Source organism: Rhopalosiphum maidis, chromosome 1 (genome assembly GCF_003676215.2).
Source record: "Rhopalosiphum maidis isolate BTI-1 chromosome 1, ASM367621v3, whole genome shotgun sequence".
NCBI lineage: Eukaryota > Metazoa > Arthropoda > Insecta > Hemiptera > Aphididae > Rhopalosiphum > Rhopalosiphum maidis.
This window is the reverse complement of record NC_040877.1, coordinates 24,823,289-24,946,447: the sequence shown is the minus strand read 5'-3', so window position 1 is coordinate 24,946,447 and position 123,159 is coordinate 24,823,289. Positions and strand designations below refer to the sequence as shown.

At 27.0% G+C, this 123,159-nt stretch overlaps 1 protein-coding gene across 1 annotated transcript; it reads left to right on the top strand.

Moving 5' to 3' along the window:
* The first annotated feature begins 2,694 nt into the window (after positions 1-2,694).
* Positions 2,695-94,731, top strand: LOC113548427 (Ig-like and fibronectin type-III domain-containing protein 1). The gene is made up of 24 exons (XM_026949300.1): positions 2,695-2,892; positions 41,426-41,473; positions 53,194-53,299; positions 62,885-63,112; positions 67,154-67,264; positions 67,346-67,588; positions 67,728-67,889; positions 68,108-68,322; positions 69,956-70,191; positions 70,457-70,663; positions 70,725-71,058; positions 73,124-73,451; positions 76,467-76,642; positions 76,897-77,035; positions 77,103-77,238; positions 78,192-78,384; positions 79,265-79,511; positions 84,201-84,511; positions 87,563-87,716; positions 88,264-88,407; positions 88,875-88,986; positions 90,680-90,882; positions 92,607-92,788; positions 93,663-94,731. The coding sequence occupies exons 3-24, from the start codon at positions 53,239-53,241 to the stop codon at positions 93,819-93,821; spliced, it is 4,281 nt and encodes a 1,426-aa protein (XP_026805101.1). The 5' UTR covers positions 2,695-2,892; positions 41,426-41,473; positions 53,194-53,238; the 3' UTR covers positions 93,822-94,731.
* The last annotated feature ends 28,428 nt before the right edge of the window (positions 94,732-123,159 follow it).

Genomic DNA, 123,159 nt, shown 5'->3' with positions numbered 1-123,159 from the left:
TTTAACTTTGAAAATTAATGAATAGATAGATACCTCTTAAATGTTATATATACATTTTGCTTTTAATTCCAAGTTATAATTGTATTTCCGTTGTTTTTTTATTAAATAAATTACACGAACTATTATTAAATTTTAATAATTCTTAATTATTTATAATTTATTATGGTATGTATAAATATTTGGTATCATAGTTTTATTTTATACTCAATTCTGTACGAAGTATCTATGTATTTTAATGTTGATACCAAAATATAAGCAGGACGTGTTATCAGACTGATGTTATCTATCAGCATTTTTTTTTCATAGTGGCGTTGCACTGTTTGCTAGATATCAATGATTAGGTATTTAGGTACCTACATGCTCACTATCCAGTATACTGGCAGCACTAATATAGGTTATTTTTAATGATTGACAACTTTCGTTATCAAATATTAAATTACTTTAATGACTGTTTTAATGATTGTTCAAAAATAAAAATAAAAAATTGTGCACCAATATTGTCCAATAATATTCTCAAATCCTCAGTTGAATTCAAACGAATGACATAAATAAATTATAAAATTCCGTACTTTTGTAGTGACATTATTATTATAATTAATAATACGTTATCGGCTTTTATTCGTGATGCTATTGTGTGATCAATAAAATATTACATTTGTTCTATGATAAATTAATATAGATATTTCCAAAAAAAATTGCTAACTTTTGTTTATATTTACCTGTCTCTCTGTGAGATTATAAAAGTTGTATGCTTCTAAAAAACATTTGTAAACAATATTATATACACCTGTACCATTCATATAATATAATTATTTATAATTCATTTATTATTTTTTATAGGTTAGGTATATTATATTTAAATTGATACTAAAACCTACCTATAATATAATATAATAGTATATTATTATTATAAGTTTATTTATTATTATTTATATTTTACCAGATTTTTGATTGTGATTTTTATAATATTCTTTATCTACAAATGGTATTTTATTGTTTCATGAATGGTTTATTTATAAGATTTAAGTACTAGATAGATTAAAAAAATATGTATGCTGATAAAATGTTAGCACTTTATTACTATTTCAATACTATTGTCAACATTTTTTTTTTTTTTTTAATATAGTAATTTCTGTGTTTAAGTCGTGGGTTGTAAATGTGTCAGGGAGGGGGACCTAATTTAATCGTACCTAACCCTTTTGGTAAATTTGTATTACTTAATCAACAAGTCGATCGGATTGTTTTATTGGTGGGAGTGGGACGTATAAATAATGTTCGTTTTTACAATACCCAAGCGCGTGGTAGTAGTAGGTGTAAAATACGCAGGGACTAGTAAGTTACCTACTCAACTAGTTGTAACTGGTTATAAGTTACAAGTTACTTTAAAATTATGCATATAATTACAAGTACTTGGAATTTGTATCTGGTTAAAATTTAAAGTAACTTAGTAACAAATATGTAGGTACTTAATAATTATTTACGTATATTTCTTCAAAGAAATAATGCCACTGTTAAATATGTGTTTCTATAATAGGTTTACTAGAAAAAATATGTGTTATAATGATATACAATAATGTAAAACGTTAGATCATATTACAAAAATAAAATAAATAAACATCGAATGGCTAACTACAACATTATATAATGTTGACATAAAATATGAATAGTACACTTACACCGTGTCACATGGACAGATCACTTATATACCATTATCACAATTTCTTTATGTTATAAATTAATACATTTACAAATTAAAATAAAAAATACTAACTATATATTTTGTCAATTTGTGATAATATTACCACTAAAAGCGAAGACCGGATATTAAAAAAAAAAAAAAAAAAAAACAAGTACCTAGTTCAATGTATTTTGTATGACGTTTGATCAAATGGGATCAAACTTAAAACCAATTGACAATAATTATACCGTTATTAAAAAAAAAAAAACTTATTTTCATATTGATATACATTATACAAAAATGTGCATATATAAAAAAAATGACAATATAAACGATATTTATATTGTTCAATTATTATTTAAGCGTTAAATTTAGATATATTATGTATCTTTTATTGGTTTTTACAATACAAATTATGTAATTAATTACAAATTACAATTTACTAATATAATTGATTACCACCTAACAATGTTTATACGCAATTATATTGTACACGACTCATATTTTGAATCATAATAATTAATATTATATAGTTATATACCTAGGTATAGTGTATTATTGTCGTACTGTAAAAATATCTGAGAAAAACTAAGCTTTCAACCACATTGTCAGCGCTTACCCTTTCGAATTTATCCGTTTTGCCCTTATCATATTATTGCGGAAGACTTTGTGGAGCAATAGTCAATCTTCCTCTTTCGTTCTAATTGCGGTGAGTTCCCCCGGACTGTGCTTCTTATGCTGTGGTGTCGGCGGATACTAAGAAATACCGCTGGGATATTTTATTAAAACTTTTTTTTTCCGTCCACTGCATCGTCATCCTCCAACCCGCAGTTTTTAATTGCCCTTAAAATTAATTTCAAAACATTCCCCCGGTGTTTTTAAAACTATTTGTAATAATTCATGGTTGTTTGCAAAAAGGCGATCGCGGCGGCAGTTCGTGCCGGGAGGGTGTGCGCGTCACGGCGCAAGAAGGGGCTCCCCGAAGTATTAACTCCCGAGTCCGAACGGCTGTCAGTCGGACGCGCGTCTTGGTCCGTGTTTGGCGTTCCCTTTTCTCGTCCGCTTCGCGTGGTTCCGTACGATATACTTTTTTATTTTTACTATTACGGTCGTAACGAGGAAAATAACGTTTTATTTTTTTTTTTTTATTATTACTTTTGCAATCTTTTTTCGACTACTTGTTGCACAAAAGTACGAACAACTGAAACTAAATAGTAAGTAATTTATTTATGTATAATATTTTTATTTATTCACATTTAAATTAAACACACACCATATTATAATTTTATGTATACCTATGATGATGAATTAAATTGTTAACATAAAAAATTCGATGAAATATAAATTCAAACAATATAATATATCAATACACACTTTGATTAGTTTATGCAGTTTGTGTAACTATTATGTACTTAAGAAAGAACTATTATTTAATTTATATAAGAAATGTATACAATTTAACTACTTGATATTAATTGTAAAATAACTTTAAAAAAATATTTTTTCAGTTATTTTTATATGTTAAACATAATTCTGTAGAAATCGATGATATATTTTAATGTTTTATTACTGTTTAATTATTAAGAAATAATATAATAAAAACTCAGAACAATTTTAAAATTATTAATTGGGTTACATTTTTTTCTTTCAATTAAAAATAAGTTGTTTAATATGGAATAATATTAACTATAAATAAAAATAAAAATATAAATTAAAAATAAAATAGTTTAGTTAAATCTTCAAACTTATAAATTATAATAAATATAATAATACAATTTTTTATTTATAACTTTAAAGCTAATTTTGATATTTCGGTAAGAATAATAATCAAATTCAATTATGAATGGTTTGAGTTGTAACATTTGTTAATAAATACTTGATGCATTTAATATAAAAAAAATATTTATAATAATTAAAACATTTCAATTTATTATTTTTCTAAGCATGAATTTGAACCATAAACTTCACAATTTTGATTATTATTGAAATTGAGAAGTATTTTAAAGTTATTACATAGTTTATATTAAAGTTTTATTTTTGTTTTGTATTTATAACACAGTAATTATAAAGCCAAATTAAATGTCAAGAAAATAAAATATGATTAAAACTCTTATTAAAATATATCTAGTACACTCATCTACTTTGTAATTTAAAACATATTTTTTATTAACTTGATTTTAATTTGGTTTGAAAAATCAGATGTATAATATTCGTAGATATTATCGTGCATATAATTAACGGTTTATTAGCCAAGGTACCACATTTTTTTTATTGTTATAAAATTTTATTATTAGCTACTAGTGATTGGTACTACACTATTAACTTGATATGTTTACTATGTATAAAATATTGCAGGTTTTTTAGTATTCAATTTTATCAGTTACATAATATTTTCATCTTAATTACTAAACGATCTTTTTGATATCATACTGAACAATCAAGCATGCAGTTTTTATGTTACAGATGATTAGTCAAGTAAAATAGTACACATATTTTTACGAAATCTTAGACCTAGACCTAATGAAATTAAAATCCTTAGCTATTATTTTGATACGCTCCAAAAATTGTACATTTAAAAAAAAATGTGATAAGTTATATCACAACCGTGTTGTTCAAATCTGTATATTTTCCAATTATTATTGTTTGTCAATGGTTTTACTTTGAAAAAAATAATATGCGAAACGTTTGTAATCGCTCATTGATTGTGTTAGCTTCGAACAAATAATGTATGATATGGATTCGTTCTATTGAAAGTTACTTTATTTATGTCCCTTTCAAAAAGTTCTGACCTCGTAAATTGAATACTTACACGTCGTTTATTTGAAGAGAAATGAAATGAAACCGGATCTATTATCAACATCCAAGAACAACATAATGCTTTTGTTTTTGTAGGTAATCCTTTTTTGTTTAGTAGCAAACCGAACTGTCGCGAACTTAAATAGGCCGATAGCGGTATATTGGTAGGAGCGGCTCCCCAACATTCCGGCGTATGTTATACATAGAAGTGAAAAAAAAAACCTTAATACACAGGATGAATCCATTTAAAGTGTCACACAGTCGGTGGTGTTATCACGTTCTATTGCCGCTTCGTAGTAATATAGGTACCATAGACGCGGCCTCTTCAAGTCGAGGACAAGGCCTCAACCTTCAGCCCGAAAAACGTGACCAGAAGCTCCATGTTTTATACATAATAACAATAATAACGATTATTATAATACATTATCATTTATTATAAATAATGCAAACGTTACAAAATATTCGTTGTGATTTGTATGGTATGTATATGCAGACATAAAAAAAATATAAATAAAAATAAATAGCATGCATAAAAAAGTCTCGTAAAAATTGTACCTACTTGCGTCGTGGATTTTGGACAATAGTGCAATAATTAAGGTGGCTGCGGTACATTTGCATGAGAACGGAATACTGCCGAGGTCAATGTTTTGGATGGATTGCTGAACAACCGGAAAAAAAATGAAAAAGATTACGTAGAGTTATATACTGCATAGGTACATGTATGACGACCTACGGACACCTTGCGCATTCCGGTTTTTCGCGCTTCAGGTTATGCACGAATTAATCATAATACGGGACCATTAAAACGTTGGATCAATAGCCTTTTCTATGTGTTGGTTAAGATCATGATTTTTGTTGAGAATTGGCAGACCCAACTATTGGAGTATTTGACTGGTTGTGAATAGACAAAAAAACAGTTTATTTAAAACTTATCAAATATCATTGGAGTAAATAAAACATCATATTATCTATTCATCAATATTATTATATTTATATAGTAAAGTTAGTTGATAAACGATTTTTATTTCAATTATCAGTGTATTATAATAATTAAGTTACAAATACACTTTTTTTAAATTATGTTTCATAACACGTCATAATATGAATACAATATAAAAATTACAAATGAACCATTTTGTTTTGCATATAACTTGAAATTTGAATATCTATAATTGTTTAGAACTATAAATGAGTTTATCAAATTAATGATATATCTTTGAGTAGATAGTTACAAATTAAGAAAATTAAAATATTTATTTTTATAACAAAATATAAAATATTTAAATATTTAAATAATTATATATAATATTAAAATCATATTTTTCAAAAAATATCTCGGAAAAAATACGCAATCATTTTTTTTTTAATTTGTATTGTACAATGGTTTTTTTTTACATTTTTTCAATAGTATTGAATAATTTCTAAAATTTACAGTATATTTTATAGGGAGAAAACATACAGTTTCAACTCCAATTTTAATATTTTACAATCGCGTATATACTTATACCATTAGGTACCTATCTAGAATAAATTAAAATTAAAATTTACTTTAAATAACTAAGTTTACATTAAAAAATAACCAATAAATAACAATATAATTATAATTTTAAAAATTATTTGTAATTAATCCCTAATGTAATTATACGGATTTATTAATTTAATATGTTATTGATGTATGTGTAAAAGATTTTTTAAAATTATAACTATAACGAAATATTTTAAATTTTACCTAACATTTTTATTTTAATATCATAGAGTTAATAATTTTCAATATTAGTGAAGTAAAACGCATGACCAGTCGACCAAATGATTATACTTGTATTGATAATATTTTTATATGAAATATCTAAAATATTTATAATTTATTAATTCCTTTACTTATAATTATGAATATCATTTTTAATTATGATAGACTGCTAAAAGTGAATATAAGAAAAAGCAAGGTTTATAATTTATTTGATTATAAACTACAGTTAAACACTTGTAAAAGTTATACTTAATCTTTTAAATATGTAATATAAAATCATTATGAGTGCTCGTTATAAATGTAATAAATGTAAATTTAATCGTCATATTATAGTAAATATTATAAATAAAATAATTACAGAACATTTTATTGATAAAAGTAATGAATAATCTTTGAACTCTTTGCGATTAAAAAAAAAATATTAATTATTACTGAGGTTATTCAAAAGTACTTATTATTGATAAATTTATAGTATTAAAGGTTAATAAATATAAAATGTAGTTCAAATATTTTTTATAAGTATTTTTAATGTTTTTATATTATATTTGATTGTTTAGATAGAAACTTAAAAAATATACAAACAATTAACTTAATATACGAAAGGTTAAAGCAATTCGACGTTATTATAAATTGTAATGTTATATTTTTACAAAGATTATATGATAATACATAAATTATTTGAAAAAATATTTATTGAAATAATAAAAAAAATTGACTTTAGTACAATATAGGATGAAATATAATTCACATAAATAGTCAATAATAGAAAATGTATTTAAAGGTTGACCAATTTCTAATAATTAATTTTAAATTGAATTAAATTATGAAATCGTAGAATATTGAATAAGGAAAAACATTATTTGTATAACATAACATTATTGCTATTGCAGTTTCTTTACAACTTTCAAGTATTTGTCCTTTTATTCTTTATTACGTAGTATAGATATAATTTATTATTATCTATTTGTCTATCTTCTAATAATTAAGAAATAGGTGAACTTCATTCAAGGTTGACGATATAGTGTACCTAAGTTATTTTGCAATCCATATTTTGTGTAGGTGCCACGGAAATTTGAAAAGTGCATAAACATGATCGTAATTTATTGCCGGTTTATAGAACCAACGCCAATTATGCAAAACAATGTTTTGTGGTTATAAGGGTCATTACACGCTAAATTAACCCTTGGGAACCTTTTCGTGTAACTTTCAAAATGTATCTACAATATTTAGTTGGTGAGCTTCCGACAACACCCTAATGAGAAACGTTATTCGAGTATATGCTATTCATTAGACTAAAACTTTCGTTTTAATATTTTTATTATACACGTTACGCAGAGTTAAGAAGTAATATTGAGACATATTCATATTATAAACTCCATGTACCTACTTGCATTATTTATTGTTATCAAAGAAATGTATGCTAAGGTTTGTGTAATTCAATTGAAGAAATTTTGACAAAATAATATTTGCAAATAAATTTGAATTGTAGTTTTTAGTTCATAGAAATTTGTCTTGGTAGTTTTTTCAATTTAAAACAATCAAAAAATAAAATGTATACTAATTCAATTATTGTAAGCACTAACTGGAACTATTTAACGTTAGATATTTTATTGTGAGTTATAAAGTACCATAACAAAACGTATTAATAGGTGAATTGTATAATAATATAAATATTTTATTTAAACTATCCTTTATTTATAAGTTATAATAACCATTGACTTATGAATCAATAATATTAAAATATAATATTTACAATTTATAGATTTTAATTCTCTCTGAATGTAAATCAAATAAAAAGTTTTATAATATAATTAAATAATATGCTTAGGTATACACAATAATAAATGTAAATTGTGAGTGTTCGACATTGTCTATTAATATCTATTTTAACCCTTAAAACGTTTATAATTGTTCTCGTAGGATAAAGTATATATTATAAAATAAATTATTATATTTTTATAGCTATTTAAAGTTAAACATATTTACTAACGAGAAAAAAGAGTACATATACAATTTAAAAAACTGGACAAAACCAAATTTGTTCATTTGAAAATATAAACTAATGACATTTATTAAGAGGAAATTTAAATATTTAATTTTATTATCACCATAATCATATTATTTAAAATGGAAAAATATGGTAAAAAATAAATGTTTTCAACTTTACATTAAATTTGGTTGTTCATTATGATGTTTAATTTTGTTTCTTTGAAAATATCTATAACTGTTTATTAAAAAATAAAATAAAATATATGTTTAATATTTCTTAAAGTTATATTATTTGTTTTTACTTCTAAAATTCTATAATTTTATTGAAAATTTACAGAATTCTATTATTTTTATGTACTTGTACATTGTGAATCTATTATACTTACATTCAAATTTCACCAAAAATGTTGTGTCAAATTTCCAAACGATGGATATACGCTTATTGCTTATAAAATATGGCATGCAAATGTAATTATTTCATTTCCAAAAAAGTATTTTCTAAAAAAAATCATTAAATCATTAGATATTACATACTTACTCTTGCTCAGAGTTTAATAAATATTAATAAGTGATTGGATTAGGTAGGACAAATTATTGAACGTGTGTAGTTTTAATATTTGTTATTATTTAAATATTCTTAAAATGTGTATTTCAAATCACATCATCAATTATAAGTCAAACTAGAGTGATACATTTTTCGAAACATTTTGAACCCTTCATAATATTTATTTAAAATTAGTTCTTACTGGTGAATCTTAATTTAAATTTGTGTTATTCCTATGTTATCACGTTTGAAATCTTAAATTATGTTGTTCAAAATGTATTAAGTAATCAACTGAATCCAATTTATTTTTTAAGTCACCAACAAACATGATAATATAGTAAATTGAGTTTAAAATGAAAGTTATGTAATGTATATACATATTAACTTTGCATCCAAAATTGATCAACGCTCGGCTTTTAATAAAGATGTGCATTCAATAAAGTTGCAGGGCAGGTTTACTGGTATAATTGTTTTGTCAGAAACGTCTAAGTAAATATTGAACCTTATGCGTTTCCCATCTACTGGTTGTGGGATCTCACACTACGGTATCGAACTTTGCACAAAGTTCTTTTCAATCCGTAAAGTTATATAATTCACGCGTGGCAAACGTTAAAGCTTTTAGTATTTTAACCACATCCGAGTCGACGATAAAAAAATAAAACACAAAGTTTTTGAATTTAATTTTTTTTTTTTACTGCACTTTCCGGACGTATAAAATAACTTGGTCCGGTTTCTTATTTTTTCGTTGAAAACCACACAATTGAACTTTTATTTAAATGTATTGCTCCTCGTGGAGATGAAATAGTGAAAACAAACAAAAAAGTAGTATACTAAATTTATTTATTTAAAAACTTGGTAGAGACAACTTTTCAAAAAACAAAATATGCATTTAAAATATAACTACGTCCATGTAATTAATTTTTTCACTCTTCTTACAAGATGTGCCTATTTTAAATTATGCATGCAAAATTTAACAGTGATCTTATAATAATATGTAATAATAATAATCAACATAAAAATTATTCCATTCGAATATTATAAAATTAGATAGATTATTTCAATTCTGCAATTTACATGTAATATTATACACCTTTGAATTTGTATTTCAGTACATTATGATGTGTATTTTTGATTTGTTTTATGTAATCTTATAAACTGGTTACCTAATAATTATTTAGTTAACAAGTTCTTAGACCAAAGTACGGTATGAAATAAACTCTAAAACTTTTTTAGTAGGTAGTAGGTATATATAATTTATTCTTTACACAATTATACAATACAGAACATATAGTACGTAGATATTCTATCTGCTGTATACGACGAACTTTTATTATTTTTTTTTATATTAAAATATTAAAATGTATTTTATTATTTTGAAATGTTGTTTTGTTGTATAAATATGAAAATTTAAATCAAATAAGTGAAACTTCCAACCCTAACGCAGCTTGTTATAAAATTATTTCAAAAAATAAATAATGAGACCCGCCTTTAGTTGTACTCGCTAATGAATAACACGCTATTACTTGCATCTCTCGTGGTCCATTAAAACTCGATGGAAACACATTGTATTAAGAAGTAGGTGATATTTCGTAATTTACCCAAAGAAAATATTTTTTAAACAATTGTTGAAATACTTAGAGGATTTGTGGAGAGATTTTCTTAAATTATGAATAATGACTAAATATAAATGGACATAAATAATATAATTTATACGATTATTAATTACTATCTGTTGTATGATTTCTGTCTCTGCTATAAAATATGAAACACAAAATGTTTAAAAAGTTCTAATAATTTTGCTTAGCGAGGATTCAAACGATAATTTAATTAGACGACACTTGATACCTATATAATAATATAGTTATTAGGTTTACTGATATATAAACAATAAAATATGTGTTTTAAATTATTGGTTCTCATATTATACAGTATGATTTATAATAGCATAACATGTACAGGGATGAAACATTTCCCTTTGCATAATATCGTTCTTTCGACGTATGTTCGTGAAAGATAGGTATCACAAATCGCTATTACGCTGTATAAAAGAAAAACGCATTGAAACTCCCAACGGTGAACAAATACGGTTTGAAATAATTGACTACCAAGCCGAATGATGTTAAGATATTATATTCGCGTATAAATATATAATATATATGTATATGACTGTATGTGCGTGTGGTAGAGAAACGGAGAAGACTATAATACGTCATCGTAAATTCGTCATGTTACGAAAAATTATATTATAGTTGTTAGTTATATAATATAAATATTATTTATTGTCCTACAACAACACGAAAAAAAAAATGAAAACAATAAATGTATATTTATGGATACCTTACAAACCTATTATTGTAGTAAGTTGCATTATATTTCGAAGGAAGTCGTAATTAAAACTTGCATTGGCATTAGGCCATGTGGTTTTATTGATTTCTTCCATGTTTTCACGCATCACCGGTTTCCAGAGAAATAGAACAGTATTAAACCCGTTTTATTGCCAAAAAATAAAATACAAAAGCTCATGTTCGTGTGGTAGAACACGCGCCAATAAAAGAAATATAGAAGACATTTTTTTGATTGTTCAAGTATATATGTGTCCACAGACATAACAAAAACATAATAATGTGAGTAAATCGTATTTTTTTCCACGCAGTCACGGTACAACGAAATATTCGGCTATATGATACGAAACAAAAAAAAAAAACAACACCAAGGTTGAATAAAATAATATGCTATTTTTTCGCAATTAAAACATAATCATAATTGGTAATTAGAACCATAATTGGTTTTTTTTAAACATAATTATTTTTTATTATAACTATAACGCGCGTTGCAGTTTAAATACAATAACAAACTTAATGGACAGTTCTTCTGCTAGTGCTTAAGGTCAACACTGTGTATATCCATCATTAACATAATTTTATTAAGCTTCAAATTATAACACAATTATTTGACTTTTTTTTTTAAACGACAGACGACAGGTAAATTTAGTTTATAAAATTCAACAAAACAGTGTTTGACTATATAAAGTATGCTCTGGCTAGCTAAATATAGCTGAACTATGCCAATATTTATTTAGCTATTGTTCATTTTATTTATTTTTATGTAAATACTGTAGTTACTCTAGATACCTAATAATTTACATTAATTGTATAACTTATATGTTTATATATACTAATTTTAATTTTCATTTATTGACAAACCTATCATCATTATTTTTTTTATCGATCTTAGTCCGTGACTATTTTATAAAAATTAATATTAATCACTCATGTATCAAGCTATTTCAACGAGCACGCGCGTATAATTACACGTTACAAAAACGCGTCAGCGGTTTTGATAATATTGAATAAAAATATACCTACATATTATATCCAAGCATACAAAATAAAATTTGAAAAATAGCATGTTTTTAATATTATCTTACTTGGGACAAACAACCTTGAGATAATATCTCCGGGGTCTTGTGTATAACAACGCTCGTTATAAACCTGAAAAAGTCCATGCGTGTTCTACGTTTTTAAAAAAATAAATAATACAATACAAATATTCATGATACGTTTTTTTACACCCCTATTTATATGCCTATCTGACGCGAACAGTTTTCATAATAAGACACTACCTTAAGATTATTATGAAAATAATAAATATTTTTCTTCGTACATTTTTTAAAAATAGTTTGGACCAACGTTTAAGAATTTCATTTATACATAATAACATTTTCACATAATCATAATATTATATTTAAATAGGTACTGTAAATTGCTTGTAATATTTAAAATACTTTCAAAAGTAATATTTCCAAAAATACTACGTGGCACCCCCTTATGATCTTATAACATCTTTACTTTAAAGTTTGATGATACGTGAATTTACTGTGATGTTAAGTCAACAGAGTAAAACGGACAATTTTAAACGTAAAATGTGTCATGTTATGCGTTAGTAAAACGGAAACAACGGGTATAACTTTTTTCTAAGAAGCAGCCGATAATCAATAAAGTATCTACTAATGGTAATCTCGCTGACGCGGTGATCATTATCATTATGTTAAAACCATAAATAGAAATTAATAAAATGATTAGTAATATTATCATACATTTATGCAGTCAAGTTTGATTGTTTTTAATATAAAACAAAGAACGATAAATTAAAAAATTGTCTGTAAATTAATTTAATGATTTGTATAATATAATATAGTTTAACAACATTGTACAACTCATATTATAATGGTTGTATTATAAAATAATAAGATTTCTATGAACCTACTGAGTAGGAAAAGAAAATGAATGTCACTAAATTGCAATACAATCGGTAACATTATAAAATTTTAAAACAAAATAGAAATTCTCATCCGTCTGATAAAATTAGATGTAGGTAACCTGAATTGTTATAATAAAAATAAAATAATAAATAGTAAGATTTTGTATTATAATATTGATGATGCAGTGAATAATACTAAAAATGCGAAACATCCGTTTTTTACGCTTTCATTTGATTCTTTAAAAAACAATAATTATACTTGGAGATTATCAACTATACTATAAGAGGATTTCCAAAGTCTAAATAAAGTCTAAACATTACTCTATAATCAATATTATAGCGTGTCCTCCGGATATCCATATAGTCACGGTGTCCTTGAATGAATAATTTGTGGGTCAATGGTTGAACTTTTGTTCTTATGATCGTTAGAATGGCCTTTTGAATATTTCAAGGTGGGCATAATGTAATACGATCGAAAATATCGAGTAATATACAATAACACGTAGTACGCGTTTGGGTTTCAACGAACGAAATTTGTTTAGCTAAATGGACCTATTTTTAATTTAGTTTGTAACTATTATTGAACATTGGCTATTATACTCGCGTACACGTAAATATTCGGTTTTAAAAACATTTGCAATTGCAAAGAAGAATCAGCGTAATGAAAAATAATGGCGTATAAATCAAATGACGTTGTAATGTTCACTACTATGGCTACTAGTTAAGATCTCGACGAAAATTCATGTCACGTTTGTTACAGCTTCGGTAAAACACGCATTGCCGATAAAAAGCTTTCACTGTTATTTCCTTTGCTTCAACTTAAGTCAACGTACGATATATATTTATGGACGGTTTTACATCTCAATTGTTAATGTGATAATATTACCCTTATTGTGTACTATATATTTATTTTTATTCTCCTCAACTCATCGCAAAATTCGTTTCGCGTCATACCCACCGATGTAATTCATGTAGGTATATAGTACTTAGTAAATAGTATATACATATTAAACATATTAAAAATTCAAGTTTTTTGAATGGAGCACCAAACCTTGTATATTATAACGATGATTAAACGAGTAGGTATCGATTTTCTTGTGTAAACACTGCTAATTTGACTTTAAGTACTATTAAACCAGATTGTTATCGTTAAAAATTAAGACTATGGATATTTAACGTTACCATTCAACATCACATTACTATAATATTATGTACTTAGTGCGCATACATAGTACGCTATACATGTTTTATAATGAACTAATTAAAATGGTGATGTATATAATATCATAATAGTAGGATTTTACTAAAATCTGAAACGGTGAAGTGCGCCGCATTGATAAGTATATTGTATATATTGCTATAACGCTGTATTTTAATAAAAAAAAAACAACGATTAGTTATAAAAAAAAAAATTGTACTCTCTAATAAACGCAAAAATTCAAAAATTCTTTTGTTTTTCATTATATGGTAAACCTAACACATTTCATATTTATATACGTACTATATAAAGTATAAACCTTGGATTTGAATTAATGCGTGTTTCTCATGTCTATACCATTTGTACAATGACGTTTTATTGCGCATCTTGTTAAAGATATTATGTACCTACAATACTACTATAGTGGTTTCAGTTGTTTTTCACTTATTTTATTGCACAGTATAAGGTGAATATTTTCTTTATTAATCAATTTAACTTAAATAATAAATTATTCACTGTACATTGATTACCAAACGATTTTTATCTACTGAAAATTTAAATACGAATTTACTAATCGATTTTTGTAACTTTAAAAATATTATCACTTTAATTTGCGCGTTTAAAACATATTTTATAATCATGTCTTATTTTTTTTGTTATCGTATTCATTGTTGTTAGAAAAGGAACTAATTTATTTATTTAAAATATGTTTTAAAGGTTTGAGCTATTTATTATGATGATTGTAGGGTCTTAAATGCTTAAAAAAATGGAAAATGGTTGATACTCATATTATATTTTTTAGTACATTTTTCAAAAGAAATGAAAATGAAATAAATAAAAATATTTTGAACGTCAACATCGGTAGGTATTTAAAATCAACTGTTTATTGTATCCTTATGCTATTGTAAAGCAAGTGTTTTTTTTTTAATTATCGCCATTAAACAAATGAGATGAGTTTTTTTATACATATATAATTCGTCATGTAGGTATTGTAACTACGTTATTTAAAAACAAAGAAAAATTATAGTACAACCCATTTCGTTTTTTACAATAATATTTGTTGAATCACGACAATCATAAAGTCTTTAGGAGGAACTAAGTACATTATGATAAAATTATAACCTATTAATTGTGATACTGCTATTGGAACGTTTAATTATTATTATTGAAACATCACTGTAGAAAATAAAACGAAACACGAATCCTCATTAGGTCTTCTAGCTAGACCTAGAGTTGTCGTCACCTGTTTATGTTTATGACAAGTAGTGTTGTACACTAGTACGTGTCGGTGTAACAACATTACGACACTTCAATATAATCTACGCAGATGAACCGTTACGAACCGGTTATTAAATGGTGGACAAGGCCACAATTATACAACACTGCATCTATACGACTAGGGTCATCATAACATACCGCTAAACCGGTTCGGATTAACTTCCTGTGCCAATGAAGCTCTGTTCCAATGGAGTGCTGTCAACATCGTTTGCGAAGAACATTTGCAAAAAAAAACTCAACTTTGGACTTTTTAATTTAAGGATTTACCCTTGCGCAGTAATTGAGTTAATAAATGTGTAATAGGTATAATATTATAATGTATTAGTATTGTATTTTATAGCATTACAATTAGATTTATATTATGATATGCGTTTATCATATATTCATATATAAATGCGTACTTTTATTTTAACGAATATTATTCATTTGCTTGACTTTCTTATAAGATTTTGTGTCGTGTTTATTTTTTCAAATAATTTTCAAAAAAAAAAAAAATGTACTAAAAGTATTTTTTTTTTTTTTATTAACGATTTCAGAAATTGTAATATGATACTATAAATATAATTTTTCTTTGAATTTATTATCGGCTAAGGGCCCAAGGCCATTTTTACCATTGTACCATGTACCATTGTTTAATTTAATGTAATTTATACATACTTATAAAGTTGGGTGTTTATGAAATCATAATTTAATGATGACAAGTAGATACGCGTTTTTTTATTCTGAGAACTTTTTAATGAAATTGAAATGTATGTTTGATGGAAATCAAGCATACTTTGTACCTTCTAAGTTTGAAAAAATAATTTTCATTTTCATTAAAAACATATTATTGTTTTTAGAATACAAAATAAATATTTAAATTTTATTATTTTCAATTGCATTGTAAAAATAATACCTATAATTAGTTATTAACGGTAAATCTAAAATTAGCAAAAAACTGGTTATTTAGGATACTATTTATGGCAACTAGTTATGCAACTAACGAGTCCAAAATAATATTTGGAAGTCGTCATACGGTTTGTACGGATACGGATACGTTAATACCATTCGGGTCAAGGTTAATTAATTGTTTGTACTCTTTTGAGTGACGATCGCCTACAACACTAGTTTATAACAGGTATAATAGATTATTAAAATGTTCAAACATTGTTGTATTTACTTTGAATAATGACATAGGCGTTTGAAAACGTATTTAAGTCGTCGAGGTCTTTCTATTAAATGGAAAAAAAATAAATAATTTTGATTATTTCAAAATTAAAATAATAATAATAATATTATCAAACGTGTGACCTCAGAGGAAGATCGAATTGTTTAGGTTTTGGTTTTGGTTTGTAGACCCGTTTACGGTATCTCAGTAATATATTAATATTCATGGCTGAAATGCACAGAAATGACCAGAAGGTTGGATTGTATCCAGAACTGTTGTCATCATAAACATATAACCATAGATAGAAGAAAAGGTTGTCTGTACTGGCTTTGTAATCGCTTAAGCTCGTTTACTTTATTGTATAAATATTTTATGTTTAATACGTTTTGATTACACTCAAATGCGCATTTTATAAAACATTCAATTCATCATCGTCCATATTTATGAATAGGTAATCCGTGTGTATAAATAATTGTTTTTGTGCTATGAAAAAAAAAAATATCGTATACCTGCAAACTATTTTATTTTATCGTTTTCTTTGTTGAGATAATATTTATTAATCTTAGTTTTAGATTTAATTTGATTATTTTAAGGATGTGGATACTACTATACAATAGATACACTTGGGATGTCTGACAATTTTAAAACATTACCAAACAAATTTTAGATTATCATTTTTTTGTATGGTATATCTACCAATAAAAAACGAAGTGTAGTGTACCGTGTTTTAGTGTTTATGAGCTCTGAAACATATTATGTTTTACATTATATTTAGTATTTACTAATAGCTTTAATTTGTTGTATAAATTGAGGTATATTATTAAGTACCTTTAGTATAGGTACTTACATCACCAATAAATTAAAATACTATATGTTACAGTTAGCTTATTAATTAATTTGTATATTTGACAAATACAGTACACAACCTACTGATAAGTAATAATTGTATTTGTACCTATAGATTTTTATAAATAATTTACAGTAATAATTCATTTAAAAGATTATCACTGTCGTATAACTCGCTAAACATCAAAAAATCTTACCGACATAAATAATTAAACTAGTTAAAGTTACAATTGATTTTTTTTCTTAAAAAATAAATTGTTTTTTTAAATAAGACTTTAATACAAATTAAAAATACATTTTAATTTTTAAATTATACATACATATATTAAACAAGACGAAACGATCTAAACAGAAATGTTGTTGACATAAGAAATTAGAAAAAAAAAGTTTGAGCACATATACAATTTTAAAGAAATGTTGTATTTGTTCAAAGATAAAATAGATGTACAATTTTCGTGTGTGGTTGAATCTAATTATAATTTGATTTCCTGTTAAATGTTTTACTTTGTTCATACATGAACTTTTAAAATCGAGCACCGAAGGGAAAGATATGATAATAAAACGTAAAAAGCACAAATTGCTCATGGGTAATTTTGGGTATGTTTGTAGTGAAACGAGAGCTACACAAAACTATCATGAATTTTGCTTGCGGAATACGTATATATATATATATATATATATACATTGTAAACCCTCGTTTTGATTAATCGGTTGAAAACGATAACGTCAGCACGAAGTTTAAACCACTCAAACCGTGTAATGATAAAGAGGGATGGTTGGATAAAGAGTATTGGACTGGGTAGACAATGTCGGTGGGAGGAGGGTCGCTATGTAGGTAGGTATAGGCTTTTACTCCTTTCTCCCTTTATTCATCTTTTAGTATAAATGCCATTTAAGAAATATTCGCCCACCCCGCAAATTATACGTAGATGTTGACCATTAATTATGGTCGCGTATTAATTAATAATAACGCTTTCTGTAATAAATCTGACACTGTCAGTGTCTAGCTGTTTCCTTCCGTCAACAGAGAATATATAATATTATTCTCTGCTCTATATCTAATTGTTACTATATTACAATGCTGACGTTCGGTAAATAGCTATAATATTATAACAGCTCTTCATTTCGATATATAATTATTAATTACGTCTGATTGTATGCAATATCCATCACCGGTTTCTTTGTTAGCATTTGATTCCGTAGGATATCAGTTGATACAATTAAGAAAATAGTATGCCATGAATTATACAGAATATAAAACAATAGATCATAATGTATTAATATGTACTTGTATAATAGTAGTAATAAAAAAATTATGTATTAACAAAATAAATTGAAAAAATGAGTATTATATCCAATAAATTAGTAGCTGTAGTACCTATAGTATTTCAATAATTCAAAATTATTTCAATTTATTAAATATTTAAAACAAAATTTTATGATGATTTGAGTGGTAATTCATGTAAAAGGTTCAAATTTTAATACCCGGATTGGGGAGACAATTCGAGTGAGTTTATTGTGAAATGATAATCAATCAATTTTACTAAATTACGATTATGTGATTATTCTAACAGCGAACAGTCATTATGATATTCAATCATTCATTGTTCGTGTATTAAAAAAAAAAATGTCCAATATATTTAGTACTTACTTAAACCACTAAATCTTTGGGAAAATATAATTTTGTACTACATTTTATGATGGTGTTTTTTCAAGGTTTTTTTACTGTTTTAGATGATAATCTATAATTTTTATTTCAAATATCTTTAATTGGAAAACATGTTTTTACAGTCATACAGTGAGTACTTTGGTTTGGATAAAATGATTAAATAAATGTTGATAATAAACTTATTTTTAAAATGTTACATGTATATCAGTGTTTCCCAACCTTTTTTTACTCAATGCCTCTTTTATATTTTAAAAATCTCACACCCCCCTCCATCAATTTTTAAACTGATAAACGTTTTATTTTTTTAATAAGCTATTTAATTTAAGACAAAATATTATTCAACACTTTAACGCTACAATTTAGTTAATTTTAAATTTAAATACCTACTAATAATATGTATTATATAATTTGATAAATACTTATGTGACCAATGGCTGCCCTGAGGTTTCAGGTTTCCTGCTAACGAAATGATATCTGGCTATTGATTAGCCGCTAATCGGAATCTATACGATAACTCCAATAAGACAATAATAACGTCAAGTACCTGCCTAGTATCTAGAATCTATAGTCCGATAAGATAATTATTTTGATGTTATTTAAGGGTCTATACTCTATACATATTATACCTATATAATTCTGTGGATTGCATTTGGTATTTTAAATTAGTTTTTATTCTGCACTGATACATTTCATTACAATCAGTTAAAAAAAAAAAAAAAATTAAATGATAGATGAGCGCCCCCTTTAGCACTCCCCTCATAAAAACGCCCCCTTCAAAATAAAAATGCCCACAAGGAGGCGATAGCACCTACGTTGGGAATCACTGATGTAGATCATAGGTAGTACAGGGACATGCGAGTCACCGATTGAATACGTTTTAGACTTTATTGCAAACTGATGTTGACCATATGACGCGACGCATAATGCATATTTTATAATATAATATATTGTGCAATATTATGTATTGGTATACTCACGTTCCCTCATAGTGTATACAAACTTTTTCCTATCAATTTTGTTTTCCCTCGTTGGATTAGCGATAAAGAAAATTTATCTCCTACGGATAATTTTATTAAGTACTTATTCACAACTTCTCACAGCTTCAGAATATTGTGGAAAGAAAGTGAGTGTAAACGGTAATGCACAGAGATTTTGTCAACGTATCTATTAGTTGGTAATCTAAACAGCTTTTTATAGTTAGTTCATCGGTGTGCTACATTATTCTGAGAAAATTTTAAAATGTTTTTTAAAAAAAGTTTGACTACTGTAGATAATTTATGAACCTTAAAGTTTGCTTACCAATAATATTTGTAACATTTGCTTAAACAGTTTTATTTGCACAACATATTGTGTACCGTCTATATATTTAAAGAGTAAAATAAAATAAAGGGCAGTATAACTAACCTGCGGTGCTACTGCCGCTATAGATTTCATGGGTTTCGTCCTGGTTATTGCTATTTGATATTCAGATTTTACAACCAAAAGTTACAATATTTTATACTTGGGTTTTTACACTAAATACACTACATTTATAATATATTACGGAATACAACCTTATGGCTTATATAGCTATTGTATCTATCTGTGCGTAGCGATTTCCGTAACCATGGTTTCCAATATCACTGTTGATTTTATGAAAGTATTATTCAACAATAGTTTTTGGCCCACAAGCATAATTATTATCATTCATTTTATTTTTTTGTACTGCAGAATGGTATTAAACTAAATAATAAATACTTTACTATGTCTATACGAAAATTAATATTAATTTTAGTCAAGTTGTATTCATTAATTGTTATTTACGAGTATATATTGTTATTTGATTAGTCATATTTAAATTTTGACAATTAATAACATACATAGTTACATTTACATAATATTATGGAATTTTTATTAACTGAAAAAGAAAACAAAATAATTAAGTAGATTATTTTCATATGGTTGTATAGTTGTATTGTAAGTTTCTAAATTTCTTAATCTTAATTTTTCGGTAGTATTTTACTTAATAATCAAGGAAAATCGAAAAATATGGTTTTTGAAAGATGAAACTTTTTCCTCCTAGTTTCTACTTTATAAATTACAACAATTTATGACCCTTGCATTTGATTGCAAATCGCGTATGGTTCAGAATGTAAAGCGAGACAGGTCATATATTATAAGAAAAACATATTGTTGAGAAAACCTTTATAATATCTAATTGTTATTAAAATATTCTTCAAAATGATGAAAAGCTTACAGAAAGTAAATAATATAAGGTTTTGTAGACTTTTCATTCTATTCGATTAATTTACTATACCATATAGATTCTATCTATCACCAAATTGACTTGAAAATAAATTATTGCTACGGTAGTATTCATACGCTGAAATATTTGAAAGGTTTAACCAACCTTTAACCTATAATGCAAGGAATGTAATATGATGAGTAGTTTTGTTATTCATTTATTTTCTAGATCGTTGGGTATTCAATTCGTTTTTTGCGTTGGGAATGAATTGAAAATAAATGACGAAAAATATATTTATGTTATTACTACTAGAAACGACCGGGGTTTCGTCAGTGCGTTTGTTTGATATTGAATAGAGGCGGTGCAAAGCTTCCGTCTTTTATGAGCATTTATCAAAATGGAGAATTAAATTTTATATTATGTGTGTGGATTTTTGATTTTAATGTAGTTCTGCAAGCATTTAATATCACATTTGAAAATGTTCAGAAATACAAAAAAAAAAAAAAATCTAAAAAGAATATAAATGTTTACATAACGTCTGTTGTAGGTAACTAATTTAATTGAATAAAAAATAATAAAATATAAATATAATATTCGAATGAATATTATAATCAGCTGCATATTTCTTCCGAGGCCTCGTTTTTTTGTCTTCATATTTGAATTCTACTTCGTATAGGTATTACATCAAGATACTCTAGAACGAGTAGTCTATTCTAGTCTTTTTTCTTGGGTCAATAATAATAATAATAAATAAATAGAAAATATTTTTATTTTCGTGGTAAAAGCAATAATTCTACCTCGAGCACAGTGGTGGGTTTAAGAGGGTGGTTAAGTGAGCAGTATCCCTCCCCTAGGGGCTAAGCTAGCTATTTTTCTGAGGCAAGTATTAAGATATATCAATAATTATTATAAAATATCGTCATTGAAGAATATGGTTATTTATGGATACATGAATACATAGGCTTCAAGCTATTTTTAGATTGTTTTTTCGTTCGACGGCTGACGAGCGTCAACGTCGCAGTTGATAGTAATATTATGTTTAAAATTACAACATTATAATTTATAATACGTTTCGACATCGTCTATTATTGATGCTGTGAACGCTGATTTCTAAAGTATTATAATTATACTGAATTGCACACAATAATATAATATATTTTATTTTTATGTACCATGTACGAGTGGTCAATTAAATCGTTTATTCGTTTAGTGTTTTACCGATTTTCGATTGTTAACGACACGCGCTCTAACAATCATTATAATGAGCAATGAAAAAGTGAAGAACACGAAAAACAAGTTAAAATTACAGCTAGCTAATTTGTTAATCCTCAATTAGTTCCCCCGCTCTTGGTGAGTGATAAAATCCATATCTGTCTAAGCGTATTAAAATTCAAAAAACAATTATACAAATATTTGAATTTTTTTTTTGAAAAATTGTTATATAATTTATTATTTCACATGCCACTATTTCAAATTTCTCTTTTATAACCCACTTTCAAATTTTCGTTCAAATAATCAAAATATAATTATTTATGAAAAAACTTAATTTAATATTTTATACAAAAAAAAAAAAAACGACAGTTATTATTTTTTTCGGACGTTTAACAAGACGACCATTTACCGTATAGGCGTGTAACTAATATCTACTGTTTATTAATGTTCACATCACAAACTCATAATATAATAAAAATATTTCGACGAATGAAGTAAAAATGGCATTAAATTACCAAATTCATTGATCTTAGTTGTTACGCAAGTTGTGCTCAGTTGAAATTATTTTATTCAGATTATGATAATATATAATTTTTGTATTAGATAATGAAAACTGTGATTAGAAAATTATCAATTTTATTCGAAAAACTTTTTTAAATTTCAAACAAAATAGCAAAAAGGCATAATATTTATTATTTAGTATGGATTTTATAATTTTTAGAAAATTCTATACGAAATAATTTAAAACTCGATCAATACAAAATTGGTAATTCTATAGTAACAACAGCAATAAATAATAATTGAAACTTGTAAAAATTAAACATTTTTAGTTTCTACATTAAATTCAACGAGAAAACATGTTTACGAAAAATCACGCTAACGAACGTATTTATGTAATACATAATATTTTTACGAATTGGAGAAATAAAAACAATACTAGAAAATATGGGAGTCATTATAGTATATTATTATAGTACTACTACAGTGGAGTATACATATATCGTTTCGGTTTCTATTCGAACGACGTTTTTCCAACTCGACGAACACGACAACATATTATATAATGCAACGAACGAGTATACAGCGAATAAGTATAATATACTGTATAGCAGAATAATATACTATGCCAATACACGGGGGACGTGTTCGATTAGCTTTCATACAACGATTTTAGTACCTATTTTACCGCAAAACACCCTCTTTCCGACGTTCCGCGCATCTGGATTTATAGTTGCCGTATACGTGTACATAATAATATAGTGGTGCGGAAACCTCAGACCACCGCTCATACAGGGTGATGACTGGTATTCGTCACCGTTTGATTGATAATCACTGTGATTGAAAACCAAGTGTTCGTCGTCAGTACAATATCGCCGCGTGTGCCGTTTACATAGCGTATTTATATGTAAAACACGAGGAAATACAATATTCATTTTGTTCGTTTAAATCCAAATGGAAACATTACGCATATCCAATACGGGATTGCATTTATAGTTACCATCGGAACTATATATCGATGATTTTTGCGAAAACGTGGACACGGGTATGCGACAAGCCTTGCGCTATTCATTGAAAACAGTTAGAAATTTGTTTCGCTGCTCGTCGTCGCCAATATATACGGCACCTATTTCCCGGCGACGTGAATAATAATCAACAAGTATATTGTATAATATTGTACAATCGCCGATATCTCGGATTTATGAGTTCAAAGTAATTCACGATGGATTAAATCAATAGTAATATGAATATAACGAGCCTACACACACACACACACACACACACACTATACATACAATTATATACTTGTATTCGATTCATCGAACGAGGTTTTGTGGTGCTCATAAGATTCGACAGGTTCGATATTTATCGATTTCAACAATATTATACGAATTACCATGAATCTCGATTCGTACGATTTCTCATCTTACAATAATTGTTTAATAATAAATCAATTGCACATGGGTATTATTGTGATCTTACGTTTGTCCGTAATAGTATGGTACAATAACATATCATAAAATATTAATTAGTTATTAGATATTGATGAGTATATGCCTAACAAAATCGAAATTGTTGGCATTTTCCGAGTCTAGTAATCAGCTTATATATATATATATATATATATATTACTGCAGATGGTATTAAAACGGAGTATCGTGTAGTGTTGTTTTCATCTCGATTTTTATTTTTTTGGTTCAACACGTTAGAGGACTGGTGATAATAAAACGACCCTGTAATACCCTCCGAGCCCTGTACGTTGGCGGGATTATCAACATCGGCCGGGCGTATGGAATACCTATAGGCGTATTAAAACGCGTATTATATTATAATATATATTATATATATGTTACATGTAGGGTCGTCTGACGAGCGAATTCCGACCGTCCTTCTTGGTGGGGTTGAGCTTTATATAAATACATGTGTATGTATATACGTATAATATAATAACGAGTCCAAACAACGAAATGCGCTAAATTATTCAAATGGCACGTGCAATTACCGGGGTCACGGGCCTCAGACTGCCGGTGATATATAATATATATCTGTATAATAATAATAATATAAATGCAGGTGCGGCTGGAATAGTATAGGTACTAGCTGTATACATAGTATATCATTGTGGATCACGGATCCCGTTCGGACAGAATTCAATATATATTTTTATTTTTTTATTTTGACAAGATCGAACCCGCGCGGGCGAGAGACGCCTATAAAATAATAAATAATAATATTATATTATATATACGTGTGCCGTACGGGCTGCCGCACCACTGCTGTTTGAACATATTTCCTTTTGATGCGATAGCGTTATTCTCTCCGCGGTCTCTTCTTCACAACAACTCTGCGGTCTTCTATACCCACCCGTTCAAATGTCTTCTGATTGCGGTGAGCTTCCAAAACCTTTTGCTTTGTGATGCACCTAAATACTTTTATTTTTCCTTCATATATTTTCCACCTTTCCGCTTTTCTTTACTCGTATAATATATCTATTTGTGTGTGTATACATACATATATATATATATATCGATTATCACGATAGACCAGTCATACCGGTCCTTTTGTGTTTGTGCACGATGCACAAACAGTCGTTTTACAAAAGCTTCACGACGAGAACCTTCTATTTATTTATTTTTTTAAAATTTTTTAATTTTTGTCTACATAATAAATATTTTACTTACATGATTTTTAATCAAGTAATTAAGTATGGTAATCAAAACGAAAAAAGTCTGAATTTTTAAAACTTCAAGAAATTGTGTTAAATAGGAAAATGATAAAAATTTAACTCAGTTGTAATGAGTAGGTAAATAATTAAGCTAGCTTTGATATAAAATATTAATGAGAGAGATCCGATATCACACCCAAGCGATATAACGATTTGAATCCACAAAAACGTCGGCGTGAACAGTTCCAAAAGTGCTATTTTTTTAACTTTTCTCCAAAAATATTATAGCTAAAAAGTTGGTTGATAGCTCATTAAAAAGGGATTATCATGTAGATACAAAATGCGAGATTAAAAATTTTCAAAAAAAATTATTTAATTTTCCAAAGTTAAAAAAAAATAGTTATTTTTTGCTATACTTTTATTTAGCGTGGTAGATTGCCGAAACTGGAGAACGGATTTTGTTAGATTCACATTGGCTAAGAGAAGCGCAGTGAAGATTTTCAGAACTTTATCTTCAATCGTTAACTCATTACAAAGCTACAAAGCTGAAAAACATAAAAAACGCCCAATAAAATGTGTTATAATTTTTTTTGAAGCTTTGTAGTGAATTAACTATAAAAGATAAAGTTTTGAAAATCTTCACTACACTTCTCCTAGCCAATATGAATTTAACAAGATCCCAAACAACAAAATCTGCTCTCTGCAGGTCTCGGATATCTATCTCACTAAATCAAAATGAAAATAAAATCTATTATTATACATACATATTGCATACAATTAATAAATTTCTAAAAATTGAAAATCAAGAAAGTTTACATGCCGATCTCTGACTTGGCAAGCGTTTTTAATTCAATATTTTGTAATTTTGTATTCTGTTTTTGGAATACTTTTTTATTTACTCGAGTGTACGTGTTAGGTATTTTTTTAGGTGGTTATATTATTTTATCAGGTACACAGTACACACGGTGGTGCGTTCATGACAACCCGTGGTTCTCTATGTCACGACTCTTTTTGCACGTACCTTTCAACCTATTATCTAAATCATATTTTTACTATCAAGTACCAGCTGCAGATTCTTGCCATTTATCAAATGTAATATACACTCAAATAAAACAATCGCATTATTTAAAAATAATATATTTTGTCGTGCTCTAAAAATATGAAGGATCTGTATTCTCTGCGGTAAAAAATGTGAAAACTGCAACCGTGGGAGTGCGTGAAATAGTTCCTGGTGCTCGTCATAAGTACATTTTTATCCATTTGGGTTATGCTAGGCCCTAAAGTTGGCACTTCATTTCTCCGTTGACGTAGCGAATTATTTTCACTATTACGTTTAGTTACTCATCTCTGTATGAGACATTGTTTTATTCTGACTTTACCAGAGGTAATATATTAAACAATAAAATGCTAATTTTTTTTTGTAAATAGTTTATATTCACCTTTAAGATGAAAATTATAATTTTAATATAAATTAATAACTTAAAATGTTAATGGTTTAGTGATGCATTTATTAATTGAAATAATAGTTATAAATTCAAAAAATATGAATTTGACAGTATTTTTAACTATATTATTATGTATATGCAATATGCCTATATGAAATGTTTTGTATATTCAATTATCATTAAGTATGTTATCAGTCTAGGATTCGAGAATTAAAGCATTTACCTTTTTTTAACTTCACATATTAAGGAATGTATTACTACAATACCACGATTTCAATTATAAAATTTTAAAGTGCTAATTTTAGCTTATACTATTAGGTTTATTTTTTATAATTCTTACCAATTCTTCTACTTTGAGATGACGAGATGAGGTACATACTAAAAAAAAAACTTATTGGTTTTTGTAGTTATAGCAATATATGCTCAGTATAAGCACAAATACTTAGTATTTTATAACAGAAGAAAGAAAAAAACAATATGGATACTTTTTAGGAAAAACACAATTTTGTTGTTGTTTTTTAATTTGATGCTAAAGGATTACTTACAATTTTTGGTTTATTTTAACGTTTTCTATACAAGTATATATAAGTACATATTTTGATAATTATTAAGGTATAAGTTCCGAACACTGGACTTATCATAATATTATATTAACTTATAGTGAATATGCATCGCATGTTTTTATACTCGTTTATATTTTACTTTATTTTCATAACACTTGATAAAAATTATATTATTAAAATGTATGTTTATTTATATTAGTTATATTTATATATAACTATACAGTATACAAGTATAACATTTTATTTCCTTATTAAAAATAAATATTGTGTTAGTATAACACACATCAATATGTATGTGCTAATACAATATTAGCTCGTTAAAACGAACAGTAAAGATTATAATAAATTTGGTTTTGGGTGTATTTGTGTAACTTATGTACTTGGCAACAGCTTTTTTTAAACACCCAAGGGGTTAGTTCGTATAGGATTGGATTATTTTCTTGCGACCATGTTTATAAAACTTGAAATCCGATCTACATTTCGCTTTATTTATTCAAATTTGTTACGATTTATATAAACTATTTCATTTGTTTTTCAATTCCATTTGCAATATAAATAAAATCTCCATTGTGTTTATAGCCCGAATAAAAATTAAGGTATGGTAGACAAATTTAAAAATAATTGGTTTTGAATCTTAAGGAAGCTTGATTAAAAACAAAAATACTATTTCTTTAAAGTTAAAAATAATATAATTTTAAATATATTTGTCAGGTAAAATTGTTAAAATTAATTTAACTGATGTGACTATTAAATGTTTTAATATCAGTACTTAGCATATTTTATTAATAATAATATTATATAATTAAACAATTGAGCTATGCATACAATATGTATTATATATTCTATAAATTGATTAATCTTACAATAATTTAAACTCCTGAACATTCAATAATAATAATTAAATCCTTAAATAATATCTTCTATAGTCTATAATATGCTATTTATGATGTATTTATGTAATTGTAATTTGTAATAATACATTTGCAGTTGGCACTGTATGTCAATTGTTTATCAATACTAGGATTTATTTTTTTATAGAAAATACATTTCTCATAAAATGATGTAGTCAAAATGAAATAATGTGGATACAATAAATGGAAAACGTTGAAATTTATTTGATTTATTTCTATGCTATTTTCACTACACTATATTATTATCATTAATTCATTGATCCGATATAACGAATAATGAATATTACATATTTTTAATTAGATTTAAAACTGGAGATTATTAATTTATCATTTTTGGTTTAAATTGTATACATTTTAATATTTAAAGTAGGGATAGTAAGTAGGTATTTTTAAAATTATTATTTATTAATTTAAACTTTATTACTAAAATGTTAAAAATAAACTGGATGAACCCAAACACTTCATATTTTCAAGCTCACTAAGTTTTAGTGAGTGAAATATTTTGAACAATTCTGTACCGAATAGAAAATATCTGAAAAATATAATACAAGAAGTAGAGTACTGAGATAAAACTTTGTACTGGATATTTTCTTCGCGTACTACTTTTCACAGCCCTAGGGACTGAGAATGTTCGCTTACTTACTTACTTACTATGAAATATCGAAAATATCTGTCGTCGATTTTTTTATAAAATCTTATGTCGGCTTATCGGTATTTGATTCTTATAAATACAAGCTTTCAACATTTCAACCGTTTCTACTAATAGTGTAAATAAGTTATAACTTATTAAGTAAGAATGTTTATTCAAAAATTATTTGACTTCTCTATAACTTTTTATTTCATAAAATGTTCATTATGCAACAAATATGAATCAGCTCACAAAGCAAAATTATGTTTGCCATCATTACTGTAAAAATTATTGTACGATGCCGTTTCAATCATATTTCTAATATTATTTTTTCCCAAGTAAACTTTCAAGAAATAAAATTCAATGTCAACTACAATATTGTTTGTAAAAAAAAATAAAATTTAATGTTGCTTATAATAGTTTTATTCTCGTATTTATTATTTATGACGTCTTTATATATTACACTGCGTCAGACGTGCAAAACTGCATCTTCCTGCACTTGTCGTTGTACGCGCTCTGTTCCTGTCGTCTGATGACGTTTTTGACGTTTTTGAGTTTGACGTAAAAACAAGATACTGTCACGTGCAAGGTGGTTATTTATTATTGACATAGTCACACAGATCTTGACCACGGTACTATTGATACATCGTCAGAATACACCGTGCAATAACTACATAATATTCCTATAATATACCTGTATGGCTATATACATATTAATGCAATTATTCAAATGGTCTGAGGGAAAATCCGATCATTCGTTTTTAAGAAATAAGTGTTATAATTTTAACATTTCAAGTGATTATCTTATGAGGGACGTCAGTTTGTTTTTAGATTTTGAACGCAGTTTTTTTTTAATTTTTATTAAAAAAAAAATGCTTCAATATTCAACTTTGAGGCTGGTTTTTGGTAGAAAATTGGTTCTATCTTAGGTGGGGGGGGGGGCGAAAGGTTAAAAGTGAAAAATTCCTAGCATTTTTTAAAATAATTGGGAATAACAAAAAAAAATGTACGAACATTTGTTTGAATTTGAATATTATTACTAATGAGGTACACTCGAAGTCGACATTTACTGTACAGCAAAATTTTATTTTATTTTATTAAAAATAACACATAAAAAATGTAATTAGCAATTTTGATTTCAACTGATCGGGATAACTGATATGGGAAGTTACTTTGTAGTAACTACTAACCAACAAGAAAATGGTAAAATGTATTAACATATTTTGAACAGATTTTAATTTTCACTGATTATTATACTGGTAATTTTTGTAGTTGAAATCTGACTGTTAATTTTCAGTTACAATGTGTATAAATTAATGTTAAGTACGTATTTATAATCATTGTAGTTCAAATCGCTAGTATTTTTTTTCTTAACAATTGTAAGTTTATTGTTTTGTACAAAATGATTATTATACACCATCGTATGAATTATAAAACTTAAAGTTTATTTTTAAATTTTATGCGCAGAACGATATTTATGCGACTCGTTCATATAGTTAATGTTATTTCAAAATTACTCCGAACGATGTATTTTTTAATACTTACACGAACTCTATTAATTTTTTGTTTTTGTCATGATCAAATTAAACTGTTGTTTCGTCTTGCTAAAATCCTCTGTACAGGAAAATGTGGTATTTTAGAATTTTGATATTAAAGATTTGAAAACGTTACAGTGTGTTTAACGAATAATAGGTAAATATTAGACACCAAATTGATTATTTTTTTTAATTGATCATTATGGTAATTCTAGATTCTAGAGACTAGAATCTAGATACACTGCTTATTATTATTAAGTTATTAGCTATTAGGTATTACGAAATGCATAACATCTTGTATAAACTTTTGTGTTAAAAATTATAATTTATATAAAAATTTGTTTTCCCATTTTAAAGTTTTATTTTTTACTTTTTTTTTATGCAATCTGTATACTATATACAATATAAATTTGTAGCACATTTTTTTTACACATTGATTTGTTTCACATGAGAAGAAGTCCCCCATTGGAGGAACTCCTATTGAAGTTTAATAATTCAAAAATACAACTAGTATTTAATACTGTAGTATTAAATATTTAAATAATTAAAAATATCAATTATGCTCTTAAAGTTCTAACTTATATCAGCTTTAAAAATGTATTCGATATATTACTGAATAATGTGATTTTAATGTGAGATATTGTGAGGTTTAAAATATAATTGAAATGTCGTGGATAATACATTTAAATATTATATGCATAAGTAAAAAGAGATAATTTTTTTAAAAAGTCAAACTTCGCTGTTTATTTTTAATGATATTTATATACTATGAGTTTATACTGATAATTAAGTTTACAGAAGTATTATAAAATAAAAATAAAAGGTCAGCAAAATAATTTTTAGTTTAAGCCAAGGGTAGGTAGTTTACAAAAAAAAAATATAAAATGTATAGTATGTGTTATATTATGACATATAAATATCCAAAATTCAACTCACGTAACATATTTAAATTTGCTGTCATTATCGACCAAAATGTAAAAATATGATGATTTATTTAATCTTTTAGTTTAGGTAAAGACATTTTTTAAAAAAAAACTTTTATTATAATAGTATGTTTTTTATGACATTGTAAAATGAGAACATTAAGTAGATATTATATATCGTTGGAAATTATTATTTAAAGTATTCTTAATTTTTAGATTCATACTATGAATTGTTTAATATAATATTGTTATGTTAGGTATATTTTATTATCTTACATTGAATAATGTAATAGGTGATATTAAAAAGTACCAGTGATATATTTAACTTTACTGATTTAGCCACAATTTGTATAAACATGCCAATTCATTATTTGTGTATCTCATACTACACAGTACACAATTATATGAATATTATAGTTATCCAATTATTTTAACAAAACTTTTACTTAGACATTAAAATACAAGTATACTGATAATAGTTTACGAGTTTTTTTATTTTGAATGTTTAATAAAGAATCCAAATAAATTTGATACAATATTTGATTTTATAAATTTAGCCTTTTAGATTTCTATATTATCAGAGTTTAGTAGTGTTGTAGATACTATTATTGATTATAAATAATATTAAATATTAAATAATTATGGTGTTATAACGAAATAACGAATATTTATATTGTAATAGAATAACAAATATTTCTATTGCGTCCGTTCAGCTGTTATTATCTTCGTTACCGTGGTTACTAAAACCATTATTTATTTAAAAAAAAAAAATTTAGATGATAATATTGGATTTAACCCTCTTGGAAACTAGACTTTACAATTTAGCAGTATCAGTGTGTCTTATATTTTTATCGACTTTAAATAATTAGTTTATCTAAAATATTATTTTTTCATAGATTTATCATATGTTTTTTGATATGGAAACATGTTCTAAAACATTTCAATAATTGAAAGTATGAATTAATCTTGTCAATTTGACCATACAATTAGTTAATATGTTATTGTTATTATTTTATAATTTATTTTACTTACGTGACCTACTTCTTTCAATTGTAAAATAAAAAATACTCCACATTTTGTTAACCTATTTTTCAATAATATTTATTTTGAATTTTAATGTTGTATTGTATATTTGTATGTTCATAATATTGTTTCGTTCTACTCTGTATGTTTATTCTTATACGTCTTTTATTAGCTTTCACATACGGCATATAATATATACAATGTTTAATGCCTTATAAATACAACATTTAAGTTTTTAGATTTTAACTTTTAGTCGTGTAACTTTACTATTATATTCATCTTTTTATATACGTATATAATATATTATTATAATATTCAGATATTCTACAGCACTGTGTGCGTGACGCGTGTAGGAGTAATAAGTCGTCCAGCAGTTTCATTTCGATTTTTTGAAATTTCGCTAACATTTGTCGTTTATACGACATACGTACTTTACGTATTTATATATTATTATTTATTATTATTATTACATATATATATATAGGTGTAATAAGTACTCTCATAACGTGAAATATTGTGAAATGGAACTAAATATACAATTCGATAATAATAATAATATAAATTTGGTTATAGTTAGGTATAATATATAATAATATCATTATAGCGGAAGGTGCGGTGCATATAAAAATGCCAATAAAATAAAATATACTCATCACACAATAATACAATATATATATATATATATTATATTAGATTAAAGCTTACGACAGTTTTACACAGTCGACACGCGTGTAAAAATATTAAAATCTAGTACTATGATTTCGAATGTGTAATAAAACATGATATTATATATAACAATACACTACCAGCTCCATTCACACATAATAACAACAATAATATTATACTATATATTAATAATAGTGCCACTACTATATGTTTGGGGGATTGTGTGCAAGAGTATAAAAGGAGGTTTTTAACCGACTACCAACAAGTTATTGTAATTTATAAATTAACTTCTTAGCTCTACATACATCATGCACAGTACTGTTGCTGATTTCTTTTTTTATTAAAAAGTGAAAAGCTACTTTTTTTTTATTTAGGAATAAAATAATCACATATTTTTTAAAGTCATCTTAAACTCTAAATATCTTAAATTCACTAAGTGGAAGAGTGGAATTATTGATTATATACTCAATGGCGGAACCCATTAAGTCAATTCATAAAAAACTATGGAAATAGATATTTTTTCTCATTTATATTTAAATTTTAATAATATTATATATTTATGTAGATCATATTATGATAATAATTAAATAATATTCAATTTGATAATAATAACAAGGAGTTTACATTTAATAGATCAATGGTTATTAGTACTAAGTAGTAATAGTAACCATGATATTGAAAATAATCAAGATTTGTGGTTAAAAATGTATAATCGTGATAATACAATTTTTTATCATTAATAAAACACTAATTTTTTTGCCAATTACTATATTATCTGTAATAACTATTATAACAGATAATAATATTCCTTTCTCCGATTCATAAAAACGTAGTAAATTGACAATAGCTATCTTAAAGTGAGCTATAAAAGTATAACATTTAACACTTTAAAAGACATTGGGCCCCTTTAAAACTCGGGGGCCCGCGTGTGGTGCACATCATCTTGCCCACTCAGTAGTCGCGGCACCGAATTTATTATTATTATATATACGCGCAGTCCGCAGAGGTATGTATAGTATAATAACTATAATAATATAGAATAGTATATCAGTATATGGTTTTAACCACAGCATCAGATGGCAACTGCGAGCTCTGTGACTTTTATTTCCGATTTCAAGTACACGGCGGCAAGTAGGTTCCTCCGCCGTGAAAGACAAAAGCGCACAAATTAAACATAATAATATTCTATTAGTTATTATATTATTTAAAAAAAAAAATAGAGGCACGACCGTCGTTGTGTATTTTTATTTCAATAACGGTGGGCGCGTGCGCCCGCACCACTCACCGCCGACGCGGTAGCTGTCGGTCTGTCGTTGCCGCCACCGCCAGTACCCGACGTTCTCGCGGTTTACCTTTCAAAAACTCGTCCAAGGTCAATATCGGAGTAGTCGTAGTCGTACTCGTATAGTCGTAGTCGCGGTCGTCGCAGTCGTACTCGCAGTCGTCGCCGTCGTCGTCCGGCGTGACCGCGCCTATAGCGCCCGCACAGGTTGCGACACGCGAAACCGGCGGCAGCGACTGCAGTCAGCTGTGCGTTAAATTAGCATAAACGCGCCGTGACGGTTAACCGCATTGTGTTAGCAGCCGCCGTTATTATAGGATTGACCCAAAGACAATATTACGCCGTTTATAATAATAATAATAATAATAATAATAATAACAATAATAATAACATATTCTTTGTGCGTGTGTCGACGCGCAAATGCACATTTTTCCTGCTCGTGATAATATTTCCCTCGTCACCTCACTGCGTCGCGGTCGTCTCGCTTCCACGACGACGCACTAATATTTACACGTTTATGCGCGCGACGTCACCGGCAACCATAATAATATAATACTACATAATAAACCCATTACCGCTATATTATTATATCTGTATACATACGCCATACACGTATTATATTATTATTATTATTATTATTATTATTATTATCATTATATTATTATTGTATAGGTATATAATATACCTATAACACCGCCGTTGTTCTACACGACGTTGTCGTCCTTATAAATCGTCCGTACCTCTATTATTATCGAGTAAAAACTATCAAGTACCAATACTATGCACAATACGCGGGACGTATAATATCGTGCTTATGGTTATGACTTTTTTAATTGGCGTTTTATTCATTATTTTTTCCTTTAGCGATTTTTTTGATTGTAAACCGTACAGTAATATTTTTGAGAAAAATATAACGGGGTTTGATTGCAAAACACACCACTACGCCAGTATAGAACTACAATTTAGGTTGAAAATAAAAACTTCTCAAAGTAAATAATATTATAGGTAACTACCAGCTGAAATTTCATAAAATATAGAAGAGGTACATAATATATATATATATTTAATATGTACATAGCTTAATTAACTTGGCGCGCAAAAAAGTTGTTTACAAACGAGATGGTATACTAAGAAAAAAAAGGACTGATAAAATAATCTTCCTATCCAATTTCTCCTGAATCTCAGTGAAATATTTTGCTCTTAAAATATTTCAAAAACACAGCGGATATTTTTAATCATCTTTAAATAAATTGAAATAAATTATTATATAATATAGGTTAAATAGATACCAGTATTATAATATAAAACTAAAATATTTTTAACTATGAATTCCAAATTACTTTAATTCGGACCTGAATATTAAATAGTAACGTAGTATAGTCGTACAGATATCATATTTTTAATACCTATTATCAATTGTTGTTCATAAATAAAACCGGCTAGGTTTATATTAGTATATATTATATTACCTACAGGCTATAACAAATATTCAAATACGATGTATTTATTATATTTCTATTATTATAAAATATTACATTAAATGAAGATTGTGATTTAATATTTTATTATTCTTAAAAAAAAAGCATGGTATTAAACATGTTACAATAGGTACATGTAAAATTATACAATGCCATTATTATACGAGTTATATTGGAATTCTGCGTTAAAGAGTTCTTTCAAGAAACCTTTAAAGAAGAGTGTAATGGAATTTTAGTGCTTTTATAAAAACGTCCCTTCAAAGTAATTTTTGATACAACTAAAACACTTATTAAAGAAATTATTAATTGCGTTACAAAGTTATATATTTTATTATTCAAGTGCTTGTTTTTGTTTCAGGTATAATATTATTGTGTCTGTAGTATTTATGAAAACATTTTTATTGCTTACTAACCTTTGAAAATAATATACATACTTGGAAATTAAACTTATTTAATTGTTATACTTAGGTCAAGACTTGTAACAAAAAAAGTCGAAACCATATTAGTCATTCAATTAGATTGTTTTGTAGTAAACAATACTTGAATTGGGGAGGTAAAGATACATAATTTGAGCCAAATTATTTAGCATTGTTGATCTTAACAATGATATAACAACGAGCATATACATAAAGCTTTTTTTTGTAACACTGTTAAGTTCATTAGTTATAAAATTTATAATTAATAAATTACATCATGTTTGTTTGGTAGCAGTTAAATCAATTTCAAAATAATCATTGAATTAGTATGATACACAAAACACATATATTATATATTATACATATTAATAAATATTAAAATATATATTTCATATAATTTTAGTTTAGACCTAATAAGTGTGTAATAATATAAATAAAGTGCCTACCTAATAAATTCAAATTATAAGTATTTTAGTATGATCTGAAAATGTATTAAATTCGACATTAAATTCTTATTGTGTTGTGTATAAAAGCGTTTTATAAGCCTTAATAATTTTGTAAAAGTAAAAATATTTTCATTTGAGTTAAAAAAAATAAAGACGATAATGTATTTCATTGTGATTCTATTTAAATACCTTTTAGGCATTTTTAAAGTATTATTTTATATATCAATCATTAAAAGAAATAAAATTATATTATATATTAATATAAATGAATTAAGTAATATTGAAAATTCAGGTTATCGTCTTGTTGTATCTATACCGATGAAAAATGCTAACTAAAATTTTGTACTTCATGTTATAATATAATATGCTACTTACCTATTAATTGTAAGGTAATTAAAATAAAATATAATTTTTTATTCTCGATAATATTATATTTATCATCGTCAAATTTTATTGTAACTTCCATTTTCTTAAGTATCTACATATTGATTTTAATTTCATACAGTTTCATATTTTCTTTTATATTAACAATTAATATTTAAATTAAAACACATTTTGTTGCGTTTCGTGTTTTTATTCAATAAATAATAAATATAAATACATATTATCTAGATCAGTGGTTCTCAATGTTTTTAGTATCGCAACCCAAATTTCCCACAAAAAATCTTTCGTGACCCACATGGTATCACTTTTCTAAAAGTAGTTATAAAAACAAAATTTATATTATATAAATATGTTATATGTATACATTTTTATTATGTATTTAGTATTTTATAAGTTTATAATCAATATATTTTTACAACAATAATAATAATCTTAATAATGAGGTGTATGCGAAATGTGTGCTTGTTTTCTGTTATGGTTAATAACAGCATTGACATTATAATTCAAAAAATTGTTCGCGACCCACCAAAAATTGACTGATCTACAAGACTATAAACATTCAATCGATTGATTGATAAAATATATCCGTAGATTTTATTCGGTTATCAGTCTTATATATATACAAGTATAATTTACTGTTCTAAAATATTGGTATAAATAGTTATACTTAGTGTCCTTGCATGTATAAATGGTCAAATTCTGAATTCTAATGATGTTTATGTTACTAGTTGATAAATGAATTATTGAAGTTGTGAAAACAAAAATAGATTTTTGCCTAGCTATAAATATAATTTACTGGCAGGTAGCATACAAGACGACTATCCAAGTTCCTAACAAGTAACAACTAATAAGTATAAAATAATATTAGCTATGATAAAACAAAGTAATTTTTTTTAAATAGCCAATTCATTGTCATGCAGAAAAAAAAATATTATAATATAACTAATATGAAACTGTGTAATATTTTAATATATTTTTTTCAAATATGAAGTGTTTAAGATCGTTATTTATCTATTTTTAATTATAATATTAATTTAATTAATTAAATACTATACTAAAGTTACAAAAATCATGAACCTTTATAAAAATGAATAATTTTTCTTATATTTACAGATTATATTGTGTTTAAAAATAGTGAATGTACTATCTATTATGTTTTTAATACAATTCATGTGCATTTATCCATGCATTATATTTGATCTAACAATTACACTAATGTGGGCAGTTCTTTGTCTTTAATATTATATACGAGTGTAGCGGGTATCTACAGTATATCATAGTATTATGTTCAATGTTAATGATCATATTAAATATTTATTATATAAAAATTCAAAACATGTAGGCCATGGATATTGTGTACATATGTATAAGTAATTATTATTATTATTATTATTATTTTTTAATTTAACTGTTATTTATTTTTAGAAATTATATAAGTTTATTAGAGTTCATAGGTATACTCCAACCTGTATCAATTTATTTTATAATTATTTTTGATGTTCCATTGTTGAATATCAACTTTAAATAAATAAAGCTAATGATGGTTTAGTTATATAATATAGCAAAATTCAAGTTTCAAACTCCTTCAACTCAAAGACGTGTTATTTATTTCCAAAATAATATTTAAATTTAATATAATACTTATTATTGTTTAAAATAAGTAAGAATAAATTTAGATTAAGAAATTAAAAAATGGAAGCTAAATATAAGGAAAAAATTATGTTCGCTTTGTGTTTTTTATAATGTGTATGCTATATTACTAAGATATAAAAATCAATTTTACATTTTTGGACTATGAAAAATATTATATTATAATTTTGAATTCTAATTTCCAATGTTATTATTTATTACTTACAAAAGTATAATAATTATACTTTTAGTTTAATATAGTAATCGCATATTTCTCCCCTTTGCTACGCTTCAATTAACAGCAACAAAGATTAAATTAAGATCCCCTGAGTGATTACTTTTATGCGATTTAGTTGTTGGTTATATGTCATATTCTCTGTTCCTTCTGATGGAATTTATTGGTTACATCCGCAGTTCTTGTACACAACAGTAGTATATTTACAATAACAAGAAACTAACATTATTTTTACTGACAATATAATATGAACATTATTCGAGTACGTTATGCAATGGGTTTACGTTTGCAAACACATTTAGTTGATCGTATTTTTCTAACATAACATTATTATGCTTTTACGTTAGACTATATTTTAAGTTATTCATGCATTTATTTTTACCTTTAAAAAAATTATCATATTTTTAATACTTGCTAATAATTTTTTATTATGATAATATATATTACACGGAACTGAACAAATTATTACCGTAAGCACATAAATTGATCATAAAATATAGCTTTATTTTACAATCAATTTTTAATTAGGTACGTCTTATAAATAATATACTTACGTAACAAATATATTATGTAATAGATTTTAACAGTATTTATATAACAACAAATTATTGGAAAATATTAAGTTTACAGATAAATTACATTATTCTATAATGGATTATGTTTTAAGTGAAAATATTATTTACATTTGCAAAATATGTTTTAAAATAGTCTTAAAGCTCTTTAAAATGTTGAACGTGACTGAAATAAAATACAATTGTAGTTATTTTGATACCATTATAATATTTAAAAAGTTAACTTTTTTTGCGTAGTTTGAATTTTAGAAACGTATAGTTTTGTGCTTAAGATATGCCGTATGCGAGTCGCAGTATTATTTGCAGCTTTGGATACACAAAACATTAGTAACCACTAGTATATTGTTCAATTGTATTCGCTATATCGACAATATAATATTGACCTCTCGTGGTAGTCATTTAGAATAATATATTTTCAATATTTCAAACAACAAGGATATAAGATATCCCCAAAAACATTAATTGACATGCGCGTTTCGTTGTTTCTACGGTAGAGGCATTAGTGAAAAATGATCGGTTGATAAATGACTTTGATTTTAACCGTCGTCATATCATTACCATTGGGTGTTGCTCTGGTGCCGAATACATTTTACTATTGTATTCAAGGTCGTATCCATATCAACTTGTCGGGACAACATATCATACCAGTTATATTATGCAGTTCGTTAACCCGAATGCGAAACTCTTCGAACCACCTCTTTGCTAATTGCATATTATAATATTTTTCCAGTCAAATTGGAATTATTATCGTCCTGTAACCCACCGCATGTACGTTATTCGTGTATCTGCATTACCGCTATAGTATAGTTATTCGCATTTGCATGCCCACTATCGCGTCATTCGTATTTGCATGGCCATTATTTTTTTCTATGGATACATTATTATAGGAATCGAGTTTCATCATAACCGAATCATGTACGCGCGATACCAATTATTGCCGTCTACGACTATAGTACAAACACGTGTAGAATTTACACAATAGTTGACATGAATACACGTAAAAATAATACATATAATATAATATGTAACATGCAGATTTGTATTGTTGTACAATGTCCCGGCAAATAGTCGTGTTTTTAATTTCCCCATCAAACTATATATACAACTGGAAAAGGTAAAATTATGTCAACGACAATTTCGTTGTGCACGTCTCGCATCACATCTTCGCAAAATTGTAACGAATTAAATAAATAATAGGTAATAGCAATACGATATCTTATTGAACGTACTTATGTTTTATAGTAAACAATTAAAGTGTTATATAATAGCCGTAAAACATAATAATATTCCGGTAGAAATATTATATAATTATAATATTCAGGAGCTTTTGATAGGTTGGTGTTTATACTTCCGTATTATATCTCATCTTTAAATTGTATAAGCCCTTTATAAGCCTAGTGATGAATAGTACGGAAGACAAATATCCTCGTATTATATATCCACGTATAGTGAATAATAAAAAGTTGTAAATAAAAGAACAGACTACACAATTCATGAAATTAAATGAAATATTTTATTTTATTATTGTATTTTTTCAGGAATTTCGTTGTAAGCTGCTGGACCAAGGATCTATGCCATAAATAAATGTAAGTTACGTATATTTTACAAATAATTTAAGATGATTATAAATCATAATCAAAAACGTATCGTAAGTGAGGTTAAAATATATTTCCACAGTTATGATAGAATAATTTAAATTGACTAATAGCAAGAATTTTGGGATTTTACAAAGAACTAAAAAAAGTAATCATTAAAACTTCTTTAGTGAAAAAAATCTCTAGATTCAAAAGTTTGGTCAATAAATCACAATTTTTTGTGAGGCGAAAATCCTAATAGTTTATTTGAACAGTTATAGTATAAACTGTAGAAAGGTTTTCTTATCTTCGGAAGTTAATTATGTCTGTATCGAGTTTGACTATTCGCAGCGTTTGGTTAATACAACTAATTTTACTATTTTTTTTTTAACGTATAGAAATAAATAACTTATAAGATCAATAAGTAACTATACAAAAGTATTAAAAGATTAACGTTCTTATTGACATAAAAATATCCGATAATTATTTTTATAGGAAAAATAATAAAAGATCCTTATTGAAACCATATTGATTTTCCAAGTTGTGAAGTGTATACGATGTCACAGAAATGGTTCATCGGATTCGCGTTGAATTGTATCATTTAAGCTTACGGTAACTTTTCGTAGAACATTACCGGTAATCATTCTTCGATCTGACCGTAAAACCCAGTAATAATTCTTAAAATGTTCAGTAATACTCCTTTCAATTTTAAAACTAACACCAGGTTAATGAATTATAAATCGGTTATAATTTTTATAGAAATATTGGTGTGTGAAAATAAAAATATAACGAGAAATCTTGTCTGTAGTTATCAGTTTATTAACAGCTTACTATGTTAATGTATGAGAAATAAACTTTTATATGGGTAAAAGTTTTTTAAAAAAAAATCAATCTGATTAAAAATTTACTGTAGTTTTGATTTGAAAAAAGAAAATTGTATCTTCACAGGTTACTCTTTAAAATGGAAAAAAATTCTAAGCATTTAAAAATATGGTCATAAAGTATACTAGAAAATAATATAGTGGTTAAGACTATTCTAAAGGATAAAAGTGGGGTGAGCACGCTTGGCGAATAACTCTGTATATATTACTTCATAATTTTATAATTTCTTCATTAATCCTATATTTAAAACTAAACAAATATAAACTAAATAAAAACATTCTATTTTAATTTAAAATTTTAATTAAATTTATTTTGGCATCAATCTGACTTATATTCAAGTGTTTTTTTTTTTTATGCGTTAGCTTAAATATTTCTAAAATGTATAATGCTTTTTTTAATTATATCATTAAAAATACAAAAAAACATAGATTGTATTTTGTATGGATAGAATTATTATGTTGCTAAAAATTATAATTTTTCTACAAACATTAAGTTATTAGTATTATTCACATACAAATAACTAAAGTAGTAGGTAAATTTATTAGTTTTTAAATTTTGCTTTTGTGAATGGTATAATCGATACTGGTTAACAACTATATAAATACATAGTTGTATCGTTGGATGTGAATATATGTAAAATGTATAAACAACATATACATTTTATTGAAAAGTATTATATTGATCATTTATTCATTTAATAAAAATACAATGATTGACAAAATAAAAAAATAGAATAATACTGTCCTTTATTCTTTTAATTTTTAGAATTTAAAAATTAGTATTGAAAAATTATCTTTACACAATGAGGACAATAAAAAAGTTCTTGTTTTTATAGATAAGTGGAATTTTATTTTTGTAGAAAGAGGTAACTTAATAATTAATGAAAAAAAAATCACCGAAAATTTTTAAAATATATTTATATGAAAATCGTTATTATCAAGTAATTTTTTTCAATGAAAAAATGTTATCATTTAAATTTTTAACATTAAGTAAAAATCGTTTTTTTTTTTTTTAATAATTAACAAAAACTAAGAATTTCAACAATAACTTTAAAACATATTTTTATTTAAAAACTAATAATTTAAATGATCAAACATTGTTTTAGAACAGTATCACATAATCATAATAAGAAAAGAGTAATATTCTTAGATTCTCAATAAAGCTATAAATGCATTGATTTTATAATTAAGATGAGTTTTTCGTAATTTATTATCATCTTTGTGCCAATAAATATCACCAATTATGTAAAAAATTGAATCTAGTCGGAACACAAAAAATTCAAAATTCAAATTAATCATTTGCAGATATTTGTAGTTTTGAAAATAGTTTAGTTGTTTTTGACCATTTTGAGTTGATTATCTATAGATAATATTGCTAATAGATTCTATATTTGCTCGAAAAGCTTGGTATTTAAATGCAAGGCTCCACATAAAATGTTCTTTCTGAAATTAAAAAAGTTGAGCATAAATCCATATTAATTTAGATTTTTGTAAAATTGTTTTTAGTTATTTTATTTTAACATTAGAGAAAATATTATTCATAGCTGCTTGAAAATTTTCACCATTATGTATATTATTATTATTGGTTATACATAATAATAATGGTATTTTAAAAATAATAGTGCAATTTTTATTGTATAACTAATTTAAATATATTAAAATAAAAAAAATTTTTAGAAATGTATACCGCCTTTGTTTTGATCGTATTTCGTGTATAATGATGTATAATCACTGAATTTATTTCCAACATATCTATTAAATTAATCTAATAAAAATCAAAGTACACTCAATACGTACTATACACCAGGATGATTTCCCTGGTTTGTTTATTGCTGAGATTATTAGAAATCTGAATGTTTGTATTAATTTTTGTGTTATTTATACGTATTTATATTTTTTGTACTATAGAGGTATGCTAATACATAATATTTAATAGTTTATTTTTTAAGGCATAAAATCATTGCCATATGATTTATTACTATTTTATCCCATTAAAAGTAATTAATGACAATTTTATAATTAATTATTTTTTTAATAAAGCGAAATTAAATGATTTAATTATGTAAAGTCGTAGACGTTATACTGTTATAGTTTAAATTCCAATTCAACAAATTAAAAATATATATATATATATACATATAATATAAGCAACTATGGGCAGAATAACAGAATACAGGGACTGAGTGTTGTGTACTTAACTCGCCTCGCTTAGTTCGGTGTTTTGCCATAACAATTATGCATTCAAAAAAATAATAAAATATGAAAGGGTTTATGCTATTTTTAAATTGAAATTGCTCATAAAATCATGTGATTTAAGATTTTTGAAATCAACAAGAAATTAGTTCGGTTTAATATATTAAAATGTCAAGTCTAATAACAAAACTTATTCATTTTACTAAATTAAATTTATAATAAATAAATAAAAAGTTATATATTATTATTATTTGTAAGATTAAAATTATCTTCCATTTTATTCAAATATTAAATAAATATTAAAGTCTTATTTTGTTTATATACTGATATTAATTGTATACTGGGGTTACTTGGCCCATAAACGGGTTACTTAACTCATAAAAATTTTGTTCAAATAGTTGTTTATTTATACACATTTTTCTATACATTAAAATCTATTCAAATATTCCGAAAAAAACGAATTATCTTTTTGACTTTTGGAGCGTTTTAAATTTAAAATGTATTCAGTATGTTCACGGATAAATATAAAAACAAAACACATATTTATGAAATAAGTAAATATTTCGTTTAGTCTTGACTTCAAAAAAATTCCAGTTAGGTTTAAAGGTTGTTTGATATTATTTTATGTTGTGTAACAAAATGTGTTAGGTAACTTTTTCATTATTGTTTTTATTTAAGAATTAAACTACGTTTTGTATTATCTGATAGTTAACTTAAATCTTAAATGATAAATAATATGTTCTTTAAGTAAGACAACTCTTAAATTTTTTTAACTCACGTATAGCAACTTAATATCATTAAAAATTACTTTTATAAATAACTTTTGGTTTCTATAGTTATATCACTGTTGTGTGTCTTGTTGGAATTCGCATGTTGTTTTGTGTGATTAACATTAAAAGTCACGCGTATTCGCTTTTATCCTTTAGTCGGAAGTTTAAAAGCAGAAATGCATCCGGTTAAAATACGTCATAGAGGCGTCTTTTGGTTCAACTTTAAATCGTAACACAAGATTCTTTGCCTTTGCTCATTATGCTCTAAAAAACTTTCTTGTTTGAGCAACTTTCCAATATTATAAATTTATCCGCGAATAGTTTTGGGTTTTTAAGGAATTATAGCGATTTCGTATTTATGTCAATTACAAATTTATTTATAACCATTAGCCAATCTACTTTTAAACAACAGGCAACTGCAGAATAGGTTTTTATCAAAACTTTATACTATTAGCTTATCTATTATTAGGGATGCACACTTTTTTTTCAAACAGATGGAGTTAAATTCACATAATTTCAGTTCCTATTTCGTGTAACTATTAATTTTATATATAGGTAGGTATTACTACAACAATATATTTTATTTTACGTGTCATAGTAGTATTTAAATGTATGAACGAAAAAAGTTTTAAATGAATCATGTTTTGTTTTCAAAAATTCAGAAATTTCATAAAATTGCACAAATATTAATACATTTGTACAATTGAACTACTTAAAATTTATTTATGACTATAGTTTGGTAATTTATTCTAAAGAATCTTTACCAAGTAATTTTTCCATATTAGATTTATACATACATACAATGTAATTTAAAGTTAAATAATTTTAAAGGAACTTAATAATAATAATATTAATACATTATATTAGATTATCAACAGTGTTGCTAGTTAAAAAAGATTTTTTAAGTTCAAAAAAATTAAAATTATCTTATTAATAATTTTTTAAATCATAGCAATAATTTCATTTGCAATTAGAACATATTTAAGATAGGGATATTTTGATGATAAATACGCTCTTTTTGCATAAAGACTCTTAATTGATGTTTGCTATGTATTTTTAATTTATACTTTTATATTTAGGCATTCGCGTATTATTAAATATACAACAAAGTAGTTAAATCAAAAGGGTGTTAATATATTATTATAATGAGATGCGTATTAATGTGATATAATATATATTATAATTTACAATGTATTTTTTCATTACATAACTTTAATATTCGGCCACGTAACACGACTTCTATAATACTCAGGTCTATTTGGTCTATTTTTTTTTTAATGATTTTTAAATGAAATAGATTAGCAAGAAAAACAAAATAGACAACTGAAAATAATACCTAAGTATTAATAACGAAAAAAATGTATCATTATACAAAATAACAATATAACTTGTGTCTAAATATCATAAACAGTTTATGCTAGTTTTAATAATGACATTTAATGATATTAGATACCTACATGATGGCTATTCATTATTTACATAAATATTTTAAAAGATAAAATTTTATTATTTAACATACCTATTATAATGGACTTAGCAATGAGTAATCGCATATAACATATAAAACTACTTTAAATGAAGAAAATACGTGCTAGTGTTAAATGTATAGTATACTTTTTTTTAATACATAGGCATAATGTCCCTATTTTACTATATTATGTAAAAGTAAGTAATTAATAATAATTATTGTATACATCTAATTTTTTTTTAAATACTACGATAATTAATTTAATTTTAAGTCTTTTATTTACTAAATTAGTTATTACATTCTTGAAAAATATGATAGTAAATATTTTAAACAATAATTGGAATTAAAATGTTAATACGTTTGTAATTTATTTGTAAAATTGAAGTTTTCTAGTATTTTAGTCCAAAAAACGAATAGAATATTAACAGTATAGTGTAGACAGTTCTTAATATATAAATATATATATAATATATATATAGGTCTTTGTATTACTTTTATTGGCTTAAATGAAAATGAGAATAATTCAAATAATATAAAATTTAACTTTTTATTTATATTATAGGGTTTGTTATTTTTAAATTTGTATTTTTTATTTTTGGAAATCTGTTTATAGTATTTCAATAAGATAATTTTCTGTGACCGGTTGCTTTGATATTTTTTAGTTTTATAGATATAAATACATTTATCTCATTTATCTATTTCACTAGTATAATTTAGGATACCTCAATTATGGAAATTGTATGAAAGTTTACATTAATGTTCAAAAATTAAACTATATTTCTATTTTTTAGTATAATATTATTATCAATTATATCTTAATTATATAGTGTACTATAGATACGTATTTTCTGTTTAAATTTTAAATTTAGTTTTATATTTTTTTTTAAAGGTTCATGTGACGTTTTGTAATTAAAGTTTATGCTGAGATTAAGATTACAAGAGTTGATATATAGCATGTTTATTGTGTTTATAACTCTCGGATGATGGTTCGTGTCATATCATATTATTTTTCAATTTAAACTTATTTTAAAAGTATTACAACTTTTATACGAAAATAGGTTTATATTTTTATATCCAAAGATATTTTGCTGCACGAGGAAATTATTAATTATAAGATTTAGAATACAATAGTATTGTGTCTCGAATATAACTTGAATGAATAAACTAATCGAGTTAACTTATTATTTGATTATTATTAGGTACTGAATTTGATTTTAATGTTTAGATTTGAACTCCCTTTATTTTAAGTTGTCCATTACGTATTTATTTAAGATTGAGTAGCGAAGTCAGCCAAACATATATTTATCTAAAACAATTGGAATTATCTTGATATTTAATACACAACTTGTATTGTTGATTTCTTCAAAAATAATCCTAAAGATTAAAGTATTATTTGTTCAAGAAATAAGCATACTATTAAAGTGTATAATTTGCAGGTTAAGATTTAATCAATAACAAACAATTACCTTAATACGATGTTATTTTTGAAATAATTTTTACTAATATTCCAAGTATAGCTTAAACAATGCCATTGATATAATTGTACAAATTCTTTTATTTATAATAATGAATTACGACGAACAGAGTTGGCGTTTATAAAATATAACATTTAAATGCACTTATAAAATGTTAAGTTGGTATTTCGATGCAATTTAGTTATTTGATTTATTTAATAAATTTATTTTTATAAAAAACTAGGATCTTTAAATTAATTAACTAACTCAATTTTTATGTCACACGCAGTAATATATTTCTATAATAATGAGAAAAATAGTTATCAGTGGAAAAAATATGGATAGGTATCTATACTAACCACGAGAAACATGAGAAATTCATATTTAGTTATTGTATATGTAGGATTTATTAAAACAAGAGATTTTATTTTTTTTAATTTTCAATAAAATTATAAAATATAAATATACACGTTATAAGTTTTTTTACGTTACCGGATGTGGGGGGATGGTAAGTGAGCTAAAGCTATCCATAAAATTACAAGGAAATTTAAAAATGCTTTAAGTGTTTTTTTGGGCGTATTACGTAAAATATATTTATGTAATAAAATTGTAATTTCTACGAAGGTTGCTGTAAAAGTCTAAAATGTTATACTATATTTACGTTCAGCATTCCCGGACCCTCCCACCAAAAGTAATATCTTGGCTATAAGCTATGCTACTGATTTGAAACAAATAATATACATATTATAGTTAATGGGTAACTAAGAATCTAAAGGTAAGCCGTTATCATGTTATATAGCATAGACCGAAATATATAAAATGTAAAAACTAAAATTAAACTTTAATTTTATACTCATTGAATCTTTACAAATATGTCAGTAATACGCTTTAATATTAGTCTGATCTCAAAATTTGTGAACTTGTGCTATATAAATACGTTTTCTGTTAAACATTTTTTTATACATACGATTTATTGTTGCTTAAAATATAATATCACAAGGGTGGCAAGTGTCAAACACTCAGTTTCATTATATTTTCTAGCTTATTTTATTTGTAAGTGACTAATAGTTTTTTAATAACGAAATAGTAAGAAAAATCACAACATAGAACACTACTAAATACAGATAACAAAACTATTAGTTATACGTATATAAATTATCATTTAAATTTAATACCAACCTGCTTAATAATAATTTTAAACATTTTTTTGTATCTTCGAGTAAAATATTATTGCATTTATTTTAATAAAAACTTTAGTTATACTCTACCTGATGAAGACATTAAGGTAGAATAATCTCCCATATCATACTACCCTCTTTGTATCTGCTGAATGATCTCAAATACATATAGAAAACATTTTTTAATGAAAATCCAAAAGTTTGTTTCAAGTATGACAACTGTATATTGAAGTAGTTTTAAACTTGTTTTATTTATATTTTTGATCATTATCTTTTACACCACTATATTATAGTATATAATATAAATCCACTTAAATGTTTGAGTATCAACTACCTACATTTAATTTTTGTCGAATTCTTCGTGATTATTTAGTTTTCACTCTACAGAGTTAGCTATTTTGTAAAATAATTTTATATTATTTTTTCACAAAAATAAAAAATTGTTAAAAATAGAAACTGAATTGATTAATAAAATTTGTATATGGTATACTATTTAAAGATGAAATGAGTTTTGCTATTTTATGGAATTAACTTAATCTAAAATGTCCATTGAAATATATGTTTAATAGTAATGAAACTTAGTTAAACAATATGTAAATGCGTACGTAAATTTATAAATGTTGCAAATATTTAAACTTAATTTATCTATATGTGCATATTGATATTTTACAATGTATTTAAAATTATACTATTATTAGGATTTAAAAGAAAAAAAGATTTATTTGTTTTTAAAGAATTTCGGATTAAAACAAACAAATAATTTAACAGAATCGTGAAAAATTGATGGTATAAAAAAAAACTATTTAAAACGAACTTTCTAATGTTATAGTTGTCGTGTTCTATATATTAAGAATAATAATATTCGTACCAATATATACTGTATTCATATAAAACAAAGCGAGTAAAGTATCTACTCTGCAATGTCTCAATATATGAAATGCTGACCATTTTAAAAAAAAAATGTTTTTCGTAAGAAAATTAAAGACAAACAAATAATCTTGACGTCTTAGGAAAACTTGATATATCTATCATAAACCATAATAATATATCATGTTTGGTTTAAGGTTCAAATAATATTGACAATTGTTGTTGTTATTTACCAATTTGTGTATATATTTTGTTAATAAACGTCTAAACGAATGTCGCAAAAATATTGTTCTGTGTAACTCACTCTGCAGTGGTCCTAGGTCATACTGTTTTTCACACTAAATTCCATTATAGTATTTGGTTCATTACACCTGGATGAAAAAAATATATTGACCAGTAAATATAACAGCTACTCGTGATTGATTAGCATAATTGTATTAAAACCCAAACGCGGCTGAATTGGCAAATTATGACGAATCGATTTGATCTAGCTAACTTAATATTACAATTTCGTAACACCGCTATAGCTAACAATTACGATATTTTTTCGTTTCTGAGTGCGCGTGTAACGACGAACTAAATATGTATACACATTGATTCTTTTTAATGTTTCTTAGATTATAACCCCAAGGACTTACTGCCTGTCGAATCGATTGCTCGGCTCATAAATAATTTACTGCACCCCTCAAAATAAACCACAAGGAATTATTTTATCAAGGATTTTTTTCCCCTATTTTTATTATTCGACATTTTTGCTTGGGCCGTTGGGTTAAAGGAATTTTACGAGCAATTTTATTTATAACACATCCCCTAATATTTGTTATTAGCTAGCCGTGCATGATCGGGGATGACGAAAACTAATTTTCCCATTAATTCAGTCTTCGGGAGCAGCATACTATTGGCTATAAATAAATATTTGCTTTCCATTTCTAGACACCTGTCAGCGGTGGTGGATAGTGATAATTTATAAATATTTGTGTACTTAATAAATTCATAGCTACTAGAATTATATACTATAGATCCGTCAATGTTTCACAGACTGTCATCGCTATTCATTTATGGCTATTAATTATAACGCGAGAAGAGTCAAGTATACGTACCTATTACACACAAATTATTGGCCATACACAACATTGCACGTTTCAATAATATTCATGAGATCTGCCAACGACCGTTATCACCACTGCGATAGGGTACTATAATAATAGTATAGGTACATGAACAGATTTGACCATAACTCAATCATTTTGGAAGGCAATACCAAAAACCCTTCAACGCTCGACCGCCACCCTGATTGTTCCATAAATGATTACGATTCGTTTAGCCCATTAAGGTTTTGCTCAAATAAATTATATCGCCGGTCATACTACCTATACCGGATACACACTATGCAGCTATAATATTGTTTAATTGTTTTCTCGTTTATTAGGTAAACAGGTAGGATACGTATTCGACCAACCCAAATTGGAACCATTTTCATGAGAACAACGCACTCTTATTAAATTACCCTTTAGTTTTGACTAATGTAATTTGTGTTTAGTTTGTGTTGCTATTGCTATTCATTGCATTCAATATTTGGTTTGATGTATAAAGATTTTATGGCTTGCCTATTCTCAAAATAGTGTTTTGTAAAAATATAAATAATTGTCAACTACCAATAATGTACAATATCTCATTTATTATTTTGTAGATAGTTAGTATTTTTATTCGACTATTTTTATTTTTTTTATCTAAAATATATATTTATTGTTTCTTGCATTTAATAGTTTTAATATCTAAATTTACCTTTATTAAATTAATCAAACGACTTTATTAGTTTTTTCGCTGAACATATATTATTCAATACATAGGTACATATAAATAATAAAATTAACGTATCGGTGGTATAAACGATTATTATATCTTATTATATTATATTATCTATGGCGTATTCCAATATATATATAATAATTATTCGGTACTTACTACCAAAATTTTAATTTATTTACTAGTCAACATTACAATTTGTATACTATTTTATTTTTACGAATGAAAAATTATTAATTAAAATTAACCTTTTAATAACGAATGTAAATATCGTAATATTCATTAGGTAAATTCACAATATTTTTTTAAAATTCATATGTTTAAGCAGTATCTAACTCAGGTCATATAATATGTATTGTATAATATTTTCTTATTTAAAACAAAGAATTGTCAGAATAGAGTTAAAAAGTTATGAATATTAAAAATATATAAAGTAGAAAGAAATTATTCTATTGCTACAGGCTAAAAAATAATAGAATATTATTGGGCAATTTTGTCGAAAATATGGAATATACTTTTTATTTATTTATATAAAAAAAGTAAAAATTAGTTATATCTTATATTTTGTTTACTCTAAAAATATAAAGCTAAAAAAGTTAATTTTTACTAAATCAAATTGATATGTAGAGATATATTTGTGGTGATGGAATTCATCATAGTAGGTACTTATCGTATTAGTCAAGTAATTATCCGACCTTCGAAAAACATCAATAAATCAGTATCTGTGTGAAATTTGGTTTTATTATCTTATTTTTTTTTTTATCTAATAGACCATTATTATAGTCTGATTTCTAAACGATTCTAACAAGATATCTATAAAAAAAATCTTAAAACCATACATCTTGTTAGTCGTCTCTTAGGTTCTGGTTTCGTCACGTCTCTCACTTGCCATTTCCCCACCATTAGTTCCAGTCCAAACTTCCAGTCACGTATCGAACATTAGGTGAGTATATCACAACAAAATCATAAACGCATTCATTGCGACCACTGTAGTAACACACTGATCCATAAACATACGTATACGCAAATATATAATCATGTTGTAGTATAGTAATATTCGTTGTTATTTGATGACATTGTATGTAATGTGTTGTTCTTTTGGTTTTTGTTTTTAGCGTTAAACCTTAGTACACAGTCCGGATCAGCTGATTGGGGCCATCATGATTGTCAACATTCACATTGGTCCGGTTGTACTTCTTTTAATTAACGTCATCCATAATGGTAAGTTTATTTATTGTTGTTATTTTTTGTGGAGTTGTTAAGTTTGGCAATTTTATTTTGACTTAATAGTCCACATAGTGTATTTTATAAGTTTAATTTAGTATTGTACTCAGGTATTTAAGGTATTTGCGAGACAGTTGAAGTTATTGGAATTAACTGGCTTATAACTTGAGAATGAAATATTATTTTTCCCTAATATACAAATCGTACAGTGTATGTCATTGTTAAAGACATGTTTTAATATTTATGGAATTTTTATAAGTTCTGTATAAAGAGTATTCATGTTTGTTTTTTAATTTTTAAATAATTAAATTGTTGACCTTTTTCTGAAATTTAACATCACTTAGCTATGGTGGAAATCAAATATCGAAGCCATATAAATTTAAATACTCGTAGTTAAGTATTAATTATTGTTTTTTAATTATAAATAATTCTTTGTATGTATAGAATATACCATAACATTATATACCGTGCACAATTATTAATCATTAAACGGATACGGTAGTATTAATAAGCTTGATTTGGTTGCAGTTTAGGTTTAATAAATAAACCGATATTCCAATTAAATATTTTGTAGAATATTTTTTCAAGTTATAATAATTATGTTATAGAAAATAATTTTTTATTAATATTTATTTTTAATATCACTATTTACTAAATATTATTTAAAGATTCATTGACGAATTATAAAAATTCAATTAATTACTGACACCATTTATAAAGGAGTAATGGTTCTATTTTTATTTTTTCCTGCGAATTTTTTTGTTAACTTTTACATATATAATACACTGTATATATAATATATTATATGAATATTATACATCAAATAATTAACTCAAATAATCATACATTGTTTTAACATATTAGTTATAAGTTATAAAATGCACTATAGAAATTCGTATGAATGTACAAGGTTTTCAATTGAAAAATAATTTGTACTTTATTAATATTATTAAAATAGTAGAAATTATTTAGTAATCCGAGTTTGTATAAAAATATTTGTATTTGTATTTGAATTTGATTCTATTGTTTAATTACAGCTTTCATATTTACGTGTAATTATCTGTCAATATATTAGTTTTTTGTGTGCTATTACATATTTAAATGTAAAATACTTTTAGCTTTTCAACTTAAAAAAATAACTAATTGTATTTTTCTTTATCAAAATTTTGGACACGGATCGAAATAATTAACTTGTTAATATTTTCTTCATTAAGATTGGATTTTGCTAGGGGTTTAAAATCTGTTCACAGCAAGCTAAAGTCATAATTCAATTTATTTGATTTATTACGGGATACGCAAAATATGTTAAGTAATTTTATGAATAATAAACTATATTATCGCTCAACTATTAAAGTATTAATTTATGTATTTATACTATTGTGAGTGTCAGTTGAAAATATTTCATTTTAAATGCACATACCAAATTCAAATTGAATTTCAATCGTTATTTGTTAGCCTTCAAACATTGTCGACTTGTGAGTGCTCTTGTTTATGTCATTATTTTTGTTTTTATGGTACCATTAAGGAATTTAATATTATGTTTTTCTATGAAATTGTTTTATCATAGTATTTTTATCTAAAAAAAAAAAAAAGTTTTGTTTTACTAATTATTATTATGTAGGTAATGTATAATAGCAATTATGTTAAATCATTGTTGATATACACTACACGCTTACTTAAAACTTTTTATTTAAAATTACTGTGACGACACGGGGCTTATAATATTTCACACTTGGGAAATATTACTGAATAATTGAAAACGTATAATAGTTCTTGAAACCAACGAAACTTCGATTGAAAACTATTTATGTTGGGTGTTGACGTACAATATTAATCTGACAAGTTGAACGATTAAAATATGTATATTAAGGGAATCAATATTTCTTACAGGGAGTCACGTAGTTTAATTAAGCGCCACTAGTTGAATTATTCGGAACGCATTAAAGACATTTATCGTATTTCATTATACAGACATACAATCAAAATCAATAATTAATGTATTTCAGTTATTTTACGTTTTCTATTATGTCAAAGATAAGACGTGCGACATTCTATCCGTTTAGTTCTCATTTGATATTTCGTATATTACCCCGTACTTGTCCAATCTGACATTTTGACCCGATCGTTGTCTGCATTTGTCGTCTTCGCATTTCAGATCTGAATCAATAACGAATAGGAAGTCCAAGTCCGGCGGAACAATAGTCGTCAAAACGGTGATCCGCTTAGTGCGCTGTGTCGCGCTTGTAGGTGGTAAAATGGTTTTTAATTTTAATGTTTAACGGCCGTTAAGGGAGATAGGGTTTAAATTTATGGAGTTTTAACGCGGTCAATGGTGCCTCTTTCGCGGGCTCTGGGAGTGGGTCCAAAAACGGTGAACAATTAATACTTGCCATTCCTTTTAAAAGGGCGGGCGCCGCCACTAGATTTTTGCTTTTTTCCTTTGAATTCGGCGTAAAATGTCTGTGCGGGATTCGGTGCGCCGCGCCACTGTCCCGCGGGGGTATAGCGCTGGAGCCAGATTAATGTGAACTTAATGTCTTGTATAGTAATTAGATGGGACGCACTAATGGCAAATCAAACGTCCACTGTATATATATATATATATATATTACACGTATAATTCACTGTCTGACGATAGTGGTCCGCACGTCACTATATAGCGTCTAGCATAATTTTTTTTCTTTCTAAACATACGTTTTTCAACTTTCCTTGTCATTCACTATACTTCGTTTTTAATGTGCAGCCTCAGCGATTGTTAATGTAGTCCACGATTATCGTTGCGATTTACATTTTTTTTTTTTGCTCCAAACGCCGTCTATAAACTGAAAATGAACTCTTAATGGGCACGTGTTTCTGTCACAAATTAGCGCAAACATTAATAACAACCTAAAATGTTAATTTTCATAAACCCGTTGCTTCATTTTATATTCTATAGGCAGATATACTTAACGAACATTGAATGTCATCGTTTTACCAACTATATGTGTGAATGTGATATCTGCACATTTTTCATAACTTTAATAATAATTACAAAAAGTAAAACAAAACATATTATGCTCGTATTGTTTAATTCAATATAAAGCCGTAATAATAATGAAAATAACTGTAATATTTTTTGTTTATCAGCAAATATTTACACTATACGAACATTTATGGTAGGTATTAGTGTATAACTGTAGAAGTATTGATTTCACGGGTACGGACTGTAATTAAAAAAGAAATATATATATATTTATGAAATTTAACTTTTAATGAAAAATGAGTTAACTAACACATTATGAAGACAATCTATGTTCTATCATAAAAATGTAAATATATTTTATTTTATGATTTTATATGGGCCGTCGATAATAATTATTAGGTATTTATATTGTATATTTTCTTTAAAAATACCAAGTTGTAACTAATGAACATTTAAGTTTGAACATATCTTGCGTTAAATGTGATGCACATTACATAATTTGTATACGATTTTCATGTAGCTTTGTCATATATTGAATTATAATGTTTGGCATTTGTGGAAATTCTATAATAATGTATCCAAGTAGAATTGAATTATGTATTCAATTTACCTATAATTTATAAACTTCCCTTTTTAGTTCATTTTTTATAAGACACATATAATATGTATATATTATTTTTAAATACAGATTATCCAACCCTTTAGTTGGCTTAGTTCAACTTTTAAAATAAATGAGCATTGTTCTTGGTTTCTTGTGCACTGCATATAATAACAGGAAGAGTACCTAGCTAAAGAACATCTATTGAGGATAACAACATTGTTACTTTGTTTTAATTGTTTGGTAAATGAAATGTATTGTAATAAAAAACACATTGAGTTTCTTCGTGTGGTATTTTTAAACACATTTTAGAGTAATTATATAGACAATTTTAAAATACTAGTTTATTGTTTATAATAACGAGTTGTCTAGCACAGTAAAATACTCGACAATTATACAAAAGTTATCCAAAAAAGCTTTAACTATATAACAAATTAAAATGGCTTTAATAAACAAAATATATATATATTTTTGAAAAAGTTATTATGTATTTATGCTTTAGTTGTTATTATTATTTTTATAATCCAATCTCCCAAGTGTATTAATTAATTATACTTGGAATAAAATATAACACAGTTAATTATAATAAAAACATATAATACTTAATAAGTTGTTTTTTTTATCCGGTTTAAATTCATTAATACTAAACCTTATGTGATTTATAATAATATAATACTATTTTCATATAAAACCATTATCGTGTATATTATTTTCAGTATTGATTGTTCCTTTGTTGTTTGATTTGGTATAAAATATTTTTTTTCTTATATTTAAATGTTATTATTATTTATTATTATAATACGAGAATATATTTGTACATAATATCATACATGGCAAAAAATATGAATAAGTGCACTACTTAGGTAAACAAGGCACACATCAAAAAATAATAGCTTGTTCACTTCACTCAGAATCTAAAATGTATGCATTTTACTATTTCAAAGTGTCTAGTAGCACGCGTGCCTCTTCATTCGGTCAATTTACGTCAAAGCGTGTTTCTCTTCAGAGCCACCGCTGTCTGGATTTTTATACGAATAGTTTTTTTCATTTTTTTTTTTCATGTTATTTTACTATTTTTCCAATGACACTAAAATATGTACTAGTCCGTTAACTGAAGGCCGTACGTTTTATTACTGTGCCACAGTGCCGTTCCGGCTGTTGAAGACCGTAGCCGCTAAATGGAACAACGTCCCATTGATTGTATAGTTGACACGGTTACGGGCAATGAGTTATGCTTATAGATATGTATACCTATATATTTACCATATTAGAGATAAGTGATAATCAAAGAACAAATCATTCTGATGGCCAACACTTGTGGTTGCACATTTTTATGCGCACCCGATACCTACTGAGATATAGCCGTAATAGGTACAGCGTAGGTGGACATTTTCACTATTACCACCAACAGTGGTTTTAATTTTCATTTTCGTTTTTTTTTTTTTTTTTTTTTTTATCGGTGAGGTCATAATATCATTATATTATATAAACACTGTACTGTGTACACCTTCTGACTATTACATATATGTGGCTGTATAATGACAACTGGCGATATTAGATAAACTTTATTTCAGATTTCTCATTATTGTTGTTACGTTTAGTAATCCGCGTCAATTAAACATATAATGATGGCTTTAAGTGGTGCCGTAAACCTAAATATATCATAATATCGAAAAATTAAAGATGTAGATAATAATTATTGTACCGGTATAGTTTGTATATTTATAAATAATAATGCTGAATAAATACGTTAATTTATTTTTTTAATTTTAAAAAGATTATCCATAATATATTTTTCTATTTTTATCTTTGTGTGCGATCTGTCAGTTTTATTTTCTTCTGTATTTCTTTTATTCTCCAGCCATGAGCGATTCCCATCGACCTTGTCTTTCAGTTATGTTATTTAAATATTCAATCCTTAGTTTTGATTCTTTTAAGTAGAAATTTAGTAAGACACAATCAGTATTATTTACACGATCTTAATTGTAAAATTTAAAATTTAAAATAGTTCAATTGTATGTAAAAATAAAATAAAAATTTATTATCTATAAAATAATAATGCATGAAAAATGTTTTATTTTTAATGTGTATACTTATTGTAATATGTAAATGTAATTTAATAATAATAATAAAAACAAATATAATAAATACCGATATATTAATATTATATTAAATATAGCTATCTGATAAGTAATTAAATTTTACCTACAGGCTATAAATCATAATATTATATAGATAAATACCAAATTACGTATTATCTTAATCTAAAATTAATTTTGAAATAAAAACAAGCTTGTACTTAAAAACACTAATAAAAAGTGTACATTCTTTTGATTAGAATAAAATATTATATAATTATTAATAAATATACATATATCAATAATTAAATAGTAAATTTAACATAAAACTTAAGTCTTATGAATATTAATGTATATTTATATTATATTCTAGTTAATTTACACGTAGTGTATATTCGAAACTTTAGTAGGTTATTTTTATTATTATTATTATTTATAATACGTACTAATAGTCAGGCTATTAGTGTTGTATAAATTTAAGGTATTAAAATTTAAGTTCGTAGATTAATATTTAGGTGTAATACTTATTTAAAATAAATGGTACAGGAATGGTAAATTATGGTAACTTAAATTAAATAGTATAATTTTGATGAATGTAAAAATTTTGTGAGCAGAGTGATGGTTTTTGGAATTGAAGCAAGAAATTCACAGAGGCTGTAGGGGTATTGAGCTTATTTCGGAATCCTTGGTATTTGCGACATTTGGTGAAAATATGTTTAATTGTATCTGGTGTGATACATGAGTTACAGAGATATTGATCTTGTCCAGCCATCAGGTACTTGTGTGTTAGGTTGGTGTGTCCAACTTTAAGTCTGCGTGGGAGTGATTCGTCATGTTCCCAAAGGAAGGTTGGTTTCGTAGTAGAGTATTAATATTATAGTTTGTTTATTTAGAATTATGACCATTTTCAAATTTTCAAGATTTCAAAATAAATATTTAATTGAACAATGAATTACTTAAATAGTCAAAGTGCATCAATCATGGATATGTGATATTTATTAAGTAAAAATTAAAGAATTATATATTTTGAATATAAATTAAAGAGTGAAGTTTGTAAAATTGAAAAACCTCTTTATAAAAAGTATGAAAGCTTATTGGTATATTATTATTATAATATAATACAAAATTCGAATTATATTTAAGACTAAAATAAAATAATAATACCTATTGTATGCTAAAATTTATATGTCTATTCATAATGCATTACTTAATAAAATATCAATAAATATATTTTTTATACTTGAATATAATAATGGATGAAATCAATATTTTTAATAACAATATTCCTATACTGTATAATATATTATAGTTATACCTACAATTTTTTCATAATGTAAACGTGTATTGAAAAATTATAAACATTGATATATTCTTACTCGTACTTACTTAGTAAATATTAATGTAAATGTTAAAAGATTAGAACTATTTTGGTGAAAATAAACTATTTTTTGCTTTTACGTTTTATTGTACAATTAGTGGTATTTTGAATGATTCATTATTTGTGAATAACGATTTCTTTAGAATCCCTTTTCTATTTTTCTTTACAGTGATAAGATTTATATTAATCAAACACATTATACACTCATCAAGAACGCTTTGTTCTATTTTCAATAACATAATGTTATGTCTTTAAAACTCAAAACAGACTTAGGCTTGGAATATCACAAAGAATGACCTACAAACAAATATTCGACTTAATTAATTCTACTCTACTATAAGTAATAGCAATAAAAGCGCGATGATATACATTTAAATTAAATATACACACACAATTTTCCTTTCAAGTTTGTTCTCTTATGTTTTATGTTAGCTGCATAAATAAATAAATTAACTTCCTATTTTGATTTAATAAACTATAATAAATGCATTAATTGGAAATTATTTGTCTATTTAACTAGTATATTGTCTATAACTTGATAAATAAATATATGGTTATTATTTGTTTCCGTACAAAATCATCTACATTTAATGTTTTTTATGGTTATATGATAAAAATCCATACTAACCTTAATTAAGATTAGGAAGTATCATAGTAAATATAATAACTATATAAGAGAATTATATATATATATTGGATATATTATATTATACAACTATATTTCAATTTTTTCATCTTACTTATCAAGCACGTTGTTGGAAAGTGTTTCAGTCATGAAGTGTCAGTCACTTAATAAGGAGTATTTGGTTTTTATAATAACGAACAAATTATTTTGTACCTAGTATAATAATTTCACCAACCCAACACTTTCGAACAATGATTTCTGAAGTACACCTCTAGTGTATTACAAGTGGAAGGGATTTCTTTTCCTTTAACAGCGAAAATAATTTTTGAAAGAACCATGTTTCAACTTTCAAGTACTGTTCCGTGAGTTTTTTTAGATTCAAGTAGTTTTTTTTGATAAAATAATATATTCTATCTTATAGTTGCAAATAAAGGTCATTGTAATTAAAAATGAAACGAAGTTTAGAGTTAGTAAAAAGTGCTTAAAGTGCTTTACTGCTAAAAAAATGAGTGATTTAATTTTTTAATTTCAATATTTGTAATACTTCTTGGTACTCCCTTGATAAATAGAATACTTATTTTAGTATTTACAAATTATAATTATACCAGTAGGGTTCATAAGTATTGTAACACGATATACGTGCACCCATTACCTATGTGTATAAACAATATATTAAATATACACGTTGTAATTAAATAGATAGGTACGTTTAGAGTATTAAGCCTCATTTTTACATTTAATTAATTGTGGATCTATCGTTAATTATAAAATATAGTATTTCAAAGAGTGTAAAAGTATACGCATGATTTGTATACACTACTAGTTTATCTGTGCACATAGACACCTGCGAATGACGCTATACATTTCGAATATACCTATTCCCTTCATTCCTCCGATGCTTTGTTGTACGGTGTTATTTATTGATATAAAAGATACAGTATAGTGTGGCCAGAACGTGAAGATTTACGAGTGGTGTGACCCAGGTGCCTTATGGATAGTACTGTTCACTGTTTCTGTCAGTAGTATTTTATAGAGTAAACACTTGTGTTTTGCTTTAAATATCTAGAAAAATTGTTTATACTTAGTTTATACATTTTTTTCCTCGCTTATTGTTTAGGCAAATAGATGGAAAAGTTTTACACAATTCGCCATGTTTTCGGCGATATAAATCTAATACTATTTAATTTATTGTTTTTAATTTTTTTTTTCTGTAGCAAATGTTCGTAACACCATATTGTTATCCTTTTAAAATTAAAATAGATTTGTTTGAAAGCAATACAATTCATTAATCCCTCGTAAAGTTGTTTTATCTAGACATTTAATTTTTACTATATTTTCATTATCGAATAGCGGTTATGAAAAATTGTGTTTTTCGAAACCAAAAAGTCACGTCACAAAAATAATTTCATCGTTGTTAATCATTATGTTTCTATTATTATAAGATTCATATATTATGTCTTAACTTTCGATTGTATGAGTCTGTATACTTTAGAGTGATAGATGGATTTGAACCGTACTGGTTGAACGATTTTGTTTTCAATGGACTTGATCATTGTCTAGTGTAAATGGTTTTTAAGATGTATCTTTACGATAACAAATATGTGAATATTATATTGAAACAATCCATACATGGTTGACTATTACATAGTGATTCCTCTTTTGTTTTCCGTTTACCCAATCAATACTACGCGAATTAGGGCAATTGGTATTTTACATGTAGACATATGTCTCGAAGGACGTCATGTACTGTCTGTTGTAATATTCTGATGTGTGTGGTGCTTTTGAACTTTGACCTAATTGCGCATAGTATTGATGAAATCATGAGCCCCACGATGATGGTTACAATGATAGAATAGGAGTAAATAATCAAACTGAAGGTTGTTTTCAATTTATTATTGACCTACATATTGAAACCCAAGTTAAACTTTTTATTGTTTTTAGTGCAATTGTTGGATACTGCCGAATTGCCGGTCATGCAAGAACCAACTGCAAAACCTATACACTCTAAAGAAGGCGACTCGGCTCTTATGACATGCGTCGTAAGAAATTTAGGGGACCACACTGTAATGTGGAAAACTGAAAATAAAGACAGACAAGGATTGAAAGTATTGACCGCAGCAGAATCTAGAATAACCGCTGACAGAAGGTTCGAGGTCTTACACGATAAAGGTAAGAGGATATTTTATGTTAAGTAATTTTGAGTTTGTACTTCTTTTTGGTATTTATTCAAACGATAAAGAAAAGTTATAAACATTTGTATTTTTTTGGAGTTTGTTTGAACCCTTATGGGTCATAATATGTTCAATTCCCCTTGCTCTCAAACATTACCAAAACCTTATTTATAAATCCTTCTGTAACTGTTGACTAAACAAATTTGTACAAACCTACGTAAACTGTACGGTAATACAATATAGGTATACCTAATAGTTTGAAAGCCTAACCTGTTTCATATTAAACTCATAGACTTGTATCGATTAAAATGTATACTTGAAAAGGTCATAATGGTAATTTCCAACTCGAGAGATCGATAAATTTGCTTATTTATTCAAAAAACTTTTGTGGGTTTCGGATAAAAAATGTACATATACGTATCCTTGAAGGAATATTGTTAAAAAACACCTTAACTGAATCGATTAGACTCTTTTTTCCAAAGAGTTATTTAATCATGTTTCGATAGGGAATTTCTATTCTAAAACGGTAGTAGTAGGATAAAATAAAACGAAAGAAGAGAAATAAAGTTCTCCCGCAGAAAAATACTTGTGGAAAACTTTTTTTATAACCCTAAAAACTTTACACTGTCCGTGAAGATTTTTGATCGCATCGAGTCTTAAGTTTGCTACCAACAAATAAACCTTTAATATAATAAGTATGCCAGTTGGCAGTTTGGTGAAGTTTTGGTAAATTACTTTCACAATTCATGTTTGGAATCTTAAATAATTATCGAATTACCCTTAGAAAACCAAGGGAGAACATACTAATTCATAATAAGAATTGCATACATATAATTGCTTCTACTTTAAAATGTAAATTATCTTCCCAGTGAAAAACTTTTGATTTACGTCAGGTCAAATTGTAACACTGATACACTGTTGAATATTTTATACGAATAGAATTTGTGAATAGCAGTAATTAGTATTACCAGTCTAATATGTTATATATTTATAAACATTAAACATTTAACATAGGTTATACTAATAAATATGTTAAATTATTTTTCTAATAAAGTCATAACCATTTGATTTAAAATCATAAAAACATTATGTAAATTTTTAATGAAAACAAGTAATTATCATAATATTCTTCCCACACTAAATGCTTCGAATGTAATACTTATACACTCGTGATTAGATTGATGATGTTCGGTTATCACCATTATCATACTGTAATTTTCATAATAATTGCGTATAATATATATTATATAACTTTGTTTTGTGTGACTGTGAATTAGTGTTATAGCTTATTGCGAAACTAATAATATTAGCGTTATAACAAAATTAAAATTAAATCATTTACGGAAAAACAAAAAAAGGTGTTGTTTTAAACAACTTTTTCGTGTTTGTATCAATGCACTATATCATAGTAAAGATTTATACAATTATTGAGTATTTTATTGAATAGATTTTTATTATTTTTTTGTTCATATAATAATTTATATAAAACTGTGTCTCTTTAACTTACTTATAGTATTTTCGGTGTATAATATACAACTTTGAAATTAATGTATGAGATGTAACATCATACGTATAGTTATTCAATTTATTGTTACTAGTTTATAATACAAGACGGACATAATTTTAACACGGCACATTTTAACATTTGAATTTATTAAACACTTGAGTTTAAATTTACATTTTTTCTGTAAGGTACTTTTCATAATTTATTTCGTGAAGTGGCAAAAAACAAGGGTTAAGTACTTAAAAAAATAAATATAATTTGTATTAGACTGGTAAATACATTTTTTTTTAGCTATATTGCGTAATAACAACTATAGAAATATTACCGTATATACTATATATATATAAGTCTTTGCACTAGAATAAAACAACACGTGTTTAATTAATTTTTGGAAATATTTGTTGTTTGTTTTAATTGTTTTGATTCAAAAAGTCAAACAAAAATAAAGAAACGTTTTTATCACAATAAACACTGACTTGACGTTGAGGATTAGCATTGTTCGGCCCCAACGGCTAACGCAATATAAACTCAATAAAGTTTCATTACGTATACCGTGGTGTTTAAAATGTCTTTGTTGTTAATGGTGCAGTAAATTCAAAATTTACACTGCAGGAAATTCACAGTCCCGTCAATTTCTGTATAAGAACTTTTGGTAATTTGTTAAACGTGGTATACACATTTAGGCAAATCCCTAGATTATGAATAATTAATACGCTCGCCTTTCTGTAGCAGATAAGGGTCCTGGAGAAAACTCTTGCGGGTGTGAACGTAGGGTAGTTGGGAAAAGGGTGGACGATATACATTTAAGGATGAGAGGAGTAGGCGATATACAGCTCAGAATATACAAAACTACCAACACAATAATCATTAAGAATTATGTCTAGATCGTTTTAGTAGTTTGTTCGATAGGTCTTCAGCAAGACAAATGTAAATTGATCATTAATGTATAAGCAATAAACGATTTTAAATGTGATATGTAATTGTGACTTAATCAATGTAGCGTGGTTGAATTGTAAAGAAATTTAACTTAGTTTCTATAGATAATAACTTAATGTTCTTAACTTGAACTTTTAATACTAAGTCAATGAATAAATAATTACATTTATAACGGAAAATTTTAAAATGTGATAGAACATTAGACATACTTATAATACAATTACTTTTGTGCGAATGAATCTTTTATCGTTAACATAGCACACAACTTGTTATAAAGGGTAGTATTAACAGTTATTATTTCAGTCAAATGCGTTTCATATTATGGTGTATAGAAGTTTTTTTTTTATACATTTGTATTCTATTTTTATCTATTGTATTTTATTTTCTTATAATAAAATTTAACTTGGTATTTCAAAAAGTCGATCTAATTATTAATTAATGATTAAAGTCTTTCAACACATCTGTCAAATTATTATGATTGTAGTTTGCGTACTATAGAAAAATTGTATTTCTTTATAATATTGTAATTTTTTATTCTCATTAAAAAACATTGAAATTAAATACTAGTAATACACTGGTACATCAGAAAAAAAATAAAAAAAAAACTACACAATATTAATTCATTTCTGTTGTTAAGAATTGTATTTACATGTGCATATAGTTTCATTTTATAATTTATTACGAATGGTGTTAAGGCATTTTTCAATAAATGATATGATTAAAGGAAAATAATAAAAAAATAATAAATCATGAATACAGTTTTTTAAGAATTGATAAATATATAATCTAATTACCAAAATACATATAATTGTGAATAGTGTAATAGTCGTATCATACAAAATATTTGATGCCAAATAATTTATATATATAAAATAATTATGTATTTGTATGATTGATAAATATATATGATATATCACGCATTAATTTATACCTAGCAATTAGGTACATGTGATCTATAATTTATTGTATTCTGTTGTAAATATGTTACCTAATATGTTATATCTTGATGACATTTCTATTTAGACATAACGCGAAGAGTTGAATTATAAATTAAAATATTTCTCTCTGTATATTTACCTATTTTAATAAAAATGAAGAAAATATATCATAAACTTATTTTTGTTGAAATCATAATGCAGGGACCGTATAGCTTTTTATGTCATAAATCGATATGTTATACTTTTTCATAGATCCGATTACTCGTATGACTCACTTATATTTGACAGTAAGCGACTTTTTGAATTCAATATTTTATCCAATACAATATTATAAACGATTCTGTCAAAATTATTTGACGTATTCTTGAGTAGATTCAAGTATTATTTTGATGTCGTTATTCACAAATTCAGAGCCTATTATAAAAAAAGATGGAAGTATAAAATTATACAATTTTTTTTGAATTTCAAGTTCTCTGGTCTTGACCTGTGTACTTTTCAGAACTATGCTCTTTACCCTCAAAGTATAAATGGATTTATATTTTTGAAAAACCTTCGTCAACACGCTTACATTTACGATATACTTTTATGTATACTTTATTGTATATACTATATACATTGTGTTCTATTCATTCTCCGTATTCAATTTTTTTTCGATTAACAGGTGGTGACGTATGGGTATTGTCAATCAAGAACGTCAGGTTTAACGACTCTGGGTTATACGCTTGTGAAGTAAATAGCGACCCCGTAGTTAGGTCGTTCCATTCGCTTTCAGGTAAGCTGAACGGCAATAATACATCAATAATATAACATTTCCAATGACAATTGCATAAAAAACTAAAACTCGGTTAAATAGTTCTGTCTGGTAACCTGGAACCACCGCCACTTGAGAATGGTACTGCTGCGTATTACGGCAAAGAAGATGAATCAGAACCGATCGATATAAAAAACCACAACTACACGGACTGCTGCGTTGCGAGAAACGTAAGCTCAAGTTGTCTGGGCTTTTGCAACATACAGAGCATACTGGATGGCACCACTGGACAAGACCCGGAAAACTGTGAACCAGACTTCAAGTCCATTGTAAAGTGCATGGCAGGTTAGCACATCGAATTTAGTTCATTATTTTTTTTTTTTTACTATTTGTTATTTTACGTTTCTCCTTAACTCATTCTTTCAGACGTCATGTAGACGGTTTTTATTATCATTATCATTTTTTTTTTTTTTTTTTGTAACAGACGGTAGAAATCATGTCCCTTGTTGTGTACAAGAAGGTATTCCAGACATATGCCAAGATGTTTGCCAAGGGGAGTACACCCCAATCACGGATAATATAAAAACCATGGTCTCGTGTTCTCCGTATACTGAACAGACATTGGCATGCATCGTAGAGGGGATAGGTAAACATTATTGATTGACGTAAAAGCTACAAACGTAAGGACATAGCATATGTATATATATATAAATAAAACGGACGCTAGACTTTACTTTTGTAGTGTTTTTGTCATATTATAATGTACGGCATTCAATGATGCAATATATATATATATATATATATATTGTATTACACGGTTGTTTTTTTTATTCATTATTATTTTTTCTGTAATGTACATTTTAGAGATTCTGCCGAGTCAACCCGAAGACGTGCAAGTAGAAGTAAACAGCAGTTCTATGGTCTTCGTGACGTGGGACAAACCGACAGCCAATTCAGCATCGGTCAAAGGATACGTGGTCAATGTTACCATGCTCAAGTCATTCGACGGCATGAAAACGTTCCCAGATAATGACGGCAATAGCCAATCAATTGTCACTCCGCACAGCATCCAAGTCAAGGTATATTATATTATAATTTGCATACCATTACAGTATCATTATGTGCGGGCATAAAAAATTAAATACCGTACAATTTTTGATTATTAATTTACTCATTTCTCTTAGAAAATTGTGTATTACAGCTCACGTATAATAACGGTATATGTTTATGTGTTTTCATAATTCAAAACGTGTACTGTAGTTGTAATACCCTAGGGTTCTCATGTGTATATATAAAGGGTCCAAAGATAAATTATTTTTTGGTTACCCTACTCTTCGTGACTCTCTACTTGTTCTCTCTTACTTTATTTCTAGGAATTTTAGGTAACTTCGTAAGTGCTTCAACCCACGCGACTACCTACAGTTAATAGCGAGCGTGTACTGTTTACCTTTTACGACTATTATTATATCACCCTAACCTGTTTCAAATAACATAAAAAAGAAAAATAATAAATAATAATAACAACATAACTAATAAATAAGTCCGTAACGTTCCAATGTATGAACGGTAATGTATTCACACAGCCTATGTAGTCTAATGGATCGATATTTTTAAATTATTCTGAACGTACTTTGGGGACGCCAGGGTTTAAGGAGCGATATACGAAAACGTCACGAATGCCAAAGTCCTTTGCGTGATCTTAATATCATATAGTAGCCACCGTAACTCCCGTCTTAGAAAGAAATTGTCATAATCCTTTTTTTTTTTTTAAAGACTATATTCAATTTATTTCTTGATTAATATTTCTACAGTCAATTGATCAATATTAATAATGATGTATACGTGATGACACATTAAATATTATGATTTTGTTCAATTTATTTTTGTATTTGTCGTCATTTATTTACTTAAAAACCTATAAAAATGTAACTAAATGAAGGGTTTAAAAGTATGTTTTCAATAAATAAATTTATAATAGTATAAATAAAAATAACATAAATATTTTAAACATATAAATAGTTTTTTGATCCCGTAAGTGAAACTACAGCTTTCAATTTTAGGGATGGGGCTGGTATCATATAAAATACGTTTGACAGTTTTTCACTCTTTCGCCCACTAATGAAAAATGTGTATTAAACAATATAAAAAAGTTATTTGTTTCATATAACATAATATAATATTTAATAAAAAAATGAATGTATGAAATTTTAGTACTTTTAAAATTATTATTTTTGTTTAATCTTTTTTTTTTGTATTGTTTTATTCTACTTTTTTGTATATTATATTAAATGTTAACTAATGTAAGCAACTAAGCTCTTAAATGAGGTACACTAAGAATAGCTTTTCGCGTGTGATGATTTAACATTGGCGAATTGGTGTCAAATATGTATATTTTGTATAATAATAATAGACTAGTACGTAGCAGTAATTGCGACACGTCACGTTTGCAGATAAAGACTAGGTACTTACATAAAAACTTGCTACTTAGTTGTGTATTAAATCAGTTTTGCTTAAATTATTATTCCTTTTTTTTTATACCACAAAACTAATTTACAATTTATTTTCGATACAATGACATATATACGTTCCTATGTATTAATTATATTTTATTTATTTAACCTAACTTTATATTTATGCTTCTAGTAGCTGACACGTGTATTTATTTCTTATGATACGTTTGATTAATTTTCAATATGTTAATGTTTTGAATAGGTACCTGGATCAGAATATGAAGTCAAAATTGATAAGCTCATACCATATACAATGTACGAAATAACAGTAGTTGCTGTAAATAAGCACGGTTCTAGTTTACCTTCAGCAGCTATTCGTTCTCTAACGTTGAACAATGATCAAAAAACATCGCGTAGGACAAATATAGATAATTCAAAGTTACCGCCATTACCCGATATTCGATCTTGTTGCATGAAAAAAGGCATTACACATTCGGCGTAAGTATATTTATTTTATATAGATAGTAATAATTGAATAATATATTAGTGATTTTTTTAATAATTATAAAAAGTAATATGATTTCGCTTCCAATAGCTTATTCAATTTTAAATAAATTGAGTTTGCAATAGATTCATTGCGAACTGATTGCCTAGGAATATTACATACTATAAAGGGCTTAAGATTGCAATAACAACACTTGAATAAATTTGTTTTCAGTTTTATTACATCTTGTAAATCCTAAGGTGTTTTATTTTTTCGTAGGTGTTTAGATAAATTATGCGATCCATCGCGCTCCGACGTAGCCGAGGTTACCGACTTGATGATATGTGCTCCTTGGGCTTCTCAAACATTCAGTTGCCTCACAAATGGTATAGATCACACCCCGTGTTGCCGAGCGAGGGGTTTACCACCGTTATGCCAGAACTTATGCGCTGGAAATCTGACTCAAATTGATTTCAGTTACTTCAAGTAAATTACAATCGATAGGATACAAATAAAACTAGATACGATTTTGCATATTATATTTCAGATGTTTACGGTTTATGGATGACTACACTAGCTGTCTGCTTCAAGGATACGGTATAGTTCCTTCAGCTCCAAGACGTCTCCGTGTTTCCAACGTTGACGTTAACTTTGCTTTATTCCATTGGGAACCACCAAAAGACTTGGCAGATACCGTAACACATTATAATGTGTTTTATAGAATGGTTGACGATGAATACGATTCCATAACTAATGCACACTCTCCATTTATTTTGGAACATTTGAATGCTAATACATTATATGAAGTTTACGTGGAAGCTGTTAATGGCCACGGTGCTGGAGAGCCATCGCAAAGAGTTGTTTTTTCAACTAAAAGCCAGGTATATTTTTATTTTGTATATTTTATTCATATAAGTAATAGGTAAACAAATATTGTATTTCAAAATCGGCGAGAGAGAGTATATTATTTACATACTCAATGCTGTAGTAATACTTAAATAAAAGATAGTGTAATCTTTTATATATCACTTTCGTATAAATACGGTCTTAAAAGAGTTATTATAAGTGCTTAGTATATTGGGTAGTACTCTCTATAGCGATCAAATTCCGTACATATTTAGTGACATCAAGAAAAACTTATTGCCAGGAATAATTTTCACGTTTTTGAATAAAATAAAACAGGTTACTACCCTATAATTTATGAATATTTCTATGTATTTTCAAGATCAAACATAATGGAAAATATTTGAATTATTTTATGGGCAGGTTTACAAAGAATAAAAATTGAGTGTTTTTAGATAAATAAAAAAAATAAATATTTTGTCATTTTATAATATATTTTAGCTACTAAATATTTCAATTTCACGAAAACGTTATAAATTTATTTTCATAGGAATAAAAAATGTTTTAAGTCGATTAATTTTTTTTTCAGATTTTAATTATACCTAAAAGTAAAAAAATCAAATTTTTAGACATTCAATGTAGATTCAAACATTATTTATGTTCTAGCAGACTAGCATAATAATTTTTTTAATATATTTGAGAGAAAAAATGACATCATATAAATCGAATGTATAGATTTATGTAAATTTATGAAAATCAACAAAATAACGATGGTAAAGCAGAGAAAAATGTTTTTTCTATACCGTCGTACACAAATCTATTATCAATGTTGTCTATAGAAAAAGTACTTGGAATATTTTTTCAGTAAAAGTAGTAAATGTTTTGACTAAAATCCCTCATTTTCCATGAAGTTCTTGTGAACCGTCATCACTAAAACGTTAAAATAAATTATAAAATTCTTTATAGAAGAAGTCACTAACCACACAATATACGTAAGAATATAATAATAGGCATGATCAAAAAATACCGCTTCTAAAATGTTCTGCATTAAAAATAAACATAGCGGGTATGTATTATGTAATCGCATTAAATAGAATAAGAGATAACACTCAATTATGTTATTCGAGTAACGAGTTAATATTTTATTTATATAATGAACGAAAATCCCTCAAAGTTGTATACTTTTGTTGCGTCCGTCTTTTTTGTCACGTAGAATAAACCAGAACAGCGTATTTGCATTAAGGTTTGTGTTAAACCCAGAAAATCAGTGACTAAAAAACTTTTTAAATTATTAAATATTATTTGAAGACGAAGCATTGAGCGAGCAAGTCTAAGACATTTGAATGAAAAAAATGGTTTTAGTGAAGTAGCTAACGATGACAATCGTTGATGATCGATGCTTACAAGAAAATATGTTGAATTGGTGTTATAAGTTTAATAAATATTTTAACTGGAGATTTTCGTATGCGACGATTCTGTGCAAAAATGATTTCAAAATTGTTATCCAAAAACTAAAAAATTCACAAACTTGAAGTTTTGAGTACAAAATAGTTTTCAGAAAATTAAAACCGATCTCAAATTACAAAGATTTGACATAAAAACCAAACTCAAACAACTTTAAGTTGAAAACTTCCAATATTGCTTCAAAAATTATCAAGGGCGTTGAGATAAGTGGTTAAAATCGGGCTGCGAATACTCTGAAGGATATTAATATTTAAAACGTATTTGTTAGGTATTTTAATTATTTTTAAGTAAAAAAAAAAATCCGGTATTTTATTATCACACCTCGTGCAAATACATAAATAACATTTAAATAATATTTTAACCATATATGTATATATATATATATATTACAAAAAAAATATAGGAATTTCTTTCTGTTCAATGATATTTATACGTTTGAAAACGTTTACCCGCCGTCATCACGTGGCCCGTCGTCTCGGCGACTGCTGCAGGGCCGGACGACACGGTATTTTTGTTTTTTCGTTTCTCGCCGATAACCACCAGGCTGCTTGCCGCGGTATCATAACATCGTCGTTGTTACTATTATTATTCCATAAGAGTTCTCATGACATAAATATTGTTATGCGAATCTGTCCACAGATCGCCAACGACCGGGAGCTGACCACGTCGCCGTACAACCTGACCGACTGTTGCGTCAACATCAAGCTGCGGCAGATGTGCATGCCCCTGTGCTCGTTCGACGCCAACATGACGGACGTGAGGAGCCTCGCCCCGTTCTGCGGCGCCGAGCTGCATAAGCTCATCAAGTGTGGCGCGGGCGGGCGCAACCACGGCGCCTGCTGCACCCGCCGCGGCGTGCCCGGCATCTGTACGCCGCTGTGTTCCGGCATCGTGCCCGATTCGCTGCTGAGCGTGGCCGTGAACTGCGCCTCGTTCATCGGCAACGTCGTCCAGTGTTTCGAAGAAGGTTAGTGTGTGTGTGTGTGTGGTGTTCGTTTCACGTATTGCGACGATTGAAATTAAAAAAAAAAAAAAAAAAAATTGTCGAGAGAGAGAGAGAAAAAAGTAGTCGAGTTCGAGTGTGTCGCAAAAAAATGTTTTCGACTTTTCCGCGGCGAAACGCACGCACGATAATATGACGTAGAGTACGTGTAGTCGCCATCCGGCCACCGCGCCGGGCGAAATATTATTGTTGTCGTTCGAGTCGAGTCGTCGAAAAAAACAAAATACGAGTACATCGACGCCGATAAAGTTCCCTACCGTAATATAATATCATTTTATTATTATTAATGTACGATCGTAAATGTATATAATAATATCATAATACCGAGTAGCTGGTAACGGGTGAAGTGTGGTTTTGCGTAGGGCTTTTTTCATTTATGATTTCGTAATCACTCGTCGCACATAATATTATACAGTCTCCAAAATCACTCAGTAAAATATACCATCAAATATTGAATTGTAATTGTAACGTTTTTGTTATTCTTGAAAATTCTTAAACAATTTCAAATCGAAGCCCCTCGGATAAATCACTTATGTAGGTAACCTACTTTTTTTTTTAAACTACCCCGATATGTACATAAAATATATAATACGACGTGTTCGTTGCGTGTGGCAATAACGCTTGAACATGATTACTCAGACTACTGCAATGTTTTTTAAGCTATATTTCACCTAACCTATATAATATTATATATGTTCCATAATTCTTCTGTCGTTTTACGCCATTGAATTTTCCTAATGTAATAAATAATTTTTTATTATTCCAAACGTAGTTATTAGTAGTTAGTAATTAATCTTTTCTTTATGCCAAAATATTTTTTATTAACACAAAACGGGAAAACTATATTTGCAATTATAATTATATTCCGGCTAGTATTTTTATGTTCACCGCCCAATATAGGTATTCTTTTGAATCAAATAATAATACCTTTTTAATAACTTTTTTTTTTTTTTTGTTACCTAAGTATTTAAACATCAATATTTAAATTTATCAATTTTTTGTGTAATACTCATTCGCAAATACCTAGATGTCATATAATTTCTGTAATGAATATATTATTATACGCTTTTACCAATGTACTAATGTACGAATATTAATTTTTATGACAAACCTATTAAACCTTTATAAATATGTTTATTTGGGTAACCAAAATATTAATTACCTATTTATTACTAAAATTAATGTATGACACTAAAAATTATAATTATCAACTAAATTCAGCACACGCAACTATTTCCAACATTGTTCTTTAATTTGCATATAATAAAATATCTGACATATTATATCAAGCACTTAATCAAATGCCATTTATAAATATTAAAAAAAATAGTTTAAAATAATTAAAAATAATTAAATTTGTATATCTAAATTGAGTTAGAAACAAACATAATATTGTTATATATCGCGTGCTTAAGCATTATTTAATGGGCTATTTAAATGCTAAAAAATGTTTACACATTACATATTTTGATTATACAAATTACAAAATGAATAAATTAAAAAAAAGAAATGAAAAGAAGTTGGACATTTTACTGGGGTAGTATATTTATTTATTCATCCAAAATAGGTCAAAGTAAAAAATTGAATTAAGTAATATTTATTTCTATTTAAGCGAGTAATAGGTTAAATTAAAATAGTACAATAGTCGACGTATTAAACGTTCAAGATTATTATTTTATGAATTAAAGTAAACAAAATGTCATACTGATGATTCGATTTTTTTGAAAATACACGTGCAGTAAATGTCATAGTTTTTACAATTTGATTCAATGGTGTATGTGACTATGCGAACTCGATACTTCGCAAGCAACGACTTTATTGGGTCACTTTCAAAACAAAAATTTCTTTGGGACCTTAACATAAGTTAATATATTGATATTGTAGTACATAAATTGACTAATTAATTATAATTGTATAGACTATTTTGTAATAAGGTATTATCATTACTAAATCAAATAAGAGTATAATTCATAACTATGTATAAGATAAGTTTTTAAGCTCAATTCAGGTTTTTTCATCTATTGTTCTTAACAACTTCGGTATAACAATAAACTGGTACTTAATTTAAAAATAATAAAGTGAAAAAATAGTTAGATTTAAATATTGAATTTTTAAATGTTGATAAATAATTTAATTATAAAAACTTAATAATAAGTAAAAACATTGTTTTGATGTGGGTTTAGTCCAAGGGATGAGCCGAAGTTATTGGATATGACGAGGTTAAGTCGATTCTGCAGGTTAATCCTTTAGTTTATTTAAACATTTTAAGCTACGAATAACAGATATTATTTGCAAAAAACATTAATTTAAAGTTATTTAAAAAAAATTTAAAACGACATTTTACTATTCTTATCAGTTATTAGTATTTAAAGTTTAGATGAGCGGAGTGGTGTGGTATAGCCGTACAAGCAAACCTCGTAAAATATTAAATGAAAAAGTCGTTTTAGAAAAATATATCTAAGTTGAGATTGTATGAATAATCATCATTATCTCTTATTTTAATATTCACCATAACACTTTAAAACGACATTGCATTTTACCGCCGTCGTGAGTGTTTAAGTTATGACACATTGATAGTTTAAAGATCTCATCTGATCGTGCTCAATATATTATGAGCCAATATTGTATAGTGTTTGTGTTTTAAGTTGTTAGATGTTAAACAATAATTATGGGATATAGGTGTGTTCAAGTTGTAATCTCTTATAAATACGGCCAAACTTCTAAAGTATACAGTATAATAGTTCTATGTTTTGTTTGACATATACTTAAATAACGAAATTTTTGTATTGTAAATTGTAAACATAATATAGTACATATTTTATAAAAGTTTTGATTTAATTTAAATTCTTTGTATACTCATAATATATGTAATTATGTATATATTCGTTAAATTATTCAAAATATTATGTTTTTCAAACATCTCTTCTATAAAATGTATTTATATTTGAGCACTAATATTAATATCGACTAAATTAACAGGTACAGGGAAGTTACCAGGACCAGTAGGTGATATGCATGCGGTGAAATTGACCAACAACAGTGTTTCGTTGGTGTGGAATCCTCCCAATGACAATAGTAACGTAACAAGTTTTGTAGTGCACTATCAAAAAGTCAATAACGCTACAGTACACGAAAACACGATAAAACTAGATCAGGTATGCATTTCACATTTGAATGAGTTAAAAAAATATTTAATCAACTCATTCGTCAAGATATTGGGATATGTGTTTGGCTGAATAACGCTTTAATGTACATAATATTAGTTAGATAGATGTTTATAAAAATCATATCAATTTATTTAAAATGGTTTACATTATTGTAAAAGTTACGTTAAAAGTTAAATACATGTAAAGAGAAAATATGTGATGTGAATATTTATTTTAACAACTGTGGTATCTTATTTGTTCAGCAAATTGAAGTTAATGAAAACTCAGTGGTATTGATAAAACTGGAAACTGGGAAACTCTACAAAGTTTTTGTCGTATCGAAAAATATACACGGCACCTCTTTACCGTCATCTATACTCTTGCTCAATATCACCGAAACAGGTATGAAATAATTAAACACAATAATTTCGTGTATTTGTATTTGCTAAAATTGCCGATCCTACTATAGATTTGGATAGTAAAGGTGTTGTGGGCGTTACATCTCCACCACATTCATTGTCCGTTTCAGCTCACAGTGCCAACTACGTTACTATCACTTGGCAGCCACCCGAGTTTAGTCACGTTTCGGAAGAAATAACTTACAAGTAAGAATTTAATACTAGTAGATAGTGGTCATTTTGAAATGGATATTTTAGTGCGCACATGGTATTTTATTGGTTTAATAACCACCGAATTCTGAGAAGATAATACAAAGTTGTATGGTAATTTATGAAAAATAATTTTTCAAAGTAATAAAGCAACCCACTCTTAATGTCCGTTATTATTATGTGGGAAAACTGAGCTTAGAGGACTATCTGAATTTCCCATTTGTGCTATATTTTATCAGGAAACGACCGTTTTCCAACACCCTACTAAATTATCGTTTTACAAGGTATGAGATAGGACACATCGATAGCAAAATTTTGTGTTATTTTCAAAAGTTAACTTAATTTCAAGCCATTGCAAAATTTTAATTCAAAATGTTTCATAAGTTGTTTTTAAAAGTATAATGATGTACGTAGATAAGATTGAAAACAAATTTATTATAAATTATTAATTTAAATAAATTTGTTAGTATAGATTTAAATTTTTTAAATTTAATTTATTATTATCATTAGTAATATTATATTATAGGATAATAAATGCTTGTAGACGTTTTATTTCTATAATGTACGTATACAATTGTAGTATTAATTGCACTTTTTTTTATTTTCAATTAAGAGACGATTAATTGTTTTTATACCATTAGACCATGGAATGAAAACAAAATAAACCTATTGACTAAGTTGAAATAGTGAATAACATTTTAAAAAATGTTGTTAAGCCAACGACCCTAGTTTTAAAACTACATAATTTAATTTTAAGACGGTTTATATATATTGAATAAAACTGTTAAACTTTTTCGATTAAAATAACAGTATGAAAGTATAGGTATTTACAGTATTATGTGAATTTAATAAACTAAATGTACACAACAAAATCTGTTCTCAATGATATTTAAATAATATATAAAACAACTATTTCCTCTAAAAAAAGTGATGCTCATCTATATGTCTAGGTTGTATTGGAAATCAGTATCAGAAACGGTATTCCATCAAATGGATGTAGTTGTACCTGCGTATACCGTGGACAATCTATCACCAAACTCTCAGTACATCATTTACATAGTGGCCGTGTCGAAGAACGGTAAAAGCTTGCCGTCAGAAACATTGATTGCATGGACTGACCCCGCGTATCCAGCTTTTGTCGAGGTTTGTCGAATTATACTATAATATAAGCATGTTAAAAATGTTTAACGGAATCAATTACTATATTTTTTTTTAATACACATTGGGAAAGATAAACAGTTTCCATAGTTTTTATATAATATATTAGTTTCAAATGCTGTTATTAATTAAAAACCATATTTACATTAATATTGAAAAACATATTTGGTTAGCTATCTATTCATAGCTACCTATCAATCTACAAATAGATTGATTTTGACTAGTGGTACACATTAACATATTATAAATTTATTTCTGTATATTCAATGCAATTTTTTTTTTATTGGGTAAAAATACTGGTATAATTTTATTGCTTTTTATCAGGTAAACATAGTAAAATAGTTAATGTTGTTTGCTTAAAATCTATCCACGGTGCAAGCGCATTTATAGTACAGAGACGTTATTTATGGAAAGAGACAAGGCGAGAAATTGCCTCTATGTGACTTTAAAAACAACTTAATGTGCTGGTTTTTGGTTAAAAATATTACTATTTTTATTGTTCTGAGGAAAGTGTATAATATTTTGTAGAATGGATGTACTATATTTATTTAGCTTTTCCACTTCTTCGTAATAATATTAAACTTTTTTTTCTTGTGTTACATATACAATTATGATGGAATGAATTTAGATAGAAATTGAATTGAAATACAAGTTTAAGAGTAAATTAACATGCTAGCAAACAAGTGATTTTTTTTCTAGTTTTATGGGCTAGTAAAACTTTTGCTCTCTCTTAGTAACAACTGGAATGACGCCACTGAGATAGTATTTATGTGTCTGTGTATATGAACAAAAAAGTATTTCGTTAATAAATACGTTATATTTATGAAGTTGTTGTAATCGTTTAATGTGTTATTTCTTATAATAGCCTCCAACAGTCCATCCAATAAACTTGGTGATGGAAGGCAGCAGCATGACCGTGTTATGCATTGCCATGGGTACCCCATCGCCTACCATATCATTGTACATATCTGGAAGATTAGTTAGACAAGAGACATCTAGACACATGGTGACTGTTATCCATAACGTCACACGAGACATGGATGAAATCTCATGTTATGCAGATAATGGCTACGGTACGCCTATGCAATCATCGAGGAAAATCAGTATTAGTTGTAAGTAAAACTTTTAAAATTATTTCAAGTTTCGCTCGTTTTAGAGTATCTATGTAGATAACTTATTCAGAATACCACCGTCAATGCGGTTAATGTGATCATGGTATAAATACTTTTAAGACTAAAAACGCCAAGATACAGAAAAAAAATATAATATAGTTTTCTCAGTTACTCATAATATTTTAATACCTAATTACGTCTCATTGGTTAAGTTTTTGATAAATGTCAGAGATTTAAAATATTATATCTAAAATATAGATTACTTATTACATTTAATAAGTTAGCAGTTTCCAAATCAAATTTATTTTATTTGAAATGATCTAAAATTATTCTAAAAAATCTTTCAAATACCTACCTAACTTTTTATTAAAAAAAAAAAATCATAATATAACATATTAAGACGTTTTTTTATTAATTTTAATAACATATAATTACATTTATTGTACTATATAATGATAAAAAGTTATAAATTATAATAATAATTAATTAAATATAATTAACCAACAAAACTAATCAATATTTAATATTAAGTAAGCTTTTATGACTTTATAATAATCAAGATATAAAGACATACATAATAGTATTACTATGGAAACCTGATGGATGTACATATATTACTACAAATATGACATTTAATATTATTGAAAATAATATAACGTATAAAATAAATAATAAAATGCTAAATGTATGATTTCAATATACATGTGTATTAATAACAACTATATATAGTAGTAAATCATTATTTTTGAATATAGGTTACACGTGTAGTTTGGTTTAGTAGTATTCCACTGTATATCTTAATAACGGTAGGTATATTATAAAATATAATAATTTACTCATATAATGAACTAATATTTATGGAAACGCAAGATCGTATCATTTTTAAAGTATTTTCACACTTTATTCATGTTACCATCTACTAAATAAATGGTTTTGTGTTTCTATAAAATATAATTAAAAATTTCAATTTTCTCTGGTTTCTTACTCGTATATTATAATGAAATAAACACACACAACTTAAGGTTATGTTACGTAACATAAATTACACAATAATTTTATTTGATTGTTCTTATTAAAAAAAAAAAAAATATTAGGTCATAATTAAACAGTTATAATAATTAATATAATTAAAATTTAAAAGTACAAGTGTTCAATTATTAAAACTATCAGAGTGCATTAAGCAACACTGAGAATTTTATAAATAAATAATAGAATATATAAAAGCTTTTGGATGGTTTATGGGACTGCGTTTGTCCGGTTATCTTAACAAAAATATTTTTAATAAAACAAAAAATTAAAAATTAGGTTTTAACGCAATAAACTCTGATGTTGTAATATTTTCTTGGCGATCTTAACACTGAAAATTATATCGTATTTCTCTTTCTACACATGAACATCAGATAACTATAATGTAGATTTGTATTCCTTTGTTGGATGTTGACAGTTTAGTTTAAAAGAAAGCTTTGAAAAATCAACTCAACAATGTAATTTTCGTGGAACGATTTTTTTAAAAGAATTCTTTGAAGTTTTGCGGAATGCGAATAGCGTGTATTTTTACATATTATATTTTATTAATTTTGCTTTCATTTTCATTGAAGACGCGTAATATTTCAAAATTCGCAGATTTACAGAAACTTTCAGTTAGATGTATATAATTTGTTAACTTTTCGATTGATAATGTATATTAAATATACACATGTGTATGAATATAAAATAATGAATATAAGAAAAGTGTAAGACTTTTATCCTATTTAAAAATAATATAATATATTATACAATAATAATAAAAAAAAAAAAAATGGTATATAACAATATATTGTATTAAATTACATATTACAGTCAAATTTGAGGATAAAAGATTAAATGTAATAATTCAACTCTATTCGCGGTCATAAAATCATAACTGTAAACTATATTTAGAGATTTAATTACAATTCTCATGAACTGTTTTACAGTGTCAAAACATGTATACAAGCAGTTAAATTACTTACAAAGTTGTTGAAACTTGAAAGTTTCGCGAAACATTATTCACAGTGTTTTCTGATTTATCAAAGCTTTGGTTTTTACCTGACATTATAAATACGCACCCAACATACAACATTTCAAAAAAGAAAGAGAGATTATTTCTTTTTTCTTTTGTAATATTTCCGTGTCACAGCTTTAACACTCTCATCTTTCCTTCTAGAAGATGGATGCTTTATCAGCAATATATTTCAAACATACGGAAACAAAACAACACTAAGGTCTACTGTAAACTTGAATAATGGTTAAATCATTGGTTTTTATAGTTGCGTATTATTCGATTAAATTCACCATGCGTTTAATTGTACTATTTTTCTGTGCAATTAGTAATAATCGTTATTTGTTAGTTCCGTTATTTTAACAATGGATAAATATTAATTTTTTGGTATTCTTTTATTGATAATTGTATTATTTTCTAGAACATTAAAAAAAAAGCACTATCAACGTACATTTGTCAGTTATTAATATCTGAGAATTCGATAAAAACTTTGTATTTTTAAACATGACATTTATTTTTACAGTGGACAATACTAAACATTAGTATAACAATAATGAAATAAAAAATATTGATTTCATTCTATTATACGCTATTACAGAATAAGAAATTATACTCTTTGATCACTCGTGAAAGATGAATATTTTTAAAAACATTATATCGGTGAACCGTTATCGTTTGACGAAGGATGAAAATTGGTAAAGTTCAACCAAAATCAATTTTTTTTTTTTTGTTTTTGCGGAAATAAATAATTACGTAATGGGATAAAACTCGCGGAAGTTTGGTTTTAATCTCAAAGTGATTAAAACATTCAACTGTTTAGTTGTATTGAACATTCAATTTACTCTGTATAGTGGGTCTGGAAAAGTGCTAAATGTTTAATATTAAATGACGACAACTTCGATGACGGTTGTGATGTAAATTGTAGAACGAAACGTATTTTACAATATACGTTCAGACTTTGAAGTCGTGTTGCTTGGTAGGAAATTGTGATCTGGGGCGTACGAGTCTTATACAATTGCCTTTGCAACCATTCGATAAACTAAACATTTTTCTGCGCACACATCATCGTTGATAAACCGAGCACGTGTGTTTCGACCAATTCGATTCTCGTCTAGTAACCAAACATCGCCGCAGCGTTATTTAGAGACTATAGGTTGGAGGACGATATTGTATCGAATCGGGGTAAGTGCTGCGATCCCTAAAACCAACAGTTTCGCGTAGAATGTGCCGGCCGGGTCGTTTTCAGGTCGGCGATATTCCGTTCGCATAATAATAATAATATCACATAATATAATATATTATTATTATTATGTACCTTACCCTGTGGCCGTTTATCCCGGGCAATATATCATTTAAAACGGCGTTTCCTCCCTCCGGGCCAATGCGACGTCCTCACACTGGTGTGCCGGTGGTTTTTCACTCGGTTTACCGGCAAATCGCCGACGCCACCGCCACCGCATACCACCCTTCGTCATCATTGTTTTATACCACATAGTCAGTTCACCGGAGACACGATTTAAGTAAGCTCTAAGAGCGTGACGTGAAATCGATATCGTCATTCCATAACCACCCTCTCACTAACAGCCTGTCAGAAATCGCATCAAAATTCGTCATGGACCGTTTTACTAAATTCGTGCCAAAGCATATAAAATGGACGAAAACGGGTGTCCCTTATAAAAGGGACGTGATGGTATATATGTATATTATTATATAATAGCCGACGAAATGCGGTTAATGCTTACCAAAAATAAAAGTTTAACGCAAACATAACCAGAATTATTCTGTGCGCTGTTTAAACACGATTATAGTGGTTTAACTGGGTTATTTTAAGTAATATATGTATTATTACTGCGGTGCGTGTGCGTATAAACGACGGTTGGTGGTAGTAAAATAATAACCGCATATTTACTCGTAAAAGTAATGTATACGTTCTAAAATATAATGATAATATATTTCAGCAATAGCACAAAAATGTTAGTCGTTTACTTTATCGGAATAGATACCTATAATAAAATCACTTGATGTCTACATATATATATTGGGATAAAATCAATACGAACCAAATAATATAATAAATGTATAGGTACACAAAACGCCATTTGTATACACCGCAGTAATAATAATAATAGACTAGTCTACGGTAAAAGTGCGTATTGTGATCAGATTATAAAATAAACGGTGTCTAAATAAAAATATTTATTTTTATTTTATTTGTCGTTAAAGATTGTACAATAAATATCGTGAATGCGACGTGCGCGTTTACAACCGTGATATATACCATGGCGATCGCATATTATCTGTGTGGCAGCGGAGTACGGACGATTGGGTAACGTTACGACTGTGCGTATTATGCGTATACATATACATATATGTGTATAGGGTTAAATTATATTGTATTACTCTCTATAATTGAAGCATATTGGCCTCGTAACTGGGTTTATAATAACGTTTGTATCGTTGACGTGACTGGATCCGATTAGCGAGCGAAAATAGAGTCATTTTACCGTGATATACCTCTAATGCGTTTAACGACGACGAGGCCGCGTATTTAGATTGAATTTTCCGTTTATGTTATTATCGCAATTTTTGTCGTTATGACATTGTATTAATAATAATAATATTGTCATGTTATCCTAAAACGATGCCGTCGCGCAAACGCCGTGTTTCAGACGTGCCCAAACTGGTGGCGTCGAAAATCACCATGGCCAACCTGGGCGACACGGTGACGCTCGAGTGCATGGTGGACGCGCACCCCGAACCGAAAATGATGTTTTGGCGGGACGCGCAGGGCCGGACGCCGGTGATCCAGAGCGGCAAACACGACGTGAACGTGATCCGGTCCAAGGAGGACTACACCAAGTTCGTCATGGAGCTCACCATCAGCAAGCTGACGGAGACGGACGACGGCGATTACTTCTGTCACGCCGAAAACTCGTTCGGCAGCTCCACCAAACCCGTGTCGGTGCGGATTAGGAACTCCGTGAGTATATTATATATTATACACGACACACGGTCGACCAATCGGTCGTCGGGTCGTGCTCGTCCGTTTTAAAATGTTTTACGTATAGCGGCGAACTAGTACACGCGAATACGCCACACGCACCATTTCCGTATTTGATTTTTTTTTTTTTTTTTTCCCCGTGACCATTAAAATGTAAATACACGTTTATTGTACGAGACCTATCGAATCGATATTTCCGGCCATTCGAAACCCTCTTCCCTACGTTTTAGAAAACTTGGCGCCGGGTGGTGTTTTAGCCGTCGTAGGAAATCGCTACTTTTATACTTTGCGATGATGTAATATTTACGTTTCTCGATAAGCACAGAAATATACGAACCGCATAAGCACCTATACCTATTCTCCGGTAGCGTTCTTTGCAGATGATATAATACTAAATAATATACATAATTTACACCGTTACTCTGAAGATTTTGTTGAATAATCATGAATATTCACTGTGTATATAAATCTCGAGCAAAATGAACAGGATGGTATGGTAATTCTATAGATGCTGAAAATAACAGAACGAATCCATCTATTTATTGCTTTGTAGGGTACACGTTATGTAGAGACGTCATTTGTAGCATGATTGAATCGAGTGAAAATTATTAATTTATGTACGAGTTTCGAATAAAAAAATGCAATTTGGATTTTATTAGACTTCTTTGACACTCCTGCATTTTCTGTTAAACATCAGTAAAATTCCGTACAATTTTCTCTGTCGGACGCTTGTTGGTTAAGTGTATGTATACCTTTGACAAAATTAATAAAAAAAAAAATCACCGATAATATTTTATATCCATACCCATATTATAGCAGTAAAATCTAATAACACGATACGCGGTAACGAGGGTGACGCAGTGATGTGTCGTGTACTCAAAACACCTACACCTCTCGTGCACACATCGCACAGATATACACGTGCGCTCGTTCCACGTGTATTCTTTTACGGGAATTTATATATATATATATATTGACGAGTAACGGAGGGTTTAGAATACGCACGCAAATGACAAATAACGGCGATGCTTAGCCGGGTTCAGTCCGGGGGCTTAGGACTATTTTTATTTTTTTTTTTTTTTTGTCACCCTCCCGTCCCACCGCCGGAATGGCGATGAAAACGCGCTGGCGGTGGAGTGGGGATAAATTATACGATAGGGCTTCACGGCGAACCGACATATTGTATATATAATGGCAATAACGCCGCTGCCGAGGCTGTGACGGCCAGGGCGAGTCACGTTGCGGAGCATTTGTCACGGTATAGGATCAAAGGCCGCTGGGGGATTAAACGCGGCGGGATCGGCCGGGACGACGGCACCACACCACTCGTGCGCGTATACACACATATATAATGTTTAGTAACGCGGTATAGCTAGGTATAAACAAGACGCGCGTGGTTTGGCAAATCCGTGTTGTGCCCGCCATTATTATTATTACCGGCCGATATAATAACGAGAATTAATGGCATAATACGAACATATTTTGAACTGACGGACAAAAGGTTGCCACGACGTTTTTTATTTTTCTAAATCCTCGAAATCGCCTTAATACGCGTCAAATATCTATAAATAAGCCCGAGCGCGCAACCATGTAAACACATGTGTTTATACGCACGAGACAGAGAGCGAGAGAGACGACCGGTCTCGAATGACATTTGCATACTGTCTGTCCATTCCGTTCGATTGAGTTTAACCCATCGTATTATTATTATTATTATTATATTGTCGTTCAGAACACTTTTTCTCGGTTACAGTGCATAATAATATACCACGAACATAGATGGTGAAAAACAGGACGGTAACCCGTATGGATATGATATTTTTTACTGCGTTTAATATGGTTAATTCTTATATTGTTTTATTTTATTTTGCGACCAATTTCTAGATGTTAATCTAATATCCGTACTAAAATTTGAAGTTAAAGGAATACAATTTATTTATTTCAAATATTATTTTAAGCTAGTTACTACTCAAAATTATCATTCACATTCTCTTTTAAGGTTAAATATATAACAATATTACATAATATATGCCTGTTAGAATATTCGATATTCATTTAAATCAAAACCAAGAACAAATCATGCAAATAACATTAAACTTAATCAATATAGGTGTTTCAGTGTAATTAATTAATACTGTAGGCACCTATACAAATTCATATATTAACTAGACGATTCTAATTACATTTGTACAACATATAAATGTACCTGTAAACAATCGGCATAATAAATATGATAATATGTTATAGTTTCACTATAAACAGAAACATAATAATCATTGAGTATACATTTTATGTTAAGGTAAAGCAAGTAATAAAATTATTTGGATTTGAATTAATTAGTGCAAAAATATTCAGTTGAAAAACAAGTACCAAGACATTAATCTTTATGGTTTCCTTGTATATTAAATAAATATGTATCATTTTTTTATCCTTGTAAATATTTTAATAAATAATAATTAATTATGTTATAATAATATTTCAAATTTAAAGAAAATAATATAACTTTAATCCGTTTAAAATAGCTTACAATATTTAAAATAATGAATTAAAATTGTATAATAGATATTACTAATCGATTAGTCCCATAGCTCATAATGAATAGCATGAACCGCACGATATTAATTATTTTTGTAAGATATAAATTCGTATTATAATTATTTACCCAATTTGATGTTAATGATACATTTTAAAATATTTTCGTCAAAACTTATTTGGTTTAGATAAAAAAAAAAAAATCAATGTTGAGTAAAAAGATACCCATCGAGTACCATATGGTTGATCGTCGGTTTTTTCTCACCCTGTACATCGTATTTCTATGTACTCGAAAACAACTATAATATGGCTTTTCCATCTCACCCAACACACGAATTGACAACCACAATTTCAACAATGCACTTAATAATGTATTAAACTATGCTCTATATCCATTAGCTAAAACGCATTCGATATAGTCCATTTCGAATTATTCTATATATATATATATATATATAAATAAATAAATAATATGTGATGCGTATGTTATGTCCATAGGTGACAACCAATAACGTGACTCAATGTTGCGTTCAACAAAACGTGACGGCTGGTTGCTTGGATGCGTGTTCTTCGTCGTATTTGGACATCAACGTGGCCATTGGCAGAGCCGATTGTTTCAACGATTTCGACAAGCTCATGAAATGCGCATCAGGTACCGTATTTTAAATTATATTACACCCGCATTACGCACTATTTTGTTACATATTGATGCTATTTTATGGGATGGTTAGCGTTCCGCTTTTCAAAATATATCGTCGAGACATGATTAATTTATTAAATTCCTTCCCGAGTTATCGATTTGTTTTTATCTGAATAAGTTATAATAAATATGGTTTATAAGCAAAGCAAGTAAAAATATTGAAAAATTATTTTATAATATATATATAGTCTATTATAGCTAAGTACTATTATTAAGTTTCATTTACGATCATAATAATTGTTTATCAAATTACTCTAGATCTTTTTCTTTCTAAAGGAAAATTTCAAATAAATAATAATAACTTTGTAATTTAAAATATTTAATTTTGGCCCAGACTTTATTACGTGTATAATATATTATAATATACGTTGTACAGCAAATTTCCCATTACAAATTCTCCGTAACGTTGTGGTATTTGTTCAGATATGTATATATTACGTATGTTTCACATTATAAAATATAGCATATATATTTTATACGTAATGTTTTTGTGTTTTAGACGGATCAGATCACAGGGCTTGTTGTTCGGATCGCGGTGTGCCCAGACGCTGTTTAGAATGGTGTCGCGGTGAACCCGTCAACAACAAAATGTGCGTGCTGTCTTATTCCAAGTCTATACTGGCCTGCTTCCACGAGCTAAGAGGTATAGAAACGTTTGTGCCCAAAATTGTATTTTGATCCGTTTAGGAGGAAACGACTCGATTTGAGTACAAATAATTTTAGAAACAAAAAAAGGAATAATATTCTAAAATATAAACAGTGATATATTTCGCCGAGGATGGGTGGTAAGGTTATTAATTCACAACCTTAAAAACCATTAATAACCTCTATTGTAATAGCCCGGGTGACATTTATCGGTTCTTAGGTGGTTTTAGAGATCATTTGAGTCGAGTAATTAAGTTTACGTCTTAACTATGAGACAGAAATATACTTTGTTTCATTCGCGTTTGTAGGTAGTTATTCATATTGGAGGTAAAAGTGCAGAAAATTATTGTTATCAATGTAAAAACTTCCCGCTCCATCGATACGTCATTGAAATAATCATAATAATATTGCGTCACTATAGTCATATTTTATTGCGTTGCTATATTATTATAAATCGTTTTGCAGACAAATTGCCGGGACCACCAATCAACGTGCGTTTGGAGAACGTAGACTCGCACACTATCACGGTCAAGTGGGATCCACCAGCAAAGAACCCGCAGACCGTTGAAGTATACAGGTGAGTAAAATAAAATTATAATTATTCTTCATGATTATCAAATAAATATTTAATAATAATAGTTAAACATAATATAGACACACTAATAAAATACCTAAGCCACCACCGATTAGTTAGGTAATATTACAACATAAGCGAACAGTTTAGTTATTATTATAGGATAAAATCCAATGCTTAAACCATAAAATATTTAAAAAATGTTTGAGCCACGCTTATATAATATGCTAAATACGTATGAAGAAGCTTTACTGGTAAGTAGGAGAGTTACGGGTGGAAGTAATTTCGTGTAACACAGAAAACGACGAGTTTTTCATCCGTGTGATTCGAATCAACGTCCAATGGTGGTGTATAATATAGTAAAGTAATATAATAAAAATGTTTACCTGCTCATACGGTTGCCTAAATCCAACAGTTTTAGATTGTGAGCATAGCGATGAATGGTATTGTTTTAACAACTGGGAGAGTTTATTTATATCTATCATCAATTTTTGGAGCAGTCAAAATGCTTCCATCTTCAACTTATAAAGTGATTTCTGGTAGAAAATAACTGTGGATACTTGAAATTCAAATAAAATATTCATATAAGCATTTTTATGCATTATAATCTTTGGATATTTTTAAAGTTAAAGTTTTTATAAAAATTTTTTGAAATTCTTTTGTAGTTAGTGATTCAAAAAATTTCAAATTTTATTGCTAACGAGTAACGATAAAAAATTGAATTTAAAGTTCTTTAGAAGATAGTTTTACAGAATTTTAAAAATATCAAAACTAAATACACATCATTTTTTGTACGGACAATTTAAAGTTCTAAAATTGGATATATAAACGAAAATTAACGTTTTTCTCGTTATTATGTTGATAATAATTATTAGGTTATAAAAATAATTAAAATAATATATTTATAATAGAGACTTTAAAGTTGTTACTTTTACGTGTAATATTATTTTTAATACAATATTATTATAACATATTATATGTATATATTGTTCTATCTATGCTAATTTGAATTAATTGTCTTAAGGTACGTTGATATTAACTTATAAGTATAATAATAATAACACATGATAATATAATTAAATAAGATTTTGATTATTTTTAAAAATAAGTTCCACATACAATACTAATCATGAGAAAATAAATTACAAATAGTAATGTTTAAACACTATTATGTAACATAATAACATCCCCGATTTTTATAAATTATTTTGCAAGTAATTTATAAGTAATTGATTAAAATTTTATTCGCCAATATTGCACTCGTTACCCAAAATCTGTTAACCTTGACTTATAGAATCTAATATTTAATAGACTTAGTTTTTGAAAACTGAAATAACTTACTGAATTTTTATCATTTGTAATAATTAACGGATATTGAATAATTAATTGTATTTATATTTCTAAAGAATACACTAATACGGAAAAACTAAAAATTGATGGATAAATATTAAACGCAAAAACCAACCCACAGTTTTCAAATATTTAGATATTAAATTTAAAATGATAATACACATGTTGACTATAGTAACCTAACAAAAACTATATTTATAACATTGAAAAAAAAGTAAAAATTAGACAAAAAACTTTGTTTATAAATAAAATAAGAGGATATACGAATTCCAGACCTTTAACATAAGCAGTAAAAATGGTGCATTTAAAATATAGCGATTTTATGTTTGCAAATTTTCGTTTTTAGGGTATTTTGGAGACGCGTGGGCAACAACAGCCCACCAGAAAAGAACGACACAAAAGAAACGTCCATGAAAATCAGTGGCCTTAAGGACGATTTGACATACGAGTTGGTACTTAAAGCCGGTAACTCGAGGGGCATGAGTACGCTGACTGAACCCATTAGATTTACTACTATTGAAAAGGACGTCACGTCAGCGGCTAGCATGGGTGAGTTTATTTAGCTTGTGTTTAAAAAAAAAGTTGAAAGAACATAATACAAAAAATTGTATATAGTTGTAAAATGTTTATCATAATGATGAAAATACTGGTTGTGAGGATAAAAAAGTTTTCAAACTGGAACAATATTTTGTTGGTTTTTACCGAGCGCTGGTACATTAACAAATAACAAACTTTAATTTTTTTTTTTTTTTTAATAATATTGAAAAAACATCTTAAAAACTATAATCAGACTATATAATATTATGGTTTATTTTTGACAGCTTTTCACAACCATGTTTTAAAATAAAAATAGGTTTTGTTATGTATTATTTCAATTATGAATACTGGGATATATTATGAATAATAATAATTTATTTAAATTAAGATAAAGAAAAAAAGATGAAATGTTTTAATAGCAAAAGATATTTTTATTTATTCAATTTATTTTAAAGTTAATCATTTTTAGTGATTATTATCATTGCATCATATAACGAGCATAAATAATTAATATAATAATTTTGTTCAAAATTAAAAATAAAAATTTGAATTTCTATTAAAATAATATCTATTCTTAAATTAACCAGTGTGGGATTCATATTATAATGACATTTTATGATGTTGATAATAGAACTACAAGATATATTCTAATAAGTTAAGTTTAAATGTTAAAATGACATTATATTTAACTGATTAACTTATAAATGCTTTGCATTTCAATTTAATATTGTTATATTATAATTTTAATCAGTTTGGTTTAATTATTATTATGTAGCGTTGTCACAGTACGGTTTTATTTATTTTATAATCTTAGAAGAAATAAGTAAAGTACTTTAAATAGAGTTTTAAAAGTGTTTAACTATAATAGCGGGAAAATAGTAAATTAGTAAGAAATTAAAATTCATTGAAATTTTTACGTTTAACTTAATAGTAAAAAATATTAATTAAAATTAGCCCTTTTGCATACTCATATTACTGTCATTCTTAAAATTAAGATTTCGTTCTGGAAATTTGATTAGGTTTTTTTTTATAGTTCTGCAATGTCCGCTTACTTAAGCTATTTTTTTAAAAATTTTTAAAAAAATACATTTTAGTTAATTTATTTTTTGAAGTCATAAAGGAAAATATAAAAATAAAAAGTATTTATTTTTTTTTGATCGCGCGGCGTTCTGTGTAGGCTATTTAGCTACACCGCTGTCATGAAATTATTCCTATTACTTAAATACTGTCAATGCATTTCAAAAAACGAAATTATGACTCACATACAACCAGTGGCGGATTTAGTTCTTTACCTAGGGGGGGGGGCAATATTTTTTTTACATTAATATTATACTAATTACACATAATTAAATCAATGATAATATTTGATAAAATAAAGAATAAGATAGCTTGGGAGGCATGGTCCTTATTCCCCCCTAAAATCCATCCCTGCGTACAACCTATAAACGTCGTTTAAGCACAAATAAAATATAATACTTTAAAATTGTGGCGCTTTCTAAGCTAATAAATTAGTATTAAATATTAAAATATGAACCAAATACCTATATTAATAATTGTTTAATATTATTACGTAAATTGCTTTTTAGACATGTAATATTCCTACTTTAATATCTATTAGTTATTTAGTTTTTAATTGACAATTATTATAAATCAGTCATTGATTTATAATTTGACATATTAAATTAAACGGAAATATATGCGAATACATTCAAATTATGTTTTCTTATATATTTTAGGTGAAAGCCGTGCCGATATTGGAACTATATTTGGTGTATTTGTAGCAATATTGATTGTTGGAGGCATAGTAGCTGGTGTAGTATATTACATGCACGGTCACGGTAATTTATTACACAAATCATCAAGTGGTGTTTCATTTGAAAATCCAAGTTACCTAAGGGAAGTCAACATGGAAAATATGGTAATTATATTTTTTAATTATAAAATTATTTTTATTATTATTTAAACTCAGCTTTTTTTTTTTAGTAAGACGTTAACATTTTTTTTTTTGTTTAAATAACAGTAACACTTTATGTAAATTTATTATTATAATAAAAATTCATAATGCATGCCAACCATGGATATTTTATATCACTTGGAAAAATGTCTTTATTTTAAAACATTGTAAGTAGGTACTTAATTGTAAATTCATTTCATATTTTCAAAAATGGTATTTATAAATAAATATCTACATCTAAAATATCTATTTGATTATGAGTTGAATTTCGAATGATAATTATTTAAAACATCATATATTTTATTCTTCGTGATTTTAAAATAAATAAAGTATATTTACGTAAATAAAACTACAAAATTCTGAACACCTTTTCTCAGTATCAATTATCTGCAATGATAATTTTAATAGTGTATATGGAATTATTCAATAAATATATAAATATTTTTATAGTTGACATACAATTGTTTAAATAATTAATATGAAAAGAATTCGTAACTATAGAATGAATTTTTAAATAATTGAAAATCGCGAATAAATTGAAAACATTTCATGATTGACATTTTGAATAAAATACAAAATTAATTTTGTACACGGGTATAAAATATTGGCTATTAATATTTTTTTTTAATTTATTGATATAATAAAAATATTGAATAACTGTTCTTATTAGAGTGAAAGTTAAATTTTTTTGTACTTTTTGTCAAATTTATCATATATTTCAATATATTTTTACAGTATCTTTGTTTTAATTTATGTGTAGATAATGTTTTAAAATGTTTGTAATTTGTTTTCAATATAACTAAGAAATATAATAAATTTATAATTTTCCGTGTTACAGAACCATTCTGATTTACCTTATTCGGGTACAGCTAATGGTCTTAATACCGCTGAATGGAAACAAGACCACTTGCATACAGCCACTGAAGTGCCACCTACATTATACGAAGAGCTTAAACTTGGATCGGACGGAGCTGGGTTTAAAAGATTGAAGCCATAAAGACTACAGGTTGGGTAAACTATATCCTATTTTCCCCACTCAAAAAAAAATACATATTATATATATTTATATAGAAACCAATGAAATAACATTGGTCGTTTATATGATTATATACGGTATATTTCATTGTATTTTAAGCACTAAGGACGCAAAATCGTATTTTTAATAACACGAAAAAAAAATTTTAAATACCATACATAAAGGTATGTCTATAGCTTTAGGGGGAAAAACGGTGGTTAGGGAGAGACCTATTTGCATTGGGGTGAATAATAATTTCTAATTCAACGCCTTTTTTTATTCATGACCACACATTATACTTTAGTTATTATAAAAATAAACCCAAAAGAAAAAAAAATATGACACGAAGCGACGTATCGTGTATTTTGGATGCTTACACTAAAAGGCGTTTCAATTTATATTGAAATAATAACTGATCATTAGATGATATTATTTAGGGTATTATATATGATATATACAGTATTCTTTGTTTGCGTGATATATGTGGTATTTATATATATGTGCGCTTAAAAGCATCTTGTTAATAATATTATTAATGTACCATACGTAAATAATTCCAATACCTTAAACACCGCTACTATGTATAGTCATTGTTAGGTATAATATTGTAAGATGTTTTTATTTAAGTTTAATATTATTGTTTTAAAACTTTTTTGTAAGATAAGAAAAAAAAATTATCTATAAGACGTATTAACGTTGGTAACCACTGTGATCTCTATTATAATATCTATATTATATAAAATATGAATATACAGATACAAAATAACATTCGCACCCGTCGTATAATTAAAAACGAATAGAATTACAATTATTGAAATTTTAATGAACTTGTGGTTTTTGTACAGTATATTATATAGGATTACATGCGAAAATATAAGAGTGTTTTGTTTATCCTCTGTTGTTAAATTATTTATTTATCTACCTCTCGTGATTCCTTGTGTACATATAAGTATGTAACTAAAATATTTATCAAATATGTATGTCGGAAAATGGAAAACTACAACAATTCGTGTTTAGTTTATTTATATTTAAAACAAAAAAGTTTCACTCGAGTACCTGCCATTCAGATTTTATATTTCTAAGAAAAAAAAAGTAAGTATAACTCCACTTAAATTATGCTAATTATTGGAACATTTAATATGGGCAACGGCAAATCGGTATTGTTCAAATAGCATGTTATTAGTGTTCAAATATACGTACAATTACAGTGTACATTATCACGGCAATAGCTATAAGCAGAACGATTTAATTGCCGTCATAATATATAACACTGCGGAATATTTGAATTTTAACCGGGAATTTAATTAGATAAATGCCGGGAAGAATGAAGCAATTGAATTAAAATCAAGTTAATGAACTTTGAAAATAAATTATATCATGAAATTTCCAGAGGGGGTAGGTATATATTTCCGCAGTAATGGGCGAAGGCGATTATTGCGCGCGATGGGGTGGGGGGAGAACGACGAGGTCCTTGCGCAAAGAATGTATACACACGGCTGCTGCCGGGGAAACAATTTGCGCGAGGGAATATTATTTCGGAAAGGGTTCTCGAGAGCCGAGACGACTATTATAGTACGGTACGCCGTGTGCGCATTCGCCGCGCGTAACGGCTTACGCATTACAATGTGGGATGCCGTGCAGCGCGGCGGATAACGAACGCGGTAAACGTATATATAGTACCAATGTACCGTATGTACATGTTAGTTACGGAGGATTTTTATTTTTCACCGAAATTACCATATCATAGTGGTTTGCCGCCACTATTTATACGGCGACGACGAAGAATAACACCGTATAACTCTATTCGACTATCGCAATAATACGGGTAGGTACTGCGTGGAAGGCTAGACCGCGGTCGCAGACGTGTTAATGTAAATATAATTTGATGATACACTGCCCGACATCGGTCGCGATCGCCATAATAACTCTGCGTAATATCGGTCCACGCCGTCGTCGACGGTCTACGCGGTATACCACCCGTGAAACGATGGAATAACATTATAATAATATAGACACCTATAGATGAACCTGACCGGTTACCGTTGTCGGTGACTGCCACACATATTGTTTTCCCGAAAATAACTTGCGCCAGAGTACTATACCTGTACAAGGCGATTCACCAATCATGCTCATTTCCTCTAGTGTTTTTATTTAATTATGAATTTATTAAAATTCTGTAGTTATTAGACTCTTTACAAACATTATACTTAAAGACTATATTTTCGAACTCTTCCGACAATCCAAAAAAAAAAAAAAATTCTTGAATTAAATTTCACCTTTTTACTTAAAATTATTTAGTAAATACGTGTTTTAAACATTTTGATTGGGGTATTACCTATACCTTCTTCAAACGACAAGTTATTCAGCGACTAAAATATTTTTACTAAACACAGAAGTCCTTAAAAATGGTCTCACAAAAATAATATTAAATATCCGTAATATTTATTTTACTTGACCGTTTTTACATTGCAGTAAATTGCAACTGCTACATATATTATACGGCTGGAAAAAGATGATTTTGAAAAACATCTCTGGCCTGCCCCGTAGTATTTGGTCGATAGTGATCTCATGTAAACACACCCACGATGTTGTTTTTGTCTAACCGTATCGTTAATATTATATATATATATATATATAACAGTTAAACCACTCCTATTGCTCTGTTCAGACTTAATATAACTTATCAGAGTTTGGTACCGCGACACAATAACAGTGTCAAGTACCTACTGCTGAGTCTATCATAATATAATATTACAGTTCGATGTATTTACATTTTTTGTATTATGCAATTCCTATAGAGTGACGAGCAAACGATGAAACGATCCCCCTCTGTTATGAATAAGTGTGCGCACCTGATCACCGCCTAAATACCGGTATATCTGATAACAACAATACATGATGTACATGTAATATATTTATATGTGTATGGCACGCGTGGTAATAAATTATAATAAACGTTTCACGTGGCGAATTGATAGGAAAATAAAATGTTGAATAATAAATTGCTCGATAACGGCAGAAATAAATTACCGTTCCGATCAATCCGCGTACGCGTCGTACAGACATGTTATAATACAATAATAAGTTATGTAATTTATACGCGTCCGCGTACAGATAATAATGATTGTGTATCAGTATCAAAATCGTCGTGTTATGTCATTATAATAATAATAATAATAATACGCATTCGACGTTGCTTGCGAAATGAAAAGGTAAATAAATTATACGATGATAAAATCAAAGATTTTATAAAAATCATAAGAGCTAACGACGTATTTCTCTTGGAAATCGGACAAGTGCAGAATTATACGGAATGATTAAAAATGTGGTCGTTACAGAATAAGCTAAGACCGGGACAACAATTTCGCAGTAAAATCATTGCCGTTTCTGTCTTAACCCGTCCTTTTAGTAGTAGGAGTAAAAAAGCATTTTGCGTTTTAGCCGCTGCGCAAAATGATATAATTATAACTTATAAGCACGAAATTGATACACATTTTAATGTGTTGCGTGGGATACAGCGGACAAATACTTAAACAGGAGAAATACTTAGAACCATTATATTATGCGGTGCGCGAGGAGGAGGGGTAACGGACGGAATAAATTAATTTAAATTAAAAATGAAGTAGTATTATTCCGGAACAGTGTTGCGCGTTATTTTGATACGTTTTTCGAGGCTTGTGCCGTGCGATATTATTATTATTGTCACAACAATAATATTATAATATATATACGTATATGCACACGACACGTCGCACAAATAATGTATCTGTATCGAATCACGCGTGGGCGTACGTTGTGGTGGAAATAATAAAAAAAACAACGACAATTTATGGTTACCGTCCGATATTATGCGATGTTCGCACCGGAATTATACGATTTCCGGCGAGTCCGACTCGGTTACATTAATGAACGTTAAAGATCGTAATATCGCACGATAACGTCTACTTATTGTTACACTTCGATTTGGATCTGTACACGACTTATACGTAAATAAAATAATAATACAATGTTTTTCTCTCTCGTCACATTATTGTTATTATCATCATCATCGTCGTCATCGTCATCGTCATCATGATTATTACTGTTATTATTATCACAACGTCAAAGTCTCTCGCGGAGAGAAAGTAATTACATTTTAAATGGTTTAACCATCCATTACTCGGCCGCGACGCGCTCACCACCGTCGCGCGTCGTCGCGGTCGCCACCGCACTCGGTCACAGCTAGCGTGTTCGTGTGTCGTTATCGCGTCCAACGCCGCCGCCGCCGCCGCCGCGAAGATTAATTACACGCGGTGACAAACTTTATATATATATATATATATAATATGTACGCTCATATATTATATTATTATATATACACAACACGCGCAAAACATACGCAGGTAGGTACACATCGTTAGATTTGCCGATGCATTACAGACGCGTCACGTCGTGTGTGCGGTGTGTGTAGGAGGTATATATCATAATAATATGCTTACCGACGTAAGAACGCACAACAATACGACTACGTCGATGACATCGATGTCGGCGTGTCGCAGTTATTGCCGTCTTGCACGTTACACAAACGTCGCCACGGGCAAACGTAGTTACCACCCCTTTGCTGACTGATAGCAGTGCACCCGCACGCGGTAAGGGCGAGATTTGTGGGTGGAGGGTGAGTCGACAGGAGTAACTACGGAATTATAGAAAGACCGAGAAGACGCACAAATCGTATGTATATATAAATATATTATGCATAATATATTCATACTATACGCAGCTTAACTTTTGTACTACAATAATATTCGAGTAAGTATATGTATATAGTTGTGCCTTTTTTAATGTTAAAATGTGTTTGGATATCGGTTCAAACATGGTAATATATACTTATAGTTTCTCATCGGTAAAATGGTAAGTGTTTATATATTTATAATTGTATTTGATTCAACCGCTTTCAGTTTATCGAGTGACGCAAATACTTATATAATATTATACTACATCTATGATCTATATAGCAAATTATTATTATTATTTTTTAAATCACCTCTCTCCCTGAACTATTCTTACGGAAAACTTGTATGACGATGTAATAAAACATAAATCGTTGTATGCATGTGCTAGCAATTTATTTTTCTTCTATATAATAAAATGTCAGAAACAAAGAATTACAAATAACGTTTTTATTTTTTATTGGCGCATGTCACTCGTCTCACTTCACTTTACCGGATAGTGTGTAGTAGCGATATTATAAATATCAAAGTAATGACACATTATCGCATGTATGGTATACGGTTTAATAATCCGTGTAATATATTATTTCTCAGAATTAATACAGAAATACAACTGAATAACCGTAAAACGTCAAACGAATGTGTCGACTTCAGGTATTACGGTAACATTGCGTGAGTTCAGATCTACAAATATATGAAATTTCAAGGTATTATTTTATTCAGAAAAGAAATTTTAAACTTCGAACGGTTATATTTTCTTTTGTAAGGATAGGATTTAAATCTAACATTTTTTTTTCGTTAACTCTTATAATCAATAATGTAATTTATAAGCAAAACCCAACGAAAATAGGTAAGTAAGTGGGTATCACTCTCGTATTAAATTGTCAAGAATTGAATATGTATAGAAAAACTACTTAAAAAAAATCGAAATTATTTTCCTTTTCTTCCTTTATTTTTTGTTTTGTTTTCCCAACTACTATGAAAAATATTAGGAATTTTTATTTTTTACTTATCTCAGGTAGGTAATAATTGCAATTTTCTATCCAATACCACTCTTTAAGTTGAAAATCAAAGCATCATTTATCGACTACCTATCGTATACATATACGCAAAAAAAAAAACATCATTGAAAATAATTACATGTTCTGCTCGGAATCTAAAAAAAAAAAAAAGACGATGATGCAATTTCAATTAAGAGCCAGACAGTTCTGTTTCCATTTACTTTTGAATATATTATTTTACTTATAATTTTTTTTACTGAAATAAATATTTATTTTTTTGTTAAAACAATTCTGTGTTAAAAAAATGACATGATAACTTTGTTAAGCCGAATACTATTATTTATAGATTTTTTTAATTAATAACATTTGTGCATTAATTAATAATATTATACTATCATATAGTTGTTGTGTTATTGACATTATTTTTGATTTTAACGCTATAGTTGAGCACTGATTTCGGCTATTTAGATCACTATTAAATGACGGATTTTTAAATTTTGTTAATTTAGAACTTTTTAGTTGTCGATAACACTTAAAACAATGCGCCTAAATGGTTGTTTATGAACTCTAATTAAAAATTATTTCTAGTATTGATAATTAAAATACCACGTCTGCGTGAAAAAGTGTATTTAAAGAAAAAAAATCAAGTTTGCGCTTTTTAAGTTCACGGTACTACGTTATTGACGTACCGCTCAACTCTATTAACACTGCGTTATCGAATTATTTCTGCGATCAGTTTTATTCTATTTCCATATTATATTTTATTTGTCTCGGAATCCAAGTATTTGACTATGACGATGAATTCACACAATTCTATACACGTCTGTACACGTTATATTTAACTCTAATATTATTATAAATACATCGGTGAATATTTTAATGCCAGTCGTACCTTATATAGAGCTCCATTGCACGCATAAATAAGGGGTAAAACATCCGGGAAAATGGTCGGAACTATACGGCAGTCGACTGCTGAGTGTTAAACTTGCCGCGTGTGTATAATATAATATAATGCACTGTATGTATATTATAACGTGTATTTTATTATTGTCGTCGAGCTGTGCGGCTGAGAAGTATAAACGAGTATTATGAAGACGCCGCCCGTAGACGGTGTTTGTCGTGTTTCGTCTATTTCTCATGGAAATCTCGGTACGGAAAGCGATGCGAGAGAAAAAAAAAGAGTAAATTATATTATGGCAACAATGTGTGTGCGTACAATTGAAAAAAAAAATGACATTGCCTTAACAATAGAACCTATATAAAATTATAATAATATATTATATAGTGTAAATAAATGCTAAACGCAGGACGACGACTACAACGACGACGACGATGACGACGATGACGGCGACGACGACTACTACCTCGATCGTTAGAGACGCCCGGAAATTGGATGGCGAATACGGGAAATTGATCTAATTAATGTATTATTATTACTAATTTTTTTTTTTATCTCGAAAAACTATAATAAAGTATTGACTAACTGTTGTTCGAATGACAATAATAACAATAAAAAAAAAGAGTCGTAATAAAAATAAATGCTTGGAGTAGAACGCCGTGGCCATCACCCTAGTTCATTATTTGGAATAAGCTCGCGCAGGGAATGCTGGTCATTTGCGTGATTAAAAAAGATAAAAAATAAAATTACGACAATGCGTTCACATTGTATATATATATATACACCACTCGTAATACTTAATAATGTGTAAGTGTTAAGTCGAAATGTTCGCGTTGAATCGGGAGGTATTTTGTCGTTTTGTTCACCAAAATACATTAATTGTTAAATAATCGTAAACTTAATGTATTGCCTACCCATTTTAATGTTCAAAAAAATATCCTACCGGTCGTCGTTATGGTTTGAGAGCTTATTGAACAGTTAAGTATTCGTTTCGCTCCACGTTGGCGGTGGAGAAGAACCAGCACGTCAGATAAGTTGCATAAAACATCTCGCGATACGTTTCAGGCGTACTTTCGGGGAATTTGAATTTGTTGAGGTGCCGCTATAACGCAGTTTTATGCGCCATTACAGCTGTGGTATACGCATAAAGTCTAAACCAAAGAATTATACATTTGTTTAAATTATTTTTCGTGACTGAATTTATTTTAAATGAATGGTATTAAATACGACTTACTGAAAATTATTTATTTAGATAGAATGCAGCAAATCTGTGCAAAATGAATAATATTATAACATTTTAAGATTGGAATATTTGTATGCGTCTTTTTCACAACAATCCATTAAGCCTAGATTAAATTGACATCATGGTAATTTATTTTTATTTTTAATGATCTATATATGATCGATTAATTGCATCATTGTTATTATTATTTCAACTACAAAATTTATACCATGATGTAATTAATATTGAAAAATATTTATTAAGTGATCTAATGCGTTCTTATTTAATGGCTAATTAAAATGGTACAACGCGTTACCAAAAATTTCAATTTGATTTAGGTATATTTTATATGTGTAAAAACATTAAAATAACCATAATAAGCAAATTATATGACTCATTAGTCGTTATACATTATATTTTATGGGAAAAATTATTACCTCGTAATTTTTTGTTAAAACCTATTACACTAATAAATTTTATTGTTGTTTTTTTCATCATTTTTTTCTTTGAATAATTTATTATATAAAAATAATATCTCGTGTTTTTTATCATAAAAGAAAAAAGTAGATGGATTTATATTGTGAGTGAATAATAATAAAATATTAAAAATACATTTTCCACCTTAAAAGCACATGGTAAATAAGCTGGGGAAATCACTCTGCTGTATATTAGTTGTCGAGTAGTATTATTCGTCATTTAGTAGGTCTCTTACTCACTTTATGTTTCAATTTAAATCCAATAATAAATCATTGAATACCGCTACAACAAAACAACTATTCTGAGCGGAGACGTTCTGATAGTCTATATTTCTAAGGATTTTTTATCATGCTATTCGTAATTTATTTTTTTATTATTCATACTGTAGCTCATAGATTGTATTTTCCAAAATTAAAAAAACCACAAATATGACATACCTATTACCTAGTTATTATAAGATAATATTTCATAAAATAAATATTACTATAGCTAATATTACCATATAACTCGATACACGCCTATTATCGAGCACTGCAAGATAATTTGTGGTATAAAATAGCTTGAAAAGTATTTAAATATTTTTTTATTAGAAACTAGGTTTGATTAAAAATTCATGTTAGAAAATTTCATAACTATAGAAATGTCAAAATTCAACGGTTTAACAAAAATCCTGCGGAAAAATAGTATTTATAATAAAACATATAATAATATGATCATATAATAAATATCTTATGGATGTCCGCAATGTCTTCATTACTATACTCGTAATATATTATGAATGCTTTTAGTTAAATTATAATAAATATATTTATATATAGAGGTATAAAGGTACTATTATTTTTATTCATTCACGTCATTATTATAGAGTTGGAGAGCTATATAATACGTGTGTTATATAATATCACTCTTCCATTTATTTTTAAAAATCGCATTTTATGAAGGAAAGAGCAGATGCTTACGTTGGTATTCAATTATCTCTACGCATGGGGTTCTTGTATTTGTACATCATTATACTAGATTCTCAACCAACGATAAGTTATTGGTTTTGTTATGATGTGTATTTTGTCTCCTAGCATGCATTCTTATAATATATTATTTAATATACCAATCATTTCGCATAGTACAAAAAAGCGCTCAATCGATCAGCAATTCTATGCAAATTGTACTTGGCGAAATTCTGAGATTTGTACCTACTCAAAGTTGCTTAATATATAAATTACTTTCTAGCAAAATTCAAAAGTATAGCTTCAACAACAAGAATAATTTAAAATAATATATTAATATTCTAGTGGGTACGTGTCATTCTTATATTATAATGGTCTTTTTTATCAGTTGAACGACATTTATTTTATCTCAAATGTTTTAAGACTTAAACATTTAGATTATAACTATTATTGTAGTTTGTTATTTTACGTTATCTTAAATTGTTATTAAAAATACAATTAGTATTTTGATAACTATAACGAATCATCCATATTATGTAAATTTTAAAAAACCTTTCGCATTCTCTCTCTATTGGGCATATTATTTTTGAAATTAAGACTTAACGTTCGTGAGTTAACGAGCGAAATATGTTATTTTTATCTTATGATTTTCATCAAGATTTGTATAACTTAAAAAGTATCGTACATATCTTTTAGAAAAAAAAAATAAGAAAGGTTGAGTCTGATGAATTATTATTACACTAAATCTGATTTTGCGACATAATGAAAATTTCCTTTTCTTCTTTCTTTTTCATAAGTGTCGTTTTGTAGTTCGGACATAATGCAACCGTAATATTGTAGCTGTTCACATATAGGTATATAATATGGTCTAGCTATGTGTTTAGCACCGATAAAACGTTAGCATGTGGTCTACCCGAATCAGTCGTGTGTTGGATCAATAAATTGCTCACTCGTATGATAGCAGTTACATGTCCGGCTGTTTTTTTTAATTATAAAAATATGCATTTAACTGGACTAATATTAATATTAATTATTCATAGTCGTAACTCGCAGCAATTTCACAAAGTACATTTCAAATACTCGTAAAATTCATAATACATACAGTAAAATAAAAGTACGTTTTTTATTCACATTTTTTCTGATAACTTTTAACTTTAAAACATTTAATAGGTATGATATGTGTACGGCTTTTTATTTCGGCAACTTTATGATACAATCATAAAATTCGTAAAATCGATTACACGTGTCATTTACGTTTGTGCTATTTATCAATAGCACATGAAAAGTAAATACTAAATATTATCAAATAAAATTTTAAAAACAATAATAATAATTATTATTATTATTGATTGTTAAACGAAGTTAGGAGTTATTGCTAATAGCGCATCCACATTGCTATTGCAGATTTGTTTAATTCAATTCAATATTTAATATTTGGTACAGTGATAAACATATTAATAAGATATAGATCAAGACAAATTAAATTACTGTTGCTCGATAATTTATATATAAGCAACGTATTAAGGGTCGCACATTGCTGTGTGCTGTATTCATCATCATTTAATGGCTTTTGTCGATGCGTGTTTACCGAACTGCAGCCGCAACGTATCATTTTCACTAGCTATATCGTTTAAACCATATAATTAACACGCACACATCGCATTAATATTAGCCCTATTTAATGTGATCAAATTCCAAATGCATTAGGGTGAAATTTTTTTTTTCTGCATACATTTCGTATTTATTTAGTTTTGGATCTGAATGGAAGCAGGCATTAATAATAATGACGATGTCATTATGAACTTTTCAAACCATTTTGTAGGTTTACCTAACTCCGTCGAAAATCATTCATTCAACTAAAGATCGTTAGGGACTATGAGTATATATTTAGCGTCATGTGTGGCTTAAAAAAAAAATTAATATATTTAAGGGGCAGAGAAATACGCGACAAAGTGAAGGTTCATGTTTTTCATTTTATGCAAATTTGTAACTGCATGAGTTTATTTCATTATAAAATTATAAATTAAAAAGAAAAAAGATTTTATTTTTTTATTTTTAATGACCATCAACATTTTGTCATCACGAATAACTATATCGTACATATATTATAAAAAAACAATATATTTTTTACGTTCATTAAACCAAGATTAAACGTATACAAATCGCCATACATTTGCAAAAGAATAATGCTTATATAGATATATTTGTTTATATTAGTTTTATTAAAATAAATAAGGTATAATATTATTTATATAAGTAAGCTCATCATGTATGAATAGGGTACTTATCTAACTGTTGTACTTTTATCTATTTTGAAAATATATATTTGATTTTTTTTAACTTTAACCTATTTTAAATTTAATATTTTTCATTGATAATTATTTTTAAAATGTTCATTCAGAATATTTAATCATTAATTAATCATATTTAATCAATAAATATTTAATAAGAGGGACATGTTTGCATTCAATGTATACATATATTACAAAATGTTTGTTCATTATGATGATGATATTTAAATTCACTGTTGTCTATATTAATACAATGTTTGTGCATCAATAATTATAAAAAAATATAGATTGCAACTTGAAATACACAAGATAAAAAATAATAACCATTATTATGGTCAAATAGGAAAAATTGAATAGGTATTAGGTATTATAAATTTATTTAGTTAAAAATGTCTCATTCAACAAAAAAGTATTTGTTATGTAAAGAAATATGTATACGATAGTCGATTTTTTAATGGAAAATCCAGAGAATATTTTCAAAAGTACCAGAAAAGTTTAGATAGTAGTTTAAACTATATTTGACAGTTCTTTTTTTTTAATACATTACTTTTTTTAAATATTTTAGTTGATAACATACCATTAAAATTAAAAAATTAACATTTTCCGCGGTGAAGTCGATTCATACAGCTAGTCAACTATAGGTTTAAAAAATAAAATAGAAAATAACTAAAATTTAAATGCAAATAAAGTGTATTTATTTTTTAAATTTCAACAATAGCGTTTAATTATTATTTTAATCATTATAATAAACTATCTCAATGCATATTGATTGTAAACAAACTATTAACTAAATGTTATTAAATTGATTTTTACTATACATTTTAAATGTATAATAAATTAATAGTTTTTATAGATAAACTGGTTAACAATGTTCACTATAAATTCCAATTACTTTTTGTTTAAATTTACTGATACTAGAAACTCGTTCACATAGTAACAGACACTATTTATATAATTATATTTAGTCATGCGTATGGTTAGATGTAAGTTATCTGACGTTTTATTTATTTACGATCTTCTTAATAATAATATTAAATGTTCTCGTTTATTAAGTAAGATTGATAATTGTTCTCATAAATAACCAATTAGGAATTTATTTTTTATCTATTTATATATAGATATAAAAAAAAATATGCACCTGAGTAATCCTTTTATACGTTATGTAATCAATTTGAAAATATATTGGTGAAATTAAAATATTTGAATTTTTATTAACTATTATGTATAGTAATATTATTTAGATTTATTTATAAGATAAATTTATTTTCATTTGTTAATTTTTAAATACTTATTGTTACCTCTTGGACTCTACCTTTACACAGCCTTAAAATAATAAATTTCATTTTAATAAAGATTAAGTTTTAAGTACACATACAGCTTTTTTGACTACATAAAATACGTTTACCTATGATTTAGAATAAAGCTTAGTTTTAATTTATTGCTTAATAACTTTTTTCCAGTTTCAATATTCATATTATTGCTTAATATAGTATTAAAAAGAAAATATTAGATATATAATTTAATTTTAACACAAAATAAACATGCACTGTTATAGCTCATTGTTATGAATATATTAATTGTGATTGAAAAATCATTTTTGTGTATGGTTGCACAGATGGTGTTAGCTTAATTTTACGACTCAAATTGAAAATAATGTTTTCACAATTGTTGTTGAGAATCGCTTAATCTTTTGAATACTTAACCTAAGTATTGTTATCAAACCTTAGTACCTAATAAACTAGTAAATTATTAAGTAATAATAATATAAAGTATTGATTATTATTTATTTATCGTATGTAAATATGCAAATATGATTTGTTATAAAATTGTTATCAATAATTAAATATGACCAAAGCCATAGTTTTCCCGCTATAAAAAATACTTAACAAATTAAGTAAAACATAACAATCTATAAATCATCGTGATGTAATAGAGGCAGTAAATTACGTTGATGCTGTTATTTTAAAATTAACTAACTTCAAAAATAACACTGAACAAACTTTTTAAATTACTTTGTAAATAGTGAAAATGCTACACAAGTTTGTAGATAATTTAGAATATATAAAATAAATCAAGTAATAAAAGAATAAATAAATATATAAAAGAATCAAAAATTGCTAGTAACAATAAAAAAACTCGTAATATAATTATTTTAGTAGACCTGAAAAACATTGCCAAATTGTTATAAAACAAATTGAATTTCTTGACTATTTCATAAAGTTCCTTAGGGAAAGATTAAAAAAATATAAAAATAAATTATTTCATTGTTCTATAGACTATCACTAAAAAGATTAATATCATAGCAAAATAACTAATGAATTTATTGATGTTCCATAGATTTAATAAGTAATAACTAACAAACTTATATTGTAAAAACAAAAGTGATTAGAAAAATCAGAAAACAATATCTATAAAAAATACTCATTTTCAAATTGTTTTTTGTTTTCATATATTTTTAAAATTGTTTTATTTTTTTGCATTTGCTAAGTGATTCGTCTAAAATTTAAGAAAAAAGTACTAAAGAAATTAAAAATGCATTATAGGCAATAAGTATATTAGTAGTATGTCAAGCATTATTATTAAATATTCATAATTATATGAAGATGTATATATCTATGTCATCTTAGGCTATTCGAAATCACAGTTGACTTTGAATCTCAGTGTTGCACAAATTTAAAGTTTAAGAATTTATTTAATTTTTAATCCGGACCTATAATATGTAATAATAATAAATGATACAAACTATTAAAACTAACATAAAAAAAAAAAATTAATATGAATAAATATTTAAGTCATAAATATGACTTATAATTCTAGGTAAATTAAGTGCAATATATTTTCTAATTTATATTACTAAAACAGTAAGCACAATTAATACTTATTATTAGTGTGTTGGATAAATTATTTTTTGGAAGTAATTAAATTACTTTAATCGTTACTCAAATAAAATTGTAATGAAATTGCTTTTCTTTTCAATCTAAAAAGTATCTACGTTACTTCTCATTACAAAAAAAAAAAAAAACAATAAATAGGTAGTATAGGTAGTAAGTACATAACAACATTGATTCGCCTTTAACTCGATTTTATTATTTATTACACTGTATTTTATCATCTCTATTTAGGTTCGTCCTTATATATTTTATAAAATGAAATATTATTGATTTATAAATATTCAAAAATAGTATGGAATATAAATTAATGTTATTTTTTTTCAATAGTCCTTAATAATTACTGTATTGGTAAGTAAGTATATTAATATATGACAACATAAACTATAAATTAAAACAATTTTCTTGATAATTTAAACCTTTTTTTATCTATATGTGTTAATAATGTACATACAATTATATCTAAGAGTTAATAGAGTTAATATGTATTAAACCTTAATAATACCAGTCCACGTGAGCTACTTATAGGAAACGATGTTCTGTGTATTAAGAAAAAAGCTAATTAATTAATAAATACAATTAACTTTTATCGTAATTAACGACACAAGTTGTACATGTCAAAACCTTTGGTTTTTGCATACCCAAACCTCGCATTATAGACAAATTATTTAATAGTATTATATTTTTTCTGATTTTTTTTTTTTTATTTAATAATATTGTAACTACAAACAATCGAAACGGTTAGGTTAGGATTACTTATCAAAAGTAATTTCCATTAAATTTTCATTACTCTTCATTACTCAATTCTTACAAAATTACATAATACTTAACTAATAAAGTTACGATGTTACAGTAATGCATCACTTTTGTTACATTATTATCCAATACTGATTATTAACTACGTGCTGAAATATCACAGCATTAGCTGTGTATCAAAAATATTACGTACCTACTGGTAAAAATGTATAATATTGTATTCATTACTAATTAATTTTATAACAAAAATAAGTAGCTAATTATTATAATATATATTAATATACATATTTAAAATTTAATAATAATAGAGCAACAATTTTTTTTTTTTTTAAATGTAATAGAATAGAAATAATTTGATCCATTTGGTAATTTCACTGAAAAATATATCGTCAAATTCATTTTTTTTTATATAGAAAATTGTAGTATTTGTAGATCAATAAAATCAGAAATTCAAGTACCTCTTTTGAAAGTGGTAGATATGAACGGGAAAATTCATCAAGCTGTTATGTATGGCACTAGGGGGTCTGTTTCTCAGTTGACATTTTAATGGGCATATCTGGTGTTAGAAGTTTCATGTTGAATATACGGAGAAAACAAAATAATTTGAGTCATTCAGTAATAGCAAAAAAAAATTAAAATAATATAAATGCATTTAGTATATATTTATTTATTAATAACATTCATAAACGTAAGTCACCCGGACAAGTGGCGTAATGTAATGTGTGTTTTTTGGTAGAGGGAGGGAGGAGACGTGTTTTATATGAATATAACTCAATATGTCTGAATACAAGTCCTTTCTATTAAGACTTTAGCACGCATGTGTGATGTGTACAATGCACTTATCTATGCACACGTTATTTAAGAATAAAAATAAATATTACAATGATACCAACTACTGTGACAGAGTATGAAGGAATAAAAATGATTTGCAATATATAGAAAAATAATTAATAACTTGGTGTCTTTTGTCTCGTCTTAGTACTGACTGGAGTGATAAGTTTTTCATTTATAAATATGTTTTCTGTATCATGTTTTTATAATAAGTTATAAAAATATTAAAATTACATATGCAACAATTTATCGTTATCAGATGTTATCCGATGAGCTTTCCACTAACTGTTGTCCACTACTGTTAGATGCTGACGATTATACTGACGATAGATGATAATAATTGACATTCGATAGTTCGTTATTGGTCGTTTCTTACAATTGTAGGCTATCTATAGTGTACTAAGGCATTTTAGATTAAAAGCTGGCCTTGTAGTGTCACATGTCACATTATTTTAGTAAAACGGATAGTTCAATTGCTTAAAAACAAATAAAATTTTGGCACCACGGTGGTTAATATATAGATACAGTCTGCAATTTATTATTACTATGAGTTATTTTATACGGACAATTAAATGGCTATATTGAATTCAACATTTACTCAATTTCCAAAAATTTAATTACAATTGATTATATATCTAATCAGAAAATGTTTGCTATTCGTTAGACCATATAAGTATAATTGATAAATTTAACTTCTATGAAATTACATTAGTTATAGTTTATTTACTATACCAAGAATACATTATTTTCTTAAAGTGTACGGTGAATTGTGATATTACATAATATAATATTGTGAACTTCGAATAATTACTTTGACTGGTAATCAAATAAAAGTAGGTGAGCATATTTTTATACATATAAAAAAATAAAATATATTATCATATCTTATTATAATTAATAACTTAAACGATTACACCTAATATTTTTGTCCTGCCCGTCGTTTTGTATAAACAATTTAATTGGTCAATACTTACCACTTACCTGATTTCATTATTTAACTTGATGGTAATTTTTATATTATATTTTTATATAAGACTGATCAGCGCTAGAAATATCTCCCAGAGATTAGTTTCATATTAATGAGCACGCTATGAGAATAATTAGCTGATTAAAATAGAAGAAACTATACTTTATTTACTTGTAAATTTTAAATTTTTTACTATATATGTATACAATAATTCTAGTAGGCTAAAAATATTATAACTGCAATAAAAAATAATGATTAATTAAAAAAGGGTGTATCCTATATTTAATATTTCAATCTTATAATGTACATATTAGTACTAAAAGCTTGTGTAAATACTATGAAAATTAAATAAATATTTACTTAAATATTCCAGCTCTTAACTTGTTTGTATATTCATCGTATGTAGATACTCAGGGTTATCTTCTATTGAGGTATAGGCTATATATTTAATTTTCCATAGGCACATAATTAAACATTTCAAAAAATCCTAAATCGTAGCATTATTTTCTATTATCTATGTTCAAAATGCCTATAATTCTATATTATAAATAAGAAGCTAAATACTTTTCCAATATATTATTGGTCTGTAACACTCTTGAGAAGTGAGTTAAAAAGTCATTGACATTTATAAAAAAAAAAAAAAAAATGGAAAATTAGAAATTTCTATATACAAGGTGATTCTTTTATCATTAAACACTGATTATTTCAAAATTTTGACATTTAAAATGGTAATCTATATTTGAAATATCATTGAATAGTAGGGCTATTTTTTTTTTTTTAAGAACTTTAATGTTATTATTTTACTTTAACCGTTAGTGAAATATAACTTTTAAAAGTTAGGCGGTTTGAGATTTTTAGGTGTTCGTCCTGCAGGTTATTACTACCGTGAGGCGTTGGTAACTACAGGTACAAATTGCATCACTGCGAGTCGATAATGAAATATGTAATATAAAAATATGTACCTCTTATTATCTATTACCCATGTAATTACTGGTCTTGAGGAACAAGAAATATTATAAAACCAAAAACCACCCAATTTTGAAAAGCTATATCTCGCTAAACAATTTCACGAAAAATGATAATTTAAACGTTAAAATTCATAAAAAAAAAAATAGCGCTATAATTTAATACATTTTAAATATAGGTTTCTATTTTAAAATAAAAAGTTGATAGTGGTTTCACTAAATAAAAGGGTGAAAAAAATGAAAAAATTCATACAGTTTAAGAAAAGCATGGTATAACATATTTTGAAAAAAAAAAATGAAAAAAAACCAATACTCGACGAAATAATAAGTGTTTAGTAATAAAAGAATCTTGTAGTGTTAAAAAAACAGTCAACAAATTTCAAGTGAGTGACAGTTTCACGGTTTTTAGTTAAACAAAAAAAAAATCAAAATATATTTTTTCAAAAACTACCGGTTTTTTCTAAATGTATTGTTTGTTTTTCCCAATTATTTTGAGTAATACTGTGCATTTTTAATTTTAACCTGTTCTGAGTACAAACTAAATTTAATTTTCTTCAAAACCAACCTCAGAATTTCAGGTACAAAAAAAATATACATCATTGTAAAATCAATACATTCATCGCTCCATTCAGAATCTAAAAAAAATAATAATAATGGCTCTATATATTTTTAATATTTATATAACAGCAATAAAAAAAAAATAATAAAAAACTTCGTAATGCAATAATGGTAGGTATTTAAAAAATACTTGAATAATATGATATTCAGAATAGTTTTTATTATCAAATATGTGTAAATATAATTTTATATTTTTATAAACCATTATTAAAGAAAAAAAATGTTGATAGATACTCGTACACAAATATTTAAAGAAACACATTATTAAAATAGTTTTCACATATTTTTTTGTATTTAACTATTTTCCACTTTAATAATATTAAACTAAAAATAATAAGCAATATAGAAATATCAATTTATTTTTAAATTCTGATAACGATCACCATATTAAACATTGCAAACTTCATACTAGTAGTTTCTCATAAAAATGAGCATTAAAAGTGATCTACTTTTGTAGAAATTTAATATAGGTAAGGTTTCTCGAAATTCGTTATCATGTAATTTTAAAATAATTTATCGTAATAATTCTACAAATATTTTTAAATGCATCAAAAGTTTAAATTGGATGAAATCAGATATTCAAGGGTAAAATAACGATTTCTTATGAAATGATTTTTTTTTTTTTGTAATTTTCGGGACAAAATATCCTATCTTAATATTTACAATAATTTTTTTGACGGAGGGACAAAACGTTCTAAATTCGGTACTGAAGTACATAATCAATAAATACAGAAAAACAAATATACGATTTATACCGTAATAGCTTAATATTCATATAGATTATTACGAATAATTATTATACTAATTAGGTGCTGTAAAATTTAGTATAGACATATAACTCTGCATAATCTGCAGATGCACACTCTGTCACCGTCCCCTTCATGCTCGCACGTATGGCTAATAAAAGTATTGTCAAATTTTACGATACAATAATTGTAGACGGGACATCAGCCGGATATGACTAAAAGGTGTAACTCTTAAATGTGTTGTGCGTCCACCCAATAATTTGTTTGCGCGATAATTTACACGTAGTTATCAAATTATAAATTATTATATTTATGTTTTCAGGTATTTGAATCGTAAATTAAACATATTATACTTCGTAACGTGTATATGCTCTAACGGTACAAATCAACATTCTTGAAGTCTTGAAAAATGTGTTCTAAACTTCTACACACTACTAGGTATCACAGGTAACCTATAACAATATTGTTTCTACCAATGATTGTAAGCGGTTTCGTGTCAACAAACGTTTCAATATTTCACCTCTCACCACGATATATGAAACTATTGTAAACATTTCAAATAAAATATTATAATACATTCTTATATACCTACTTCCGTTCTTTCCTTCTAATCCATTCTCACAGTTAACAAGCATTTATTGCATGCTTACAAAAATAGTTTTAAATTAATTGATCAGTTGAATATTCATTTCATTTCAAAAAATATTCCCCTAGCGGTGTCGTGGACCAACTATTACCATAACCAACCGTAGAAGATGCAGATAGAACAAAGCAGACCCTACCTTCAGTACCGGTTATATATTTCTCCATCAGATATCAATTGAGTCTGAATTGTTAATGACGATTTTACATCAATATGATATGATTGTCTGTATAATTATTACTATGTTGTTTGGCGGTCCAGTCTGCTCGATAGATCTTTTCATAGATCACTCGGCACGTCGTTTTAAGTGCGTACTATACCCCGTAGTATAGTTATCATCACGACATCGGTAGTTAGGTGACGGCCCGGAGATTCCGGTGACTTCCGGATTTTAAAATAAGCTTTTAGGATGTATGCGTCTCGTCACACCATGGATGATGCCAATCAGAACGTACTGACCTGGGAAATCTGTGGCGCGTAAACTTCGTGTATTTGACGAGAATGACTGTGCAAGTGACCCAAAGATGACTACAGCGGGACCGTCAAACTGTCAAAGTCCTCGTTAGTTTCACCAGGTAATATAAGACCATCATCCACGGATATAGCATGACAGAAGTTTCGGCGGATAATGCAACTGTACATTGAATCGTGGAGTTCTCGGTAGGCACTACTTCGATTTATTGAACCTACTCTGTAATTGAACAATAGAAAAAGAGTTGCTGCAGTCACCGACTGAATATTACCGTAAAAATGTCTATTATCCATTATTATTTATATAATATGGCCAACCTTGACACACGTAAAAATCTATAACGTAAATATGTATGAAATTGAAAAAACAATCTCGTTTTATGTTTTTCGCTCTGTTTATGCGTATATAATAATTATTATACTTTAATATAATTACCGAGATATTAAGTAAATTAATCTTAACTAAATTTAGTAAAAAAAAAACACATTATTTAAATTGACTCAGTTAGAAATTTTTATCATATTTAAACAAGACTCAAAGTGGGTTAAGCAAAAAATGTTAGGTATTTAGTTAAAAAATTAAATGAAAAATATCACGTGGTTAAAATTATAAATATTAGACAAGAGACGTAAGCTAGGGCGATGTAGATTTATGTATTATAATAGTATAATACTACAGGTCATATACGAGTTGTTGCCAATGACGACAACAACGACGATGTGATGCCGGCCAAGTGTACTAACGTGCTCTATAATACGACTATGGTGACGATTAAGTCGGGGTGAGTGATATATCTACGAAAGCAAATTACTACGTTAACACAAATAGCCGATTAGCCTCTATTGAAACAAACACAGTAGTCAGCAGCGAAAATTTCTTGTTCCCGGGTTCGATTGTACGTGACTCCGATGGTCACCAGACACAGATTCGGCTGATCGGACGCAAAACCGTAGAGAGTATCAGGACCGTAGTCGTACGATCTAGTCGATCTACCGATTTCTTTCGTTAATGTCCCAGTAATAATTCCGCCAGCCGAGTTACACCTTTGGTCATCGCCGATACCACAGCACCAAATCTTCGCTCGTTCCGTTTTTTGGTCGTCGTCTAGTCCATCGCTGTTACAATCGTCAATTGCACCGTTAATGCAGTGCGCATTCGTGACCGGCTGCGAGAACGTTGTTATGAATGTTATTATAATTAATTGTAGTTTATCGTTGGCAATCTCTGGTAAATTTTGATCATAATATGTCATTTTAAATCAAAAAAGTATTTCTGTTTAACTGCTTAATTTTTAGCACAGTCGAAGAAGTTTTTATTTAAATATTTATCTGTTAATTGCCTGTTAATAATATGAGTGCCTGGTTTAAATTACAACGAAATGTACTATGTAGGTACCTAAGGTACCTACCTATTGCTACTTAATATACATATAATATTATAATACTGAATAATATTTAAATGTTTGTATAGTGTTAAATACACTTATTTATGCTTTTACATGCTTTTCTGTATGATTATTGAGTTAAAATTAATGTGCACCCACTTCCCCTTTTCAAATAGCCTAGAGGCACTCCTTACAACTGACAGATGTAAAAGTTGTCATTGGAGAGTGGTAGAGTAATGCAGGGTACGGTATATATAGGCGTTGCGGGTCAAGGATGGCCAAAGAGAAGAAGACTGGTGAGTGGAGGTGAATATTTCTGAAAATTAGCCTTGTTATTAAACGCGAATACTTAACGCTTCATAATCAAAAATGAAGGATTTTCCAGGAAATCGCATCTTATTTTATGAATAAAACATATTTATTAGATCAATGCATTAATAAAAATTTTATGCTGTACTCTAAAATCGATAAAATATTGTTATTTATAATATTAGTATATTTTATTGATTACTTATACAATGTTTCCATCGTGAATTACTGGAATTTAAAATTTTGTTTTACATATCTTAGGATTATTGTAAATCAGAGTTCGAACAGTTTTACTATAACTGGAAAGAATTACTCAATTTTATTCGATAAAATTAGTAAGTATTTCTGAAATTAAAATACTAGTTATACCTAACTTATAGTTAGGTAGAGATACAGAACAAATACAGTTTACGTAAATAATTTTTAATTATTTATCGGTCATTAAGGAAAATATGGATAAATATTTCATCTGTACCTTTTTTTATTAAAGCATGTAAAACATAAACTTGATAAAAGAGTTTTTTTAATACTTTAAACGTATTATTGCTCAACCAACAGTTTGATTCATGTAAAATCTTACAATTTTCAACTGTTGTAAATAGTAGAATAACTTTGGTTTTTTTTACCAAAAATGTATCACCGCATAGTGTATTACATGATGATAAAAGTGGATTAAAATCCTAGAAAAATTGTAATTTTTATGTTCTAAAATAGGTTTTTTTTGTCGTTTAACGATTTTTATAACCGATTTTTTGCTAACAATCCAGATATTGTTTTTGAAGTTCCAGTAATTACGTTTTGGTAAATCTGAATAGCATTTTCTTGATTAGAATTACGTGTGATAATTTTAATTTTATTCAATTATATTTTTGTCATCAGCGGGACTCGATAGCTTTAATTTTCACACCACATTTATTTTTTATACATATAAAATTATTTAAACTTAAATGAACAATCCATGAATAATGGGTATAATTTGAATACTTCCTACGCTCATATTAAATATATTAAATTAGATTAAATTAATTTGTTACAATAAATTATATAAATCAAATCAAATCAATTAGTAACACTAAATTAACATATTAAACATATTGATGATAATCAAAGAATATTATAGATTTATTATGAGATATACCGGTCAGTTTTATCGATATCATTGACTAAACGATAACAACGTATAATATAAACTTATAATATATTATTTCAAATATTCGAACATTTGATATTTCGTATACAAAACATTTCTAACATTATATGATCATTCGTCCAATTTACATTCGTACACATGACCATCGGACAGACCATATTTGAACTAGTAACCCGCTCTCTGTGGATAGCGACATCGTCAGAAGGGATATAAGAGATTTAACACATTAGTACTTATTAACTTGTAGGGGTTTTTATAAAAACTGCTTTATGATAGAATTCCATAACTATATTTAATGTTTAGGTTAAGACAATGCATATTATAATACAATATAACAGTATAATAATGTGTTAAAAATGTATACGTTTTTAAATTATTTACTATTAGGTATACTAAATTTAGATTTATATAAAATTATATTTAGTCGTAGTTTACGCGAGTACAAATTTCGTTTTTCTTTTATTTTCATATCGTACAACTACCTATTATAATATATTTTTAGCAAACTTTTAGTAAATCAAAACAATCAACCCCCGGCAGTAGTGTAAATAAATTGACCAACTATAATGCCGCGTGGTCATAATTTTCAGATTTTAGTGGTTCAGTAATTTATTAAAAACACAAACATTAAAATTTATAAAGTATTTTGTATAGTTAATAATAACTAATAAAATATTAATTATATATTTTAAACTTAAAAATCTGATACAAAATTTTTAATAATAAAATATGGATAGTTATTATTATTATAATAAAAAAAAGTTATAACGTCATATAATAATTATACGAAAATTATTAAAGTTTACATTTTTACAAAATTGGGTATTCTTAAACAGCGAAACGTATAATAACGATTTTAACTAAAAAAAAAGGATTTTAGAAATTGAAGAATTTTTCAATTTAAGCTATATATAGATATTTAAAATTTTTAAAATTTGATACAAGATCCCAGATAAGTTGTTTTTGATTAATGATATTAGTTTTAGTAGCTTTAAAATGTTCTCAGGTTCATCAAAAATCTTTCTTTAGCACATTTTTACTACGCCTACCCAGTTATTTAATAACTTCCTATCCTAGAATCGTTCAAAATATAAACTAATTCTTGTAAATAACTATACTTATTAATCCTAAAATAACACTATAATATTGTCTATTCATAACTAATATAACATTTATAATTTTCGTTAGCCTTTTTATTGAAAAAAATTATATAAAAAGACTAAATATTAATACACATTCGTTTATTTTTCGAATAACCTTAACTTAACAACAAATATTTTAAAAGAATATTATAATTTTTTATCGCTATACCTATACATTTCTGTGAATCATTTGCTGCTCATTTATTGTAATTTGTACAATATTTGTTTGTTTTTCCGAAGATGTCAGACAACAGAATTTTTTTAATTATTAATTAAACTAACAGACCTTATGTTTATATTGTTTATGACGGGTACTTTTTGATCTCGGTACTCTTCGCATTATACAATTTTTCACTTTAATATTAATTTATGATTACCGTCAGAACAATTATTATTATTAAGCAAATATGCACTTAAATAACTTCGTGTAGACTGTTGAACTTCATTGATCGGCATCCTATTTTTAATTAACAACGAATTCCGGTGAACGTGTACATTCCGAAATGAAATAATACAATACGATATCAACAATCATATTGTAGTATCCATCGTTTCGCCAATAACCGGCCGAAAATATAAATATTCAATTTACATATATATGAGAATTAATAGCTTATTTACCTATATAGGTACTTTTCTATATTCTATTTAATAATATACATATATATTATGTCACGTGAACTTAATCGTCGAATTCACTGCTGTGCGCGAGACAATAAAATGATATAATATGAAAATGTTAATATTTTTAACTCGTACAGATAACTGTAGATTTAAATAGAATTATATTACTTTGTCTACTCCGTCAGTAGGTTTGTACGACACATATTATATTATGTGTCCAGTATAATAGTGTAACGATTGGATGTGCCTACACACTGCGCTCGTTTTACGTTAGGTATACATTATCGTTTTGCTACGATCCTTTGCGCAGCGGCGCAAAACTTACGGAGAGTATTTAGCATCGTAAATAAATAATTACTAGTGAGTCATCGCGCGCGCGCGCGTGTGTGTGTGTGTGTGTGTGTGTGTGTGAGCACTATAAAAGTTTTGCCGATTGTAACGGCGGAATAGGTACGCCGTCGTATTATATGTATAGTGTCATTTGAGCTGCTCGATAAACGCAACCGTTTGTCGTCGACGGGAATACGAATGATCTTCACGACCGCCCACCAAATATATATATACGTATATATATTACTGTATAATTTATTGTATCTATATTATTATAATAATTATCATATTTAAATGACATTACAGTTATAGCGTTTGATATGGAAATAATAACGACACCATTACGACATTACAATATTATTATATTTTATTTCTCGGCGGTATACACAATTACGAAGGTACATTTTGCTCGGCGCGTCACTGCAGCAGTAATGCTTTACTATATATTATTATATACACATTATAATGTACACAGTTTACTATAAAATGTTGCTCTATGAACAATAGCCGTTGTTTTATTTGGTACGTAGATTTTTTGACGTTAGGCTTGAACACAATATACTTACACTATGCAATATAATGAACACATAACACTGTGTTAGTGTTTTTTCTTTCTATTGATATCAAACCACACCGAATTTCCTACACACTTGTTTCGGTGCTTATAATTCGTGTAATAATAAGACACACCGACGGAGTGTATTATAATGCGTACACTGCTATGTACATTTTATTTTACTATAACGAACCACCTTTTTAGCTCCGGAACAATGCTTCTTGAAAAAAAAAAAAAACCAACTGTGACTATTTATATATTATAATATATTGTAACGTAATGATTTGTCTGGATTGAACATTTGAAGGAGTGTTGTTAAATAATCGATTTTACCACTCATACGTTACACAGCGCAATAATATGCTTGTAAAACGTTTATAACTATCAAACATCGGCTTAACAACTACCTATAGTCCCTATAATAGACGAATAGTATTTGTTTATATAGTTTACCGTTATATACGTGTTACATTCATTTCATTAATTCTATTTTGTTTTAATCGCGAAATTATAAAATATATATAATACAATATATGAAATACGCTCTCAGAATCTTAACAAATCATGGATTATGCAATCTCACTGATACACTCGGTGACTGTGTAAAATATTATGTAAACATTGCATAATATGTATTATACTATATAAATATAAAATAACATACAAACTGTGAAATCGTTTGTATAGTTCGATTTAAAATGAATGGACTGAATCACTGAATTAAACATAAAATATGAAAATTTGAAACAATATAAATCTTAAGTGATTTCTTTTATAAATGGTATTGAATATTTTGATTTAAAATCTTTCAATATTATGTGAAATTGTATTTTTAGTTCATAATTTATTTATTCTTTATATAAATAAATAATAAAAATAATAATTGTGTAATTATTAACAGTTATGTGTTAAATTCATTTTGATCATCTAATTAATCATGTTTATATTATCCTCTAATATATTATTACTTATATTTTTTACTAAACGTAATAAAAAACAAATAATTTACTATAATTTTACTTATATGCAAATAATAATAATGATGATACACAACATACACATTCTACTCGTGTCTATGTACGCCAACCTATTCATATTCTATATTTTTTACGGCCAAATAATATTTATATAATATGATTAAATAATATAAAAGTAAAGATTGTAATTCATTTAATATAATATAAAGGTATACAGAATGAATAACGCTTACCTATGTCGTTAGCTGACATGTTTTAATCAAAAAAATCATTTTTGCATAGTTAAAATATATATTTTATAAATAGTATTGTATAATACAATATCATTATATTTAACTTTTTCATATATGGTAGGTAATAATAATCTATCACTAAAAAATATATTAAGATATTCATAAAGAGTTTATGAGAAGGAAATAATAGTTAATTCTGATTGATATACGACTATACATAATATAATATATAATAATATATATAGATAGATATATATACAAGTAGGCATGTATAAAAACAATTGAAAACAGTCTATTTATACTTGGCACAAATTACGATGAATTAATATTATAATTACAAATAGATAGGAAACTACGTATAATTGTTTTAATTAATATAGCTAAATATTAATTAATCTAGATCTAATTTACTCGAATTTCTTAGTTTTATTAGTATAATATTTGTTTTTTTTGTTTTAAATTTCTTATTTGATTATATCAATGTAACACGCAATGATAATATTTTAATTTTTTTAGTATTTGCTTAGTTAATCTTGTTATGAAAATGATTTAATTTATTTTATTGAAATATATAATATTGTAAATTAAATCCTTAAAAGATATTAATATCAAATTGAATCTAAAATAAATTCATACATATATATATTAAGTTGAATCAAAAAAAAATATATATATAAATATTATTTATAATTATATATCTATTAAAAGTTAACCTTCGAATTTTAATTTATATTTTTTTTATTGTAAAGGTTTCGACAATCTTCGGTTATATTATAACGTAATGAAAGGATAATTTAGTTTTTATATTTTCACTACATTTATAAAAATAATAAGTGATAATAAATTGTATCGTATTTGATGAATTATTTTGAAGTGTATTATGGGAGTAGGTAATTGATATTACTGTTTACGTAAATTTTTTAGTATTAGTAAATAGTAAGCTGATCGTGTAGTATACATTGACAGTTAATTATGTATTTGATTTCAAAGAACAAACTTTTCCTCGCTTCGCTTAATTATAAATAGGTACAGAAAACTCAAAGTTTTTACATTTTAAATAAAATACAGGAAACCCGATTTAAGATAATATTTCAGATTAATTAATTTAAGTATACTCTTAAATATGCTCTTATAAATTATAATCCCTGGAGTAGGAACATATTATTCAAAATGCATGTATAATAACATTTTAATTGCCCGTCATTTGATTACCTACCTATCAAATTTCTTCTAAATTATTATTTTTAATTTTTTTTTTTTTACTGGATTCTAGAACATGCTTATGTAGTATTTCTGATTTTTGCATTTTTAACAGAGAATATTTAAAACCTACTAATTAATGGTTACAACTAAAACTGTTTAATATAAAAATTAATTGAAAATTCTTGTTAAGTATTTACTATTTATTTATGAATAATGTCTTATTTTTTTTTTTTTCATATAGCTTTTAATATTAAATAATAAACTAGTTCGAATTATTCGTTCATATTTATTTTTTAAAAAATTATGTTTTAATATTGAGTAAGACTATTTCTTATAAATCTGTATAATATTATGAGAATAATTACATTTTTAGAAAAAAATTAACAATTTTCATTAGATCTTACGCTAAATTTAAAAATAAACTATTTGTAAAATATACGCATTTTTTAATTGTTATAATATATAAGTTTATAAAACACTAAAAACTTAATACTAAATTATGTTATTATTTCATAAATTATAAACCTATAATTTTATGGGAAAAAGACAGCGATACAGTATATCATAGACAATATAGATGATTTAAAATAAATAGATACGTTTTTACAGATACTTTACTAATTGTAGATAATACTTTTATGTTAATAATTGTTTGAAATTTAATTTTAGTAAGTTGAGAAAAAACAACCAAACGTCATAATAATACGTTACTAAATATTTTTAAAATAATAAATAAATTAAAAATAATTTTTTTTAAATATAGTAATTGTATTGAATATTGATCGGCGCGAACTCATTGAAATAGGCAGATAATATATCTATATGATTTCCAATACGCCATGAGGTGTAAACTAAGTTTCAATCAATATAAAAATAAATATATCGAAATATGATTGAATATTATTCATTTTTTAATTAAAAGGTCTTATATTGTTTGTGTAGTTAATTTGACTAAAGTTAATAGAAAATACACATTTTAATTAA

Coding starts and splice junctions, on each gene's coding strand:
- LOC113548427 (XM_026949300.1), top strand. CDS start 53,239: ATGATTGTCAACATTCACATTGGTCCGGTTGTACTTCTTTTAATTAAC. Junction 76,643..76,896: donor ACACGATAAAACTAGATCAG/GTATGCATTTCA, acceptor TTATTTGTTCAG/CAAATTGAAGTTAATGAAAA. Junction 78,385..79,264: donor CGTATCCAGCTTTTGTCGAG/GTTTGTCGAATT, acceptor TTCTTATAATAG/CCTCCAACAGTCCATCCAAT.